Source organism: Haemaphysalis longicornis, unplaced genomic scaffold (assembly GCF_048455015.1).
Source record: "Haemaphysalis longicornis isolate Haplotype H1 unplaced genomic scaffold, Haemaphysalis longicornis Haplotype H1 scaffold_6, whole genome shotgun sequence".
NCBI lineage: Eukaryota > Metazoa > Arthropoda > Arachnida > Ixodida > Ixodidae > Haemaphysalis > Haemaphysalis longicornis.
This window is the reverse complement of record NW_027526407.1, coordinates 207,838,577-207,960,472: the sequence shown is the minus strand read 5'-3', so window position 1 is coordinate 207,960,472 and position 121,896 is coordinate 207,838,577. Positions and strand designations below refer to the sequence as shown.

The following is a 121,896-nucleotide window of genomic DNA, read 5'->3' as shown; positions in this document are numbered from 1 at the left end:
GCGGCGGCCCGACCTGGCTGCTGCGGGAAAAATGACGTCAGCAGCGTCCGCGACGTCACCAACCTCCTTTCTCACCTCGCCACGCGTTGCCATGACGATAAGTGCAACGTTTTTCAGACGCCACGTACCACCAGGGGAGGATTAGGCGCTGTTCTCATGAATTACGTGGGACCACGGTGGACGCTAGAGAGGCCGCCCCGTGACTCTAATCTCAACGCGACCGCAGCGCCGCCGCTGCGCGGGCGACAGGATGGGGCCGCTCCGCCGCCGTGGCGAGTGCGCGCTCTTTCCCAACTGAGTTAATCTAAAAACGTTGCCGGTGGCTTCACAAACGTCACGTCAGGGCCTCTCCTCACTTTTTCTTTCCTCCATGTATGAAACTCTACGGGGGCCACATCACTGGGGGGTGGCTGCAGCCATTCGTGCATGTGTGACCGAGACCAGGCGACTGCCCTGTTAGCCTTTATTATTACAGGTATGTTTTCTCAAAGTCAACTGCAACTTTCAATTTTTTTGCCAATTCTTCCTCCTAATCTCGCGCTGTTACTGGATGCCAACGGACGGGTATCTACTTTTGAGTTGTGAGCGGGCGAATTTGCCCCCTTCTTGCTCGATTCCTGGCCAATACCCCGCTTGGGTATGAGCCATAAGACGCGGGACACCAACAACTACTTTGAAGCCCAGTCCAGGGCCATTTTGCAAACAGAGCGCACTTCCTGCCCACTCCCCAGGGAACAAGCCCCACAAAACAAAATAACTTCCAAGGCATTTGAAATGTCTTATTTTGAGCTGCACAGAGGTTGCCCAAACAAACAGGCCACTCAAAAGCCACAATACGAGTTCACAACACATGGATGGTAAAAAGAACGATCTTGTTCGTACAGGCAATATTCCACACAATAGCGCATTACCGAAACGTCCATGCTGGGAGACACAACCAGCCTGGCGTGCAGAAAGGACAATTTTACAGAAAGGCACAGCACAAGCCACCCACACTGGTGTAGCATGGAAGACTGCAAGCGCCACCCCACAAGAGCTGCTTGCCATTTCCCGAAGTAATACGTGAACGGCGCCAATATTCCGCTGCCCGGCCTAACTTGCTGGCACAAAGCTGCACTAACGGGGGTTGACGCTAAAGCTGCACACTTTTCTGTAGCTACGTGCTAAGCTTATACAATGAGAAATCGTGCTTTGCTAGAGGCCGATCCCCGCCATAGATAAGAGTGGCACGTTGTATCTACCACTAGAGATAATTGCTTGACTGGTATTACTAAGTGAAAATTTACTCACTAATTTCAGTCTCACTAATATCACAAACTGCTCATCGGTATTACAAAGCGAAGGAACACTAAGCACTTATGTCTTACCCACGACTGAGCCTTTGAAGTGTGTACTTCATGTTCTACACTTATTGGAGTCACTTACTGGCATTTCTGATTAGAAAAGCACATTTATCACCTCTTCTGGTGAAAATATGGTGAAAACAGCAACACCATTCCGGGAAATACTAAATGGCATTCAACAAAGTGCAAGCATTCCGTTTGAACAATACAAGGTGAAAAATGAAATAACTGACAATGACCATGACAATGCAAATTCATGACACCAGGCTTGGCATACCAGGCTTGGCATCCCATACTAGATCTCATACTGGATCTCGTGAAGCAGCAGCAAAAGGCAGAGCAGCGACTTCTTCTCAAGGTGTACAAATACACCGAGACACGGTGAAAGTTGGACCGCACAGCGTGGCCACTTTTGAAAAAACCCCTCCTTTGTTTCATCCATGCAGTTTATGAAGGTGCGAAGGTCTGCAGTGTTTGCGACATTTTTGTGCGGAGTGCGCAATTACCACTGGGTGAAAAATACGGCCCCCCCATGTCTGGAGTGACTCAAAATGAGATCTTGGGTTGAGCTTGCGTGCAACCATACAACAGAAACGGTACGCAAGACAACACGTAAAAACATAATCGACAAGCACACTGACGCTCGCTCTGTGGGCCCATCTGTTTTTTGGTTGGAGCCGCACCACCTGTGCCGATACCTTCTGTGCAGGAAAATAGCGACTCTGGCTTTCACTGCAAGAAGGGGCAATAGTGCGCACAACTTATTTAGATCAAAACTCAACAACTATGGTGGAACATAATCAAGAACAGTGCTCTCATATAACAAAGAAGACAGCACTCTCCGTACACTTCCAGTACAAAAGAAATTGGCTCCAATCCACGCTGGGAAGGGGGTTGGAAAGCAAAGTTGCGAACGACCCCCACAACAATTTCACGTGCGACGTCGCTTGAATTTACACACATGGTTCTACTAAGAGTGCAACCAGAGACTCTGCCAGCCGCTACCTGGGATTCGCGAAGCGCCGTCCTGAGCAGCCTCAGCCACGGCCGGGCTGGAGCGGCCAAAGAAAGACAACGGAGAGGAGCGTCTTTCGAAGGGCGAGAGAGCGGAACCTAGCCATCCTGATGTGCTAGCTCGGGACTACACCACCGTGTGACACATGCACAGACACTGAAACAAGTCGGCATGTGAGCTTAGTGATCCCCATTTATACCCGTTTAAACTACTTACTATAGTAAGTTTGAGAATTGCGAGAAAGCTGAGGTAACATTTATAATCGCTATTTATCAGCACCTGTTGCTCCTTTTGCCTTTTGTAATACCTCTTAAAACAGAACCGAATTGGTAATCACCAATTTAGAAAACGGAGTCCCATTTGTGACAAGCGGTGCGCACAAGGTGGCGTTTCTGTAGCGGCCAGACGTCTGCACGGGGCGAGCTGGAAGACCGCTCTCGACGGGACAATCTGATATTCTGCGGAATTCCTGACCTCGCACCTTTAACCGAAGAAGCAATTTCCTGCGCCCACAGACGCGGCTCCTTCACAGTAAACAAACACCGACCTATAATTGTAAAATTCTCATCCTCTAAGCGTAAAGAGAAGGTTTTTAATGAGCGAAAAAAATTAAAGGTCCTGGCATCTCCTTTAGCGAAGATTTCTGCCGTGCCACGCGCTTGCCACATAAAAAGTTGAATAAATTTGGAAAGGCTAGCGGACAGAACTATGCGCTACAGTTCAACCATTTGCTGACAGACAAAAAAAAAAAAAAAACGTACATCTACTGCCTGGTAACCGATCGAGTTTGCAAAATCCCGACAAGTGAGCCTCGTGCAATGAATGCTGTCGTAAGTGGGCCCTCTGATTGCCTCAGCAATTCACAAGCATAGCAGAGTCATAGTCCACCGACCAGAAAAAAAAAAAAAATCACTTCTGTATACAAATATTCGCAGCATCGTCAACAAGCGCGATGCTTTATCATCCGTCGTCGACATGTGCAGTGCCGACATTGTTGTCTTGACAGAAACTTGGCTTTATAGCAAAATTATTGACCGTGAAATACTAGAGTGCGAGGGTGCTTACTATTTCTATCGACATGACCGTGATGTGCGATCTGGTAGCGGTGTGCTAATCGCTGCTCGTGATTCTCTGATATCCTCTGCCATCCAGCTCGCGTCACTACTAGAGCTAGTGTGCGCACACATAGGCTTTCAGCAAAAAAAACTTTATAGTTTGCTTTGTCTACAGAGCACCCTCCTCACCTAACACATTTTGTTCAGACCTGCACGACGTTATAAACAATCTGACAGTAAAGTTTCCATCCATGCCACTAATACTTCTCGGGGACTTCAATTTTCCGGGCATCAACTGGCAGAGTGATCCCCCAACAACACAAGCAAGCTCCTCGGAATATCAGCCTTTGTCTTGATTTCAACCTGCACCAGCTTGTTCTTAAGCCAACTCGACGTTCGGTGCAGTCACCGAATATCTTAGATTTAATCCTCACTACATCCCCAGAATTTGTTTCTCCTATGACTTATCTACCGGGTATTACTGACCATTTTATTATACAGTGTGATTTGAACTTAAAACCTTGCCATCCCTTACTTCGTCCGAAGTTATTCATGATTACAGATGTGCAGACTTTGATGCAATTAATAATAACGAATTAGAATTGTTCATCGCTGATTACATTCCAAGTTTCCACTTCCGAACAGTCGAAGAAAATTGGTCATTATTCAAAGAAAAAGCTACCTCCCTGATTACCCAGTACATACCACAGAAACGTATTTACTCCGATTCTCGTGCACCCTGGTTCAACTCGCATCTTAAGCGTTTACTGAACAAAAAGAAACGGCTTTTTCGATCTGCAAAACACTCTGGAAGTGTCGAGCGTTGGAATGCCTACAAAATAGCTTTGCGCAGCTACAAGATTGCTGTAGCTGAATCTAAGAAAACATTTTATGAACAGACGCTGCCTTCTCTTTTAAAAGATAGTACTCAGAAACTTTGGAGTGTGGTCAACGACAAAAAAATCGAGGGCCATCGAACTCTGTGATTCTAACAATGAGCCTGTCGGTCGCACCGTTTGTTGTGAAGAGTTCTTTGATTTTTTGATGTGTGGGGTTTAGTGCACCGACGCAATGCAGGGGATGAGGCACGCCGTAGTGGAGGGCTCCGGATTAATTTTGACCACCTGGGCCGTGCGCCAAAATCTCGCACACACGGGCGTTTTTGCTTTTCGCCCTCATCAGAAAAGCGGCGGCGGCGGCCGGGAATCGAACCCACTACGGGTCTGTTGTGAAGAGTTAAATGATGCGTTCATTTCTGTATTTTCCGATTCTGCGCCTTGCGTCAGCGCTGTTCTTCGTGATGTACCTTACATTCAATGTCACCGATTTTCATTGATCTTGATGGCGTTGTGAAGTTGATACAGACTTCAAAAGTGTCTGCATGCTCTAGTGTTGATGGTATCAACTCGAAATTTCTTCAGGGCACCATTGCTTATTCATCTGTCATCTTGCGTATAATTGCGTATCTGGCCTATAATTAAGCGGAGACACAACTACCAGATTTGTGTACGGGAATAACCATCCCTGCCTTTCAATCACTCGGCAGAGCGCCGGTTTGAAGTGACTGAGCAAAGATTTCACGCAAGATGACAGATGAGTAAGCAATGGTGCCCTGAAGAAATTTCGAGTTGATACCATCAACACTAGAGCATGCAGACACTTTTGAAGTTTGTATAAACTTCACAACGCTATCAAGATCAATGAAAATCGGTGACATTGAATGTAAGGTACATCAGGAAGAACAGCGCTGACACAAGGCGCAGAATCGGAAAATACAGAAAGGAACGCATCATTTAACTCTTCACAACAGACCCGTAGCGGGTTCGATTCCCGGCCGCGGCGGCCGCTTTTCAGATGAGGGCGAAAAGCAAAAACGCCCATGTGTGCGAGATTTCGGCGCACGGCCCAGGTGGTCAAAATTAATCCGGAGCATCCCACGCAAATTAATGGAGCACATAATTTATTCACACCTGGTTTCATTTCTTGAGTCAAACTTATTTTTTTAGATTTCGCCAAAGCATTCGATACTGTTTTACACACAATTCTTCTGGCTAAATTAAGCAAGCTAAACATCGATCCCAGTGAACTTTTTTGGATTAAGAGTTTTTTGTCCAGTCGTTCACAGTTTGTTTTTGCTAACGAATGTTACTCGTCTACTGCTCGTGTAACCTCTGGAGTACCTCAGGGATCTGTCTTAGGACCTCTATTATTTTTAATTTACATTAACAACCTTCCGGGCCAAATTAACCTCTATTACTTTTAATTTACATTAACAATCTTCCGGGCCAAATTAACTCTTCTTCTGTATCGAGTCATTTCCAATCCTGGTGACTGCGATGCTCTTCAATCAGATATTGGCGTAGTAACATCATGGTGCTCTAAATCACAAATGAAGCTTAACATTAATAAGTGCTAGACTATGCGAGTTTCTTGTGCCATTAAGAATATTGCTCCTCCCAAGTACAGCATTAACAATATATCTATAGAAAGTGTCTCCTCGTACAAGTATCTTGGCATTTACATTTCACATAACCTCACCTGGAACACACACACAAATTACATTTACAATAATGTCAGCCGCATGCTCGGATTCTTGCGGCATAATTTTTCATCGGCAACTCCAGCTGCGAAGTCGCTTTTGTATAAATCCTTAGTGAGGCCTAAGCTGGAATATGCATGCTCTATTTTTGACCCTTCTGCTGTATATCTCAAAAATACTCTTGAATCAACCCAAAATCGAGCTACGCGTTTTATTTTTTGTAATTATTCTCGTCATGCAAGTGTTTCGACGATGAAACTAACCCTTGGACTGCCTAACCTAGAATTACGTCGTAAATATTTTCGCTTGTGTCCTTTTTCAAAGGATTTATTACTCCTCAGGAATGAGCTAATGTCCCCGCCATCATACATTTCATCACACACAGATCATCATTGTTTCAAGGTTGAAGTTCCTGCCTCTCGCACCAATGTTCATTTTGATTCGTTTTTACCATGAACAACAAATGACTGGAACCATCTCCCTGCCTCCGTCGCTGCTATCACCGACGCCACCAACTTTAAAAATGTTGTCAATGAATTTATTTGTAACAATCACCACCCCTCTCTGTAATGCCTCTGAGCCTTGAGAGTATGATAATAAATAAATAAATAAAAATATAGTCTATGCTGGACTGTCTGTTACCGCTTCCCCACGCTATTTGTTCATCACACTTGCTTTCCGTGTTTACTATTACAAGCCGGTTTTCCTGAAAGAGATCCATCACTAGAGAACCGTTGTGGTCTGTGTATCCATCCAAACCTTCTATGTGGGCATTCATCTCTACGATTATTTCACCCGAATCTTTGAACTCGTTTATATCTCTTCTCAAACAGTTTACCATTTCATTTTCCTCCCTAGCACTACTTCCGGTCCACAGATACACCACTCCTAACCATGTATTTTTCCCCTCTATGGTGCCTCTAACCCATAGATGCTCTTTACAACTTTCATGCACTCTCTGCCAGTCAGTCCCTTGTTTAATGAGCATGCCCACACCTCCCCCTTTCTTCATTCCTGTGGTCCTGTTACAACCTTCCCAGACTTAGTTGTCTATGACAGGTGGGGCTTCCAGGTCTCGGAGGTGAGTCTCGGCTAAAGCGTACCCGTTTATTTCTTCCCATTCAAGTTGGTTTTGAATTTCTACCCACTTATCAGGCTTTCTTCCTCCCTGCATATTTATGTGGCTGATTAAACATTTATTGCATTTGTTTTTCCCTTTCCGCTTATGGGGTCTATCTTTTACAAAATAGTTCGCTCCATTGTTTCCACTTAAATCGCTTCTGTCAACGTTCTGTAGGTTCTCCGTCCAGCTCCAGGCCTGGCTGCCTCCCAGTGTTGAGTAGGCACACGTCACTCGCTTCCCCTTTGTCTCCTAGTTTGCCTTCCTTGGCTGCGCTGGGCTCCCACCCAAGCGCCACCCCACCCTGCTTCCTAGCCTGGGCCTGAAGTGAATCCCGTCCCACTTGCCCATGTCCACTGCTGCCCACTACCCTGTTCACGTCTATCACTCCAAGCCCGAGTTCCCTGTCGTGCCTCACGATCTCGCTGTTAGCAGCAAGTACTGCCCGTTCGGTGTGCACGCCCGCTTCGTCACCTCCGGCATTGCAGACTGCACTTGGGGCTGTCGCGCGCAGGTCCTTTACCCCCTTCGCTATCTCCTGGCCAAGTTTTCCCTCCTCTCCCTTGAGAACATTGTTAAGCCCCGCGGCAGTCACCACAGGGTTCCTAGCTTTACTGGACAAGGCCAGCTGCCCCTTCGCTGCAGTCATCACCGTCTGCATCGTTTGGCCGGGGAAACACCCCACCTTCACACGCTTATCCCCCTTTACCCTTTCCACTACGGCAGCGCTGCTCCTCTCCATGTTAGAGTCTCCCGCAGTGATTACCGCGCTATCATCTGCCACGTGCTGCTGTTTACTGGTACCCGGCTTATCGCCTGGTTTTGCTGGCCTATCTTGCAGCACGTGGGAGTAGCTGCTGCCTTTCGCTGCTTCCACCCCGTGTGTCACCTCGGTGCATGCCTCTGAGGTGTTCGTCATTTGTTTGCGACACGACGCTCCTTTCCAGCTACCCCTCAGCTGCTCCCAACTTTCCCTCAACGGCCCTCCGTTCGTCACTCAGCGCTGCCTCCAGTTCTGCAGCCTGCTCAGCTAACCCAGAGTCGTCCTAGCCGCAATGCCACCAAGCATGAACGACACGTACCTGCCCCTTCGTCTGCCCCATCCCGCGGAAGCTTCTCTGCGTATCCTTGCCGCGGACAGCTACCACACTGTACCAGCTTCCAACGCGTCATCTCGGCTGAAAAACCCGACACAACGAGAAAGAACCGTGCAGGTAAATACTCGGCTTCGGCTGTCCTCTGCTGTAGCAACACGTTGTTGTCGGAGCGCCAGAAAAGCACGTCTGCACTGGTTGACTGCGCCATTAGCAAAGCAGGCTCACCACAAATTGACTTCAAATTTTGGGAGTTTAGGAGCTGGGACTACACCTGGGCGATGAGGAGGCACACCATAGTGGAGGGCTCCGGATTAATTTTGACCACCTGCAGGGGACCTTTAGCTTGCACCCCAACCTGGGCGTTTCTGCTTCACGCCTCAGTCCGAAAAGTGGCTGCTACGGCCGGGAACCGAACCGCGTCCTCGGGCTCAAGCCTTAGCCACCGTGGCGGGGTCTAACATACGCTGGCTACAGTCAAGGGATGATAAATGTTGGCAGGCCCCAAGTGCAGGTTGGAATCATCAGCAGCCTATGCACGACACAGGCCTTTCCCATTGACCTCCAACTGCTCCTCTCCTGAGTGGCCTCTTTGCCCCCAAATTTCCTTATTTTGTCTCCAAATCGAGTCAAGGGTCTTCCCCTTTTTCTATACCCTTACCCCAGTGGTCATTTCGTCTGACTACACGCCCTGTCCAGGTCCATTTCTTCTTTTCCAATTCAGACACCTTCTAAAAAAATTTATTCCCTGATCTAGGAAGCTCGTTTCCGGTCTCTAAGTGTTACTCCTATTGCTCTTCGTTCAATGGCCTGTTGTTCCGTAAGGTGCCAAGTTCCTGCCCCATATGTCATCACTGGCAGCGTGCACTGGGTATATACTAATCTTTTCAGCTTACTTTTCACTATTTGGAGGTGCTTGCTGAGTGCACCCCAGACCTAATCATGGCCAAATGGTTCGATGATCGGGCAGCCTTGCGCACCGCACGAAAACTACATCAGAGTCATGTCAACAGGGCACAACACCCACGTGCGAGGTGAAAAGGTTTGCTTGCAGAAGAGAGATGTCCCGCCGCAACATGACAGGTGTTACCTCGACATGGGAGTTGGATGTACATGCACACTGTCCCTCCTGAGTGCTGAATATGGAAAGCCAAGCACAGGCCAGCTGTCAAGACTGTCATCTTTCCATTGTTCTGGACGCACAGCACGAAGCGGACCTGCATTCACGACATCGCTTCTGCTCCACTGCAACCATCAAGTAGACAAAAGCAGGTCAGGGACTTGAACGCTAAAAGTTTCAAATCATTCCTAGTGCCATTCGCCGTAATTTATCAATTACTGAGCTCTTCAATTAGCCCCACAAATCGCACTGTCGCCGCATCGTCTGCTTTGAATCAAATCGTTCGTTCAAAAAGTCCCCTGCGCCTTGTGTAGGGTTATTGCTACTCGCATGCGGGCTATTGCCGCGAGAAGACTAGTCGAAAAGCCGCAGAGTCAGGCGTGGCGCAGCGTGTCCGTGATGATGGGCAGGCGCAGCACCTTGCGCAGGAAGTCCTTCTCGGCGGGGTGGTTGGGCGTCCAGGCGAGCAGGTGCAGGCCCTGGTCGCGCCACGCGCGCACGTACTCGGCGCTCAGCGCGTTCTTGCTCACCAGCACGGCCGAGGCGCCCGTCAGGTGCGGCAGCAGGCCGCCGTGCAGCGCCCACGCCAGCAGCCAGTCGCCGGCCAGCGCCGCCCAGTGCTTGAGCAGCGAGCGGTGCCGGGGCCGCGTCCGCTCTACGTCCTCGAACGCCACGAAGCCCGGCCGCCAGGTGAGCGCCGTGACGACGCCCGGGTTGCGGCGCCGCAGCGCGTACACGAAGTGCGGGTAGAACGAGGCGACCAACGCGCGCCGGTACAGCTCGGGCCGCTTGCGGAACAGCTCGTCCACGAGCGTCACGGCGCGCTCGTCGAACTCCTTCACGTCCAGGATGAGCCGCATGCCGAGGCGCACGCACTCGTCCACGCCTTCGTCCAGCGTCGGCACGCGCTCGCCGCGGAAGCGCTCCGCGAACGGGTGCTTGCTGGCCGCGTCCAGCCGCCGCAGCGCGGCGAACGTGGTGGCGGCCAGCGGGCCGGAGCCCTCCGTGGTGCGCTCCAGCGTGTCGTCGTGGAAGAGCACGGCCACGTTGTCCAGCGTGAACGACAGGTCGACCTCGATGCCCGTGGCGTTGTTGCGCTTCGCCTCGCGGATGGCGGCCAGCGTGTTCTCCGGGGCGTCGTGGCCGCCGCCGCGGTGCGCGTACACTGGCGGCACGTCCGCTGGCTCCCCGCCCAAGATGACCTCCGAGGCCAGCGCGTCGTCGAGGCGCGGGATGGCGGCCCGCTGCACGGCGTAGCAGGCGAGCGCGAGCACGATCGCGGACACGTACAGCGACGCCATGAGCTGCTGCTCGAAAGCGCACGCGAGGAACGCTGCGCTCAGGGCGCCCGCCACGGAAGAGACGACGTTGAGGGGCGGCCACCCGGTGCGCGCTTCGCGCATTGCTGCTCGGGGCTCAGCCGTCCGCCATCACAGCTGCGCGAGACGACGCTGACGACGCGGGTTCACGGCGGCCCTTGAGCATGGAGGAAACCTTTGAGTTGCTTGAGTCACTCACCAACGTCCGTCCGAGCGCGAAGAGGCTAGCAGCACAGAACAGGGAGGATTACGCTAGCCTAGCAGTGAACCGGCGTACTCGTAGCCACAGAAAAGGGAGGCGTAGCCGTGAGTGGCAGCGTTCAGCGGTTCAGCCAGTTCAGCGTCGGTTGCGTCAACACCACATGGTTGCGGTCAGGCATGAAGAACATTCTACAAAAAATGCTTAAATAAACAAAAACAAACAAACTTTTGTATACAATAAAAATAATAAAATTTGAAAAAAAAAAACATTTTGCGAAAAACAAAATTTTGTCGTTGTAGATGGCAGCAATGGCGCAATGGCAGTTCAAATCGTGGCACGAAATTTGACATGTCCGCTTTGTAACCGTCTGGGCGTCGGTAGGGAGCTGGAGCCTACCTGCTTGCTTGCCTGTGCAACTGGATCCAAACGCGCGTGCGTACACGTCTTAAATCCGTGAGAGGAGCCAGGCATGTCTCCTCGGCAGACGCGGGCCGCAGCCCGCGCCCAGGACGCCGCTGCAGCCGCGGAGAGGCAACTGGCGGCCACCGAACTTCGCCGAATGGGACTGCGCGTGCCCACCGTCAAGACGACGCCCGCCACTCCGAGACAGGTGGGCGACCCTTGTCTCCCCGCTTTGCACTTCGGACGCGTTGCAATGCCGCGCTATGAAACGCCATGTCAAGATAGCCCTCGATATCTGCGTTTGAACACAACCAAGTTTTCAGTTCAAACACCTGCGTTTGAATCGGGCGATGGCGGCAACGAAAGGTAGCTCGACCTGCGAGGCAGCGGCTTCGAGCGTACGTGTTCTCGCGGCCTCATTCATCGATGCCCGTTTGCGTGGGGGTGAAACGACCAGGCCTTTAGCGGAACCAATCTGAAAGTTTTGTTTGGCGTGTGCTGAGCCTCGCTGTGATCGGCAGGGTGCGCGGCCTGAGTTGGCCGTTTACGCCGGTGCTGTTTATCGAAAAAGCTTAAGTGCAGGACGCTGCAAATTAATTGATTCTGGATGATGCGGATTTGTCCGAGCACGAAGAAACCGAAAAGGTGACGATGTTTAGTGGCTTCCCCTTTGTAATGGGGCGGTGTTGGACAGTGACCTCGTAGTGACGCCGCTGTAAAGTGGTCAAGACCGCAGGGGTGGAACAGCTGCGCCATTGAGCGCCACAGTCGCCGTCCTGCGCCACAAAGCCCGACATGTGCCGCAAGATGACCGCCGTGATGGCCTGTGCCCGAAAAATTTGGCTGAAACAACGTGTTCTGCGATTTCAGTGTGGTTATGGTTTGGTTTTGCTTTCATCAAGACTATGAGCGGGTATGGAAGTCGGCTTTTGCTGAGCTATAAGGCCGCAGGCACCGCGCGTCTTCTCCGCCTTCAGTTTGGATTTATTTTTGTCGCATGTGCCCGGTTTTGTTTGCCAGTGCCGACCGCTGCGCCTCAATCCGTGGGGAATGACCACAAGTGAGTCCTTGTGTCACATCGCAAGCGGATGTTCGCACGAAAAATTGTGGTCTATTGGAGGCGAACCTCAATTTACTCGACCATTTCAGGCAAGTGTATTGAACAAACAGGGTCTTGGACGCTTTGCCCTCGGCTGGTTATTCAGCAATACACATGCCTTCGAAGACGCTCTCGTTACGTAGTCTACTGCGTACGTCCGTCTACTCTCGCAACCCTGTGACGGGCCAAGACGAGGCTGTGTTCTGCATCGCGGTAGAAAAGCTGCAACCAAACGCCTTGCTTTACTGAATGCTGCCCTGAGTTCGCTTGACACAAAGTGAAGCCGGTTATCTCATCGCCTTTGACTCTGCATGTGCAATTTATTGTAAATTTCCAGATATCGTACAAGAACTGCATTCCTGGTTTGGAGTAGGTAAGTTCCAGTGCACGGTAGCACGCCTGTACAGTGGATAGATAAACTAAACTTGTATGGTGGGGGGCTGGCAGAGCAGCGTGGCCAGTGAATGGCGTTTGTGGCTGCTCCCAAACCCATGTACCCTGTTCCACCCCAGAGACTGTTAACAGCGCACAAATGACTGGCTGTCGGGACATGCAGTGCAGCCTACTGATAGCCGCCGCCAGCGAGAGCAGGAGCCATTGCTTTTTTTTCCTTGACCAGGCAGCTTGGGTCTTGTTCTTGTTTGAGGGCTGTGAAAATGAAGAGAGCTAGTGCATAAATAACCTTGCGGACAACTACTCTCCGAAAACTGCCGCATTGGCATTGGCCACATGCGAGTCCTCGCCACTTGGCATGCTTGTGCATGCGAGCCGAAACTTGGCGCTAGGGATGCTGAACGCTGGTGCCAAACAGCCATTCCGAAGAGACAAACGTGGTTGTGGTGAAGGAACCTTGCCCCCGAAATGTGGAAGCATCCACAGTCTCCTTCGCGTGCGCAGTGCTGCAGCACTGACCCCTGTCTTGCAGGTGGCGACGGTTGTTGCCGACAGTTTTGACCTTTGCAGTTTAAGAAACAAAGACTTTCAACCGGTTCATGTTCTGAAGTTTCCTTCTCTCACTGGATGTTTCACCAAGCCGCACTGACACTGCTCTGCGGTATTCTCGTAACTGTCCCTTTTGAGTCCCTTCCATCGTGACGTCTTCCGGTTAAGCAGTGGACGTTGGCAGTAGGTTTGTTGCGCTTGCGTTATGTCACTTCCGGTTGTTTGCTTTTAGCCAATCAGGGCTCGCTAAAAAGGACACTTTTGAAAGAGACTCAAAAGGGACAAAACTCGAGAATACTGCCCCTGCTCTTGTGTGCTTAAGTCTGCCATAACATTGGCTGATGCTCATGTTTGACCTCTGTGCTTTGCTAGTGGCTGGGGCAGGTGCTGCACAGCACTCTTTCTGCCCTGAATGGCTGGTGGCTGTCGTGCAGGCCAGGCACCGATTGTTTACGGAACCGTAGTGGCAGGGGTTGGGCGTCCTGGACACACCAGGCGATGTGTGGATCAGAATTTCTCTCTTTTCTTATGGGATTGCATGTGTGTGCAAGTGTCGTCCCAGCGGGGGTTTGTGGAGGTAGCCTAGGCTGTCGCGCATTTCCGAGTGCGGGTACAGACTTGTGCTGAAGGCTGCGGTGTTTTGTTTCCACAGCTCAGAACAGGGGCCGTGTTTGGGTTTGTACACGTACGTAGATCCAAGCCTGGGAAGGTGCAGGGGATTTGCAGAGGAAGGCTAGCGGCAGATGTGAACCGTGGAAGTGCGCAGTGGGCTGCTGGTCTAGGAAACGTGGGATTGCAGCTTACAGACGTTACGGTTGGCCGCTTGCAGTGGCTGCCCAAGAGTGGGCGTGTGCACATTAAAGGGGCCGCCAAGACAAGCGTGGCCCATTATAAAGGCTGCCGTGTCTTCGTAGCAGCGGCAGCAAACTTGGAGCGCGTAATGGGAGGGGCGCTGAGGAGAACGGTGGCCGGACCTTGCCTGTCCAGTGGCAGGCCACCCTCGGCAACTGTGGTGCCGTTTGCATGCTGGTGTGCAGCCCACAGTGCACCACTCCTGGCCATGTGAGGGCAAAACTTTAGCCTCGTCCTGGTAACGGGGCTGATGCGTGTCCCCCCTCCCCCGTGCAGGTGGGGCCCCCGAGCGGGGGCTGGCTGCTGTTTGGGGTGGAGCCGGAGGAGCAGCCGCAGCAGGCCTCGCACCTGGTGGAGGGCGTGACCGTGCCCTGGTGAGTGCAGGGGGACTGGCTGGGCCAAGGCCCGCTGTGGTTGCTGAGCAGTGGTGGGCCGGGCTCATTGGGCGCGCACTGTGGCAAGAAATGGTCGGGTTGCGTCCGTTTCCAAGTGTGCAAGGGCCAGGGCCCATTCGCTGAGAGCCACTCCTGGTCCCCGGCCCTGCGTCAGCTGCCACCATGTAGGCCTGGTCGTGGCCAGGGCGGGACGACTTGTGCAATGCACTTGTTGTGCACTGCATTGTGAAAACACCAGGAAGCACCCTGTAAAAGGACGTTGGGTGCATCCTGCTGAAGGGTGTGCAGCGCTTTGCAGGAGTTGTCCTTGACATCCTTGTGCTTGAAGGGGATGAGTTGGCAGGGGCCGTTGTTCCATCCCTGCAGGTTCCTGGACGAGAGCGTGCGAGTGCTGGTGTCGCACGCTTCCACCGAGGGGATCCTGCGCAAGTCGGGCTCCCTGGCCAGGCAGCGCCTCCTCAAGGTGAGGGGGCTGGCGGGGAGGGGCAGCACGCATTTGCACAGTCGTCACATGCATCAAAGAGGCCGCCGTCTTCTGTGCGGCAAGGGGTGGACGCCAAGTCATGCTCCACCAGACCAGCTGGCGAAGCTTGCACTATGTCGCGCAAGGCTTGAGCCATAGCGAAGCTGCAAGATGTCTTTACGCGTGAGCACTGAAGGACGCATTGGTACATGTTTGAAACATGGTCTGTTTACGTCATTGCTTTGCACTGTTCTAGTAGTAGTCATCGCAGGGGTGAGACAGCTGCGCATATTGCGCAGTTTTGATACAAATTTGTTTTCTTGCGCCAGGCTGCTCCAAAAGCTTGAAAATTGCAATAATTGCGCCAAACTGCTCCAAAACAGTCCAACAGCCAAGGATTTTAACGATCCCGTCAGTTTCAGTGGGGAAAAATGCTTACTGGCTGCATAATTTTCCAGCACCTCAAAGGTGATGCTGCTTGTAAAGAAAGAATTGATAGATCACTCAATAAAAAACGGCGTAAAATTGTCCCAATATAGTTTTTTCGAAGCTAGCAATGTCGGGTTGCCCGTGTTATATTTTCCGAGTTTTTCAAGTTTTCCAATCGAAAACCATTGCAAAAAAATCCTGTAGAAAAAATACTTATGTGCACTGAGGTGACAAATTAGTTGTGCAAGTTGATGGAAAAACGGCAGTTTTTGGAGCGAGCGCCGTTTCTTCGGACATCGCCTCCGATGCTACGGAAAGACTGGGAAACATGGCCGCCGGGCGAAGCAGTTGCTCGTGGTTCAGGCAGAGCGCTCTTCGCCAATTTCTACCGTGCTTTTGGTTACGGGGGTGGCTGGGTTTTTACATTTAGTCTTTCGATCTGCTCCGGGAAGTTGCGCGACTCGAAAGACGGGAGTCCATCAAAACGTGGTACCCGCGAATTCGCCGTGTTTCGGCCTTGAGTGTGAGGCGCGGTGCGTGCTGGAAGTGAAATTTCGGACTCATTGCGGTGCTGTAATAAAACGCTGAGGTATTGCTGCCTTTGACAGCGAGCTTATGAACGGCGTGATGGCACGACTGTCACCTCGATTTGCTCAACTTTTGCTGTGACTCTGCGCGTGTGTTGAGCCGAGTCTGGGATTGCAAAAATGATAATTTTGGCGTTCACATGATAACAAAAATGCCTTACGATTGCTTACTTTTTCAATTCAATATTTCCAAGGGCACTCGACACTATCTATGCATCAGCCTAAGAATTCAAAAATGGTTCGTGAAGGTAGTGTAGTGGAAAAAAACTTTATTGAAATGCTGTTTTAGTGTTATGCACGTTCAAAACCGATTAAAAAAGTGAACTTTTCTTCCTGGAGTTGCCAAAAATTTCATTTTTGAGGCTCCTAAGGTGACATAATAAATGTCATTCTTCTGCTCCAAATCAAGGTTAAGGTTCTTCTGCTCCAAAATCGAGATTTGGCTGCTCCAAAAACTGCTCCCAAATCTGATTCAGCTGTCTCACCCCTGTCATCACCGTATGCATCGATGTCGTCGATCCTGTTCCTTATGCCAAGCATTACATACTCGGTAGTGCTTTGCAATGGCTTTGAAGTTTTTTTATTTATTTATTTTGTTAAAGCATGCCAGGGACGCTCGGCGGTCGCCGTGAGGCACGCGCTCGTGAGTGCTCCTCATTTTGTCGGTGCTTTTTTCTGCATCGCCGAACTTGCGGCTCGTACCGCAGCTCCGCTGTTAAACCGGGCACTGTACGGATCAGAGCCACCTCGTGACCGCCGTGGGTGCCGTGGAGCAGGAAGTTTCGTGCTGATACGCTAGGCGGAGAAATCTGGCGCGTAACAGGTAGGGACGAGATTGCCCTGGTTCCTGGCACGGTTTTCGACCGGGGAGCCCGCTAGCACCGCAAAATGGAACGACCGCGTCGGGCACGACATGTCACACGTGCACGTTCGCACTCCAGAAGAGGGAGGGGGGGGGGGCTGGCAGGGGAAGAGGTTTCGGAAGATGTCCCTCGCTCATCTGACCACTGTCAGTCAACGCTGACATCACCGGTGGAAGCGTGCATTTTTTGTTTGTGTGAAGTAAGCTTAGGTATGGCAAGTGAAAGCAGAACTTATCTCTAATTTCCTGTCTTAATTGCTGCTTTGGAAGCTGGGATGCAATGCTCTGTTCAGTATTGAGCTTAAAGCAAAAGCCCATGTTCTGTGTGGTTTCCAGTGCTGTGTGGCTGGTTGCTCATTTCAATGCAGGCTGTTGTAACAGCCAGACCTGTCATTGCACTGAAGCATAGTGTGGTGTAGTTATTGCTATGTCAGCTGTAATGCTTTAGTCACGGGACCATAAACTTTTGTTTTGTTCATAGTAGGGTCGGTTCAGTATTGAGTGTCGAGTAAAATGCATTTGAATTTTGCTTTTTGTGTTTACCAGAAATAGTAAATTGCAAAAAAATAATGTTTTCCCTAGAAATACCTGCGCTGTCCTGAGGCTTTCCTTTCGCTGCTCCAAAGGGCTCAGGCGCACTTGCACCCCCGTGTGTTGAGCTTCTTAATATTGCCGTCGACAGCAAGAAACTGGTGACCAGAATTGCTTGATCGGAGCAATTGTCCATTAAAGTACAGGGTTAGGACAGAGTAAAGCGTGACATGCCGTGGTGGCCCAGTGGTTATGGCGCTGTGCAGCTGAGCGGGTTCGGTTCCCAGCCGCGGCGGCTGCTTTTCCGGGGTGTCCCAGATCCCCAGCGGGTCAGCACTGATGCCGAGCCCCGCACTGGGGCAGCGGAGGGGGAAGGGAGAGGCCAGCCTGGGCAGTGCTTTGGGTTGTGTGCAAGCAGGCTGGCAGCAGGTCACTTGTGCTCACTCGCACAGCCGGGCTGTCGTGCAGCCTGAGGGTGAGGGGCTCTGCCTTGTCCGTCAGCCGTGAGGGATGGTCCTGGAGGGTGCAGTAGGAGAACACTGCCCGCACAGTGTTTTGTGCTCATTGGTGGGGAAAGACATTGTGCAGGAAGAAACGGGATGACACGTCGCGTGTTTTCCCCCCCACCTTTTTTCACTCTTCAGCACGGCACACTTGACTGGGTCGGAAAGTGGTGGCACCAGCAGGGCCCAGAGATAGGCTGGGGAGCTGAGATGAGAGATACGGCAGCGCTCATTGTGCTCAAGTTGCGATCAGGGGGAAAGTGTGGTGCTGTGAGTGGCAGGGCACGGCTGCTGCATGCTGCCGAGGTGGGCGCAGTGGGCGGTGCTGCTGTGTGCAGTGTGGGCATGCACACCGTCCAGCCTGAGCACTTGGAAGGGGCCACCAAGGCCACTCTGTTCAGTTTGCAAGGACTCGCTCCGGCCATGCGAGGAGATGGTTGGATGGGGAGAACGGTTGGACAACTGTTGCTACAGGAGTGCGGGCACTGGGAACCCAGTTACCACTGCATGCGAGTGATGGGGTCAGACAGAGCTGCAGTCGGTGGCCACCAATCGCTGGCACCCCCGGCAGGTGTCCCTGGAGTCGAGCGGCTCCCTGCACGGCGCCTCGGCGGTGCTGTGGTCGGCCCCCGTGCACGACGTGTCGGGCCTGTTCAAGGAGTGGCTCCAGCTGCTGCCCGAGCGCCTGCTGCCGGCCCCCCTGCTCCAGCTGCTGCTCAGGTACGGCCGTGCCTCGGGTACGGCCTCACCGGCGAGTGGGGCCGTTGCGCACTGCGGCCGAGAGGGCTGCCATCGGCACTGGGCGTGGCCCGCAGAGGGGCGCGGGGCTGCGAAACAGCGGCATGGGTGGGGCTCATTTCCCAGCATCAGCGGAAAAGGGGAGTGGCCAAATGCGTGTTTGTCAGGGATGTACAAGCGCCGTCCCCGCGGACCTCCTCGAGCCCCCGCAGCCAAGCCGTGGCCATAAGTCTCGAGACTGAGGGACAGAAGCCGTTCAAGCTCTGGCCCATGGGCTGTGCACCAAACAGGGAGCTCTGTGGCCATCAGGGTCGGAGAAGAGTTCCCTGCTTGTTGCCATTTCCAAAAGGCCCAGAAACGACCACCCACACTGATGTGATATTCAAACCTCTGACCAACACCGTGCACCTACTAAGCCTTGAGGCTATTAAATAAACGAACAAACAACAACAACAACACCACGCACAACTTTCCTCTCTTCTCAGTAACGCAGTCGAACCTCAGTGCAACAAAGTCAGTAAAATTCGTAATGCGCTTCATTACATTGAAACTCGCGCTTAATATGGCGTATTAACCGACTGAATGGGTTCCTGCAAGCAAAAACGTGGCGTGCATACGCGGCTGCCACAGTGCCGACCCCACCGCAGATACCACCCGCACGATGTGGCAGCCATGAAGTGAAGCAGGCAGCTCAAAGCACTTGTGATTGCCAGAATGTATTTATTTATTCAGATCCCCGTGTTGCATCTGGAGGGTATTACTTTGGGGGGAGCATTCGCATACATCAAACAAACAAAACATGAATGGATGTGAACAAAATCGTAACTTACAAATGTAGAAAACACAAGCAATAAGAACTTTTCAAACACAAAAAGATAATGAATATTGCCACGGGGCAAACTAGTAGACGAGGAACGATGTAGTTATGAGGGATTGCTGCACAATCAAAAACAGGACGTTCAGCGACGGGTGTTGGTAGAGGAAGACGACGAGGTCTTTTTGTGGGGCATTCTGAAGTAGTAGTAGTATGAAACTTTAATGAGCCTTATAAAGTAGGAGTGGTTCCCTAGTCCGGGAATCCAAGTGACGACCGGGCGACCGACGCCCTAGATGCCAGTAGTTGCTGGACGTCCAGGTGGTCGCTGGTGATCAGGTTCTCCCACAGCTCATGGAGGGGGAGGGGGGAAGGAAAGGGTGATGTTAGCGGCGGCCCAGCCTTTTCTCGTGTAAATAGTGTGAATGCTTTAGATACATTTTTCTCTGCCGCATCGTCGCCTCGTAGCATCTTGTGGTGAAGGTGCAGGGCCTTCTGCGAAGATGGAGCTGCGTAGCGTGCGGCACGTCACCGAGTGCGTCATGTCACCGAGTGCGCCAGGAGCACTCGGTGACAACCCTCACCATGAGCGCGCCTAGCCAGGCCACGACAGGCCAGACCAACATCCTCACCCACCCGCGCGAACCCGGTAAATTCAGCGGCACGGATGACGTCGACGTGGAAGACTGGATCCCTATGTACGAGCGCGTCAGTAGCCACAACTGCTGGGACCCCACACTCATGCTCACCAACCTGGCATGGCTCGTGTGGCTGAGGCTTTGCTTCGCAAAACAAAAACTGGCTTGAAGCGAGCTCACGCAAAACGTCTGCACAAAAAAACACGCCCTGAAGTTATACCTTACGCGCCACGAGCTACGATGTACGGAGCGACGCTGTGCTCTACATCGTAGCCGTGCTACGAGCACGGGCTACGATGTACGAACTGCCCCCAAACGAAAAAATGTCCACACCAACACGAAACCATGCGCACAATGGCACTGGGCGCACCATTAATGGCTCTTTCGGTTGCTTGTATGAAAACTTGCGACAAGTAGAGCAACTCTGAACCATCACGGAGATGTCGTTGCTGAGCCCAGGCCGAAAAACCAGACGCCGTGCCCTCTCTTTGCATTTCTGCAATCCCAGGTGCCCAGCATGAATTCGCCCTAGGACTTCACGTCGCATGCTTTTTAGTATGCTTTATCGCATACTATCGCATGCTTTAGCAGTATTCCGTTCACGAGGGAAAGCTCCGAGGAAAATGGCTTCAGCTCCCCTGCACGCTTTCACCATTTGACAGGTTGGATATTACCGTGCTCAGGTAGCAGTCACGAGCAGTTTCGTGCAACAGCTTCTGGTGCATAGCATCCGTGACCAAGTAGCCCAGGATTTGCACAGCGTGCACCTCCACGTCATCCGCGGCACCGGCGCTGTCGTCCAGAGTAGCCGGTGACGTCCTAGACAGCATGTCAGCAGGATGAGATATTTTCGTGGTACGTAGTGCAATAGGAAATCGTATTTCAAAAGCCTGAAGAAGAACCTCTGAAGGCGGGGTGGCATCGCACAAATCCTTTTCGCAGCAATGGACAGGAGGGGTTTATGGTCAGTTTCAATGATGACTTTGTGACCGTAATGGGAACTGAAAGCACAAATTAGACACGGACAAAGAAAGGGGACAACAGCACGAGCGCTAACTACCAACAAAATGTATTGTCTTTTCCATCTGCGCAGTACCGTCAGTGTCAAATTATTATTATTTTTTTTTGTTTTTTTTGTTCAAATTTTCCTGCGCTAACTTACCTGCGCTAACCGTTAGAACTGCGCAAATACGGTATTCTGCTCCCCGCAACCCGCCGACTCAGCCCGACGAACGAGGCCACCGAGTCGACTGGACTCGCCGTGCCGGCTCTCCGACCCAACCCGTCCGCTTATACGAGGGAGGGTTGAGCCCAAGAAACTTGTTTATTTCGACTCAACGCGCCCTCGTCGGGTCAATGTAAACGGGGCTTTTGTTGCCCCCCTTTTAGATGCGACTGCATCTCATTCACTCGCCTTGTCCCTCCATACGGCGTTGTTGTCTGTCCACACCCATTCTCCTTGCTGCGCGAGCTGCGCTCTCCGCTGCTCACCCCCTCTCCTCTCCGATAGCGAACACTCTCTCGCGAGGGGCATTGGATTCGATTCGATTGACTAGGATTGGATTGGATTAAAGTGGATTGTGTTGCGTCATAGCCGCGCCACGTTGCGTCATAGCCGCGGCAGGGGGTTCACAGCACGTTTCACTCGATGGGAGAATCAACCTAACGGAAACAACGACGGAACCCCCTATGCGTCGCATCTACACAGGGGTTCCCGCGAGGGGAGGTGGGAGAAATTTTTGATGTTGCTTGGGGCAGTGCCATTTACGTGCGGGCAGCTGTGGACAGTGATGTGGAGGTGGTGGACTTGCCGGGTGACGCTGCTCCTCCTCTGCAGCTGCCACCGGAGGCACGGCGTGGAGGCGGTGCTGCTGGGCGTGCGGCTGCTGCCGGACGCGCGGCTGTCGTGCCTGCGGCACCTGCTGGCGGGGCTGGCCCGGCTGCGCGAGGCTCCCCTGAGCCGCATGGACGCCCGCAACCTGGCCACCGTCCTGGCGCCCACCCTGTGTGCCCTGCCCCCCTCCGCCACCCGGTAGGTGCCTCAGGGGCATGCTCTCTCTGCACGCTGGCCGCATTCGCGGCACTCGCTGCGCCCAATGGACGAAATGACAGAGACATCGCTTGCAGGTCTCCCCTGTGCCCACAGTGCGAAAGGAAGAAATGTGGGACACACACAGTCATTTTCCTTTTGTGCCAGCAGCGCTAGTCAAATTTAATTTTGAATAAAGAAAGCACCGAGTAACAGAAGGTGCTGGCTGAAGGGATGAGGTGGAGCCTAGGGACGCAGATTCAATTCCCAGCCACAGAGGCTGCTTTTCTGATACAGCCAAACCCCGCAGTAACAAAATCCTGCGAGCACAAAATTCCCGTGGCAATGAAATACTTTCGTATCCCCAGCGAACATCCATACATGCACATGTATTCCATATCTTGCAGCAACGAAATGTTTATGGAAAGCAATCTTGCGTTAACGAAATTCGCTGCAAGCCCAGTTTGTCTACCCAGTTGAGGCTGACAGGGCAGAAAAAGTGCTCAAATGCGTTTCTTTTTCTTTTTTTTTTTTTCGCAGTTAACTTTTGTGACAGCACGCTTGCATGGCCACCGCCGTATTTGTTTATGCAAAAGACTGCAGCAACGATAAAGATCCCCAGGTGGTCAAAATTAATCCAGAGCCCTCCACTACGGCGCGCTTCATCGCCTGCGTTGCGTCGGCGCGTGAAACCCTACAATCAATCAAGACTGCAGCAGGCGGCCATGGAGGCAGCCTCGCAGCGACACCTGGGAGGGGCGACGCATGGCAATTCACAGCACGTCTTCGCTTTGGTTTCGGCTACGGCTCTTATGGCCGGCTACTACTGAACAGCACACTAGCATTTATTGTGTGTGCACTTATCAGCACGCTTGCTCTCAATTGAAAGCAGAAGTTTTTATTGCTACGAGATAAGGCAGCCATCAGAGGCCGCCCAAGCACGGGGCGGCCTCTGTAGCACCCACCGTGGTCGCGTCAACAGCGCCAAATCCTCCCCTAGTGGTACGTGGCGTCTGAAAAACGTTGCATTCATTGTCGTGGCAACGAGTGGCGAGGGGAGAAAGGAGGTTGGTGACGTCATTTTCACGCGGCAGGCGGGCCGCAGCAACTGATGCTCGCCGAACTTTCGCTGCCAGCTCAGGGGCTGTTCGGGAAGGGCACCAGGCGCGAAAGCGGGACGAGTGGCAGCCGATGCCTCGGAATGGCCGCCGCCCGTAGTTTGGTATGTGTGCGCAGTAGCGTGTTTAATAATTGACCAAAGAAGGCATGCAGGCAATAGTGTATTTTCTGGTGTCGAATTGTTGTCTTTGTCACGGTATTAGTTAGTTGCAGCGTTGCACAAACATTCTTTTTGCTTTTCTGTTATTCAAATTTCATATGAGGACGGCTTTTATTCGAAGTCATGAGAACACATGTTCTACACTCATATATTGCACATGCATTTTATGCACACACTATTGGACTCTAAGCAAAAATATGACATACGCAAATTTAGGCATACAATATTGCACAGTACAAAAAAACGTGCTGCATACACATTTCTGTACACAATAATTGATTACGAAACAAGAACTCCGAAAGTTGTAGTCGCTACACAGATTTGCTTTCGCGCACGCCTCGGCGGGAGAAGGAAAGAACTTGGAAGTTCCGCTCAGTGTGCAGTACTCATTTCTTGGGCTCGCCTCGAGACGGGAATGTTGCTTATACGTTGAAAAAAAAACGTTTCAGTTGAGAGGCAATAGTCGGGAACCTATAATTTCAAAAATAAGCATGCGCAGGTATGCTTCAAGAAGGCCTGCCTTTTGGGCCAGTTAACGCAAACTCAGAAAGCGTTGATTCGACCATTAACCTGCATACACTTCCGAGAAATCATGTTCACACCAACAAAATGCAGCGATATTAAACTGTTTCGCAACACAATAACACCGCACTATTGACCACTCATTGCTGGATCCTATATACGTTCAAAAATAATGCGCAACCACGTACCCGGGGGGAGGGCAGAAGTGCAAAAAAAAAAACGTTCCTCTATTGTAAGCCGCATGTACCGAGCTCATGACTTGCAGATATAGGCTAGGTTGTCCCAAGCTACACTCTCGCATGTGTCTGAGCAGCGCCTCTTATCTCACCCTGTCCGATACGGCATGACGATTCTAACTTCAAAACTATTGAACCTCAAACCCACTCGCGATAAGATGACAAGGCACGGGCGCGCAGCTTAGATTGAACGGCAAAGTCGGCAATGCTACTTTTTTTTTTTAATGATTGAAACGCATGCAATGGCGGCTGGAGACAACGCATGCATTTCGGGTTGACCTTCCACTGCTGCCTGTGCAAATCGACTGGCATTGAACACCGCGGTATTATGTCAAATTTTTCGGAGTAATGCTTGGCAGCAGTTTCGCCACAAATATCCGTTTTGAAGCAAGATGGCGCAGGAAAAATTGGTCAGGGCGCAGCACCTCCAAGCCACCAATCGCTGTGGTGGTGGGTACGCAGTGAATGACAAGAAGCGCGTAGTTCAGCTTGCCTTCTTTGTGAGCAGTTGCGGCATGGTGACTTTGGAGGGGCTGAGGAGAGTCACCAGAGGAAACGTCCAACCAAGTTGCAAACAGTCTTCGACTTGGGGCCCTAACCAAGCCTGAAACTTGCTGCACGAAACAACAGCAACAAACAAATACTTTGATAGCAATCCTGAATCGACGTTCAAGTAGTTGCTAAGGCAATCATAAAACGACAATGCTGCCACAAATTCCCCTTACGAGCGAGAGTGTGTGCGCCCAAGGTGCGTTCACTTCTGTTAAAACTTCGCGCACCTGCAGAGCTGGGATATATTTGCACATTACTTTCCACTCCAAGACGACTGCAGGGTTCGCACAGGTCCTTGAAATCCTTGAAAACCCTTGAATTTAGAAGTGTCAATTTCAAGGCCTGGAAAGTCCTGGAATTTTTAAATGGTCCTTGAAAACCCTTGATTTTTCCGGAGAGAATCAATGGCCCTGTCTTTTCACAAGAATTTAAAGTGTTTGTCGTAGATTTTAGGTGTTAACAAATGTAAAGAAACAACAATCAAGTTTCAGTGTGTTGCGTGAAATTACAAGTTTCGTGGATTTTCATTATTACAAGGCAACATTGGGAGAAGGCACTTGTCAATCCAATCCATATCACGACACAATCCAGTGAAAGCCAGCTTCTGTTCTCTATCTTGCATCTTCCATCTGGTATATGGACGCTTGCTCATTGCATGTTTGCTGTACCTCATACGCTCCATCTACGTTTGCTTTTACGTGCAAATGGTGGACGTGTACATTGCTCATCCTGCCTTGCAGCAACACTTGCGGATTTAATTTCAGCCGATACTCTTGCTGCCAAAGCAGGAGATGCAGGCAACATTAACTAAGTTTTGAAATCAAACAGCCTCAGCAAACACAAAGGAAAAAGAAAAACCTCTAAATACCAGCCATAAAATAAAAAATAAAGCTGGGGGAGCATTTATGAACCCGTTAGCAACTATCTAAATGTGCACTAATGTGCTTAGGCATTGTGCAATAAAAAACTTTTGAATTTTGTTGGAAAAGTTATAATTAATCCCAGATAAAACGTTAAATGGGGACCTTAAAAATGTGTTTTCTGGTCCTTGAAAGTCCTTGAAAACCCTTGAATTTTTGCTTTTGAAGCCTGTACGAACCCTGGACTGACATGTCTTATGAACTTCGTGTTACATGCGTGAAGTATTTTGAAAACAGAAGAGTGCCATGGGTCGGCTTGTTTGGAATTCCCTATCACTTGTACAAAGCTAATTTGCTTACCTGTCATCTTTGGAGAAGACGAGAAACTTGGCTGAGCTGTTTCGGCCCGTGTTGCTGCACCACCGATCTGAGCAGGACTGGTGACGCTGCTTCCTCCGCGGCGCCGTGTTTAGAATGCATTCGAAGGTATTTTATGACGCAACGAAACTTTCAGCCCGTGGAGGTGTTTAGGCAACCCGCGCAGCCCTTCGCACACCGGCTCGCTCACGCAAGCACCGAACCGGTCGGCCGTGCGCGCCGAGAAAAAGAAAAAAATATTGGCGCTGGTGAGCTGTTGCGCATGCGGGAGGAGGTGCACAACTTGCGGTGTGGAAAGAAATAAATGCGGAAAGGAAAGGGCCACGCCGCAGCACCTTGCCGCTAGGGTCGCCACCATTTTCGAAGCCGAAACTAGCCGAAGTCAGCCCAGAGGAAGAAGGGAGGACAGTGCCTGCAGCTCGCTCTACCATCTGGGAAAGCAAGGGAATGGCACACGTGCACGCAGCAAGACGGTGGCGGCTGTGGCCTCTGTGGCCGTCCACAAAGAGGTGCTCGCTGCTCAGTCTTGTGGCCTGGCAGAGTGTGTGAGCAGGAGAAGGTGCACGCCCGGACGTGCTTGCTGCTGAGGAGGCGACCCCACGGCATGTGCAGCGGGGGGGTTGCTGCGAGGCAGGGCTCGCACAGTGCCCCCATGGCTGACACAGCTGTTCTGTCTGCGGGGTTTTCCTGTCACTTAAGCACCACTCTTGCAGCAATGAAATTCCGCAAACGCGAATTTTTCGGCTTTCCGTGGCAGACTCGTTGTTGCAGGGTTTGTCTGTAGTGGCAAGAAGCAAGAATGCCCACGTGTGCACGTTTCGGTGCTCGTTTGAGAGCTGCAGGTGGTAATTGGGAGGCCTGCCTGTGAAACCCCCAGAATGGGGGAACGTTCACAGTCGTCGTGGTCAAAACAGCCGATGGAGAGACCCGAGGGAAGAGGGGTGCGAGTGGCCCCTAAAGGGCTCCCAAGCAGCGCTGCAAGATGTCAAAGCAACTGTGAGCTGAGGTTCGTGCTGATTGAAAAATACAGCGCGACTTGGACAACGGCACCGAGAAGAACTGACACTTATTAAAGCATCGTGTCCTATTTATACATTTATCATGGAAGCATGCGCACTGGGATACACTAAGTGGAACGCATCAAACCGATGGACACGGACGTTTTCAAGAACTCAGACTTGGTGGCACGCAAAATCGCAGACATATCGCTGACGCACTTGCCTCCCCTTTCTGCCTAATGCTATAGAACGCTTCCAAGAGCTCCGTCGCCACTGTATTTCTCTCCTGCTGAGAATTCGAATCTGCTCAAAGAAAGGTCTGCATTTTTGCAAAGGACTGACTGGTCTGCAATCTTCGCAATGCACAGATAACAGGGTGCGCACAAGTCCTTTGAAACCTTGAAAACCCTTGAATTTAGAAGTGTCAATTTCAAGGCCTGGAAAGTCCTGGAAGTTTTAAATGGTCCTTGAAAACCCTTTATTTTTCTGGAGAGAACCAGTGACCCTGTCTTTTCACAAGAATTTAAAGTGTTTGTCGTGGATTTTAGGTGCTAACAAATGTAAAGAAACATTGTAACAACCGAGTTTCCGTGTATTGCGTGAAATTACAAGTTTCGTGGATTTTCATTATTACAAGGCAACATTGGGAGCAGGCACTTGTCAATCCAGTCCATGTCACGATACAATCCAGTGAAAGCCAGCTTCTGTTCTCCATCTTGCATCTTCCATCTAGTCTGTGGACGCTCGATCCTTGCATGTTTGCTGTGCCTCATACGTTCCATCTGCATTTGGTTTTATGTGCAGCTGGTGGACGTGTACATTGTTCATCCTGCCTTGCAGCAACACTTGCGGATTTAATTTTAGCTGATGCTCTTGCTGACAAAACAGGAGATGCAGGCAACATTAACTAAGTTTTGAAATCCAACAGCCTCAGCAAACACAAAGGAAAAAGAAAAACCTCTACATACCAGCCATGAAATAAAAAAATAAAGCTGGGGAAGCATTTACGAACCTGTTAGCAACTACCTAAATGTGCACTAATGTGCTTAGGTATTGTGCAATAAAACACTTGCATTGTGTTGGAAGAATTATAAATAATCCCATATAAAATGTTTGATGGGGACCTTGAAAATGTGTTTTCTGGTCCTTGAAAGTCCTTGAAAACCCTTGAATTGTTGCTTTTGAAGCCTGTACGAGCCCTGGGGTGAATATGTGCCTGTATTATTGCTAAGAGAAGAACTGTGCTCGCGTGGCCGGTCATTCACACATCTGCCCGTCTGGCTGATATAGGCCTCCCCGCATGAAAGCGGTATCTCGCAAACCACCCCGACGTCACAGGGCACCAAGCGCTTCGCATGCTTCTTTTCGCACGGTATTTGTTTGGGCTTGCCGGAAAATTGCGCACACGGGCGGCCAAGTTTTTGTGGAGCAGAAAACACCGCAGTCACAGTGCACCAGCTTGCCTAGCAGCTGTGCCTTGAGCTGGGGGTGCAGGTGGTGCGCCAACTTTGCCCCAAAGCGCAGCTTCACGTCCGGGCCCTGCGGCGCATGCGTCGGCACGAGACGTCAGTGCAAGTGTGCTGCTTATTGTAAAAAGCTGTTCAGTCGCCATTTTGCCTTTTCGCCTGGGGGCTTTTGCCATTCCAAGGTGAGATGCCGCCGTGTCGAACAGGATGATATAACAGGGAGAGGGGAGACTCTGCTACGCCAACAGGTGTCTGCGAGTGGCCAGCTCCGTGAGTGTGTCTTGCCCAATGCTGCCTCTGGTGCCCTTGTGCACCCTGTTCATCCGTGCATTTTTGCCTCAGCCAAGCTCTTGGCCTGAGCTGCCGCCCTTGCGCCAAAAGTAGAGCAGAAGGTGCTTCGTGGTGCCACCTTTCAGGCTTCAGAGCCGAATTGAAATTATTCCCTCCCTGTGGCCACCCCAGTATATCAAACGCTGGCTTTCGCATGAGCTAGGGGACACGAAAAGCTGTCCCTTTAATTTATTTCAAAGCCTGTCAAAAGACGGGGTCGTGTATTTCGGAAGTTGTGTTTGAGCGAGTGGCGTGTCGAAGAGATGTGTGTGCGTGCACACAGCTGGACTCTAGTGCACATAGTGTGCATAACTGGTGAAGGGAGCAACTCATGAGAGCGTGCGTCCGGCAGCCACTGAAAAAACCCCTCGACCTTGCGCCCCTGCCGGCCGTTTTCCAGGCACTGGCACAGCAGCAGCGCCCACACCCGCATTCGTCCTGCCCATCTCGTCCAGATGGTGCGCATAACGCTGACCCGCCCAAACAAGCGCCTATCCCCATTTCCCCCTCCCCCGCCACACTGCTCAGCATCACTGAAGGGAACTCGTTGCCGTTCCACGTGGCCAACTCAGCCGAGATGCTGTTGTCGCTGCAAATGCCCTCTGAGCTTTCCTCGTGCTGAGGTTCATGCTGAAGCAAGGAAACGACACTTCCCCGAACTATACACCTACACGATTACCTTACACCCATCTTTGTTTTTATCCGATCAACCCCCGATCAGAAGTGAACGCCTTTTAGCCTACCTCGCTGACATTGGATTTTTAGCACTCATCTCATACCATGTGTGACATCAGGGCCACCCGATGACAGTGAGGGTGGTTCGGAGCGTTTTCATAACAGGTTTCAGGGACGTCACTGCCATCGCTGGAGCTAGGGTCATGTTATGATGCCCCCAGCACTGTCACACTTAAACATCATCATTGTTACCTCTCACTTTATCATCCTCCCGTTTTAGAGTAAGGGCCCTTTACACCCATCTATACACTATTTTTTATCAAGTACATCACCATCATCGCCATGGTATTTTAGCAATAAACGTGAACAAACATTGTCTTGGCACTCTTTGGCCTCAGACGCCCTTGCGCCAATAAAACGCACATAGTAGTAGACATCACAGAAGTTGTGAAGAGAGCTCATTGGAGAAGCTTCTACAGATGTTTCCCTGAAATAAACAGTTCCTAAGTGACTGAGCACTAAAATAATCTCAACTCCGTGACCTGATCTTATTTAAAAAACCTAAGCTTTTGTACATTGCGAATCAGGCTGCTTCCCATGCTGCTTTCCTTGTGCATCAGCCAGCCATCATGCTTTCAGTTCCGTTTTGGAACAGCATTGGTGCACAATTATTGATTGATTGTGGGGTTTAATGCGCTGGCATAGCGCAGGCGATGAGGCGCGCTGTAGTGGAGGAGGGCTCCGGATTAATGCTCACCACCTGGGGATCTTTGACGTGCGCTGAAGTGTTGTACACACGGGTGTTTTTGCCTTTTGCCTCCACCACAAAAGTGACTGCCACGGCTGGGAATCAAACCCGTGTCCTCGTGCTCAGCAGCCTCAGCCACTCGGCCACCGTGGCGGATATTGGTGCACAATTAGGGAAGTCAGTAATCTATGGCAGTGAACGCAAGAGCTTCTGCAAGCAATATGAAAGCGGCAAAAGGAAATAATTAAGGGGGATACCGTATTTACCCGATTCTAACGCGCACCCGATTTTTCCTGGCGAAAAAAACGAAAAAACTTGCACCTCCGATTGTAACGCGCACGGGACTTTGTGACCCAGACAAACGAATGCGAGAGAAACGGGCGATTTATTTCTCGAAGTAATCTCGCTCATCTCACTCCTCGTCGCTCTCCGCTGACCACAACATCTTGGCCTCGGTGCCTTCAAGCGCGTTAGCGATGCCACACTTCTGAACGAACTTTCAACCATGGTCTATGGGATCATGGCCCACGCCTCGCACGCCCATCCCGCGAGCTTCTCCAGAGGTGCACGCTTCAGCCGACTGCTCGTTTTGAACGCGTGGGAGCCGCTGCTGCCATTGCTCTTATCAAGCGCGCAAGTGAAACGATTTTCATGATTTGTGTGAACTCCAATAGAAAAGCCTAGGTGCTTAGGCTTGCTGCGTCCGAAAAATTGTTGCTAAAAGCTTTGGCACCATCTTGAGATGGCGATGGGTGGGACAGAATTTCCGCTGTTTCGGCAGCTTCGGTTTTGTATCCGATTCTAACGCGCATGCGATTTTTCGGCCAAATTTTTTTTTTTTTTTTTTTTCGGAAAAAAAGTGCGCGTTAGAATCGGGTAAATACGGTAACCTGACCACATCCTATGGGACTTACCCATGTGCTTAAAAAGTATCGTGTATTGATACAAAAGGTTTTACGAATTCATAGAGATGTTCTTAACGGCCTAGTTTGCTTCGTTTAGAAATACAGTAATCCCTCGTTAACTTGAAATATCGGTTAAAACTGGAAATATCTCGAAATATCGGTTAGCTCGAAACTTTTTTTTTTCGCCGTGCATATCGAAATGAGTTTTCGGAGGTCCACGAATATCTCGAAATGTTGACAGAGAGGACACACGGCAAAGGCCGCTACAGGCAGCTGATAAGGTCTCTGTTTTGACGCATTATGCGCCGAGTGCAGTCGTGAACGGCAAATGTACGCCGTGCGAGGCCGATGTTCCCGTCGCCGAGCGAGCTGTGGACGCGGACGGAGAGGAGTGCCTGCCTCGCCCATGGCTGGGGGCGCGGGGCAGCTGGAAGGCCTTTCCGGGACCGCAGTTCGTTTTCCCACCAAAGTTTCTCGCCTTTGTGTCCCTGCGCGGTGGAGCTGTTGTTGCCACCATTCGGTTAGATTCCGTGGTGTGTTATTGATCACAACAGAAGCAGTGTGTATATACACGAGGAGGTTCCAAAGTCAAAGGCTGCAGGGAGACCTTGTATAATACAAGCATCGACAAGTAAATGGTTTAACAAACAGGGGTTACAGTATTACGTTGAAACAAACCAAACGGGCATAGAGTTTAAACCTCGATGTAACGAATCACGGAATTTTTCGTAACTTCAAGTGTATGCACACCACGTATTTTCACCCTCTGTGTGCCGAAGTCTCGTTTTCTGGAATTTCAATGTAACGAAGTTTCATGGAGAACTAGGCACGGAATTTAAGTTGTAGATGTAGAGTTGTGGACGGGGTCTCAATAAAACACGAACGGCGACACGGGCCGCCCAATGCCGCGGATGCAGTGTGCCACGGAGTCCGTGAGCGAGCTCCTTGCCTACAAACTGCGTGGCGCGCATACACGGCTGACGCCCTGCTTCAGTTTCTGTCGGAGCTTAATCGTCTATGCGGGCATCAGCATGAACCACATGGAGCGTTTTCTCCGTCCCCGCAAAAACGCAAAACGCGTCCCGCAAGCCACAGGCGCGCTGACACAGCCGCGGAGACCACCCGTGCGATGCGGGTAGCTCCAGCGACCGCTTCTAACCGCTCGCTGAAACGCAACTCAAGGGGCAAATGAGAGGGGCACGTGAGGAAAAAGCGGATAATGTGGGCAAAATTTTTATTGTAAAACGTGATACGCACCGCTTACGAAAGCGCCCATCAAATATCCTCCGGGGCGCGTTTTTTGTGGGAAGAAAACGCTCCATACGGTTCACACTGATGCCCGCGTAGACGATTAAGCTCCGATAGAAACAGAAACAGTGCGCCGGCCGTGTGTGCGTGCCACGTTTTCTTTTTCAGGATCCGCTTAACGGGATGAACACTTCGTTATAAACGCGAATTTCAATGTAACGAAATTTCAGTGTAACAAAGTATATTGCGAATTTTACCGACTTTGTTACATCGAGGTTTAACTGTATTACGAAACAGATTGCACACTTCCAGTACAAAAGAAATTTGCTCCAATCCACGCTGCGAAGGGAGTTGGAAAGCAAAGCTGCGACCGACCCCCATAACAATTTCACGTGCGACATCGCTTGAATTTACACACATGGCTCTACAAAGAGTGCAACCAGAGACTCTGCCAGCCGCTACCTGGGATTCGTGAGAGAGAGAGAGAGAGAGAGAGAGATGAAACGTTTATCATTAGGAAAAAAGGAGGTGGCGCGATTGTCTTAGGGGTGGTGCCCTCCTTCCAGGGCCGCAGACTCTTCTGCTCCTCTCCGGGGTCGAAGAATTAAGTTCTTCTGAATCCCGAAATCGGAGCTGGCCAGAGCTGCCTCCCATAGCGCGACCATATTTGTGGGGTTGTTTCCTGGAGGCCAGATGATAGGGCAGGCCCATGTTGCGTGAAATAAGTTGGAAGGGTTTCCGCATTTATTGCATGCGTCTGTGTGTGTTTGAGGGAACATTTTGGATAGCCGGGATTTGTTAGGATAAGTGTTCGTCTGGATTTGCCTCGGCGTTTGAGCTTCTGCGCCAGAGAGGTTCTTGCCCGGGTTGGGGAAAAGGGCTCGTTAACCTATTTGGACAGTGAGGCATTCGCCAAAGCCACTTGGGAGGGGCTGCAGAAGGCTAGGACTGTTAGCCGTGCGCTTTGTAAGATCGTGCGCAGCCTGGTCGGCCCTCTCGGTTCCCTCCAGCTCCTCGTGTCCTGGAGTCCAGACAATACGGTGGAATTGATTCGACATTTTTGGCTCTAATTTTTTAAGTCGCTTGTGAATTCTTCCATTTATAATGTTTTGCATAGCCTTTTTGGAATCTGTGACTATTGGGAGGTTTGGTTCTTGTGCTGCCCATACCTTATTGCCAGGAGGAGAGCACCAGTTTCGGCTTCGTCGGCAGTGGTATCTTTTAGCGTGAGGCAATCCTTGATGGCTCCTTCGTGATCAATTATAACTATGGAGGCATTTTTCCCGCTGTAGAAAGCAGCGTCGGTGTAGATGACATTTTTTTTGTTTTCAAGTTGTTTCCATAGGAAGGCTACTCGTGCTATTCTTCCCTTTGTGCAGGCAGGGGTTCATGTTTCGAGGTGGGGGGAGCACTTTCAGTCGTGTTCGTATTCGCGAAGCGCCGTCCCGAACGCAGCAGCCTCGGCCATGGCCGGGCTCGAGCGGCCGAAGAAAGACAACGGAGAGGAGCGTCTTTCGAAGGGCGAGAGAGCGGAACCTAGCCATCCTGATGTGCTAGCTCGATGCTACACCACCGTGTGACACAAGCGCAGACACCGAAACAAGTCGGCATGTGAGCTTAGTGATTCCCATTTATACCCGTTTAAACTACTTACTTTAGTAAGTTTGAGAATTGCGAGAAAGCTGAGGTAACTTTTATAATCGCCATTTATCAGCACCTGTTGCTCCTTTCGCCTTTTGTAATACCTCTTAAAACACAACCGAATTGGTCCCCGCACGGGGCACCTTGAACAATCTTGGTGACGGTATTGGTGACACCGCAGACCCCGAGCCTCCATACATAAGTTGTGACCAATCGTGATGATGTGTTTTAAGGTGAAGGGCAGAAACCACAAACGGTGGCCATCGGAGCCAAGGTCAAGCTTCGGCGGATGGGCTCCCTGCCTGTCTACCAGGCAGGGAGCTCCGGGACATCTTCAGCTATCAGGGTAAGGCTGACGAAAAAAGTACCCCCATCCCCTGCTTCTTTTACATGCCATATGGTAAATCATAAACCCCCCCCCTACAAACATGATCGGCCCCTGAAAAGAGGCCGCACCGAAGGTTCATTTCCGCCACTCCCAGCCCTCAGTTTTCCGAAGCCAGATAACTTCCCCCGTTTTTTGGTGTTGGAATCCAGTGAACAAGAAAAGCCTCTTGCATCACAGTCTGTGTTCCTGATATCAAACTTTCTGGAGGGCATTATTGGTGACTATTATAAGGCTAAAAAACAAAGAACTGGAGAAATCCTGGTTGAAGTACACAACCAACAGCAAGCCACGATTCTCCTTGCACAAACTCACATAGGCAATCTTGAAATCAGGGTGACACCCCACCGGAGCCTGAACAGTTCTCAAGGCGTCATTTCTGAAGTAGTCCTCATGAATGAGACAGATGCTGACCTGCTGGAGGGCCTGAGAAATCAGGGCGTGACAGCTGTGAGGCGCATAACTATGAGGATGGATGACAATGTAGTCTCGACCAAGCACATTATCTTCACTTTCGACTGGTCAACACTCCCAGAATACGAAAATGCAGGTTTTGTACATTGTAATGTCCAGGCCTACATTCCAAACCCGCGCCGCTGCTTTAAGTGCCAGCGGTTCGGGCACGGAACCAACTCCTGCCGTGGCCATCTGACTGCGCAAAGTGCTCCCAGCATGATCACCCATCTGAACCCTCACCTGCGCCAACTGCCAGGGACCCCATACCGCCTACTCTCGAAGATGTGAGAAGTTCAAGCAGGAGAAGGAGATAATAAATGTGAAGCTAACTGAAAACATCACCTTCCCAGAGGCGCGAAAGAGGTTCGCCTCTTTCCCCCCTGGGGAGGTACGCCGACGTAGCTCGCCGGGGGGCGGAGCGGCGTCTGGTTTCGGCGGGGACCCAGTACCACGAGTCGGACCTGGCCCCGCCCCAGCCCACCCTCGGGTTGCTTTCGGTGGCCCATCCTGTCACCGCGCTGCTCGCTGAGCCAGCAGCGGTGGCAATTACGTCTGTTGGGGATGCCGCTGCATCCACTGCTTCCTCACCACCGGCCCAAAGCACACGCAAGGGCACGGAGGAGATGGAGACGGAGGCACCCACGGCAGTTCGCACCCCCGCCGCACCGCCTATACAACCCGGGGCGCTCCTGACGCCCTCAGCGTCGCGGCTCGAACAAAGGGCACCGGAATGGGTGCCAAGTCCGGGGGGTCTGGCCCACTGGGCACTCCCTTGCCATCAGATGACGACATGGATGCCGAGCCCTTCCGGCTTTCTTCGCAGCGAAAGGAATGGGCTGCGACGTCCAGGCCAGTAGAGAAGGTCAAAAAAACCTTCCAAGAGTCCAAGCCCCGAAAGTCGACACATAAATAGTCACACTGCAGTAGCGCTGAACACTTAAAGGGGCCCTGAAAGGCATTTTGAGCACACTAAATGAACTAGCGCAATCGTTAGATTGGGTCGTCAACGTCATCTGTGCCAAGTATTACTCTTTTACGCGCAGCGGAGAGTTCACACTTTTGTTGCAAAGTTTGTCGCTTTTTTCTCACCCTTCCCTTCGTGTTTTTGGATGCCGCCATCTTCACATGTCTACATCATCGATTCCCAGATGTTCGTCATGAGCTAGACATCCTGCTATTGGGCGGCTTTTTCACGCACTTCCGGCAAGATGAGTCGTCTGCTCAGCGTCGGCTCGCTGGCTGATCTACCAGCGTAGTGCCGGAGTGCTTGGACATTTTACGACAAACGAAACAAGTGTAAACAAACGTTTAACCATTTGTATTGAATGCAACACGGCCATAACACGACATGGATATTCTCTTACCTGAGTCCGTTCCATAAAGAAAGCGTTGAAGCCCCATGGCACTTCTTTTGTGCAACCACAGAGAACGCCCTGAGCCGAATGCCCGGGGTTGACGCACACATTTTATTCAACTTCAAAACAATCCAGAGATGCATTTCAAACGAACACAACGTCACAACATGCGTTGCAAGTCTCAACCGCGATTTAAAGACGATGGGTTGCCTCCTCCTGCCCGTCGTAAATTCGGCACTCACCTCGCGCGCGGTTTGCGGGGACGAACAGCAAGTCACTTAACTGTGGCGCACAAGCCGAGATGGCTTTTAGCCACGCACACTGCACATACCCCATGCGATGTTGAGCCGTACGTCGCTCGAGAAAGATAATCCAGACCATGGGAAGCACTATCCACCCGCAGAAGCACAACGTCGCATTTCATCGCGAAACGAAGGCGTCCAAACACACACACCATCGCCTCCTGTAATGTCAAACGCATCTCGCACTTCCCAATGGGAGTGAGTGGTACGCCTGCAGTACCCACATGTCGCAAGGTGGGGCCCCAAGCTGAACTGGAATCACAGAACCGTAACTGACTTCTAGAGTGGTTTGTGCCTTGTTGCCGAGGCAACCGATGTTTGAGATTGTCAAAGAAATGGCGCTCGCTCCAGCGCTAGAAAGCTCAGAGCCGCGGCGGAGCATGTTTTGCCAATGTTGCCGCTCTCCACCACGCGTCGCCCCAAGCTGAACTGGTCACATGATTGAAGCGTTTTGTGCACGGGTTCTGTATCGACTTAAAATGTCTTTTTCACATGCCGCCGGCAGGAATTAACACCGCCGCAAAATAAGACTCGGCACCAGTGGGGCCACATCTGATACGGAGCTTTTTGGATAAACAGTGTGCGGTGCATCAAAGAGAACGAGCGCACGATCCTCCCTGTGCGGCTGCGAGTTCGCCGCCGATAAAAAGTCACATGCCGCTCATAGCACCTGCAGCAACGTGCACCGCAAATGGGCAAGGCCAGGCCGCCGCACACATGCGGCCAGATTTGTCGCTCGCTTTTCCAGCCTTGAACGGAGTGCGGTATTCATGGTGTCAACAAAGCTTGGTCGTAGCAGACCACATTCTGAGCAGCGCTATAGCGGAAGTACGTCACCGCTGAGGGGCGCAGCATCATGGGAGGGAAGGCTCGCGCTCCGTCAACAGCGGAGAGTAAGTTGAAAGGAGGAGGAAATGCGGCGCGACGATAATGCGCGGTTTTCGATTTACGATTTCTCAGCTAATACTCATCGCTTTAACAAAATTCTTGCGGGAGGAGATTGATAATACATTGCTTTATTTGGTTACATGTACATCCATGCATCGGCGCAAGGTATTTCAGGACACCTTTAATAATGGGAAAAGAAAATATTGTTCAATGGAACTGCAGAGGCCTTCTGGAATAATCTTGACAGCGTGTACGAGATTCTGCATGCTAATCAGCCAAGTGTGATGTGTGTACAGAAAACACATTTAAATGCCAACCATACAAATTTCTTAAATAGCTATATGGTATTCAGAAAGGGTAGGGCTGGCTGCACACACTCTTCGGGTGGTGCCCCGCAGGGGGCACCTTGTGTACTCAAGGTGTTTTGGTGAGTAGCGCCACCACGGTCCCGAGCTCCGCAGGGGTGCCTACTGCCATAGGCACTTGGTGACTTGCAACACCACGGACCCGAGCACATGTGGGTTGGACCCACCCACGCCCCGGCTGTGCGTGGCTGAGCCGTGTCCGGGGAAAAGGGAATCCTGGTGGCTGAGCCAAAGCCGGGGTTGTTTTGGACCTTCATGGCCCCCCGGTAGAGGCAACACACCACTTTGGCCCCTGCTTCTCGCAGACGGTGCCCCCGGTCTGACCCGCCCGGGGGGAACCAGCCAGTCGCCTTTTCCTGCCTCCCTCTCAGCTCTTTCACCTTCCTGTCTTCTTTTCTACCCCTATCCTGTCATCTCTTCTTTTCCTCATTTCCACACATTTCCAGGCGGCGAGGGTTAACCCTGGGTAAGGAATCAACCTTGAGGACTTAAACAGGGTTATAGCAGCTATGTATGGCTAACGCGCATCTAGCGCGTTCCCAGGTTGGGCTCGGTGGTGGGCGGCCAGCATAGCTGCTGAATTGATTTCACTTGTTATGGCAACAAGATTTTCTGCATCCCATGATCGTCCTCCAAAACGGGGACGCAACGAAGCAGTCCAGCAGTTTTTCACTCCTAAAAAGTCAGAAAATTTCCTAAAGTTTCACGTCATGCACTGTGAAAAAGAAGGCTTGTCAATGAGACGTCTGTCACCATTCTTGGTAGCCAAAGTTCTAACGAATGAGCTAGGCGGCGGTTATAAAGTAAGCAAGCTGGGAAGCGGTGACCTTCTCCTAGAAGTACAAGATGCAGCTCAGTGTGCCAAGTTGACGAAAATAACCACTGTTGGCGACAATCCTGTGAGCATCAGTCCCCACCGATCCATGAACACTACCAGAGGTGTTATCTCTGATGAAGACTTTCTGAACTTGTCTGAGCAAGAACTCCTGGAAGGGTTCGAGGGCCAGAATGTTGTGAATGTTCAACGAATCAAGATACGTAGAGATGGGAAGGAAATTCCGACCAAGCATGTAATCCTCACATTCTTGACCAGTGTACTGCCCGAGTCTGTCGAGGCAGGCTACGTTAAAATCCCTGTGCGTTTGTATATTCCAAACCCCCGTCGCTGCTATAAATGCCAAAGATTTGGCCATGGTTCACTGAGCTGCCGAGGCAAGGCAGCATGTCCAAAGTGTAGCCTCCCCGACCACTCGTCTGACACCTGTGAAGCTCCACTCCACTGTGTAAACTGCATGGGAGAGCACGCCGCGTACTCGCGCTTGTGCCCGCAATGGAAGAAAGAAAAAGAAATAATTGCTCTGAAGTATAAGGAAAACATTACCTTTAGGGAAGCACGACAGAGACTGTTCCTGACACACACTAGCTTTGCCGATGTAGCGCGACGGGGGGCGGCGCTACACTCGGTTCGAGTTCCCCTTGGAACCCTCCCAGTGAGGCCCCAAGGGACACCCCAAGCCCCCTCAGTGCCGGTGGCTAAGGCCACTGCACATGCCACAAAAGAAGCGTCAAGGGCTGCCCCAGCACCCCTTGATGCCAACGCTAGGCCCCTTGCTGGCACTGCACTGCCGGTCCCTGCTGAGAGGCAGGCTGCCGCAACCAGCCAGCCTAGCCCTGCTGACAAGGCTTCGCAAGAAGCCATGGACACAACGCCAAGCCCTCCGTTGCGTGGTACGCCGATAGGGCGCGGCACGTCACTCGACCGTTCAAAGCAAAAGACACCTAGGGTCACGGCTCCTGAGAAGGTGTCTTGAGACTGGGAGGGTGACAGCATGGCACTTCCTTAATCCTTGTTCAGCATAAGCTGATGGTAACTGATAATGTAGTCCAATGGAACTGCAGAGGCCTCCTGAAAAACTTGGACGATATCTATGAATTGCTGTCACAACACCAAATAAGTATTATGTGTCTCCAGGAGACACACTTGAGGACGAACCAAACTAACTTCTTAAAGAACTACTCTGTATTTAGGAAGGACAGGGATGGCTGCATGCATCCCTCTGGAGGAGTTGCGATTATCGTGCAAAAATCAGTGGCATGCCAGTTCTTACCGCTACAGACCAGTTTAGAGGCTGTAGCCATACGAGCCATTATCTTTAATAGACTGGTAACAGTATGCTCACTGTACATACCTCCAGACCACGGGCTCTCCAGTATGGAGTTTGAAACATTAGTTGATCAGCTGCCAGAGCCGTATCTGCTAGTTGGGGACTGTAATGCTCACCACCCACTCTGGGGTTCTGCACGCACGGATGCTAGAGGACGCCTCGTTGAAAAGTTTCTGCTATCATCTGGAGCATGCATACTTAACAAGAAAGACCCAACATATTATAACACAACACATGCCACGTACTCCTGCATAGATCTCGCCATAGCCTCTCCAGTTCTGTTTCCAGCACTCCAGTGGAAGGTCATTAATAACCTGTACGGAAGTGACCACTTTCCAGTGAGCCTCAAGCTTGTAGACAACAAACAAGACAACACTCCATGCCCACAAAAGTTCAAGGAGGAGGCCGCAGACTGGAAAAAATTCAAAGAGCTCTCTGAGTGTCACTATACACTTATAGACAACCTTGGTATTGATGAAGCTGCTGAGACTCTGACCACCCATATAATTGAAGCTGCGCTGAGGTCCATCCCCCAGACTTCTTCTAGTAGGGTTGCTAAGCCGAAACCTTGGTGGAATGATGATTGTAGGCAGGCCCGTAAGGAACAGAATAAAGCATGGGGTGTCTTGCGTAGGTGCCCAACGACTGAAAATTTAGTACTTTTCAAGCGGGCAAAGGCCAATGGCAGACGGATTCGGCGTATTGCGAAAAAAGAAAGCTGGAATCGTTTTGTGTCATCAATCACATCATATACTGACACGCGGAAAGTATGGAGGAGAATTAAAGCACTCCGAGGAAGTAACACTCTTACGTACCCTTTGGTCAGCACAAGTGGAGACACTTTACAAGACCAAGCGAATGCTCTAGGCAAGCATTTTGAGTATGTATCAAGCTCAGCTCACTATTCAAATAACTTCCTGAGACACAAGAATGCAGAGGAACGGAAGATTATACGTGACAAACGGCAGTCTGAGGTAGGGTATAATTGCCCCTTCACTATGCAGGAGCTTAAAGTGGCGCTCACTACTTGTGGTAAATCATCACCAGGTCGAGACCGAATAACATACACCATGATTAAGCACCTGCACGATGACACGCTAGAAGCGCTCTTACTGTTGTTTAACAAGATCTGGCGTGCAGGGCAATTTCCAAAAGTGTGGAAAGAAGCTATTGTGGTGCCGATTCTAAAGGAGGGGAAAGATCCATCACTTGCAACTAGTTTCAGACCGGTCGCTTTAACCAGTTGCTTATGCAAGGTCTTCGAAAAAATGATTAACCGTCGCCTTATCTATTTTCTTGAGTACCATGGTATTATAGACAATCGCCAGGCGGGATTTCGCTCTGGTAGATCGACAGCAGACCACCTAGTGGCTATTGAATCCTACATCAGGGATGCATTTGTTCATAAGCAGCATTGTTTATCAGTTTTCTTTGACCTCCAGAAAGCTTACGACACAGCCTGGCGTTACGGTATTCTTTGCAATCTTCGCCGCCTTGGAGTTTGTGGAAACATGCTGAACAGTTTGAAAGATTACCTTTCGGAGCGCACCTTTCAGGTTAGGGTTGGAAATGTCCTCTCGAGGATGTTCGTCCAAGAAAATGGAGTGCCGCAGGGTGGTGTGCTCAGCTGCACCCTTTTTATTGTTAAAATGAATTCCTTAGGAACTGCACTGCCTCGCTCCATATCCTACTCGCTATATGTTGATGATGTGCACATTGCGTTTAAATCATGTAATATGTCCATTTGTGAGAGGCAAATCCAACTAGCTGCAAACAAACTTACAAAATGGGCAGATGAGAATGGCTTCTGTTTTAACCCAGAAAAAAGCACGTGTGTGGTCTTCTCTAGGCAGCGTGGTATCCGCCCAGATCCTGTTATTAAACTCAATGAAACACCCATAGCAGAAAAAAAGGAGCACAAGTTCCTTGGGGTTGTGCTTGATGACAAACTTTCATTCATTGCACACCTCAAACGCCTTAAAGTTAAATGTTTGGATACAGTCAGGATCCTGAAAGTCCTCTCACACCAGTCTTGGGGTACTGACACAAAGTGCCTATTGGCCTTATTCAATAGCCTTGTGAGGTCCCGCATCGACTATGGGTGTCTTGTTTATCAATCTGCCGCGAGAACAGCACTAAAGATGTTAGACCCTGTCTACCATCTTGGCCTTCGTCTGGCTACAGGCGCTTTCCGAACAAGCCCTGTGTTAAGCCTGTATGTGGAAGCCAATCAGTGGTCTCTTGAAACGCAGCGGAAGTACACTGGGTTGAATTATGCTCTAAAAGTGACATCCTTGACCGGACACCCGAACAGCACTCTAGGTAACCAGGCAATCAAGCTTTTTGAAAAGCGACCTGCCATGGCTGAGCCATTCCTTCTGTCGGTGAGGGCACTGGCCGCAGGCCTGGGAATATCCTTCACTGACGCTCAGAAAACCAGCTTTGCTGACTTTGTCCCTCCATGGGATCTCTGCCCTATCTCTTATGATCTCTCTTTTATGAAGATTGACAAAAGAACCGCTCCAAAGGAATTAATTATGCAGCATTTTTTGTTTTTGCAGAACAAGTACAGAGCATCTGAGTTCTACACAGATGCATCCAAGTCAGCTGGTGCAGTATCATGTGCTGCACATGGTCCCAACTTTTCCACGTCAAAGACTATGCCTGAAGCCACATCTATATTCACTGCTGAAACACGCGGCCTTGTATTGGCTGTAGAATATATTATTGAGAACAATGTCCCAAAGTCAGTGATATTCACGGATTCTCAAAGTGCTGTGCAGGCTTTAGCGTCAGGAAAGTTACAAAAAAATCCAGTCTTTAATCAATTGCTAAAATTACTGTGCTCAGCCCACAAACAAAAACTTGAAATCACTGTCTGTTGGGTCCCAGGTCACTGCGGCATAGCCGGAAATGAGCAAGCAGACAGGAATGCTGTAACTGCAGCTCTTCGGAATGATCTAGATATTCAAAGCGTCCCGTACGAGGATCTTAAAGCGTACGTACGTAAGAGGCTGCGAGACCAATGGCAGGAAGATTGGAATGGGGAAACAGCAAACAAATTGCACATGGTAAAACCCAAGTTAGGTAGATCGATCTGTGAGAAACGAGACAGGATCACAGAGGTTACTCTCTGTAGACTGCGCATAGGCCATACCCATGCTACACATGCGTACCTATTGAAAGGAACAGAACAGCCACGCTGCTTGAGGTGTGGAGGGTCGCTGTCAGTCATTCACGTACTGGTAGAATGCAAACTACTTGAACCGCAAAGAAAGCTTCATTTTCCAGAATTGTACACACGCATGATCCCTCAACACCCATTGCTGTTTTTATCAGACGAGCCACTTTTCTCTACTAACCGTGTTTTTAAGTACCTCTCAGACGTAGATTTTTTAAGGTATGTGTCGTATCACCCGTGAGCCGAGCCACCATCGCACGCTAGGACCCGGTAGGGCCACTCATTGCTACCGCAAAGACGGGGGCAAGGGGTGCACGTAGAAAATGCCTGGCATAGTGTCAAATGTTTTTACTTGGCCCTCTACACCAATTCTTGGCCCTCTACACCAACAGAAATCTGAGATACCTTTTATTATATATTCTGTACTTTATATTCTCACTTGAATAATCCTCACCATAGTACTGGCGCTCTTTGGCCTTGATGCCCTTGCGCCAAGAAAACCTAACATCATCATCATCATCTCTTCGGGTGGTGTGGCCATAATCGCCCGGAAAACCTTAGCATGCCACCCTATCACCTTGAACACTCCTTGAGGCTGTAGCAATTCGAACAATAATATTCAATAGGTTGATAACCTTCATATACACTCTCTCCATATACATTCCTCCTGATCTTGCACTTTCGAGCTCTGATTTCGAGGCGCTGGTCGACCAGCTGGGCTCGTAAATTTTTTTTTTAATTTTTAAGTAAACTCTGGGGAACTTGTCAGTCTTGCTGCTTTCCCCCCACTGATTTCAAATATGGCATTATTTTTTAGTTGGCCAATTAGTTCCCGAGATAATTAGAGGTAGTTGACCATTTTTGGAGGAACAATAGACAAAACCGGGTTGGTCATAAAATCATAATCTTTACTGCAGCAGGGTGGAAAGTTGGGCGAGTTGGTGGGTCGACATGATGTAAAAACAGCGTGGTAGGACAAAATACACGAGGAAAGGAACCGGACAGGACGAGTCCTGTCCGGTTCCTTTCCTCGTGTATTTTGTCCTACCGCGCTGTTTTTACATCATGTCGTAATCTTTACGTTTTCCAGCACTATGAACCCTGGTGAGTGCAGTAAGGCAATCAGTTCTTGGATGCACTGCTTGGAACTAATGGACCGCCAGACGATATTTGAAACGGCACTGCTCACTTGGAACGAGCATTTCTTGTTCCGCTGGTGTCAAGTGACAGATGTCCCAGCCCGTCTGCTCGGGAAGGGGGCCCCTGCTTGGGGACGGGAAGGCCGCAGCCGTGCCAGCCAGCGGGAGGGGGCCTCGCTCCTGCTCCGGGCCGCCCATGTCTCGGCAAAGGAAGCATCGCAGCTTGCTGAGCAAAAGCGGAGAGAGAGAGAGCTACGAAGCGCACGGTGTTTCCGTTGAACACAAGAGGGCGTTCAGCCTGTGTCGTGTCCCTGTGGGGTGGCAGCTGCATGGTGCTCGGGGGCATAGAGTTTCTCAATATCACCTAGAGTGGAAAGTGTCGCTGCGATTGCACGCCGCCATGGGAATTGTGGGTACTGTGGGAATCGGATTGGCAGCAAGTGACTAGTGCAAAGGGCTATGGATTAGGTTTCTCGGCCCTGAAGCGTTTGTTAGTTCTGTTTTCGGGATGCCCTAATTGGCATTCAATGGCTATCACAGACATGTCTAAACAGCAGTGTGATTAGCTCTTAATGCATGTGCTCACGTTAGCGGGGAGTTTCTTCAGATGAAGGGGTGACCACATGCAGCGATGGCGACAAGTGACGCAAAAAACGCAACCCAAAAGGTGCAACAACAGAGTGTACTTGGCCAAAGCGACAAGCGAAAAAAATTAATGCACTGCCTCTGTCGTCGTCGCTCGTCGCTTCAGTTCACTGTATCGCCACTGCCGCTCGCTTGTGGGCTGCTTCTGGCCGGAAAAAAGCGAGCGAGGGCCCCGGAAGCCGCTTGCTGCTGTCGCCAATAAATAAGCTTCGCTAGCACACACTATGCGTTTTCTGCACCCATTCAGTTACAATTTTCGTGTCGCTCGTCGCCGTCGCTGCGTTCACTTACCCCTTGAAGCATGCGCTGCCTTGGACAGGCACAATGGGGCAACATACATAGCAACTCGAAGGGTTCGGTTCCCGGCCGTGGCGGCCGCTTTTCTGATGGAGGCGAAAAGCAAAAACGCCCGTGTGTACGAGATTTCGGCGCACGTTAAAGATCCCCAGGTGGTCAAAATTAATCCGGAGCCCTCCACTACGGCGCGCCTTATCACCTCCGTTGCGTCGGCGCGTTAAACCCTGCAATCAAATCAAAAAACATAGCAACTCGACAAGCCAGTATTTATGTGCCATTTGAAGCATTCATGCAATTTTATAATGCCTTGTGCGCGTACTTGAAGACTTACTTGCGGTAACAGGCTTCGCTTCTACGTTAATTTATACCTGCTTAGACAAAACAAATAAATACTACGGGATTATATCATTCTCGCATCTGTAATGCTGCATCGCCTGCCAAGGCGCATAGCATATGATAATGAGACTAATGAGAGGGAGCAAGAACACAGCTTTAGACAATATAAATAATTTTTTTCAGCTAAATATTGCAAAAAAATGAAGAAAACCTCACCCAGTTGGAAGAATGTAATAACTTAAAAATATATCCGAGACGGCCCGCTGTATCTGGCAGCATGAGCCAACGGCAGGACTTCTACTTTTTTCTTTTTTTTGTAACCCTCTAATTTGTTTTGCAGCATAAGACCTCGAACACAGTGCCTTACACAAAACAAAATTTGTCGACAGCGGCACTTTCGGCAGCAATTTTCTAAACAAAAACTCAATTTGCATAGCCACGAAGTCATTGCCGGCCATGCCATGCCGAACTTCCGGCCGAACTACACACTATGGCTAGAGTGAACTAGAATAAGGGAGTGTCCCGAGTGGCGGCGCCGAGCCGCTCCGGTTGGCGTCGACACCGCGAGGTGGCGCGACTGCGCCCTTTCGCAGCTGGTCTGGCGCAGTGAGACTACGCGTCTGGCCTTGCACGATGATGTTCTCGCGTTCTCTTTCGGCTTTCAAAGGCATTCAGAAGCTAAGCAAGATTCTAAACGGCCAAATGTAATTTTTGCTTAACTTACTGCTGCTCCAGGTCGAGCACAAGACCTGTGGCCTCGATGAGGTGGTCCGTTCTGGTTGCAGGCACTTTAGTTCCGCTATCCACGATTTTGATTCACCTCGATCTTTATATCTGGCGCGGACGCTTCTGAATGTCAATTAACTGTCACCTGTGTTCTCCGCAACCCGCCGAATACTGCCTGACGATTGACAATTAACTACTTTTTGCGAACTGGCAGGTGTTCAGCATGGACTGTTAGTCTCTGCACAGGGCAGAGCATCGCGGTTCTAAAAACACGTCATTGCTCGTATAGCAGCATTTAAGAGCGACAATTTTTTTAGCTGAGGTGTTGCAGTAAACTCTGATGTATTATTCGGCGCATGTGCACAAATAAGCACGTTGACCCCCCTCACCCCCAATCTCCTAAAAGGAAGATCAGACCCGCCGCATAGCACAAAAACGAAACTAACTGCTGCTTGCTTGCCAATATGGTATGGAGTCTTTACTATTTTTCAGAGATCAAGGGTGCTATCAGGCGAAAGGCAAATTATTTTGTAGTTATTTCTTGTTATAATTACTATAAAAAAAGAACAGTAACTAATGTTAACACTTACATGCAATGCTACATGTTAAGCAAAGTTGTGTACAGCTATATAATGACCCAGCCTTTTTCAAACCCGATTGCAATTTTTATAATATACATACAGTGAACGAGATAGAACAGATTACCTTTCAGTGTGCTGTCATGTTTATTTCGCAATTTGGTCCAGTGCTACGGGCATTTACCTAGTTTAGCATACTTTGCAGATTGCCGTCTTGTTTGCATTGCTTCTGTTGATGCTTTTGATGCAGAAGTGAATGCGGGTCGTGAGGTAAAACGCACCTCTGCCGCAACAGCCTTACAATGATCACTGCACTCAAGTTCCCACCGCTGCTTAACCTTCACCACACTCAAAATGTCAATGAGGCTATCAAAATGAAGCTCAAGAAGACTGAAACATTCAGTGAACGCGTTCTCCATTTTTAGAACAAACCGGTGCAGAACGGCCTGTACACAAAGTGGAGCTCGCACACTGCAGCCGACGATTCTGTGAGGGGTTTGTCCTAATAGTTACAAATACGTACGTTTGCCCATGCAGTCAGGATGCATCTGTTATTCCCCACACAATTCGACGCACAATGTAAATTCTGTACTCAACCAGGCACTCTATGGCACATAATATGGGAGTGCGTCAAGAACCCAGACCTCCCACCTCCTTTTCCTTCCCCTACTCCTGAGCAGTGGGACATACTGCGTTCCAGCTCCCTTTCTCAAGATCAACTTCTGCTGGTCGAGAGGGCCAGTCGAGCCAGGACGGCACATGGTTACCTGAAATGAGGAACCACCCCACCTAAAAGCTCGATAAAATAAGTTTTGTCTCTCTCTTCTGCCGGCGCAAATTGCGCTTCCACTTTTTTCAAACCTCTTCGTCTCTTGGGGCGGCGAACAAAGACGCCTTTGCAGCGTCCTGATAGCCGGCGTGACAGCCTGGTCAAAACAGTGCGCATCAGTTCTTCTTTTCGCCATCTTCCTCACATGCTGGTCCTTGACGAAATGCACTCTCTCACTGTTTTAAAAAACACGTCAGAACCTCCGCACCGATTCCACCGAACGCGCGTGCACCCACCGCCTTCCAAATTCTACGTTTCGTCCGGTCAGAGGGCTGCGGCGACAGCGCGGGCGCGGCTCACCGGCTGCGAGATCGTGCACGAGCGCCCCTAGCCACCCTAGCGGTGGTCGACGGCGCGCGGCACGCCGAAAGCAACGCCGTCTCCTCCCGCTCGGGCCACTCCCCTATTCTAGTTCACTCTACTATGGCGGCACTCATGGAGGCGTAGAGCGCTTCCACCGAATCACGTTGACGCTAGCGCCAGATTCCACTCTAGTTAAGATAGTGAGAAACTCTATGCTCGGGGGTGGCTGCCCGCAGGGAGGATGTGGCCAGCGTGGTGTCCCTGGTGGAGGCCCTGATCTGCAGCGCCCACCTGGTGGGCTCTGCTGCCCTGCCGCCGCCCGGGCCCGGACGGGAGGGAGGCCGCAAGAAGACCAACTCGGGTGAGCTCCTCCCCCTGGCACTGCTGTGCTTGCGCTTTCTCGGCTTGCGGGTGCATCGCTTACAACACATGTCGTTGGAGCCACGACAGGCCACACTGCAAGTGGCACCACACTTGTGGTGCGGTCTTTCGCGGGAGTCCAAGCACCCTGCCTTTCAGTCGGCCAGGTTGGGCCAGTTGGTTGTGCATGTTTGCAACCTGCACCTTAGGGGACCAGGGACACGCTTCTTTTCTGAGGAATACAAGCGAGCGATGCGGACGTGGACAGCAGCGTCTGGAGGCCCTGGGGATATGTCGGGCCACGCCAGGAGGGGACTTGCTGGAAGCCCTGGCTGTGGTGGCAGCAGCTCGGAGAGGCGAGTCACATGCTGGTGGGTGGCCGGCCTGGGCCGTATCCCCGAATAGAGGCTCGAAACCGATTCTGCGGCAACAGCTGCTTGGGATGCAGCGGCGGGTGCTCTGGGACAGCACCTCGAACAGCACAGGGAACGGTTTGTGCGCTGGCCGTGGCCGCCAGCATTGCCCGTGCCCCTTGCATCTCACGCTCTGTCTGCTTTTCTGCTGCACCAGTCGTCACAACTTGGCCGGGCTTGCGAAAAGGCGCAGCAGTTGCCACGTTATTCGAACTTGTTGCTATTGCGAGAAAGTGGTGCCCCACTTCCTTGTGCGGGACGAACAAGCAGAAAGATCTGAGCCTCTCTGGCTTGAAGCCAATAGAAGCCAGCCAGAAGGCCAGCCAGCAGGAGAGGAGTGCTGCGGCAGCACTTCCCATGGCGGCGCCGGATTTCTCTCTGGCCTCTCCAGTGGTGACTGGCACGTGGGTGGAAGGCTTAGCTGGCAGGCAGGGAAGTTGAGCAGAGTTCTTCAACATGTGCACCAGTTGCGAGACTGCCCTTCCCAATGTGGGCTTTGTAGGGGTGCTAGGCACCCAGGGAACAAAAGCTACACTTCGCTTAACAAAAGAATTATTAAAGCAAAGCGTGCTATTCAATTTAGGAAGCTACAGATGAGGCAATGTTCACTTCTGTTTGCACGGTTATTTTGTATGACTTATGGGCAGCAGCCACCAGGGCACAGCTCTCAGTTGACGGATATGCTTGCCCCTGTGTGGCCCAGTTGTAAGTGTGGAGCCCTTTGGGGCTTGTCGTTGTAGCGTGCTCCCTTTTCCGGCACTGAACCTGGCTCCCTTTCATTGTAGAGCCAATGTCTGTCCCCTTGTGCGAAGTGTTGGGGGTGATCTTGCACTGTGCAGACGCTGCTGTTGCTAGGCTGCAAATGATGTAAAGTAAGGAAAACATTACCCCAGGTGAATGCAAGCTCAACGCGGTGTCTCTTTATAGGCCTTTCCAGAGGCTCTTGACTGCTTTCAGTATCGCCGCCAGGCTGGCACTGAAACTGCCCCTGGTGGGAGAGCAGGGGCAGTGTTGTGCTATCGCGGAAACCACGCCCCACGGGCGAGTAGTTGCACCTGACGTTGAGTGGAGCCCCCCCCCCTTCTGTCCTCCCCAGCCTGCGTGCTGCTGAACCAGCTGCGGCGCCTGGTGGCTCAGCGCAAGGCCCCCTCCGAGGACACCGCCGGGGAAGGGTCGCCCCCCGCGGTCGCCCACAAGCGCACCAAGCCCCGGGAGCTGCTTCCCCGGGGACTGTCTCCCTGGAAGAGGTGCGCCCCCGTCCCCCCACTCTCCTCCTTCTCTCCGTCGGCACGGGGCTGGTGAGCGACCACCCGGGTGGTGCACCCTGACTGGTCCCAGTGAAGATGCTGCCAAGGTGCTCAGGGTGTTGTTGCACTTGTCAGCTTGGAAGCACGTGCAAAACATTCAGCAACCTTGGAGCTGTAACTGGACAACACTGCACTGGCGTAATGTGTGGCTCTTGTTTTTGCTGTTAATTTGTAGGCAGTGGCAGCATCTTGTAGAGGCTAGGGCACGGCTTAGCTGCACAATTTCGCAGAGGGGCTGTCACTGGGCATTGTGACTGGCAGGAGGACAGCCGCCACAGGGGCGCACTGGCCAAGGCACTGCACTGCTATGCCCGAGGACACAGGTTTGATGTCCGGCCGCTTTTCTGGTGGAGGGAAAGAGTGGGGCGTGTGCGAGATCTCAGCGTGCATTAAAGTCCCCAGGTGGTCAAAATTAATCCACAGCCCTTCACTACGGCACGCCTCATCACCTGCGTAGTGTGGGCGCGTCAGCCGCCGTCATCAAATCAACTGACAGAATGTCCTCCAGAAAGTGTGGCACGTGAAAAGAGTGGACGCAAAAGGCGAGGGGGCCATCGGGGTACATGGCGCCCTCAGAATGACCCCTGCTAGCGCTGGCTTGACAGGTCTCCGTACTGCGAGCGTGCTTTCTAGTGTGAACCTGCACGCTGATGTGTAGCGCCTTTACAGTTCTGGGGGCAATGGGTGCACCTGGGACCGGGACTGGTCGTACAGTGACCCTTTGGACTGGGAAACTGATTCTAGGGCCATTGCAAAATTTACCACTCTTTTCTTGCTTAGCACAGAATGTTCACCAGGAACCTGTCAGTGCGGGTATGCGTGATTGGCTCAACAGCCATGACATGGTGCCTTTCCACTGATGTGGTCATAGCGTCCATGGAGTATGCGCACAAACTTTCAGATCTGCACTGTTGATTTCCCAGCCACCTTTTTTAAGGAGGGACGTGACTGATAAAATACCCTATGTAATTTGTGCACCAACTCTAAGTAAACTTAGTGCACCAGTGCAGTTGACTATGAAAAATTCAAAACAGATTCGTTTGGAGCATGTATCTTGTACAGCTTTTAAAGTTACGAATGCGTACTTACTAATTTTGTGAATAAGTATACTAAAGCGTCAGTTTTTTCAAATTTTTCCAGGGCATAGTCCTAAAGGTGTATTGTGCACAATAAAACTGTCCGTTATTTTTGGGCTCTTTCACTAGAACTAAATATTAGCACTTTTGTGACCGCACCTATTCCCATTGATTGTATGTTATTGATGAATACAAATTCAAATTTGGCGCTCTCCAAGCGCTTCTGGACAGCTAACGCAATCCAAAGGGCAAAAGAGGGAGTATTTCATCAGCTTCACTTTCGAGCTTCGTTTCTTTCCAAAGGATTCCTAAAGGTCCTTCGCAGTCGGCTGCATGTGGCTTTTTTGGCTGCGGTGTCTGTGCCACTGGCCGATGTTTCCTGGAAACGGCAAATATCGACAGACTCTGATGAGTCCGAGCCGCATTCTCTGGACGACGGGTGGCGAAGGGGCGTCAGACTGCCCTGGGACGTCGGCAGCAGGGGTCCACTAGCAAGTTTCGCTTTCTCGTCGGGTCGTTCTGTGGCTGCCGCGCGTTGATGTAAACATGTCCGGCCCGTCCTAAAGGCCACAGCTGAGTTATCTTGGCGCCGGCTGCACAGTGGAGCCAGCCTTTGTTTCAGCGCGTCGAGAAACTACCTCATGCGGGGGCAGGATACACACTAGTGCTTGTACTCTTGTATGTACTTTTGTACTTACTGAGCTCATATTTGCAGTATTATTCTATGAGGGCCTTGTATTCAAAGTGTATATTTCAATTCTTTTCGTTTAGCCTGTGCAAAGTAGCATTGATGTTTTCATCTTTTTTTTTTTTTCTATTAGTTACTTTGTTTGGGTTTGATACTTTGTTGATAATATTCGTAATCAATGTGCTGTTTGAAATTAATACTGTTGGAAAGCCCTATCCTTCCTCTATCCTTTCATACTTTGGCATCAGTCATTTTCTGTGGCAGGAAGAAAACATCTCTCGAACAAAAACAACTGCGGTAATGAAAGTGTTACAAGGGTGTACAGATTTGCAGCACTGACACTCGTTGCGTAGGGCCTGAATGTTTTGTAATTTTAATTGATATTTGCCGAGGCAGCAAAAAAAAAAAAAAGACAGCCTTGCTGCTTACTGCACACCTTTGTGAACGCAGTGGCACAAATGTTTGATGAAATGTAAGCTTTATCAGCGGTAGAAAGATGAATGAGGGTGCATTCAAAAGTATGCTACCAGGTAGCGTGGAACCGAGGCCTGCTTTGACTGTGCCACAGTCGACTGCACTCGTGCGCCAGGCACCCTGCCGGGGTGCGGGCGGCCACTCGCTGCGCTCTGCTGGCCAGCCGCTCTTGCGAGTGCCCGGGTGACAGTGCTGTGTGCGTGCCGCTGTGCGACAGGGCCAAGCGCGGAGAGGACGTGCAGCCCAGCCAGCAGCAGCAGCCCAGCCCCCCTCCGGCGGACGAGCCACGCGAGGTGCGGGACGCTGTGCCGTTACCGGTGAGTGGCGCAAGGCCGTCGTGGTTGGGGTTTCTGTGCGGGCTTGCACAGGGGCCAACTGGACTACCAGCGCACGTGGTGGAGCACCTGTTTCTTCCTTCGTGGCCCGGGGCTAACTTCAGGGAGTCGGGAAACCGTCAAGGGGCGATGCAAAAGGCGCACTGTGGTGCGCGCGCGTAAAGACTGCTCAAGTCTGTTGGGCCTAAAAACGAGGAAACGAAAGTGCAGAAACGGTCGGCAGTACAGCGTAGCATTAATGGAATGGTTAACACATTTACTCGATTGCAACGTGAGGGGTGCCCTTATCGCATCGAGCCAAAAAATGAGAAAGAAAGGTACTCGCACGAGGCCATGCATTGCTCAAACACTGTGACTAGATGCATTTCTGTGACGCCTTGAACTTGGTGCGCGGGGTGGCCATCTTTCGAGTGATCTCTTGAGCTGTACGAGTTCAACCCTGACCGCCATGAGGCTGTTGTGCTGTTCCATGACAAAATCACCAACGTGCTTCTCCACTCAGACGTGGCAGCCGTAGCGAGGCCCACGAAAACCTTCTCGGCCGGGTTCGCGCGTGAAAAGGCGCTTCTGCTGAAGCCACCATCCGCGGATGGTCAATACATCGAGTCTTCGGGCAGCAGCTGAATTGCCCATTTCTTCAGCCTCTAGAAAAGGGTGGGCTACTGAGCGGGACACATTACTGTCTCAAGGGGAGCTCAAGAGGAGTCCAAACACTTGCGGACACCAGGGCTTCCACACGGGACGACGCAAAAGCAAAGGCTGTGCGCGCCATCGGTGCTTGGGGAAAAAAAAAGAAAACGAGGAGTGGATCCAAACGGCTCTGGCACAGGCTGCAAGCGTGGAATGGCCAAAACTGTAGTCGTCAACGAGAATCGGGTGCAATAAGTTAAACCTCGATATAACGAAGTTGTAAAAATCGGCACTATGCTTCGTTATAATGAAATTTCGTTGCATCGAAATTGGGTACCTACCAAAGCAATCACTCCTTTATTTCCTCTGGAAGTAGTCCGTGACCTTCTTTCACCCACACCCGCTTGTCGCTGGCATCCATGTTGGCGCACAGAAGAGCCGTGATACGCAGCTTACTCTGCTTACCGCCGTGGCACCGATCCCCTTTCAGTGCTAGCGTCCTATTCGGCAGCATCTGATAAAAAAATCCTGTTTCGTCCGCATTGTAGACTTCGATGGCTGGTATCGCGTCAATATTTTCGTCATTTGCTTCTCCAGCCAAGTAGTGGCTTCAGGCGCGTCGGCTGATGTTGACTGGCCACATTTTGCAGAGCTGAGAATCGCGTCCTTAGCTTTTAAAATTGTTGACAGCGTACTTTGTGATATCGCGAATCGAGCTGCAACGTCTCTCTTCTTTTCCCCTTTCGAAACGGCTTCCAGGATCACCGCTTTTTGCTCAAGAGAAATAGCTTTCCGCTTACAGCCCCTCATGGCGGCGTCGCACGCGGGAAACAAAAGCGACGAGAGAACACACCAGGCGATGCGAAGGCATGAGGAAGAGGGAGGCCACTTTGGGTGCTTTTGGTCACAGCAAAGGAGCATGGGGGGGAGGAGGTATGCAGCGTCGCGGCGGCTCGGCCAAATCCTGCACCGGGTGAACGACCGACTCGCGGAGACGGTGTAGGCGTCGCTTCGCTACAATTCATTGGATTTGAAACTTCAGCCATCGAGAGTCCTGATTGGAGCAATTCAAACTTCTCGGGGCTCAAACGAACTTCTGGGTGTATAGAAACCCGCCCGAGACACTTATGACTTATCGTCGGCATTCTTCGGCGGCACTTTTCGGAGGCACTGAGTGGAGATGTGCTGTTGCCTTTGTGTGAGCCATATAACGTTTGCTTAACCTTGTACATACTGCATATAAATGTTGCTTCAACTTTTCGTCGACTCGAGAACTTCCTCGCTCTCCGCGTCGATAGCGGACGGATCAAGGCAACGTCAGTACACCGGTGGCTGCGCTGGGATGGCCAGTCGCAAGAGTGGTGGCTGTGGTGAGCGGGCCCAGTCCTAACAGCGGAGACAAGCTGGGATGCGAGTCGCAACCTTGGTGGCTGTGGTGGGATGCCCATTCGCAACAGCGGGAGGATTTCGCTGCTTCTCCTTTGCTTGCCGCGCACCCCGGGAGGCCCGGCCGCGTGCGTTACCCAAGTCGCTCGCACTTCCAACTCTTTCCCCTCAGACGTCGTCACGGGGAAATTGTCCTTGTGGGTAAATTTTCTTCAAGTTCAGAGACTTCGTTGTAATGAAATTACAGCAACATTTGCTTCGTTATATCGAGATAAAATATACATGGTTTCCAATGGGAAGTAAGTTGTGTGTGCCTTGTAACTTCGTTATATCGGGAATTTCGTTATATTGAAGTTTGTTATATCGAGGTTTAACTGTATTGCACTTTTTAGACAACTTGAATTTCGTTAAGCGATTGTAATGGGAAGGTAGGCTTCAGGTAGCATAAACTGGGGACAAAAACTCGTTACAGTCAAGTAAATGGGGCAGTAAGTATTGCCTGGCTCGTAACCTTCAGAGCTCATTTGAGCCCCGAAGAAGTTTTTTCTCTCTGGCAAGGGAAGAACAGTTTATTGATGTGAGACAACAATCATCTTCGTGCCAAAAGGGAGGGGTAAACGAGTTGCTCTGTCACCGAGTGCGGAAGAAATGTTGGCCTCTGCAGCACGGGATGCACAGTTGGGGAAGGGTTGGAGGAGGAGGGGGCCATTTTGGGTCGCTCTGCTGGCTTTGGAAGGCACAGCCTGCTTTGGGTGCACGCCCAGCAGGTGGCCCTGCACTACCACGCACCCCGTAACTTAAACACCGTTGCTGTTCAGTATGCTTTTAGGAAAATGAATCTACCAAAGCAGCTGCTGAAAGAATTTATGCTGGATAAGTTTAACCCTGTGAGGGTGAAATTCTTTCGCCAAATGCGACCACCCACGGTCGGTTGTTTTTAATTGTCGATTTAAATTCTTCGGATGAATGTATTTTGAGAAAAAACTGATAATTTTGTATGAGCGCAATCATAAAGTGACCCGTTGTCCACTCCTTGGTGACGCCAGAAAAGCTGGCCACCCCACCCGGGCCTCTCTTGTGGGCCTCTCGTCCTGCACTGCTGGAGTGCCTCCCTCCTTCGGTGGCCAGAATTGATCCGGAGCCCTCCACTGCGGCGTGGCTCGTCACCTGCACTGCATTCAATCAATCAATCAGACCCATCCCTTGGTGTCTGTTACCCTGATTGTCGGTTCGTCTCGCTACATGGCCAGCCATTTCTTTTTCTTTACCTGGACTGTGGTAGCGTCTGCTGCAGTAGCTCGTTTCCTGTCCCAGAGTGTTACTCCCATCGTTCCATGGCACGTTGAGCCGACCTGGGTTTGCTGGTTGCGTACTGAAGCGCCTCATGGGGCTTCTGAAGCATCGTCACTTTGTGGGTGCTAGAAGTGGGGAGCACCCAGAGGACGACAGCGAAGCATGCCCATCAGCATGCCTATGCGTGACCGGGTGCACAAGCCGTAGCCGTAGCAAGCTGTAGTAAAGCATGCAAAAAGAAAAAGGAGCTATCGCTGCAAGAAAAAAGATTTCCGTGAAAAAACAAGGGACGCACATGCATGTCATTAGCCTTGAAAGGGTCGTGGCAACAACGTCGGCGTATTTCTAGACCTTACAGAGTCGTTTGATCTCGCTAAACACAATGCACTCCACCAAAGGTGATGTTGCTGCAGAATTGGGACCCTGCGGACGACACCATGTTCCGCAGTGCCCACCTTGCCCACGGAGCATGCAGGCCCTTGTTGTACATCGCTGCGGTGCTTGGCCCATCTTTTCTTCCCAGGTTGAAGATGCCTGCTGCAGCGCGCCTGAAAAAAGAGTGGCTGTAGCCAGCACTGTGAGCGAAGGTGAGTGCTACAACACAGAGGATTTGTCACGTGACCCGCCGCGGTGGCTCAGTGGCTAAGGCGTTGCGCTGCTGAGCACGAGGTCGCGGGTTCAATTCCCGGCCGCGGCGGCCGCTTTTCTGATGGAGGCGAAAAGCAAAAACGCCCGTGTGTACGAGATTTCGGCGCACGATAAAGATCCCCAGGTGGTCAAAATTAATCCGGAGCTCTCCACTACGGCGCGCCTCATCGCCTGCGTTGCGTCGACGCGTTAAACCCTGCAATCAATCAATCGATTTGTCACGTGTGTAGCAGTGGTTTTTGGTCACAGGACACGCATTCCCTTGCCACCACTTTTAATTTGCACTACTTTTGGCGCCGGAATAAAATTATTTCTGCAAGCTTAATTGCACACTCTTGTCTATCGAAAATGCCGACCTGGCTGTGCACTAGGGAACGTATGCTCGAGAAAACTTGGTTGCAGGTCTCTTTATTGTCCCTTTAAAGGGACAGACAACCGATTTTGTCGAGTATATATTCTCTATCCCAAATGAAAGGGCATTGCTTAAAGCACCTTGACGAGAAACGGTTTTGCTGATAACGCCCTAGACCTTCTTAAATCGAAATTTTTAGATCTACGAGCCGTATGCATCCCTCCCAAAAATAATGCTGGCAACCATGACATAGAGTAGCTCGGCAACATACTTTTGTCGGTATGTGAAATGAAAAACGATATTTAAAAACTTGTCCCCAGCTAAAAAAGTTTGAATCGCAGGCTTTTCTATTCCTTTATGTTTTTTTAATGCAACGGTCTATTTTCCACGAAAGCGCCATCTGTTGGGATAGACGATAGGTAGAATCTGGCTTCACGTTGCGGAGGTGGGAAGTTCAATTCTCCCCAAACGCGACGTTGTGTTTCTCTTTTTTTCTTCTTTTTTTTTTCTTTTTTTTTTTTAAAGCTGCTATTGGCGTAGTTGGAAACCGAAATCAAATATTTTGGCAGAACAAACGCCTCTGCCTTAGGCAGAATCGTCAAAGCTCCTTCACTGGGTCTGTTTACTGAACGCTGCCGTTGATTCTGGGCATGGAGGCTCAGTTAGCCACACTGAGAGCCGCCCAGCGACGGCGGGCGGCGTGTCTAAAATTTTCAAAATAATCTTTAGAAATACATATACAATTTAACCTTGTTTAAATACTTGTGTTAAAAGGTTTTCAATACTTAATTAAACGTTTCAGCAGTTACAGTAGCTGCTAGCTTTGCAGGTCACGTGACAGGGACACATGTTGTAGTGTCAAGTTTCGACACTACGAACCGCCACCCTTCCGATTTCAGGAAGTTTGCTGCCAAATTAAAATTATTTCCGCCAATTTTTTTATTTTTTTAACAATTGCTTGTGGTTACGGGGCTATATAAAACGCTCGCTTTCATATGAGCTAGAGAACATAAACACGACAAAAGTCGGTTGTCTGTCCCTTTGACTAAAACTAACCTTGTTATTTATGCACTGAAACTAACCACAATTGGTACGAAAGCACAGAACGGGAATCGGTTCACGGCTATCTTGGGCGCCCAGCTAGTCACCCCAATTAAAGAAGCTTGAATTTCTTCAAATTTTTGTGGCACCGTATTCACAAATGTGCACTGTGTGCAGCACTCGAGCTCTGTGCGGGGGTGGGGGGACAGCTGCGCCATTCTGCGCCGAACCTGCAAAACTCGTTCATCAGTGCCTGAATATACGACTGCCACGATGCCCCATGGGAGAAACATCGCAACACGGTCATGGTTGCGTTGTCATCAAGGCTGTGATCGGCTATGGCTTTGGCTTAGCCGTAAGGCCGCAGCCACTGCATGCCCTCTCCGCGGTCCCGTCGTGCTGCACATGCGCAGTTTTGTTTGCCGGTGCCGGCCGCTGCGCCACAATCGGTGGAGAAGGACCACAAGCAGAATGTTTTTCTGTCTCATCGCAAATAGGTCGAATGATGTTCGCATGACAGGTTGGAGGTGAACATCAAGTTAGTCGGCCATTTTCGACGATCCTAGCTTTGCTGCCTGCCACTTTCCGTGGCTGCATGTATTGAACAAACACAGTCCTGGACACTGGTTAATTCTGTTCGTTTTTGTTGTGTGGTTATTACTCATTTTCGGTTGTGGTCTAGCTGTGCTTAGTGGAGGATGGTCCAACGTTAGTCGGGCTTTCTAACGCTCTATTTGCGTAGTCTACGGCGTCAGTTCATCGACTGCCACAAACCTGAGAAAAAGTGCAGCCTTGTTTTTCGGAATTCCGCCGTATGGTCGCTTAAACGCTGCCATTTGCCAGACACGAAGCAAGGCCTGTTATCTGGTCCTCCCTTGCGCTCGCTGGGTCCAAATGGAGATAACTCGGCATGTTGTGAACCTCCAGGTGGAGGACAAGAACTGCGTTCCTGGTTTGTAGTAGGCCATAGTGCACGGTAGATTGCCTGAGGTAGTAGATGGAGAAATCTTGACTTGCAGGGTGCTGGCACAGTGACCTGTAGGGAGGAGGTCAGGAATGCACCACAGTGCTCTGAAATGGCATTACACGTGTTCAAAATGGCATTTCTGGCGGCTCCAAACCTGCCCCAAGAGGCCTTTCTGGCTGCTCCCAGCCTGCTACAAAAGGCACTTTTGCCTGCTCCCAAACCCAAGGGCCCTGTTTCACCCCTGTAGACTTTCTTTAATTTTGCAGCTTCACTAAGCATCCACAAAAAATGGCGCAACATCCGTGCCCTGTGGGTCATTCCACGCTCGACTATCTCCGATTACGCTATAAAAAATCGTGGTCGATCGTACACCATTCATTCTCGTAATTGATTTTATAGGGAAAAATTTTTCTGTCTCCTGCTGCAATTCAAATATTGCGGTAGTAACAAACACCTGCGTTGGGGGCAAACAATTTCAAAAGTACAATAATATACGGAGTGCCTTGAAAAATCCCAGTGGATGGAAAAAGAGCCGTGCATCCTTGCTACAATGCATTGGCATCTGCTAGTGTGCCTGAAGGTGGGCTCTGTGGCCAGGCAAGGCGGCATCTTTGAGCGACATGGGCACATTTCTTTACAGCTGTTGCAACCAATCCAGAGACACTGGCGGTGGGTGGCGGTGAGTGCGCTGAACAGTCAGTTTCAGTGCGATAGACACATGGGTTGTGCAATGTTCCAATTGTTGTAAGAGACAACATTTTTTCCTCCGGAAATTGGCTACGAGAGTGAATAGTGTAGTGGAGGGATCGACCATGATTTTTACTCAAACCCATGCAAATACTCAAACCCACTGTCTGGGACATTTCATGTGGAATGGCCATTTTCCTATCCAGTGAGAGAAAAAAAATTGTGTTTGGTAAAACACAAATTGTATATTCTTTTGTATGTATATTCTTTTTAAATTTATTAACAGCTACAGAGCCTGGGAAGAATTAACGAAGAGCTTTATTGCGTACAGTTCAGCTTTTTGAATATGGTGGGACAAATGTTTGAAGCTTAATTAGTTCTTTATTTGGGGAATGAGTGAATTAGTAGGGTGCATTGATAGCGCTACAACTACACAAGGTAGCCATGAACTGATATGTTTTGGCATTGTGGTAGTCAACTGTACTTGTGCACTAAGTTTGGTTTTAATTGGTGCATAAATTAGAGAAGCTGTTTTAGTATTTGCCACTTCCCCTTAAGGGCCATGAAGGCAAAATAGAAGATTGTGTTGTTCCAGTAACAGTGATACCGACTTCATCGCCAACCTCAAAAACTAACAACCCAAATAGCAAAGAAAACGTAGTATCAACCAGTGGCCACCCCTCTGCCTTCACAGATTGCACCGCCAAGAAACACGGTTGGGCGATTGTAGTTCTGCCATTTGGTAGCATCGCTTGAATGCCCATATCGTGTCATTGTAGCATTTGTTTTGATCACATCTTTGGTGGCTGGTACGGAGTTGAGTGGGTTCTTGGATGTGAGCCAGGCTGTCGACGGCCCCTTCTCAGTGGACGCGGCCCCTTCCTGTGTGGCCCACCTGGAGGAGGGAGCTGACGAAGCCCAGCCCCAGCAGCCAGAGCCGATGAGGCGGGGGGGCGGAGGCAGCTGTGCCGCGCCGTTTGCCGGCAGCAGCCTGCGCCGGGGGCGGCCCAATTCGCTCCGCTCGGGGCTGCCCTCTGCCCCCCGCAGTGCCAGGCCCGGTACCAAGAGGCACTCCAGCACAGGTGGGCGTTCCGCAATGGCCAGTATTGGGGCCTCCGCTTTTTCTCATTTCAGTTGATGGCATCCCGTACCGTAGTGAACTGTCATCGATGCAATATAGAGGGGAACCATGGTAATATGACTTTTAAGGGACTGCACGGAAGCGACGTATGACGGGGTGTTTTATGATTGGGGCGCAGTAAATGCCGGCCTTGTGGATGGCCTCACGCGACAGGCGGGCTAAAAACTTGTTTAAGCTGCTATGTTTAGTGCATTCTTGTGTAATTTATGGATCTTTAGCTAAAATCCTGAGTTTCCAAAAAGAGGACGCCCCCCCTCCCCTGCGCCTCGCACGCTGGACAAGCTTCAAAGGTTGTCGCGACCAAGCAAGTGGAGCAGGGTGTGGCCAAGCGAAACAGACGATAGAAAAAAGCGGGGAAAGAAAGGACCGGAGCGACAATGTGACTTTGAAAGACACTGATAAGCAGAGAAAGCGGGGGAGAGAGCATCGTGGCAAAAATCAGGCGGGCGAGAAAGGCGGGTGTTCGGCCATTGCCATGGCGTTGCGTCGTATGTGTTTCCACGTTTGTCGGCTCGGTGGGAGCTGCAAGTTCGCTGTCCACTGGCCACCTGGACTTCTCGCGGCTGGCATGTTAGCAGTCTGCCGCGCCACGAGGCGCAGTCGAAGGTCAACTCCTTCCTGCTTGCCTGCGCCTGTTCAGCAGGTCGTCTGGCCCGGCTGTGCACATCAAAGGGTTCTCGAATAAAGAAAGGTTGGGACGAGGCTGAGGGGAGCTGGTATTTCCCAGAAATTGCTGGTAGAAGCGTGTAGGACCACATCATCCCCAAAATTTCTGATGCCGCAGTTCTGCCTAAAGGCACATTCCCACTTGCGGCTCTGCACGTTGTGCAACGTCGCAAAGCGACGAGGTCACAAAGCTGGCGATCGCTTTTCGTCGCAAGGTGACGGCAGAGCCGATTGCTGCCGGGCTTCTATCCCTCGTCACGCGACGGCATCACAAACAAGTCAGCCAATCGTGGCCACAGAGAGCCGCTGATGCAGCCAGAAACACGTTTGTTTACATCCGGCATTGCAAATGGCAGCGAGATGCCGCTGGGCCGTTAAGCAACTTCCTGTGCACTTCTCTTCTTTGGTCGCATGTGCGAATTGACAAACAGCGCGGGACTCATCAGTGTGGAGAAACATGTTTGAATCATAAAAGCAAATAATCATTGTAGATAGCTAGGTGGATAGGCAGACAGTAGGCTGACTTTTATCCTTTTCTATCAGCGTGGAATAAACAAAGGCACCAGAACTTGTGCATCTGTAAAAGGAAGTGAACTGTGAGGGGGTTGGGGTGTCGGAGCACATGTCTGTATTTCGTCTTGCAGTGGAACCCTGATACCGTAGTTACTCGCGTAATCCTCGCACTCATGTAATCCTCGCACCCCTAATGTGAGCCACCAAAACTTGGATTTTTTAGTTCCTCGCATAATCCTCGCACCCCCAACTTTGCAGCGGCGAAAGTTGCCTGCTCGCGAAACCCGCATGGTGCACGCGCTCTCCGACGCGCGCCCTCCCCTGCCGCCTCTCCGTTTGGCGGAGAGCGCTGTGTATCCAAGGCCATCCAGGCGCCCTAACAACCTGCATGGCTACTCCCTAACAGGCGCCCTAACACGCTACTCACACGGTCCTTGAGCCGGTTTCGCGCATGTTTCGCGTGCGCGCAACTAGACGGTGTTCGCGCAGCCCGCTGTCGTGTCATCGTGTCGCCGTCGTGGTCCTGTCGTTGAGCGGCAGCAGTCAGTGAGTCACTCGCGTCATTGGTGGATAGCTCGCTGCCATTTTGAGAACTTTTTGATCTCTCTGTTTTGAGCTTGGTGCTGCTTCGCCATGGGGAGGAACGCCAGCTACACTACCGCTTTCAAATTGAAAGCGAAAGAGTACGCGATCGAACATGGCAGCCGTGCCGCAGGCAGGTACTCCGGTGTCACCGACTTCAGCGTGCGTTACTGGAGTAGGGCACGCACATACGACGACGAGATAGGGCGCGCGCCAGAAAGCAAAGGCGGCAATTTCGTGATCGCTGATCGACAGGAGACTGTTTACGTTGTAAATAATAAAATAAAAAGAAATAGCTGCTGTTGGCAACACTGAGCTTACATATACAAAAAACGACCGCTACATTTAGCGGGACTGGCATAGGGCAAATTGGCAACACTGTGCACCAGATTTTTTTTTTTTTTCCCGCATACTTCTCGCACCCCTAACTTTGCATTGACTTTTCCAAAAAAAAAGTGCGAGGATTATGCGAGTAAATACGGTAATACGACTTTCTTGCGAAAGCGTTACATGGCCGGGGTGCGAGCAAAAGCCGGCCTAGTAGACAGTCTCACGTGACAGGTGGACTAAGAACTTATTTAAACGCTTACAACGTACGTCGCGGGAGCCTGCCCTCACTTATTCCCGGGGCTCAGAGTCCCTGAGACCCAGTTGGGTACCAAGCGTGACTAGTTTTTCCAGATCCATGTCACGTCTCGCACTCTCCAATCCTCCTGCCGGTGACGTTAGCTCTTCGGGTTAAGTTAATGAAGAGTCCTGTCGCGGACGCCAGATGTGATGTAATACAGGCTCCTAACCATCCCCAGCATTACGGACGGGAGAATAACGAGACAGGCCACCGCAACATGGGGAAGAACTGGAAACGTCACACTTTATAGGGTTGGGTTATGGCAGAACACGCGGAGTGGAGAGGCGACGGAAAAAACTAAGTAGGGCTGCTAACTTAACAAAAACATGAATCCGTTCTAACGGAAGTCAAGTTGGAAACTTCAACAGTCTCACGGGTTGGATGAGCTGCTCGGGAGGGTGCAGGTTGGCTGGAGCTTTGTCGGCGCGCCGGCGGAAGTTCCTTGAACGTGGGCAGGTCGTGGGCCGCTGGTCCGTGCTGTCATTCCCTGGCCGTCGCCTTCTAGGACGTCGCAGGGGAACCACGGTCTCGCACCCGGTAGTAGAAGAGCGGCGTCTAGTCCGCAGGCTGTCCTCTTGCTCACGACCACCGCCGGTCAATCAGGAACACCCCGTCCCCTTCGCCGGAATCCTCTAGCACACCTCTTCTTCCTCTTCGTGGCCCATAGCCCCACCATAGAGATTGGCTGTCTTTTCTGACGAAATGGTCTTCAAAGACGCAGAGTTACCGCTACTTCCTCACACTTGCGCACATGAGATGAGGCCGACGTTGTTGGGCAAGTGGGAAAGGGGGGAGGGGGGTGGAAGGCGCGAGCCAAGTGAAACGAAAAATAGTCCCAGACGGCGGTGGAGAAAAGGTGACCGAGAAAGGGGTGGAGTGAAAGACGCTGATCAGGAGAGAGCAGGGAGAAAGAGTGTCGCGAAAGGAAGGAAGTTGGTTGAAGCGGGTGTTCGGTCATCGCCGCCTCGTATGTGTTTTCACGTTTGGTGGTGATGGCTTCAAATTCACGGTGCGGCAGCCACCTGAACTCTGTCTTCTCGCGGTTGGCGTGTTTGCATACTGCTGCCGCGCGGAGCCGTCGAGTACCTGCCTGCTCGGTTGTGTCTGTTCAGCAAGTGGTCTGGCCCACCTGCAGACCCTTCAGGGACATCAGGCAGCATCAGTTTCATTTTGTGTAAGACACTGTGTCAGCGGGCTTATGTTGCAAAACAAATTTGGGGGTTACAAAGGTAAAAAAAAGTAGAAGTCCTGCCTTTGGCTCACGCCACCAGGTACAGCGGGCCGTCCTGGATATATTTTTTAGTTATTACATACTCCGAACTGGGTGAGGTTTTCTTTGATTTTTTGTAATATTTAGCTGAAAAGAATTATTTAGATTGTCTTAAACTGTGTTCTTGCTTCCTCTCAATGCAGTATTGTTATCGTATGCTACGCGCTCTGGCAGGCGAAGCAAATGCAACATAGAGATGCAAGAATGATGTAATCGCGCCGTATTTATTTGTTTTGTCCAAGCAGATATAAATAAACCTAGAGGCGAAGCCTATTACCGCAAGTAAGCCTTCAAGCACGCACGCAAAGCATTATGAAATTGCATGAATGCTTTAAAGGGCAAATAAATACTGGCTTGTCGAGTAGCTATGTATGTTGCGTCATTGCGCCTGCCCAAGGCAGTGCATGCTTCAAAGAGTGAGTAAACGCAGCAACGGCGACGCGAAAATCGTAACTGAATGTGTGCAGAAAACGGATAGTGTGGGCTAGCGTAGCTTATTTAGTGGCTGTAGTGTGGGTGGCAGCGGCAAGCGGTATGAAGCGGTATAACAGGCCACTGGGACGCTCGCCCGCTTTTTGCCGGCCAGAAGCAGCCCACAAGCGAGCGGCAGCGACGATTCAGTGAGCGACGACGACCGAGGACATTGGCGGCAGTGTATTAATTTTTTTCGCTTGTGGCTGTCACCCAATACACTGTTGTTGTGCCTTTTGAGTTACGTTTTCCGCGTCACTTGTCGCCGCCGCTGCATGTGGTCACCCCTTCATCTTCTCGCCGCTAACGCGAGCATATGCGTTATGCGCTAATCACGCTGTTATTTAGACATGTCTGTGATAGCCATTGAATGCTAGAAAGTGGCATCCCGAAAACGGAAAAGTATAGCAAAAACAGAACTAACGAGCACTTCAGAGCTGAGAGGCCTAATCCATAGCCACTGGCTGCCAATCCGATTCCCACAGTACCCACAAATTCCCATGGCGGCGTGCGATTGCAGCGACACTTTCCACTCTAGGTGATATTGAGAAACTCTGTGGTCGTATGAAGCGGACTGCGGGCACCCAAGTGCCATGCCCCCGGGACGCTCTTTCATGTGGTAGGGGTGGGGGTGGGGGGCACCCACATTTATGGGGTCTATTCGATTCAGCCTGCACCTCTTGAACCAGTTCACAGCGGTGCAAAGCGGGTTCCGCCATCGGCGGAACCAGACCTGCACATTTTTCGTCTGCTTCTGCACCTCCTCGGCAGGGAGTGCAGGCAAAGCCATGAACCCGTCCTGCACCCGTCGGCACCACCGGTGAATCGAACGGCGCGGTTCAGGTGCCGCGAGCTGCACCGCTGAAACGAATGGCGAAGTGCGGCACCGCCTGAACTGGTTCACACGGTGCAGGTGAAACGAATAGACCCATGAAATCCCTCCCTTTCTTCTCACAAGCTTTGGGAGAGAGCTCTGGCCAGTTCCGACCTCAGTGACCAGCGGCTGCTGGTGTGGAGGGCTGTTGAGGCTGGGAAGGCTCAAGGGGTCTGGGACTGGGAGTGGGGACCTGTTGTTTTTCGCAATAAACATGATGGCTCTCTCTCTCTCTCTCTCTCTCTCTCTCTCTCTCTCTCTCTCTCTCTCTCTCTCTCTCTCTCTCTCTCTCTCTCTCACACACACGTCATCGGGGTATTTAATGCATTGTTTCTATGGGGAGTTTGCTGGGACCGAGGTGGTCCGTTGTAAGAAGCGGGTCATCATAGATTTGGGGGACGTGTCAGCGGGATTCCACTGTGTGTTGAAAAGAACTTCCGCCACCCACAGTGCTTCAGGTTAGTAGCCTGTGTGCTAGAGTGATTGGTACCGGTTTTTGTCGTGCTCGTGTAACGTGAGTGCCAGTGGTGGAAGCACCAGGGAAGGTCGGGTAACAGCTCGCTGGAGGCAGTCGCATCGGCACAAGTGTGAACAGTGACGTGCCCGAGTGGCCAGTGCCTCAACGTAACCCGGACGGAGGGCAAACTGCAGGGAACGTGCGAACTACGTGTCCGTGCACTGTGTTGTAGTGCAGCGCCTCGTGTCCCCTCTCCCCCTGCAGCCACACTAATGCTGGCATGATGCTCATCCGTAACTGTGCAGGGTAGCGCTTGGTTCCAACAATGTCTCGTCTTTGCTCGGGCGTCTTGAGAGGGCTGATGGGACGACTTGGTTCTTGGGGGTCCCCCGAAAGAGGCAGAATGAGGGCTTTGCACACGGGCTGTTTTGGGAGCGAAGCTGAGCCGCAGGTGGTCTGCATGGCTGCACGGAGGTGGGCCACTTTTTGTGCGTCAGAGTTGGCCACACTCGGAGGAAGTGCTGCACAGTTGGTTGCGGCTCGGCCAAGCCAGTCACGAGCACTTCGCTCAGCTCGTCTGCCTTCCCCTGATGGGAACCGGCATCCTTTCCTTGTTGCCTGCTGGTGGGTCCCAGTGGTCCAACGGTGTCTCACTGACATGGACCGTGTCGGCAGCACTGTGCGACTCTTTTCTTTCTGCTTCCCTGTGCAGGCAGCAAGCCGAGGCCTGCGAAGGGCAAGGAAAACCTGCGGAGCAGCTTCCGTGACGCTGTGTCGGAGCTGGACTGCCCCTTCAACGCACACGCGATGGCGCACATTGCCGCACTGCGGGAACGGAGGAACGCTGCCTCATCCGCAACCATCGGCCAGCCACTTCCGGAAGCCCCCAGCACCCCGCTGCCCAGTCTGCCCGAACGCGGGGTGGATGTCACGGCAGGGGAACCCTTCGCCATCACCGGCGGGAGTTGTGCATCGACACAGGAGCCTGCAGCTGCGGAAGACGAGCCCATGGACATCGGCGTGGATGCACATGAACCGCCGGCTCCCCCGTCGGACTTGCAGACAACTCCCGCCACTCCAGCCCTGTTTGCCCTCCCCGCACCTCCCAGCAACCACCGCAGGAAACAGGAGCAGGCTCCCACGCCTCCAGTGTGGACAGACGGCCTGTTTGCACTGCCGTTGAGCCCTCCCGGAATCGGTGGAGGTGCCGGAACCAAGCGCGAGAGCATCATCCAGATCCGTGAGCGGAATGCCGGCATTGTGCGCAACAACGTAGAGGTTTTCAACCGCGCCGCTGCCGCCAACACTGCCAAGGCTCCGCCGCAGCGAGTCCGCAGAGTGGCGTCCGCGCAGTCCAAGGCGTACGCTTCCAACCGGGTTCCGCTGCAAGAGGCCAACTTTCAGTGCCCCGCGAGTCCGCCCAAGCCACGGGACTGGGAGATGGAGCTCTAGCCCTGAATGGGGGAGGATGGAGTGGTCCCACTTTTTCAACCCTGATGTAAAAACCTGTGGTGTGTACCATGCATGCCACGACCAGCTTGGCAGAGTACTTACTGCCGCCAGACCTGTCGCGGTTGGGTGGTTGGTTGCAAGTAGGATCTCTGAGTTGAATGCAGGTCGACTAACTGGCATGTACTGGAGCGATGACAATGCACCCAGAATGATTTTAACACTTCTTAGTTTTTTATTACGGATAAATTTCCCGAGTGGATTGCAGTTTTGTGGAACTTCACAGTAGCACTGTTTTGGCAGCTGCCACTTGGTTGCATGGGTGTCTGACGAGGCTTGCTCCTTCCCTGAGGTGCGAACGACTCTGGCAAGTGCAAGTTGAGGGCTGCGATATCTCGAGGCTCAATTCTCACGTCTGCTTTTATCTGCACAGGGCTTCAAGGTATGGGCATTTCGAGCTAAAAAATGATCTCGTTGAACCAGCAAAGTGCATTTCACTGCAAGCAGTCTTAGTTATGCAAACAGTATTTGGTAGGGGTGTGCGACTGTATTTATTCGATTATAAGGTGAGGGTGAAGTTTGGAGAGGACAGAAAATTGCCATATATATATATATATATATATATATATATATATATATATAGTCTGGAAAGATAAAAACTCGCCCAGAGCGCGAAAAAATAGGGTTAGTAGAGACAGAGACACACGAGAAAGACGTAGAAAAAATAAAAATAAGTTTACTGATGTTTCAGGAAGAGGACTTCCTTTCTTCAGAGTACTCTGAAGAGTACATTTCGGCTGGGGGACCGGCCGAAACGTTAAACCTTTTCTTTTTTCAGCGTCTTTCTTTTTTTGCTACGACTTGTCGGTGTGCAAGGAATATTTTCCTGTAATATATATATATGTATGTATATATATATATACTGTGCTTCCAATACAAAGTGGGGCATGACTTTGAGACTACAGCTTTTGGAAAGAAAAAAAAAACCCTCGCCTTATATTCCAATAAATACGGCAGTTCCGAATCAAAGCAAATGTCTGCAATAAAAGTATGGCAATTTACAACTTCTTAATTGCCGTGTGTGTCCGTCCTCACTCCGTCCGTGTCCCCCTTTTTAGCGCAATCATTTTATTTAACAACGGAGTACCAACCTGCCCAGGACGCTACCCTTATTAATTAAGCATTCTGCCTTAAGTAGCCTGTAATTGCTCATTTTCGAGGGATTTTTTTAGCATTGTTGTACGGCATAAAACACATGCAGAAGCTATCTTAGCGGCGTTGATGATACTGTTACGTGGCGGCAGGAGAAATGCCATGAACCCTGAGAAAGGCTGTTCGTAGTGTTCACATGGCTGCCGTGACGCTGGTTTCACCCGAGCGTGCATGAGCATGTGCCCGTCTTCTGACAAAGCAGAGATATCCTGCTGTGCTTCCACGAGACCCGCACCGTTTGCTACTCCCCGCCGCAAGGAGGAGGTCTGTGGAGACAGTGCAAGCTTGCTTCATCCTCCCCGTCACCTGTTCTACAGAGACTCGTTCGTGTTGTCGGAGAGTCTTGCCCGTGGCTGCCCGAGCCCAGGAACACGACTGGGGCCATTGCCTCTCGTTCGGTTTGATCGCACCACTGGAATGCTAGCGGGCAGTTGGCAGCTGCGGTTTTAGTGCTTGCCCTTGTTGTGCCACCACATCACAGCGAAATCGGAGTGCTTCTCGTGTTTTCTCGATTAAAGGAGATCACAGGAGTTGACCGAGTCACCTGAGGCTGGTTTTTTCAAGTTGAACAAAGTTGTGCGATGACACTGCGTCGTGGCGTCTTCTGTACGGCTATCACGCATTGCCCCGGGGGGGGGGGAACTGCACAAAACAATCTCAAGGTCGTGTAGAATACGGCGCGGAATCCTGAAGTTTCACCCTTTTCTTGGGCTGTGCTCATTCTTCTGGTTTGCAGTGATCCCACTCCTGCACCATTCTGACACCAATCAAGGCCTTCAAATTCGCTGTCGCGGCGTTAGGTGGCATTTTGCACCACGCAGTGAGGAAGTGGGGGATAGAGGCCCGGCCATTTCTCGTGGCATGCCCCAGGGGCTCCAAGGCCGCCACCACTGAAGGCCATAAGACGACGCTGTACTAGCACTGCTTTGTGTGTGTGCCGACTGTAATGCAGTTTGATTGCATCTGTTCATTTTTGCTCTCGAGTTCCACTTCAGTGTGCGTGTTTGGCCGACACCGCAGCGCACTGAAAACACCGTCAATGTGTGGGCTGAAACTGGCAAGGTATCCTTCAGGCTCAGATTTAAATCGGGCAGAGCACAAATAATTATGATGGGGAAAAGTTCAGCTCTAATGTCTTCACTAAGTACGTTCGCTAACATTTGCATTGCTGTGCTCCAGGTGTCTGCCTTCGAGGAGTGCATCACACGGCTGCTCCGCCTATTGAACGCCACTGAATGTTTGGTTTTGTCGCACTTTCGAGATTGTCCTTGTAGCCGTGCCTTATCTCTGCAAGGGCGCGGAAAGAGCGTGCGCATGGTGCCACCAGCTTGGCACTGTGATCGAGCATGCAGGTCGCTAAGCGCTCGAGGGGCGCCGTGGAATGTGGGCCGGCTGTCGGGCATGGGAATGAGAGGGGAGGTGACCATTTTCACAAATCATTCAGCATGCTGGGCAGCCTTTGAGTCCTGCTTGCGAAATCGGACTTCAACTTTCATCCCTGCTTTTGCAGCGTTTCTGTAATAGGGATTTTTTTTCTATTTCGATTGTTTTTATTACGTTTAAGGTTCATCGCTCATTTTGATCCCTTTAAAGCGTGGATAAACGATTGGTTGTTCATGACTGTTCACCGGTTTTTGCCTTCTCTTATTTTAAAAAAAATTTTTGTGTCAGTCCTTGCACGTGCATCTTTGATTGTTTGTGCAGACTGGTTGGTTTGTGTACAAATGAGACACTAATGTTGCAATGCGTTTCCTTGTATCTGCGCATAATACGTATTTTCTATGCGAAAGTGTAGCTTATATCTAATTGTAACTTGCATTGACATGTGGAAGCGCAGCACAAGAGGGGGGACAGAGACTTGGAAGAGACACAGCGCCTTCCACTGTGTTGTGTACCAACTCGCCCAAACCACTGCTCTGCTGGGACTCGTATGCATTGATACGTCAAGTGTGTTCACTACAACAGCACTTGACTTCTTTACATGGCACTTTCCACCTCAACCAGATCAATGGTGCTGTGATTTACCCTCCACACACACACACATCAAGAATTGCTGTTGCTGATGCTGAAATAAAGGTCTGAGTGATTCGTATTTGTTCAAATGCTATAGAGCGGGTACTTGGTTCATTTTCACTTGTTTATATTCCGTCTTAGTATGCTCGGCACATTTTTGTGACACACGGCAGAGCAGCCACCGGCTGCAGGCTGTGACGCTGACTTGTTTGGTTTTGGCCCCTCCATCGTGTTGGCGCAATGGCATGTGCTAACCCAGCATAAGTTCTGTCCTTATACAGCTGCATGGAATACTACCATAGCAGTCGTAGCACCACTGTTACAAAAAGCCTCAAATTGTATTTCGGTTGAAACAGGTTGGAGCTGTTCCACATTATACCTCTGTCTTTCCACTTTGTTAACCTCTACTTAAATTTCTTTCTGGTCCCATACATGGGTGTGTAATTAACTCTGTATGTTAACCGAGGGATTTCTGAAGCCATGCAGGCGTGTCCAGTTCGTTTTCAAGCAGAATGTGTGGACTCGTTTCAGTTTGTTTTGTAGAGATAACACATTCCTTCTTATCTTGTGTATGCACCCAGGCAAAGCTCTCTGGTGTGTTTTTTACCCCTATCCTCCGCATCTAAACCGCACTTGGGACGGCGAGGTTCAGTGACCCAATTTGTTCAAGTGTTTGAGACCATTTCGATAACTCCACCTTGGGCTGCTACCTAAGAGGCACAGTGCAGCCGCGCATTTTTTGGAGTTAAGTGTACGACACAAGTTATTCTGGGAACATGTAATGGTCAGGGCGGGTCTATGCCTGATAATGCTACCGTGACGCATGTTACAGGGGTGAGACAGCTGCGCATATTGCGCAGATTTGATACAAATTTGTTTTCCTGCGCCAGGCTGCTCCAGAAGCTTGAAAATTGGTAAAATTGCGCCAAACTGCTCCAAAACAGTCTGAGAGCCAACGATTTTAATGCTCCCATCAGTTTCAGGGGGGGGGGGGGGATGCTTACTGACTGCATAATTTTCCATTAGCCCCAAGGTGATAATGTTTGTAAAAATTAATTGATTGATCATTCAATAAAAAACCGCATAAAATGGTCCCCGAAATAGTTTTTTCGGAAGTCATAATGTCGGGTTGCACATGTTATATTCTGTCCGTTTTTAAAGCTCCCATCGAAAATCATTGCAATTTCCTCTATAAAAATACTAATGTTTACTGAGGCGACATAACTTGTTCAAGTTAATGACAAAACGGCAATTTTCTGAGCGTCGTATCTTTGGAGTATATTCCAGGCACTATACGCCTCGAGCGCGGCCTGTAGGGGCGCCACTGAAATCCCCCTTGCGGCCCGTTTCGAAAGCAGGCGCGGGAGTCCGCGTCCCGCTCCCCAGTGCCGCCGCTGCTTTTGCGGCACTTCACGACTGAGATTTACCGTTTGTGGGCGTTTTAAATCCGTGTTTGTGTGGAGCAGTCACTCTGTTCGCCAATGGGGTGTGTTTACGAGAGTGTAAATGTTTCCGACGCGATCGTAGTGTGGTATTTTCGGTCTGTATAAGCGCCAGGTGTGTGTCACAGGCCAGCGTCGCGGAACCGGCGTATGATGGAGCCGATTGTAGTTACACTGACCTGAATTTACTAGCCGTGTTAACGTAACTACCGGTTCCTCAGATGTTCATGCTACGGCTATACACTACGATTTAAATCGGTTTTGTGCGCTTACATAATCAGCGGAGCACCCATACCTGACAGCACACCATGTTACGTTTGCCAATATTATACCTCAGATATTGATCACCACCATTTACAAGCCAGTCTGTGTTAATTTCGGGAATATTCAACAAAAGTAGGATGGACAATGCATAGGGGATCAACACACGACAGAGTCGTCTTGTCGTGAGCTGAGCGCCCGCAAACATTTATCTGCTACATATACCCTCTGCGAGCAGCGCGGAGACGGGCTTACAATATAATCCGCGTCCGCGACTAAATGCTTCTTCGAAATATCGTCATATGGCACAGGGAGCCTGCAGAATAAACCAGCAACTGAAATCAGAGGGCCTTATCACATACCACACTCTTCCAACCACACATTTCATCGCTTGTTGAACAGCCTACCCTGTATACTTCCAAAAATGCGTCCGCCGTACGATGAGCTCTTCGTTGAAGTAGAAAAACAAAAGGAAATTGAACGCGAGATTTATGTGTGGGATTACTAAAACGTTCATTGCCTGATTCCGTTCCGCATTTGTACACGGCGTCCCCCTCCCCCCCCCCCCCCCTACCGATTTCTCGCAAAATAGTAGTGCATTTCGCGTATAGTTGGTCTAGTGAAACCTACCTGGATGAAGTTTAGACGAACGTCTTTAGCATGCCAGAAGCTGCACTGTTTTTTTTTTTTTTTTCATTTCCGTTAGAGCTATTATGTTTCTAAATTCCGCATTGGCACAGCATTTATTTTTCTGTGGTTTCATTTCCTTGGTTCTTGCTATATGGCGTGTGTGGGCACATATTTAACGACGCACAGGCTTGGAATATACTTTACATTTTCGCATGGTTTATATTCTTATAAAAGGCATAAGTTATTGTCTGGGATTGGGTTAATCACATCCCCGAAACATATTTTTTGCGGCGTATATATGCGAAACGAAGCCGCATTCGTTGTCCACGCTGCGAAATGAAGCCAACCTCTCATTGTGCCAGTATCAGGTCTAAACGAGGCGTCAGTAGAATTCATTTGTGCCTGATGTTTTGGAGGTGGCATGGGTGGTATGTTGCTGCCGTCGCCGACGCCCGGAAGAGCGACGACGAAGCGCGCAGAACAGCGTCCCCGGGTACAGGGACTCCGGAACTATTTTGGGAGTGGGGGGGCAAGTACTGCCGTATTTTTCATCATCATCATCAGCTTGTCTACGCCCACTGCAGGGCAACGCTTCTCCCATAACTGCGACCAATTTATACCCGCAAGCTTCTTGATCTCATCTGTCGGCTTTGTATGTTTTGTTTTCTTTTTATTTCTCATATTTGGCCATTTTATATATTTTTATTTCATTATTTTATTAATTGGTATAATTTATTGACGTCTATTATTTTTTGTTTAAATTTATTCGTATTTATTTCACATGTTTGTATCCTCGTTTATTCTGCATTGGTATACACTTAAAATAGTTTCAGAAGTAAGGAATGCTTGCGCAGACTGCGCAAATGATGAAACGGGTTCGAAAGCTGGAAAAACATGTCTTTTAATATTTCAGCATTCGCTCCTGCAGTGAAGTAAATTTGAACGGGCGAAACTACAATAAACAAGAAAGTAGACAGTATAGTTACAAAGCTATTAGCGCTGATAGACGAGCTTCATGGCTGGCACGGGAGGGACAGGGCAGGGGAGGCTCTCAAAGGCGGCCGAAGGTTGAGGTTCGTTCTGCCGTTCTACACACAAACTCTCTCATAACGGCATCCAATTGCAGTTCCGCAGCTCTCTTCTTGTGCACGTGGAGCAGAAGAAGGTGTGTCAGCCTCCTCTGCGTCATTCGATTGCGTAAAAATGTTTTTACTCGCCTCAGAGCACTGAAAGATCGCTCTCCTGAAGCAGCTGACGCAGGCACAGAAAACACGAGTTGCAGGTACCGCACAACCTGGTCCATCATCTCTCGCAGATCTGCAGACTTACCCTGCAGTATCTGTAGAATGCGTTCACTTGCGGCCGGACCCTCGTCACGCAGGAGCGTTGGGAGAAGCACGAGTTGCGCTGAAAGCCTACTGATGTCAAAATCTGCAGCGTGTACTCCTAAAAGATCCTTTAGGTCGTCTGCCGCGAAGTATCGACCTTCAGCAGCGTCGGCGAAAATGCGCTCGAGGCCAATCACCCAAGCAGCAGAAATTGCCAAGCCCAAGCATGGCAAATCATCAGTGGCCAATGTGTCCGAGCTTGGCAATACCTCGGCCGCCAATATTGGCTGGTGTTTGGGAAAGGTGACAAGCCAACAATTGGCCAAGCCCTGGAAGGCCAATATTGGACAACGCTTGGCAAAGTATCTTGCCATGATAATGCCAATGGGTGAACCCCACGCTATTTTCATGCACATTTTTGGCTTTGTGGCCAGTCCTTATGGCCAATGCTTATTTTATGAGTTGCCTCGCGGCCCGATTTCTGCTTTATACATGCCATTATACAGGAAATTATTTAACGAGTGCGCATTAAATAAATAATGCGCACTCGTTAAATAATTTCCTGTACAATGGCATGTATAAAACAGAAATGGGACCGCGAGGCACAATAAGCGAACTGCATCAACTTTGCGAAGCAATTATACATACGTGACTTGCCAAAAACAATTCAGCAACACAACACACCGGGTCTCTCTGTGTAGCTTTTTTATTATGCACATGAAATATACGAGAAACCTGGCTTAACAGTGGCAAGAATACGAACACAAACACAACAGTCGAGAAAAAATTTTAAAAAGCGCTGCTCATGAAGCGCGAACCGATTATCATTCGTTTAACTGCTTGAGATGCCTACAAAACAGACGCATTCAGGTAAATGAAAACAGGACGCTCATTCCCGGTAATTCGCCGACGTGCCAAGATCACAATATGTTGTTGAACAGCACTATTGTAGAATAGCCCAGTTTGGAAAGCTTGTCACTGCTGCATCCGCCACTTGTCCACGGGAAACACCTGTGCGTCGTAGCGCCTGTAATAAATAAATAAAAAAATAGTTCACTATAATGGTCAATTCACGCTGATTACTAAATACAGCACCTATACAAGCCTTACCACATGCCCGTGTCAAAATATTCAGCCTAAAGTTCTACCTTGTTAACACTCGCTATGAAACATAAAACGTACTGCACTTCATTTTTCAATACTGCGTTTTACGGGAGCAGTTACTTGGCTCGTTCTTGAGACAACAGTCCAGAATTTCACCGAAAATGGGCTTCACTCGTATTGCAGTCGCGCAAGGTAATATAAAAAGTCCAGTAGACAAAACAAAAAGCCAGCGGTTCCGTGAAATTTTGTTGTGCCTTCGCTCACTTCTGCCCCGTCAGACGCGCAAGACGCGAACGGAACCGACGGAGAAGCCCAGCGGTAGTGTAATTACTTTGTCGCTCGACAATACCTTTACGTTGCTCAAGAAAATAATGAAACGAAATCTTCATTAATAGCTAGAGTTTAATTAAGCCAGCTTAATACATCCGCAACTCTTATACTGCACACGAGTCTTGCTTCAACGCTTGCTGAACGTCGTGAACCTGCAGTGGGAGCACGGCTGCTTGTTCGGAAAACACAAAGCCGGAAAAAGGATAGCTAGAACTGGCGTGACACAATTGGAAGCACATGTATGTGACCACTTTTTTCTTCGCAAGAACCAACAACACTAAGCAGCACTCGCGAGCGCCAGTTATAAACGACAGCTGAAGTTTTGGCGGGAACGAGTGCGAGCACTCCCGCACCGCGAAAAAATGAAATGGTGACTTACGTTTTCAGCGGCGGCCGTAGCAGGCAAACGATGTTATTACACCAGTCAGGTATACTTCACACAGCCACCGACACCAAAACGCACCTCACAGACACGTACAGGAGTACTACCGCAGTTTCAATGCCACAAAAGAGACGGAGCCGTCGGTGCAGCGCCCGTCCACGGGCCCCGCAGCGGGTTCAAAGAACGCGCAAAGGCACAACGCTGAAGTAGTTCGACGTTCACCGTTGCGTTAGGACACACAAATGACCAATTCCTACTGAACGTTTAACACTCTCTCTCACGCTGTTTTGAATAAGCTGCACTTTAGTTTAAGTACGCTTTGTATCGTGGCACGGTGCTGTGGCTCTTTAGGTAACTACTTTTTGCTGCGTTTTGGCGGTTTTGGCCTGTTCACCGCGCTCTAACCGCCGCGGGCAACGACCGCAGTGCTGCCCTCGAGTGGTGCTGCTTGCGCGCCGGGTGCGCATGTACACACGCAAAATAACGCACACGAGTGCTCTGCAGTGAGACTTCATGCAACAATATGCAAGGCTGTCGGCATTTACACCTGCCAATACTTTTTATATAAATGTGCTACTTGACACAAGCTTGAAAATGATTTGGAACTACTTTTTTTGTTGTGCGCTGCGCGTGAAAACAAATTCAAAAACACGCAAACTTCAGTAATATTTTGAGTGAACTTGAGTGGTCATTCAACTAACAAGAACATGCCAAGACGTGCGCAAAGGCACTCATAAATACCTGCGTCACATATAGGCTACTACTCTTCATAAAATTTTATGATCAAAAATTACGTCTGAATGAGCGCGCTGTCCAGTGTGATTTTTTGCGCACCGGCCAATGCGTGTCCTCAAGGCCGGTCGTATAGCGCTCGTTGTCCACGAATGGCTTTTGCGTACAGGCCGGCGTCTGGCCAAGCTATCGGCTGTCCAGTGTGATTTTTTGCGCACCGGCCAATGCGTGTCCTCAAGGCCGGTCGTATAGCGCTCGTTGTCCACGAATGGCTTTTGCGTACAGGCCGGCGTGTGGCCAAGCTATCGGAAGCCAAAGGGAAGCCAAGGGGCGTCCAATGATTGGCTATCGGCCAATGCTGCTTGGGCAGCTGCTCCATGCCAGGCTGTTCGAATCGCCGTCGGATCTCGTTGGTAATACGATCGATAGCGGCAAAAAACTCTTTTCTCTGTGACGACTTGGTGTCAAGCGCTGCAGGCTCCCGAGGCTTGTCTGTGAACTGAAGCCTTCTGGGCGGCTGCGAAACTCTAGGCACACTAGGTTCCTTTAGACCTAACTCTCGTGCCCTTGAGTTTGTGCGCTGCCATAGGACGTCAAATGATGCGTCAGACCGTAACTTTGCCAAGCGGTCACAAAGGACTTCTGCTGCTTCTTTGGCTCCTGCAGCGCGGTAAACTGGGCATTGAAGAATCCTCGCTAATTGCTCGCATGGGCCAAACAGTGCTAAAGGCTAATCCGTAGTAAAGTTTCGAACTTCTTTAATACCTTCTCATATCCCTTCATGGCTGTCTTGCTTGTGCCACTTAGAGAGCTTTGAACTTCTAGCAGTTCCTTCAAAGTCGCCTGCACCCTTTCATAGTTCTCAACGAACCTTTCCATTGATTTTACTCTTACTGTCCACCTCGTTGGGCACAGTGGTAACAGTAGGGTGCTTGGTCCGGAACAATCCTGCTCACCACCATCATTACCCGGAGGAAGTACGACGCTTGAATGAACAGTCTTCCTGTTTTTCGATTCCAGGATTGCATTGGAAACATCCTTTACAATGTTCAGGGCGTCGCCGACGACACCGCAGTTCCTTGCTACCTCCTGGAGTGCTAAGTCTAGGCAGTGGTTGCTGCAGTGCACAAATATTGACCGTGGTTCCGCTTCGGTAATCCTTTTCTGCACGCCAGTAAATCTGCCTACCATGTTCGTGGCCCCATCAAAACAGTGCCCCCTTAGCCCTAGTAGCACAATTGTTGCCGCAACGTTTCTGCCGTGTTGCCAATGTTGTGCAACGTTAGGCAACGTTACACAACGTGGTGACAATGTTGCCAAATGTGGGCCAACGTTGGACACATTCAGCAACATTCACGCAACGTTTACAAACAACGTATAGGCAACGTTGCCCGTATGCACGTATTTTCACATTGCAGCAATGTTGCCAAATGTGGGCCAATGTTGGACACATTCAGCAACATTCACGCAACGTTTACAAACAACGTATAGGCAACGTTGCCCGTATGCACATTTTTTCACATTGCAGCAATGTTGCCAAATGTGGGCCAACGTTGGGCACATTCAGCAACATTCACGCAACATTTACAAACAACGGATGGGCCACGTTGCCCATATGCACGTTTTTTAACGTTGCAGAAATGTTGACAAATGTGGGCCAATGTTGGACACATTCACGCAACGTTTACAAACAACGCATAGGCAACGTTTCCCACAGGCACGTTTTCTTGCGTTGCAGCAATGCTGCCAAATGTTGGCCAACGTTGGATACATTCATGCAACGTACGTTTCAACGTTGCCATTTACCATGGAGGAAGAAAAATGTAAGGAGGGAGCATGACGTCAGGCGGCACAGCTTTGGCAAGCCAACCTCCTCTGACGCCGCATTCTCCTCTCCTCCCGCGGTAGCGTTTAGTGGCTCCGGCTGGCTGCCGGTGGAGGAGGAGGCGAGTGGCGCTGCCGAAGGCGCCGTACGCGATTTTTCGCCAGCGTTGCGCTCCCACCCTCGTATCCCTCGTATCATGGAATTACTGTCGCTGTTCAAAGCGACACGATACGTAGATCCCATGCTCACGGAGCACCTTCACGAGCTGCGAGCCGAATTTGACGCTTACCACTGGAACCACGACCGGCTTTGCTCGAACGCGCCGCTGTAAACATTCACAAGCACGGAGCGGCCTACGGGTGCGTGGTGTTTGCCAGGTGTGCTTTGACGATTGCTTTTCCAATTTTGCGGGGAGTTATCGCGCCACCTTTCCTTTACATCATAGCGCTGTAACGAGTGTCCCATCAGCTGAGAGGTTGTGCGAGAAGCTTTGGTTTCGCTGGCCTGCGCATTTGCATACATTCGCCTTATCGGTGCTCCGGCATGGCGGCACGTTGTACATGCCACAATTGTCGTGACGATGTCTGTTTTGCGTTGCTGTCTCCTTCAGTGCATTAGAAAAGAAAAGGTGCAGAACCACTGACGTTGGGTGCGGGCGCGGGAAGAACAAATCATTTTCCGCCTCGCGTCGCAGGCAGAACGCGGGCTGGTTGTCCGAGTACTGCTTAATCCGTGCGATAGGTATGTGGGTAACGAACGCTAAATTACGCCTGGGAGGTGAAAATATAAAATTACCAGAATCAAGGAAGTGAGGTGTGTTTGTGAAATAAAATGTGAGGCACGGATGTCGTACTCTGACATCTCCGCTTTTGCACTGCGGCGGAACACGACACTTCGACTGCGGCGCACTTCGACGGATCCCAGAGCTCAATAGTCTCTGTTCTGTTCTGTCTCTCCCGTCAGAACACTTTGCCTGCACGATCAGCCCGCTGCGCGTTTAGGGTTGCAGGCAGCGCTGCGCGCAACGCCCGGACGGGGACTCGTCGCCGAAACCCGAATACCCGGACGGCCCGGCAACCAAACGGAACGACGCATAGCGCGGGCAGGCGGGCGGCCGCGTGAGGCGCAAAGAACTACCGCTTGACTATCACGTGAGGCAGGGCATCTCCCATATGTCTTTCCTTTTTATTTTTTATGACTAGGCTTCACGATAGTCACGTGACGCTCCCTCCTAAACTTTTCTTTCCTCCATGCCCTTTACACGCTTTTTTTGCATTGCAGCAATGTTGCCAAATGTTGGCAAATGTCATATTTATGATGTTAAACGATTGTAGGGGGAGTTACATAAGCTGCCTAAAAATTCAAATGATTCCGTACAGCAGACTTGAATGTTTGCGATGTAGTGCATGTAACGTCGGGATACGTTAATTTCGGGAGTGTGGTTAAATGTGATCCAGAGTTTCTACAATGCCCACGAAAAACCCAGAAACAACATTGCTATGTGCATGTTTTCTAGGTTGCCGCAATATTGAGGAATGTTGAATGTATAGCAGCTTTCCATTTATTTATTATGTGAACACCATGCAGTTACACCACACTAACCCATGTTTTGGAGGAATTACGTCGCCTATAAAAGTTCAAATGGTTATGCACAACGGACGCCTTAGTTCACTAGCTGTACCATTGCCTCCTGCACTTTACTGTACTTTAGCTGCGTAGAATACGGCACTTACACACACACGCACGCACGACGCACGCACATAAATGAAATCCCCATCGTCAGCCTGTCCACTGCAGGGCGAGGGCCTCTCCCAGAACGGAAAGTTTTCGCCGAATGCTACACCAAATGGGCAAATCTTGTTCTCGTGAATGGATGCCGTTTTCTTAGGCATCGCCTATCTGGTTTAACCTCTCTGATATCCGCTGGTGATATACCACATGACCAGGGGCGGATCCAGGCTTTTTCTGAGAATGGGGGGGTCAGCTCCCGTCAGTGATGATTATGATTATGATGATGATGATGATGATGAGAAGGAGGAGGAGGAGCCTTATTTATTCACCGAAATTTAGTGAAAGCAAAACCATAAGAAATACAAGTCATCAATTCACCTTTTTTTGCGACCTGAGTGGTCATCTTCTTGGAGGTTTAAATTCAAAAATTAAGAGAGGGGTCAGGACATCCGGACCCCCCCTCTGGATCCGCCAATACACAGGACCAGGTAGCACCCCCAGACCGGGGAATATAACGGAACAAAGGGCGGTACCTGTACTTGATTTGAAGTTATTCAGAGGCAGACAGCAGGGCACCCTACACCGATGTGTGATCATTTAGAGACACGGCTCTCGAAAAACTGCAGAAATGCATGTGGAGGAGTGGTTGAGCGTGTAGATCCCCCCATGAAATGTAAAAGGAACCGCGAGCGTTTGAACGTTTCTCAAAACGAAAGAAACGCGTGGTGCCGGTTCGATGGATGGCGCAACCAACCTCGGTGGCAGATCCGTTTATTTTATTCTCTCATTTGTTGGATGATCACACAATATTACTACATGTAGAGTGGATACAGCCTAGAATAAAATAATACCGTCTTGCGCGCATCGTGCGTTTCATTAAAGCCAGGTGCTGCGCCGTTCTAAGACGGTCATTTTTTCAAGATGGCCGCCCGCTGTCCCATAAATGAAATTCGTTGTTACTTCATTTTTTTAGTAAGCGGGTAAATCCCATCGCCGTTCTTGGTGTTAATCAAAATAAACCACAAATATGGGACCTTCGATTGAATATTGAGCGCGAACAAAAGATTGTTTTGTTCAGGAAAACTTGCAAAAACGCTCATTTATTGCTGTATAATTCTGTATAATTAAAATACACAAACAGGCTTCGTTTATGTTGGAGAACAGAATTTTAACAGGTTAGGCAGGCAGATTCCTGATCATAGCCAATACTTTTTCTAGCCTCACTAAGTTATTGGTGTCGTGCATGAGCTCGCGTCATCCGCAATTGTCGTGTATGGCCGCGACATTGCTTTGTGTCGGGCGCTTGGGCCCGCTACAATTTCGTCCACGTGGAAGATATCGAACCTCTGTTAGTCATGCAGGCGTAATTATTATAACTATAATTACGTCCTACAGATATAAATGTCCGTATTCTACCTGTTTCCTCTTAGTTTTACGAAATAGCAAGCTCAGTTTAAGCCAATCTTTGCAGCGCGTCATTTGTTTTCAACAATAAACAATAACGAGAAGTTTGCATTCCCCCTCGCCTCCTACTTGTTGCTTACCCCTACTCCATTTATATGTCCCATTTGTACTTCAGCCTTCGTAATATCGCTCAAAAACAGTCACTTTCAAAAGCAATAATGAATTCTCTACTCGTCGTGCGGTAGTCGCACTTTTAATTCTTATATGAGTTGCTGAACAAATGTGTACTTTTTTACGGTGAGGTGCCCACAATAATTTGAAGATATGACTCAACAACGAGGCACCTTATTTCCATACCCGTTTTTTTTTTGTCATTCACTTTTTCTAAATGTATATACGCGTACGACGTATACGCGCAAAAATTTCTTGGCGGCGTGCATCTGACACATGAATTTCTTGATGACAGATTGGACTTACAATAACTGTAAGTGGTCGCTTTTGTTAGCTATGGACGTGTTTCCGTGAAGTCCAGTCCCCGTGAAATTTATGAGCGTCCACCTAAAGCGTCGCTGTGCCACACCTAGATGAAAGCCAGTCAAGTTATGTAGGTGCGACAGTCACGCTCTGCAAAATCACTACCTCCAGTGTAAAACAACTTAGATCCGTCTAAATGTCACCCAAATAATACCATTTCACTGATGTACGAGACCGAATTTGCCATTCTGCGAATGCGCTCTTGGAACATCCGCGCGGTATACAGGGCTAACGGTTCGCACCAGCCCCTGCAGGCCGTGTCGCTCATGCAATTGGTATACCGATTGTCTCAGTGTGATTTAGTTATTTTAGGAACCCACCACGGTGGCTGTTGTTCTGCTGAGCCCAAGGATTGAGCCCAATGAGGCGGGTTCGATTCCAGGCCGCGGCAGCCGCTTTTTTTGCGGGTGTGGAGGCGAGAAGCGAAAATGCCTGTGTTCGAGATTTCGGCGCACGCTAATTAGATCCCCAGGTGGTCAAAATTAATCCGGAGCCCTCTACTACGGCACGCCTCATCGCCTGTGTAGCGTCGGCGCGTGAAACCTGATAATCAGTCAAATCAGATACTTTAGGGCGATTTTAACACATCATTAAACTTAAAGAGCAAAACACAGAAAGCCGCGCGCAGCTTTCACCCTCGACTGCGTTGTCACGCATGGCCAGCTATCAGGCTGTTTTTGTGAGTATTGTACAAATGCCAGTCGGGTGCGTTTTTGTCCACGTGCATGCCGCATATATCCAGGAAACTGACCGAATACAGCGCCTGCTAATTAACCCAACGCGCGCATGAAACGGACGGCGCAGCATTCTGACGTCAGTACATACGAATGAGAACTTGGGTTTCATTGCCATGTGTTATTTCGCACTAATTATTTGCTGAATAAACTGGAATTACTACAAGAAAATAACTTTTTATGCCGTCATCAAATAGTATCGAGTTTACTCTGCTCCGACTTAGCTTCCTCTACACATCACTTCACCATGTACATCCCAAATTTTACGCGGCCTCTTTACAACGCATGTTCTTTTGGGGAACCTGCACCATATGGAAAGACAAACTGACCGGGTATACTCCGTGTTTTTCATTCGACGCGTGTTGACCGTATCTTTAAGAAGTCCGCGCAGATGCACCTTAATACAGCTTTCTTTCATACCTGCCAGAAAACAGCACCCACAAATGTCTTCCCAACTTTCTTTTCCTATTGTTGAAACATTGCACGCCTTTCTTAGGTAGTAGATTACGGCTGTATTATAAAAAGGTAATCGTGAATCGACAAGGGAAACTTCCAGTTCCATTTTGCTAAGTTTTCACAAGCATCTCGCACTGTTAACTTTCTGCCTTAAAGGAGTACTGAGACCAAATTTTTACTTCATGTTTTTATTGGTTAGGTGTAATAGGTGTAATATTTGGTATACGTTGCCGTGAAGGGGTATTCTAGCTATTGCGCAATTGAAATGGCGACCTTCGGAAGCGTATTTAGGGCCCCTTTAAATCATGCATGGCCGGGTTGTTTTTATGTTGCCGCCTGTATATCCTTAGACAAAAATAATCTAGATAGAAGGCTCAAACATTTCCTTGTTGCTGGATTCTCATAACTGCTTGAAAAAAATTAATGTACTGGAGAAATTTTATATGCAAGCTACTTCTGTGCAACTATGACGTGGGAGTGCGAGCCCTACATGTCGCCAGCTAATTACAATCGTATGTGTTTTCCCTTCATGTTGCCGCAGTAATTACAGTTGATTAATGAAATGGATTCAAACCCAAAGTTCATGCTCTTTAAATTGCCCCCCTTCATGTGGAATTTAGTCATTTTTATAGCCCCTCTGATCAGCGAACGTTCCAACTAGTCCACACCTTGCACCCTTGTTTGAAATAAAAAACATAAAGTGGGCTGTTTTATATTTCAACTTCCCCATAGACATTTCACCTACCTCGAGCGCAAAAGTAAGAGCACCATCATATTGTAACATATAAGAAACAATAAAACAAAACAAAGACCTAACCCTGGTGAACCTTCCAAGTAACCTGAAAACTAACTTCCCCATTTTCGCTTTTGTTCCCTTTTATTAGCATTGCACATATATCTTCAGATTTTCCCTGGTGTAATTTTTATTCATAAGAGGCTCCAATGCATCGTACACTTGTCGCGTTCTGCTTGGCGCCAAACGAAATACAGGGCGCCAGGCGTTCTCAGAAACGGGGCGGGGTGCAGGGAGGCACGCCGTCTCGCGCGTTCCTTTCTTCCTACATGCCTTATTTTTTTTTGTTTTCGTCGTCGCCCCGTCCCTTCTATAGTTCATCTCACAAGCTAGCTGCAGCACTGTGGAGGCTACATTGTTATCAATAGTGCGCCCACTGAGGGCGCCTAATCCGCCGTGAAGGGGGTCCTGAAAGGACACTCCCTTCTCCCCTCTCGGCAAGTGGCACCGCGCGGCCCCGGCGCCTTTTGTCGCTTTCTTCGCGGTGAGTTGGGCGCCCTGAGGGGGACAACAATGTAGCCTCCACAGTGCTGCAGCTAGCTTGTGAGATGAACTATAGAGAGAGTCGCAAAGGAAGTTTTAGCAGCCGAACGCGAAGTGGGGGATGACCGTAAAAAAAAAAAAAAAAAAAAAAAACGCCGAAAAGAAAAGGCTTTCGTCCTTGGCCAGCGTACTACCCTCCTCTCACACGCGCACACGTGCGCGCACCTCGTAGCGGTCCCCTCCTGCTCCTCTGCGCTTGGCAGCCGTGGCTGCCCTGCGTTGGGTTGGGGGAGAGCGAACGAAAAGCGCGCGCTTTTGCAAAAACGAGCAGCCCTCTTGACAATCAAGCGGAATGGAGAAGGCACCAATACGAAATTTTGTTGTGTGGCCGCATGTTACGGCGAATATTTGTGGGCTGGAAATTAAGTTCATAGCAACCGACCGGTGAAGGTAAGCGCTCGTTTTTTTGAGCTCGCCTCATTCTTTCGAACGCAGTTTACTTCGTAAAAGAGCGGGAACAAGACTGCCCTCCCGTTTCTAGCTTCTAAGCATATCCTTCTTGCTTTTGTGAATGCGTACGTTTGTAAACGGTGGAACATGTATTCAGCGCTTAAATTGTATGGAAAGAATTTAATGCGAAATGAGGTGGGCGCTCAGTAGATTTTTTGTTGTGATGCTGAAATCGAGTGTAGGTTCTGCAAGAACCTTGATACGTACGATTGGCTTTTAATTTACTTCTTGCCACAGCTGCTAACGCACGCGAAAAATAAAACTAATAAGTTTAACTTCGTTGTCATGTTTAATTTCACGCGAGTTTCAGCGGAATGCTGTTCCAGAACACTATTTAGCGTTGCAGTTAAGCCATGTTATCAGCTGCTTATGCTAACCATCTTACGATGTAAAGCAACGCCTTAACGTCTTTGTAGTATTCACAAACTTTCCATAAGCTTGTGTTCGTCGGATGCTGATAACTTTAAAGAAAATGGCATACGAAAAAAAAACAGCTCATTGCCAGTTTTAATCACATTTTTCGAGAGCAAACGGTAAATTTAAATTAGGCAACCAAGGAAATACATGGTTGTAATTTGTGTAATGTTTCCATTCTTGACAATAGCATAATTTTTGTTCGTTGTGGGCACTGAGGCAATTATCGTCTTCTTTCAATTAATATTGCCGACGTGCCACGTCGTCATCAGTTGGTCGGCTTCTCTTGTTAATTGAAAATTCTCTTGCACGCTGTCTGAAGACTTTTCACTTAATTACTCAATGGCCTGTAAAGAAAGCTGTGAGGTATTTTCTACAATTAAGTACTTTTGTCCTTTTCTGTTTTCCAGGAATGCTTGAGAAACCCACTCATGCGATGTGCGTGTCATAAATTTAGTTGACACAGGCATTAGAAAAAGTTAAACAAGCAAGACAAACTGGAAAGTGGAGTGGCCTGTTTTGCTATATTCCTTCCTAAAGGTAAGATTTTCCCCATTAGCTAAAATTTGCTTCACTTCAGTTTTCTGCACCACTTCCGTTTTGTTTTCAGAAATGCCTTCAGATTTACCAGCACCACAAAACTGACACACGAATAAGCTCATCTGGCAGCAAACGTCATCCGAAGTGCAGGTGAGTTTTTGGGCACCCTATGTGTTACAGCAGTGCCCTTTTGTTTGTTTTCCAGGAATGGTTGTAAAATCTCATCTGAACTGCCAGTACAAGAAAATCGATGCGGCCATATTGTATACCAAAATTCATGGTGTTCTGAGAGGTGAGATATTGTCTATGCTGTAACAACTTTGTAAATTCTAAACTACAGCTTTCGTTCATTTCGCAGAAGTGTCGCAGTAACAACCCAATACTGGGTTCATGGCCGTCAAGTATGTCATCAAATTGACTTGTCAAGACAAACAAGCAAGCCCAGGAGGAGGAAAACGAAGACGTCGTCTGAAACAGCGTACTTGCGAAATTCAAGGCTTTAACAGAATACGTATTCGGCTCGATTGTTCATAGTAAAATAAAACGCACATGTCCTTTCATCTTAAAGAGTGTCAATGTTGTTATTTACGCTAGCTGCATGTTCCTTGCTTTAAAATTTCGCTATTTATTAGTTCGTTATTTTGCCGGACTGCCTTAATTGTGTGTGTTGATCAGTGTAGGGATCAAATGTATAAATATACAGGTCTAAAATACCGGTTTATACCTTTCAGGAGTTTATGCAGACGAGGTTTGAACTGCTCGCTTATCATGCCGTCAACAATCGCCTCTCTAGGAAAAAGTTAACTTATTATTTTCATCTAGTTATTGTTGCATGTATATCTGTAACTGTAAGTTACCTGTACATTGCTGCAATATTATTGCTTCGTAAGAGAAACATTGCTTGAACGTCATATCAACAGTGCTCGGATGTGGCCCTCGTGGTGAAGAAACGTATCTATAAAGTCGCGGTAACGTTGTAGGAAGCATCGCTTGGACATTAAAGCGACGTTTTCTAAATGTTACCCGCACATTTGAAATATGTAGTTGGAAAGTTACTGCAAAATTGCAGCAATGTTATTGCAACTTCATAAAAACATTGCTTGAACGTTGAAGCAACGTTCCTTGTATGCTAACTGCATGTTAAAAGCGTAGTTCTAAAGTGGCTGCAAGATTGTAGCGATGTTATCACAACGTATGAATGGTACAGTGATATGCTTAAATGTGGTATGCACGTTGCAAAAATGTAGGTGAAAAGTTGCTGCAACGTCATCAAAAAACGTCTCATAAACGTTGTTCAAATGTGTCCCGCACGTGGTTGGAAGGTTGCTCCAATAGTGGAGCAACGTTGGCGAACGTCAGAAAAACGTTATCCAAACATTAGACCGACACCCTTCAAACGTTGCGCCCATGTGAGAGCAATGCTAATATCATGTTGACGCAATGTTTCTGGGTAACATTGCACGAACGTTAAAAAAAGCGGACATTAGCCACGTTTTGGCAACGTTAAGGGGAAACGTTGCAAAAATGTTCAGGCAACATTCTGTGCTACCAGGGAGGTTATGGAAGTCCAAGCCCAGACGCAAAATCATGTCCCTCACGGCTTTATACAAGGTCTCAGCCCTGCTTTTTCGGGTGCATTGTACATGCCAAGATATTCCTCGCGAACTTCGTCTACCCAACGCACACAAAATGTGAATTGCTCATTCCCTGTTACGTCAGTAGTACCGTCAGCTATGATTCCATAAAATGGACTTCATTTGATGTCTTTGATGATGTCCCGCTGCACAGTGTGCGCCATGATTTCAATGAGCTCGTTCTGTATGTCGCTGCTGAGCCATTTATCTCGCTGCTCCAGCCATTTCTTCAAAGCAGGCACGTCTTGTGATCGTTCATCTAGCAGGTCAAGAAGATTTCCGTCATCCTTGGTTTGCCCTTGCAAAGCTTGTCCCGTACGGCATAGGTAGCGCACTGAACTCACTATTGCGCGCAGAGCGTGCCTGGCTTCCTCCTGCTGTCTGCTGCTGTGTTGAGATAACAACTGCACTACACGGATTCCCTTTTCTCTCGACAGTTGGCGGCTCGCGGCGCTGACATTTTTCAATACCCTTTTTCCAATTATTGAACCCGTTGCGAATAAAACATTGTTCCACTGCTGCAACGTCTTTTTCTCCTGTTTCCTTGAAGGCTAGTTGACATAAATGGCAAAACACGACGTCGCGTTCGTAGTCGTACGAGAGCCACGTGAATTTCTCAAACCATGCATATTTACAGGACCTTCCACTGTGGTTGCTTGGGAATTTGTAGCTCTTTGGCGGCAGTGATCGAACATGCGGGGGCGAGTCGTTGTGGCTTGCCATTTCCACCGGAGCGCAGGCGCCGCAATTCGAGGTTGCCTGACTGAAGTTTGTTGCCGAGCGGGCCTCACCACCTGGTGCCACCATTTCTGGGGTCTCTGTAACAAGTGAGATAAAAATAATTATTAGTCGATCCACACTGTATGAGTCGTTTTTATAATGCGTTGAAAAAAATAGCGAGAAGTGCTAAAAATGCGCGACACGCACAAAAGAGTAGGAAAAGCACATGAATAGCATGATAGAAAAAAAAAAAAAACATCGCAAAGACGTACCGTCAATATTCGCTGCTCCTTTCGCATGGTCATCTGGTTGACTTTCATGACAGTTGTTTCCTGCTGCCAGCCCAAGCACAAATACGAAGGGTCATTATAAACATATTAATAATCAAACTGGCGACAAAAAAAAGTGACGCAATATACCTTGTGAACAGGCGCGTAGCCAGGATTTTTTTTCCGGGGGGGGGGGGGGGGGCTAAGGTTCAACCGTCCGCTCGGGGGTTTATAAAGCGCGTTTCGGGTATCTTATGCTAGTGACGTTGATTATTGTGGTTGTATTTTGCCGTGCGCAGTTGTAATCTCCCGCAGATGGCGATCGTTCAGAAAAGAATTGTAAAGTTCTAATTCAAACATTCATGGCACCGCTCATGTGGCAATGGCGGGGCAATGGCAAAAATAATGCAGTTTTTAAAAGATAAGTAAAAGAATAAATACAATGCTATGCGATGTGTAACAAAAAGATACGACATTAAAGTTAAAAATTGAGGGCGAGACATGACCATCAACACAAACAAGTGTGAGAAAAACCTCTTACATCGTAAAACAGGTTGTGAAAAAAATGTATACGGGTGATATGTCATGGAAAAATACAAAATGCATGTACGAAAACGAAAGCGCGAACAAAGCCATTGAAATAGTTTGTTAGGAAAGGCGATGTCTCTCCGAAGAGGAAATGACAATATTTATACAAAAGAATGTGGAAGTGGTGGAATAGAAACAAGTAAAATGAGGCAAAATAAATGAACTTCAAAATTACTATGAACTCGCGTAAACATCATGAAGTCAACATGCATATATTTCAGAAAAATTGTACATTGCCAGCCAACACAAGACATCAGTTACAATGTAAAGTAAGACCAGTTGAAGAAATTGACTTACAGGTCGAGGCATCGCTTGTACGTGGAGAGAGAGAGAGAGAGAGAATACATTTATTGAGCGTCTAAATTGGGAGTGGTTCCTTATTCACTGGAGCCCATATGATGTCATGGCCGCCTGCGCCCGGTCGACCAGCGCTAGCTGGGTCGCTAGTGAGGAGCTGGACATCAAAATCTCCCATTGCTCTCTAAAAGAGGGGGTGGGGGGGGTGGAGGAGGGGTGGATTTTCTGAGCTGAAGTCGCACTCCCCAATTATGTGGCGGAGTGATCCTGGTTTTTTACAAAATTTGCATTCGGCCGAGTACTGTTCCGGGAACATGAGGTGTAGCCTTGTTGGGTGGGGGAAGGATCCAGATTGAATGAGGCGAAAGACTGTCTGCTGCTCCTTAGAGAGGCTAGGATGAGGTGGAGGGAGTGTCTGTCTTTCTAGCCGGTAGTGCTGCGTGACTTCTCTGAAAGTGATAAGCGGGCAGTACTCCACGCCTTCCTCCGTAGCCTGGGGTGTGAGTGCGCAGGCTTGTTGGTGGGCAAACTCGTTACCCTCCATGGAGGCGTGAGCAGGCGTCCACACCAATTTGATTTTTCTATTTGCTATTTAATGATGAGCTCTCCGAAAACTCGGAGAGGCGTTTCTGTTTTTTAGACATTGCCGTTGTTGCGTCCGGAGAGCCTCGGCACTGCCATTTTATAGCACCGTTCCCTAGACTCTTAGGCTAGGGATAAACGCAGCAAAACAAAATTACCCAATCGCAAGAATGAAAATACCTCTTTCTGCAAAACCGTCCTCGGGAGGGGTTCCGCCATACGGGGATGTGGGAACCGCATGGTACAGTCAACATGGGCACGGCACCCTTGCCGGTTCGTAAGAAACGGGAGAGAGGGGTTCAGGGGTGACACAACAACGAACATGGACATCTTTTATTGCGTGCTTATTCCGCAAAACCTCCATGAATTTTGCCCGCGCTCGACTCACTTCCAGCTAAAGCACCCATTTGCAGGATACATTGACCCATCACTGTTCTGCCGCTTGGGAGAGCTAATTGGCCACTTATTGTAGCAGTCTGCCGGTGCCTGTGCTGCAGTGTGCTTGTGCTTCACGCAGTGCTGCATAGACAGGGGAAGATTACCTGTCCCCTTCGGAGAATATATCACAGCGCTCTTCAGCAATCAATGACAAGCGTCCCTCTCTTCCCCGCCTCAAATTACTCCAGTGCTTCCTTGCTTCCCCCTCCAAAGCGTGACGCGCCAATTTTCCCCGCTGAGATGAAGCCTTGCGTTTCCCTTCCGGGCATGTCCGGTGGCACGTAGCATCGCCGAGGTGTGGTATTAGAGAGGGCATTCGTCGCGGTTGGGGGATTAGTTCCGCGGGCCTGCCTTCGCCATGCCCGCGCCTCCTCGCCCTTCCGCGCGCGCAGGCGCAGACGGGTCTCGGTCAGTACGGGCACAACATATTACAAGAAGCGGGGAAAAGCGAAATGACGCCCAGGCAAGCCCATCTCCCGACGACCTCCCCGCGTCTGCTTTACGTGTACGCCGAAGCGGAAAGCAAGACGATATCCCGAATTCCCTTCTTGCAGCCCACAAAACCATAAGAAAAAGCGCGAGGGGTTATTTGCGAAATTCCTTTGGGCAATGCTATACCATTTACAGCGGTGAAACGCAAAACTTCCCGGAATGACTCCGCCGACACACAATGACGTCCTGATGTCAAGCAGCGCAGCCCATTAGCTTAACACTGCGAAACATAAGACCACCGCATATACCTCGGAAGGCGCAGGTGACTGACACCGAGAGAAATTATTTCGAGGCATTCTCCTCAGGCCAAGTCGGGGAAAGCTGAATAGTAGTTTTCTTGGTGCTTCCCCCTCCAAGGCCACGCACGACCTTCGGTGCGCCATGGGGAGAAAAAAAATTTAAAAGAAACATTTTCTGTATAACTGCCGTTCATGGCCAAATTTAGTCAGTTCTGAATCGATAAAGGGAGCCTATGAAGCTTTGAAGAGGTATTTGGTTGGAGTATATTTATTTGTTTTCATGTATGTTGTGACCCGACCACACATTGAATTCCTTGAATTCCGTTAATTCCTTGTACAGAAAACTGCAGTTTTCTGTACAAGGAATTCACCTTACAAACGAAAACGCGTGGCTTTGGCGTCCCTTGCGCTGAGCGTGGTTGGGGCTGAGCTGACCCGAGGGGGCCGTCGCCTGGGGCTGCACCCGTCCGCAATAATTTTGATTGCTGCGCTTCGTTATTTGTAAGCCCATGCATCTGATAGGTGTTTAGACGCGAATTTCCCGAATGGTCGCACGCTCGAAGCACCAACGTCAGTTCGAAGGATATGCGACTTTGTCACGCGTGATCTGCCGGGCTGTTGGGTCCGATCGGTTTTCCTTGCCAGGAAACGGGAAGGGGTCTACTGGACGGCACTAGTATAAACTTCCTTTTATGCATCCAATTCTGCCTTGCATGAGTATCTTCTCGCCTACATTTCGCACTTGCTTTGCCCGGAAAAAAACTTGGCCGGCGGCTATGCAGACCTATTCTCATTCTGCATTTTGAAAGGGGGTGCATTTTACGATGCCGCACATTTCTCCCACCCTCCAGACAGATCTTTTTTCCTTATTTTTCAGATGCGGCTCATGCGGGAGGGCGACCACGCTTTTTTTTTTTTTTCAAGTTTTACAGGGTGACACCGGGGGTCTTTGACTTACTGCTGTCGTTTTGTGAAGAACGACCTCACGCGGCAGTGCACAGTGCGAGAGCCTCTGGAGCCTGGGGAGAGACTCGCAAAGCTCGCAAAGAGAGACTTTTGGAAAGCATTGGACCACACAACCGCCAGTTTGAACACTTAACTATAGGTTTTGTGAAAAATTTGATTTCAGAGTAAGCGGTCGAAAAGTGGGGGGGGCCCTGCCCCTTGTGCAAAAATGTTGGGGGGGCGACCGCCCCCCCTGCCCCCCCGGTTCCGGAGTAGCTCTTGCAGGCGATCGCGTACTCTACGAAGACGCAGCTGCTTTTTAAGTGACCTAAACGTACTCTTTGCCTATAGTCATCACCATAACAAGTTCTTTTAGGGCGCGGAGAGGCGAAAAGAAGCGAAATAGAACCAAAACACTGCACGAGCCCCTATCAGTCACGCAGCGCAAATCCCGTCAACGCCGCGGAGAAGCGGCGGCAGGCGGCGCAGCGATCGCAAAGCTCTAGGCGTATAACATTACTACAGTGTACTATACTCGGTTACAACTCAAGAACGGCACCACCTCATGTAGTGTAAAACTCCGCCAAAGCACACGGACCCGTGACGTCAGTGCGCGCGCGTTTTGAAAGGGGTTTGTTATGAATGCGTGACATCGTCTGCCTTGTCTCACGCAGTTTGTTTGTCGTCACTGGAGTCGTTTATAAGCATATTAAGTCCAAAAAATCACGGGAACGGCTCACGCCAAGTTCAAAATATTCCCAGTAACGCCCTACTTGCGCCGCGCGGAGAAACATCCGGCTACGGTGATAAGGCACAGCGGCAACTTCCGGTGCCGTTCTTAAGTTGTCACCGAGATAGTACACTGTAACATTACGTACGTATACGGGGCGCCGCCATCTTGGTATGGTGAAGATCGGAAAACATGGCCAGCGGACGAAGCAGTTGCTCGTAGTTCAGGCTAGTTCACTCTAGTTCAGGCAGACCGCTCTTCGCAGATTTCTACCGTGCTTTTAGTTAAAGGGGCACTGACACAAAAATTTAGCATCTTGTTTTTTTCGTTGCGATAAGTAGCTAGTGACCTACTTATAACCTGTAGAAACCTCATTTGCTTCAGCGTGCGACGGTTGTTTAATTAGAGGGATTTTAAATGCGGCCAGGCGCAGTTTCGGTTTCAGCGAGTGCCGCGAAACGATGGATTTTGTGGATTTTGTGTGAACAAAGCTGACCACGTGACCGTCGGAGGGATATCACAGAGCAGAGCCGCCGTAGCACTGTCGAATCCGCATCGACGGCAGTTTTTGCGAATGCCCCCACGTACTGATCTCGTGAGGCGCTTAATTAAAAAGCGACCGTGGATGTGACGCAGGCGCTGCGAGTGCAAATGCTACCGCGGCTAAAGAACGACGCGCGACGCTCGAGGCGGTGGGTGGCAAGACGCGCGCTGGGAGCAGCCGGCCGGTCTGCCTACAGGTCCGCCTACAGATGTGTTCGGCTCAGCACTGCGGCGGATATTCGAGTGCCGCTCTCGTAAGCGGTGCAGATGACAATTTTTAATGCAACCCGCCATCGCATCATTAACTCCTTTCTCATTTAAGCCACTATGGTCGGGACTTGGGGACAATTTCGTGCAGCGGTAACAAGCTATCACTCGAGCTACCTGCGCCGGCCTGGGCCACTTCGCGGCCGTGGCCGCCGCCTGCACAGCGACCGTGCGGCTAGCTCAGTGGGCTTTTCGTGCCTCCGGCGCGTTTTCGCATCCAATGGCAATAAACAGTAATAGAAACAGAGTGCCTGGAATCGCTGTAGAACTTTGGTCGCGGCCAGCTGCCCGATTAGCTGACGAAATCACGGCGCCTCCGCCGCCAACGATCGGGTCGTTCGTTCTCGAGAGCAGAAGCTCCGCCCTCCGGCCCTCCGATTGGAGCGGCGAGCCGGGCGAGCCCGCGTAAAACGCCGGTAGTGCGGAAGCGGCAAACACAAACTCGTGACGTGTTTGGATGTTGTTTATTTACAATTGCGCGTGGTCCTCTGCTGGCTGCTCGGTTGCGTTTCGCACACTTCAAAATTGATTTTAAATATGTTCTTTTATTTTCTCCTATCTTCTCTCTCTTCCACCTTTCTTCCTATTGCAACTTTTTTTCCCTCCTCCCGTACCCCACAGAGTAGCATGTCGGCGTCAACATGCCGGCAGACCTCTCTGCTTTCCTCTAATAAAGAGCTTTCTCTCTCTCTCTCTCTAGGCTGTATTCGCCGCTGATATTTTGCAGATGATGTATGTGTTCCCACCAATCTATCTCCGACGTTATCTCGCCTTCAAAATTTTGTGTCAGTGCCCCTTTAAGGTGGTGGCTAGGTTTACATTTAGTTGTTTGATCTGTTACGGAAAGTTGCGCCACTCGAAAGATGGAGTTCATAAAAAACCACGCGGTGCCCGCGAATTCGCCGCGTTTCGTGTGAGGCGCGGTGCGCGCTTGAAGTGAAATTTCGGACTCGTTGCGTTGTTATAAAACGCCGAGTTATTGCTGCCTTTGACAGCGAGCTTGCGAGCGGCGGTAATGGGACGGTCGACACTTCAAAAGGGGCGGCGCAGGCTACATCGCCGCAAAATGTTCAAGCAGTGTCCGATAGCGGGATGGGCTAGAGTTTTAGCATATCGTTACCGTGTTTGCGGGAGTCGACTGCGCAGCGCGAGAGTTACCGCGAACGGTAACTTACCGGCACAGGCTTCACCGTCACCAGCGGCTTCCGGTAACACAGTAAACGGTAACGCAAACACAGTAACGATATGCTAAATCTGCCTGCGCTAGTAATAATGGTTCATCTATATATATCTGAAGCGAAATTTAATGCCAAAAGGGAGATGGCTAAACATATCAACGTTACTCAAATTACGATCGATCGTAGTGAACGTGCACCTTAGTGTTTGAAATGGGAAAGCTGGTGGGTTGCGACGACTGTCACCTCGCTTTGCGCAACTTTTGCCGTGGCTCTACACTTGTGCTTAAAGCCGAGTCTGGGATTACAAAAATAATTTCGGCATTCCCATGATAATAAAAATGCCTTAGGATTGCTTAGTTTTTCAATTCGATATTTTCAACGGAACTCCATGCCATCGATACATAGAGCCTAATTTAAAAATGGTTTGTAAAAAGGTAGTGCATTTGGTACCTCGGATACCCTGGTAGAAAAACTTTATTAAGAGGCTGTTTCAGTGTTATATACGTTCAAAACCGATTAAAAAGTGCTCTTTCCCCCCCCCCCCTCCCGAGTTACCAAAAATTTGATTTTTTGGGCACCTAAGCTAGGTGACATAATAAATGTCGTTAACTGCTCCAAACCAAGGTTCTTCTGCTCCAAAATCGAGATTTCGCTGCTCCAAAAACTGCTCCCAAACTTGATTCAGCTGTCTCACCCCTGCATGTAAATTCCAGCGGCATATTTCCCAATTTCCGCTTTCGCGCAGCTAACTTCTGAATTGGGTCAATTCCCCTACATGGTAGGGGGCTCTCTCTCTCTCACACACACATGCATGCACGCACGCACACAAAGGCACATGGAGAAGCAAGCACGTCAGGGAAATTTGATGCCGAACTAACATTGCGATTACACGGAATGTATTAACTTGCAGTGTATTTCCTGCACGTTCTTTGCAGTTTTCTTTTAACTCACGAATGACCGTTGCTGTCCGGAACAAATGAGAGTGCTACTCCAGGATTCTTGATCAATCTGGTAGCAAAATCCCAGACCTTGCCTCTATCGGGAAATACGTCATAAAAAATATACGCAGAATGCTCGTCCTACGCCGGGGACCTGCGAATACAGTGTGGCGAAGGCCCACGTGTACAGGAAAAGCAACGTCCCTTGCTCAGAGTAAGATCACCGTGATTTTACGGTTGCGGGCAGCGGAAAACATAACTACCAAGGCTATAATCATTACACAACGGCGATGCAAACCTTAAGCAATATAAAAAAACGAAAAGCAAGCAGTCATTAAGACTCCCCTTGCAAATAGTTTTGTTGCGACGATGAAATGTAGGTCACTGACCAAGTAAAAAAGTGGTTTGACGTACCCCTACGGGTACCTTGTTCACAATGAGCATGTGCGTGGAAAACAACGCTACATATTGGGCATGAGGCGTCGCATAGATATATGGTGCAGATTGCCGTCCCTTCTGTTGAAAGTGTCGGGCGTCGTCTGAGTGATGAGAGATTCGAGCAGCAATCGAGAAGACAGATTGCGCTCGGTTGTCAGAACTTTCGCCTCGTCCCAGTCGACCACGTGTCCCGTTTTCTCACAGTGCTCCGCTAGTGCGATCACTTCGTTCTGGTGCTGCGTTAATCTTCTTTGAAGATTGCCCGTTTCGCAATGTACACTGATTTGCATTCAGCGCACGGAATCTTGTAAACAGCACCTGGAAACTTGGAGCGTGAGAGGGGGTCTTTTATGTTGACAAGGTCAGAACGCAGTTTTCTAGTGGGCACGTGCACGATGTGCACACCGCGTTTCTTGAAAATGCATGCGAGAGCTTCACTGATGTGTGGGACGTAGGGACTTGCAGCACGTTTTGACGCGGTCCTTGTGGACGCTTCGGCCTGCTCATCTCGATGCGGATTCGTGTTCGTCGCCCTCTTTGCCTCTTTTCGGATAAAACGCTTTGGGTAGCCATTCCGTTGCAGGTCTCTTTCGATCGTCTTCATTTCTTCTCTCAAGCTTTCCGGATCAAAGTTCTGCTCTGTTGACAAGTGACGTCACCACTGAACGTTTATGGGACATGGGGTGCACCGACTGAAAGCTCAGGTACCTTCCGGAGTGCGTAGGTTTCCTGTATATGCTGAACGACACTCCACTCGGGGAGCGTTTTACGAGCGTGTCCAGAAAAGGAATACGGCCATTAGATTCCTCTTCCACGGTAAAGTTGATCGAAGCCTCTGTATCATTCAGATGCTGTAGGAAGCGCCGAACATGCTGCTTGTCCATGACGCAGAAGCAATCGTCGGCGTACTGTACGAAAAGCTTCGGCTGTGGTTGGAATGATTCCGAGGCTCTTTCCTCAATCACTTCCATCATCAAATTTGTGGTTGTGACCGAGATCGATGCCCCCATGGCCGTCCCAAACGTCTGCTTGTAGATGTTGCCGTTATACGTAAAATACGTATTGCTTAGGCAAAAATGGAGGAGCTTGCAAAGCTCGGTGGCATCAAACGGAGTGCGGTCCTGAAGCCTTTCGTCCAATTCCAAACGTTTTCTGCAGGTTTCGACTGCCAGTTCGACAGGAATGCTTGGACACACACCGAAAAAATCCAAGACGTCGTCATCTTCCAGAACTATGCCCTGCAACTTGCCAATAAAGTCTTCTGCGTTTCGTAAGTGCGTACCTGTATTCCCCACCAGCGGTGCAAGGACCTTGTGCAGGTAGCGGGACAACCGGAGGAGCAGTGAACGTATAAAATCCACAGGTGGACGTAACGGGGTTTCATCCTTGTGAACCTTCGGATGTCTGTAAATTGCAGGCGCCGACCCGTTCCTGCAGAGAAGCTGATAGTATAGGCTTTGACGGAGGTAAGCCACTGAATATCTCTGAGAGCAATTCTTGTAATTTTTGAATTCTCGAGGTGGGATCCTTTGCAACTGTGGAGTACGCATTTTCAAGAAACGCAATGTGCACATCGCGCACGTGCCCACTAGCAAACTGCATTTTGACCTTGTCGACGTAAAAGACCCTCTCCAAGGGTGAGACAGCTGTGCATATTGCGCAGTTTTGATGCACAAATTTGTTTTCCTGCGCCAGACTGCTCCTACAGCTCGAAAATTGCAAAAATTGCGCCAAACTGCTTTTAGCCAAGGATTTTAGCGTTCCGTCAGTTTCAGTGCGGGAAAATGCTTACTGATGACATAATTTTCCAGGTCATGCTGTTTGTAAAGCTAATAGGTGAGGAGAGTATTGGTTTGGGCGAGTTGGTACATAGCGGCGTATTGAAGTGCCGGTAAAAAGCGCAAAGGCTCATGGGGACGTCGTCTGCTCCCAGCACTTCCGGTTCGAGATCTCACCTGGCCCCGCACGGGGCACCTTGAGTATTCATGGTGACGGTGAGCAGCGACACCGCGGACCCCGAGCTCCCATACATAAGCCGTGTCCAACCGTGGCGAGGTGTTTAAAGGTGAAGGGTAGAAGCCGTAAACGGTGGCCGTCGGAGCCTTGGTCAAGCTCCGGCCGATGGGCTCCCTGCCTGTCTACCAGGCAAGGAGCTCCGGGACCTCTTTGACTACCAGGGGAAAGTCAAAGGAGAATGTACCCCCGTCTCCCTGCTTTTATACTATGCCGTATGGTATTTTCAAACCCCCCCCAACCGTGATCGGCCCCCTAAAAGGGGCCGCACCGAAGTATCGTTTCCCCCATTGCCATCTTTGACCTTTCCTGAACCAGATCATTACTCTGGATTTCTTGTCATGGAGTCCCTCAATCCAATCCACCCTCTTGCATCTCAGTCAGTCTTTTGATCGCCAAGTATCTTGAAGCCATAATAGGAAGATCGTATAAGTGCAAAAAACAAAGGTCTGGTGAACTCCTAATCGAAATAAATGACAAGCATCAGTCTGCAAAGCTTCTAGCTCAGACTAGACTGGCATGTTCTCGACATCAGGGTCACATCCCATCGGAGCCTCAACAGCTCGCAGGGTGTGATATCCGAGACAGATCTCCTGAACAAAACGGATGCGGATGTACTTGCCGGCTTGAAGGATCAGGGCGTCACTGCCGTGAGACGCATCACTATCCGCAGAGACAAGGAGATTCCCACCAACCACATTATCTTGACTTTTGACCGCGCAGTTCTTCCGCAACACATAAATGCAGGTTTTATTCATTGCTCCATCCGTCCGTACATCCCGAACCCGCGGCGCTGTTTGAAGTGCCAGCGGTTCGGGCATGGTACAAACTCTTGCCGTGGCCGAACGACGTGTGCGAAAGCGCGGCGCATATCATCCGAGCGACAATTGTCCATCCGATACTTCTGTCTTGTGTGAACTGCGGCGGGCCGCATGCAGCGTACTCCCGTAAGTGTGAAAAATTCCAACTGGAAAAAAAGATAATCAACATCACGGTAACTGAGAACATCACCTTCGCGTAGGCGCGAAAGAGGTTCGCCTCTTTCCCCCTGGGGAGGTACGCTGACGCAGCTCGCCGGGGGGGCAGAGCGGCGTCTGGTGTCCACAGGGACCCAGTTCAGCGAGTCTGACCTGGTCCCGCCCCCGCCCCCCGCTGGGTTGCCTCACGCAGCCCAACCCGGCACCACGCCGCTTGCTGAGGCAGCAGCGGTTGTGGTGCAAACCACTTCTGTTGGCACCGGTGCCGCTCCCGCCGCTGCCTCCCCGTCCTCCAGTGCGTTGGAGGGTGCCGAGGGGATGGACACCACGGGCCCCGCATCGGCTCCCACCGCCACCGCACCGCTACCGCACCGCCCGTGCCACCTCTGGCGCCCCCGACGGTGGCGGCTCAAACGAAGGGCGCCCGAAAGGGGGCCAAGTCCGGGGGGCCCGGTTCGACGGGCACCCCCCGGACATCTGAGGGCGAGATGGACGTCACGCCGTTCTTGCCTAGGTGCAACGCACCGCAAGGAGCGGCCTCCGACGGCCAAGACAGCAGAAAGGCCTAAAAAGCCCAATCCAAGAGTAACAGCCCCGAAAGACGACAGACGAACACACACACTCCAGTCATTCTTAAATTTAAATAATTGGAACAGAAAACATCATCCAATGGAACTGCAGAGGCCTCCTTAAAAATCTTGACGATGTGTATTAGATACCGCAGGCCAGTCAGCCAAGTATCATGTGTCTCCAGGAAACCCACCTCAATTCTAAACAAACAAATTTCTTAAATAGGTACATGATGATGGTATTCAGAAAGGACACGGTTGGCTGCACCCACTCTTCAGGAGGTGTGGTCATTATCGCCTGGAAATCATTAGCATGCCACACTAAAGGAGCCATGAAGAGAAAACAAAAGTTTGTTTTATTCGAAAGATTAGGTGTTTCATAGTACCCCAAGCGCTTTCCCGGAAGCAAATGATGCTTTATTCACTGAGAAATAAGGCAATTTAAGCCAAAATTTTAAATCTCCCGCTAAAATTGAACATTCCGTGACGTGTACAATGGCGTCATAGAGCCGGTCCATGAAACAAATACTTAGTATGTCGACTCCATATAGCACCCACACGCGGGAGTCGATCGAGACGGCGACCATTTTAAAAATACTAGTAAAACCTAGTGCACCCGCAGCCCTAGTCATGGAATAGCCTGATCCGGAGAACAAAACTCTCGCCGAGAAGCTCGGGCTTGCATTTAACAACCTCACACCACTAAAACGCTCAATGCTTCTAAGTGCACGAGCGGCAAGAGTTGTGGGATACGCGGTGGACGGGAAAGCGACCATTCCGCGATAGCCACAACAGACCAACGCCCAGCCGTCGGCACCGCTGCCTCGTCAGCCCCATCGCGACGGACGAATATAGACTGGTACGTATGTGCCGTATTTTGATTACGGTTAATAATAGTTCAATTTCAGTAGCAGTATCGCTTATGCCAGTTGGCCGGTGTCGTGTATGGAAAGCCGTTAGCGCGAGCTCTCTGCTTCGACCAGAAAGATACGAGCGTCAATGCGCGGTGTTTACGGCATTTTTTTCCCCAAGGTCAGAGCGATTTGACGAAGTCGGCGACGAGCGCCAGCATGTCCCAGGAGTGAGCTAACGTAAGGGTTCCTGCCGTAATCACTTCCTCGGAAATGAAGCGAGCACGTACTTCCTTTAGCTCTCTTTCTCCTCCGTTTGCAAAGTTCACAAAACGTAGCCACTTGCTTCGCCTAGGTTCGTCGTTGGGCAGCACATGAAAGGAGATCTCCTCACCGGCGGGGATGTCGCACTCCCTCGACGATTTGCCCGTACTACATGGGCATTTCAAAACGCAGCAACGAAATTTCATTGTAAAGTACTCGAACAAACTGAAGTTTTCAGTGGTTGTAAACTGGAAACGAGCTCGTAACGACAGCAGCAAGCCAACACCATTCGAAACTTACGCGACGACTGGCACTATCTCGTCGCTTCTTGCTGTTCCTTACTCCCCTCGTTTCTATTTTTACCTTTGCTGGTTGGCGATATGACGGTCAACCTCCTGTGAAGGGATTACGATTACGAAGCAAGGTCGCGGCTGTGCGTGCTGGAACGGTTCGTTGGCCCCGAAGAGCCTCGAACCCGAAAATTCGTCTGCGCGACGGCGAGATGTCGAGCTCGGCCGGCGCTAGTTTCGTACGCATTGGCGCACACGCTTGCGTGTTCGTTCGGACCTTCAACCGTTTACTCCACCGTTCTTTGTCATAAAAAGAATGTGCAGTATGTTTCACGGGCATTTAGCTCGCTATGCAAACTGTAAGCCCTGCCTAACATGTGTTTGCTTTTGCCGGCCTCCGCCAATCGCAGAGCATTCCCAAGTGACATTACAGGTTCTGTTGCGGAAAATGAGCTGGTGGGTCGCATGGTCATTTCCTTTTTTCCTAATTATGTAGCTTATTTGAGCGAAGTTTGCGTTATAAGTGGTGTCGTTATGGTTCTAACGAGGCAATCTTTCGAATTAACCAAACTTGTGTTTTCTCTTCATGGCTCCTTTAAACACTGTCCTCGAGGCTGTAGCGATCCGTACAATAATATTTAATAGGTTGATAACGGTATGCTCCATTTACATCTCTCCTGATTTTGCACTTCTGAGCTCTGATTTCGAGGCACTGGTTGACCAGCTGCCCGAATCATATATATTGCCGCGAACCATATACGGGTTTGTTTATTTATTGTTTGTTTTTAATGCCCGGCCGCGCCCGGATCTGTTATCTGTGTCCCATGCGAAGCGTGTGTTCCATTCTTTATTTTTATGCCGCACGGGCTATCTCATTCAGATAAGCAGAGTGTTTCGCCCTAACGCCGCTAGCCCAGAATAATCTTCTGTGATCTACAATGTTATGGATGTGAATCGACGGTTCCTGAAACTCCCGCGCCGAAAGATAAAAGCTTGCGCAGCAGACGCCGCGGCCACGGCCGCGGCATTCGATTCTGCGACGCTCGCCGACGCAAGTCACTTTGTTGACCGCTGCTTCGCCGCCTCTGTATTCTTTTGAGTTGTTAGGGCAGCCCAAGTTCGCTCCAATAAACTTGCTTCTCCTTCAAGACAACTGCGTCGTCCTTGGCTTCGTGACATCTGGTGGTGGTGCTGGGTACGCACCCTTTATGACGACCTCTGCAAGCCGCCAGCCCAGTCCAACTAGAGCCAGCCTCCGACTGCAAGGATTGCCACCCGAGCTCGGTCTTCTGCTAGAAGGGCCCAAGAGAAGGAACGCTGCAACCAACACTATGGTGCAAGAACGAGCGTCGCCAATCGTCCGGCAGCAGCCCCGGGAACCACCATCGTTCCGCGGATCCCCCGGAGAAGATCCTGAGGACTGGTTGGAGAAAGTGGAGCGCGTCCGCATCTTTAACAGGTGGGATGACGAAGAAACCTTCCGCCATGTTTTCTTCTATCTAGAAGATACGGCCTGAACGTGGTTTGAGAACCATATGAGCTCCCTAACCAACTGGACTCTCTTTAAGAGCGAATTCCTCAAAAATCTTTTGAGCGAGTTTACTACACGTTATCTTATGGGAATAGAGCAGTAAGTTTTGGCTGAAGCATTTTGCGACCCCCTAATCTAAGCACTGGGTGTGTTGGGTGGCTACGTTCAAGCATTTAAGATTAAAAAAAAGTTGAAAAAATTCCCCGCATTTCCCCGAGGGGAAGAATGTGAAAGTGCGAATGCACGAGTTGAATTTGCGCGGTTCGGTAATGTTCGCGAAAGAGAGATCACACACACACACACAACTACAAAGAAAGAAAGATGCATTTATTCACAGACACCTATTTGTGTTGTCGTTGTACTTGATTGCTAGAGCGGATCTCAGCTTTGAAATTTCGTGTCAGAACTCCTTTAAGCGGGTGCATTAGCCCTTCTCACGCCCGATTCCTGGCCAATCCCCCACGTGGGTACACGCCCGATTCCTGGCCAATCCCCCACGTGGGTATGTGCCATGTCAGCGGCCAGGCAGCGCGCGCCCATCTCCCCCCGTTGCCAAGGAAGACGAGGAGATTCCTGGCCAATCCCCCACGTTGGTATGCTATGCGGACATCGCCGGTGCACGCAGGTTCAGGGTCGCTTAAGAAGTGCATTCGCACTTAAAACATTCGCTACCGTCGTGCGAAAACAACGAGCCGCCCTCTTGTTGGAAACGCGCACGCAACACCCCAACGAAGGGGTTGTGATCTTCGTTGAGGAGATGAAGCAACTATTTCGCCGCGCGGACCCCGATATGAAGGAAGAAAAGAAGCTACGCTTAATGCGCGGTGTAAAGGAGGAGCTGTTTGTTGGACTTGTCCGAAACCCGCCCAAAACTGTCGCCGAATTCGTGACTGAAGCCACTACAATTGAGAAGGCCCTCGAAATGCGTGCTAAGCAGTACGAGCGGAACTTTGTTGGCGCGGCTAATGCGAACTACACCGACAACATGCGGATTCCGGCTGAAAGCCTACGCGAGACCATCCGCGCAGTAGTGAGAGAGGAGCTGCGGAAATTTCTCCCCACGCCACCACAGCCCCAAGTCGCTACCCTTACCGACGTGATTAGAGAAGAAGTGCAATAAGCGTTGGGAACTTCTACGCCATCCGAAGTACCCCGAGAGCCACAAGCTATGACATACTCCGCGGCTGTTCGTCGGCCCCGCCCTGCTCCAACACGCCGTCAAGAGGCCCCGCCGTACCGCCGCCCACTGTCACCTGCCCGACCCCCGGTAGCCCGAAACCAGACGACGAGGAAGACGGACGTATGGCGAACTCTCGATAATCGTCCTCTGTGCTACCACTGCGGAGAGGCCGACCATATCTACCGTCGCTGCCCGTACAAGAGACTCGGACTGCGTGGTTTCTCCGTCGACGCACCTCGCCCTCTCCCTGGCCAACGACCACGTGAGATCTACGAGTATCTATCTGAAACCAGCCGTGGCCCAGCGCGTTTCAACCGTTCGCCGTCGCCCTACCCACACCAATCGCCGAACCACCGTAGCAACGCTGACTTCGCTCGTGGAAGGTCCCCCAGCCCACGCGGGGGAAACTAAAAGCAGCAACTTCTGGAGGTGAAGGTGCTCTACGGCAAAAAACCGGAAACCCTCCAACGACGCAAGGACGCGCCGAAGATAGTGATTCACGACATGCCCTCATCCCGACGACCCGACCTAACCATGACCAGACTCCCGAACACGACGACAGCTATACGGCGCGACGCGTACCCGACCTGACCGAGACGTCCGCTGAGACGACGACGACAACGACGACGCACAGTGCCCAACCGTCAACACGCACAAGCTGAGCTGCGACGTCCCGACGCACGCGGAACTCGAGGAAGGCGGCATCCGACGTCAAGGTGTCCATCGACGGCTTTGCTGTAGTCGCCCTCGTAGACACGGGAGCCGACTACTCCGTAATGAGCGGACCATTTGCGTCTAAGCTGAAGAAAGTTATGACCACATGGGACGGTCCGCACATACGCACAGCAGGAGGCCACCTCGTGACGCCAAGTGGGACGTGCACATCGCGCGTCACCATAGACGGCACGACGTACCCTCCAGTGTTCGTCGTTTTGCCCAACTGCTCCCGCGACGTAATTCTCGGAATGGACTGTTTGACAGACAACGGCGCAATAATTGAACTGCAGACCAAGTCGATAATGTTTTCCTCCGATCACTCTATGACGCCGGAACCGAACCCCGAACACCGTGCAGCTGTAAGGATCGCCGATGATCATATCACCCTGCCACCCCGCGCAAGCTTGATGATCACCGTCTACTGTGAAGGTGCTGCTCCTGATGTCGACGCTATCGTGGAGAGTGACCAAAGGTTGCTTCTCGACCGCGGTGTGTCTGTCGCAAGAGGCATTGTGCGGTTTAAGAAACGCAAATCCCACGTTTTGGTCACCAATTTCAAGGGCGCTGCAATTGCATTCCTCGAAGAAACGCAACAAGCAAGTGACGTGATCGCAGTCGCCGACTTTGAACGCGCACCCGAAGATACCTTCAAGTTTCCGCATTCCTTCGACGTGAATCCGGGGCTACCGCAAGAACAACGGAACAAACTATTGGCTTCGCTGCGTCGCTACAGCGAGTGTTTTTCGTCGAACTCGAAACTACGTCAGACACCTCTAGCGAAGCACCGAATAATAACCGAAGATGGAGCCCGACCTACCCGACAGTCACCGTACCGCGTCTCTTCCCACGAGCGGGAAGCCATCCGGACTCAAGTCGACGACATGCTCAGCGACGACATATTACAGCCATCGAAAAGTCCGTGGGCTCCGCCGGTCGTACTCGTGAAGAAAAAGGACGGCACTTTAAGGTTCTGCGTTGACTGCCGGAGACTGAACAAAATCACCAAAAAGGACGTGTACCCCCTGCCACGAATCGACGACTCCCTCGACCACCTCTGCCACGCGAAGTACTTCTCATCGATGGATTTGAAGACCGGCTACTGGCCAATTGAAGTGGACGAGAGAGACCGAGAGAAGACTGCATTTATAACCCCGGACGGTCTGTACGAGTTCAAGGTGATGCCGTTTGGGCTGTGCACGGCGCCAGCAACGTTTCAAAGAGTCATGGACATTGTGCTAGCTGGCCTGAAGTGGCACACCTGCCTCGTCTACCTCGACGACGTTGTGGTATTCGCCCGGACTTTCGATGAACACCTTGCAAGGTTGGAGTCTGTACTCGAGGTTATTCGCTCGTCGGGGTTAACGTTCAAGCCCGAAAAGTGCCGCTTCGCTTACGAGGAACTCAAGTTTTTGGGACACGTCTACAACGCCGCGGGAGTCCTGCCTTACCCAGCGAAAACATCAGCCATAGCGAACTTCCCAAGACCGAAAGACAAAAAGAGCGTGCGAAGATTTCTCGGACTGTGCGCATACTACCGGCGCTTCGTCGCAAGTTTCGCATGCATCGCAGAGCCACTCACGCGCCTGATAAAAGATAGCACCCCTTTCGCCTGGGCAACGCCGCCTGTATAAACAGTGCCTAACGCGTGAGCGAAAAATGGCCAAACAGCCACTATCCTGTTGCTCTCTCCTACCCTTCCCCGCTCCGTAGCCTTCCAGCGTGCTTTCGTGTCCGCCAGCCAGCGCCGCTTTTCGGAAACTATGCAAAATAGTGGAAAGTTTGTTTAGCGTTCCCGAGGCGGCGCTCCTACGCCTTCTTGTTTTTCACCATGCCTGTCTGTCTTGGTCTGTCACTGATAAAACTTTCTTTGTCACGAAGCAAAATCCCTTGCGCTGCCGCAGGCTGATGCCGGCTTTGCGCGCTTATCTACTCGGATCACAGGCCCTAAAATTTTCTGAGTGGGGCATCCCCCATCTATCCCCTCCGCATTTAGGTATTGTTTTGACCCCGCTGTTCGCACTCCACATCGGTACGCACTTCTAAAATTGAGGACTGTACTGTAGAAGCGCCCGGACAGCGTGGCGGGATTCCAGCTGCTTATCCTTTTGTTTCCTATAATTTTCTGAAGTTTACAAGCACGTGATATTATTGGAAAGTAATCGTAGAAGTGAGCGCCTGAACAAAAAACGTGCACGCAATTTTTTCTTCTCTAAATACTCCAGAAAGAAAAATATCAGTAAAATAATGGCTGCCCCATCCGAAAATATCGTTTTCTGTTAGCTATGTGTCTACCCGACAATCAGTATGTTCTTACACTATTTCAGTCTGCCTCCGTCTTTATCTTTGGAAAAATGCAGCAAGTATGAAGCGAGCGACACGTTGAACGAGATCCCCAGTGCGCCACAGAACTAGCGCCCCGTCACGGCTAAGATGTAAGCGAAACGGCCATTAACAGGCAAGCTGACAGACACACGTCGTAGAAGTGGGTGCAGCGTTCGCGACTCGCGAGCAGTGACGTAAGGCGAAATGTCCGCCGGCACGCGCCACATAGCGGATCAGTGCCTGAACTAAGCGTCCCTACCCTTCCCATTGAAAAGCGCGCGACGCGTCAGGCAATGTTAATACAGGCGGCGTTGGCCTGGGAAAACGCTCAAGAAAAAGCATTCGGCGAGCTGAAACAACGCCTGCAAAACCCGCCCGTGCTCGCTCATTTCGACGAAAACGCCGAAACGGAAATGCACACGGACGCCAGCGATACAGGTTTGGGGGCCGTCCTAGTCCAAAAGCAAAGCGGGTGCGAAAAGGTAATCGCCCATGCAAGCCGTGGTCTGTCGAAGGAGGAGAAAAACTACTCTGCCTCCGAAGGGGCGCTGTCAAAACAGCACACGACGAAAGGGCACGCGACAGAAGAGCACCGACATAACAGCATGGCGTCAAAAGGGCACGCGACAAAACAGCACGCGACAAAACAGCACGCGACAAAACAGCACGGCGTCAAAAGCGCACGCGACGGAAGAGCACACGAACAAAACAGCACAGCGTCAAAACAGCACAGCGACAGAAGGGCATGAATTTTATGGAATGCCTAACTAGGCAATTGTTTAGATTTTAAAGCGTATACAAACATTATAGACGGCGCAAGATGCTCTGTAGGAGTTTCTCTTCACGTTCCGCTGCTCTTTCTTGTATAGAACCAAAAAAATCAAAAAGAAAAGACGAAAGGTTGGACTATATGAAACGCAAAATGGCTTTTGTTTCCTTTTCAACATCAAGGTTTATAGAAACGATCCCTTACACTAATCGTTTTGAAGTAGCCCTTCAATGTTTTGGGGTTAATATCAGAGTATAATAATAATAAAAATATAATAATAACAAGATATCGCCGTGAGCCCCCTTACAAAAATTATTGGAAGTCTCTGCGTATCACAGTTCTTTCGATTCTATTCATATATTTTCCAGCCTTGCAGTTCCGATTGAATGTAGAGGTGTCACAATATGTGGAAGCTCTCTTCCACCTTATGCGACTCGGCGTTGCCTACACATTTTTTTTTTAAATGGTGCAGCGTGCACTGCAAGAAAAAAAGCAGAGATAGCGGCCCCCCCTCATCATCGGAGACCAGTCTGTTGCATCTCACATTTATTTCCGTACTTGCCGCTGAAACGTCTCCAAGACTGGCAGGGCCGGATCGTTTCGTCCGCAGGCTTCCACATACCGACCGCGGGCAGGGGCCCCTTAGGGGCTGGGGATGTTGGCGTCTCCTGTCGTCGTCTTCGTCGTCGTAATCGTCGGCTCACGTAGTCATGGTGCTAAAAAACAGGAAAAGTCGTTTACGCCTCGCGCGAGAACGTAACGCGTAATAAAAAAACCGGGACACTCATTTACCCCTCGCGCTGGAGCGCTTCGTAACGATTATTAAAAAAAACACCGTACACTAGTTTACGCCTCGCGCAAGAGAGCTTTGTGCTTCAAAGACAAGAGACTTTTACAGCAAAGCTGTATACCTCTGCCCCCAGTGGTTTCATCTCCGTTGGAAAAACGCCAAGGCGCCAAGAATACACTTTTCCACTGCATGCATCGCCCCACCTCAGGTTTCACGTTAGTGGAGATGGCCCGGGATTTTTTTCTTTCCAATTATTGTTATTGTGTTGTTCACTGCCGCCGCTACAACCGTGCCACACTCGGGCCTTTGGGTTGGCACAGTCATAGTGTTAGGATTCCGGTTTCATGGCGTTTCTGGTTTATGGTTTCATGCCCTCCCGAACCACAGTTATTTCTCAGGCTTCGAGGCTTTTTGGTAAGACTGACGGACAAAGCTCGGCCTAGCCAGTTCTGCTGTGAAAATGACTGTGAAAATTCACCATCCCGCGCACGCGGAGAGCACAAGGAAGATGTTTCCAGCGTGTTATTTTAGACTGCCCAATATACTCCAGGCTAAAACGTGAACTGTACCACAAACAATAGCAGTAGCTAACCATATTATGGTGGGTTCAGAAACTGTAGGTATATGGCCTGACGCTGGACGTCAAAATAAGGTTGTCCGTGCCTTCAATGCATTCTTTAACTCAACAGGTGTCCTGAATACGAACACAGAAGGACCAACTAAACCTCGGGAACCTTGTGGAGGTTGTCGTGTACTTGTGATTACTTTAATCGGGTTTATGGCCCTTAGTTCAGCGAAATGGAGTAGCCGGGGTTTACAGGCTTCCAACCCTTCCTCTGAATAAACCAGTTAACCCAGCTACCTACCTATTTTCTAAAAGACCTAGGTGGGTTCCTAGGCAAAAAATCTTTAAACATAGCTTGACTTGCACCAAGGATTCAATACATGGCATGGCTTACACTGCGTAAACCTATAGTGTCGAAATATTTACACTATAAACAATACGATGTTCCCTCGAATGTGTACCTTGTAAAAAATTGGAAAATACAAATTCGCTAGATACGAGGATTAGAAGTTACAGCAACCACCACACAGAGTTTGAACATATTAGCGAACAGTGTTTGCGAAAGAAGAAAAAATCCCGTACCATCTCCACTCACGTGAAACCTGGGGAGGGGCAAAGCATGCAGTGTATAACAGTAAGCTTGGTGCCTTGGTGTTTTTGCCCACGGAGATGAATCCTTTGGGGGGTAGAGCCTAGAGGTATACAGCTTTGCTGAAAAAGTCTCCTTTCTTTGAAGCAGGAATCGTTCTAGAGCGAGGCGTTGGAAAACGAGTGTCCCGGTGGGTTCTTTTAGTACGCGTTTTTTCCCGTGGTGATGTCACTTTCTAGCGCAAGTCGTTGGAAAACGAGTGTTCCGATGTTTTAGCACCGTGACTACAATGACGACAATGACAGGAGATGCATAAAGCCCGAGCCCCTAAAAAAACATCGAGCAAATACACATAACCTAGTACGATGAAGTGGAGACCAATGATTGGCTTAACGTACAGGACAGCGATTGCGAATAAAACAGAATCAGATCATTGGCTCCAACCTACCATAAATGGCATTCAGTGTAGCAGGTTGCAAACTAAACAGTATACACGCAGACACTGCGGGAAGCAATGTAGTTATTCAATTCAACGCAAATTATTCTTGCACAGCTGATATTCTGCGTGCTTCCACCGTGTGCATAAAAGCATATTGGTGGCTTTAAGTAAGCCTACAATCAGTTCACGCGCTGAAATAAACCGCCACCAAATAACGCCTATCTTAGCGAACGGCGTTTCGGATTATGTCAAGACGTTTCGCTGAATTAAATCGTACACATCTAGAGAAGCGTCTTTTACGTGGATGGCCAAAAGCGAGGTTGTTGTATTATATTCACTCTTATTGCATTTAAAGTTGGTATTTCGACAGCAATCTTGTGTTCCTAATTTGTTGTACACTGTAGGTATCCATGCCGCTCATCTATTTCTTTCAAAACAAATTTATAACTATGAAGGGCTTAGCTCTTTGGGCTTCTGCGGGATAGTTGCATGCATTTTTCTTAACAATGCAAAAATGTATGCCTTGTTTCAGTTGCTCCCTTTCAAATGCTACATGCAAACACGGCTCCAGGACACAAAAAATAACCAAAGTCATTTAATGAGGAAGACGGCTGAAACACCAAGCTTCCTCTGGCTTAAATGAAGAAAGTGGGTGCTTACGATTCGTTTCTTTAAATTCGATTTATTCAGATGTTAGAGTGGCTTGGAGTATAATTCGATGGAGAAAGCACGCCATTGTGAACTATTTATTAGAAATGTTCTTGCCCCGCAATTCTGCGTTATTTTAGGCCAGCGGATGGTTATGCGGCCTTTCCAAAAATGTACATTTATTTGTGGAATATGAGCCGACATATTTAAAGCTTTAAGTCAATTTTGTTCTTTACTTTTTTTCTAGGGACTTAATTTATAGAGCAAATCAGTGGCAGTATCATCGTGTTTTTTTTTTCACTGGTTTTTTGTAACGACTTATTGCCGTATTTTTCTTTTTTAGCAAAGCTTTGAGCAACCTGCGACAACAGCTGTGTAATATAGCACCACGGCCTGCGTAATTGAAGTGAGTGCGTGTTGAAATATCATTTAAGAGAAAGTTCAACCAATGAAAAAGGATCGACGAGCGATCCTTATTAAATATTCGCAGAAGACATTGTTTAAAAAAACACGCGCAATTATAATTTCGCGATTTCAATCATGTTTTCATTGTTATTTTCCGGGATTTTCTATTTCAGTCTTTGTTAATTTTAGGATATCTATAACATGCACACTTTTTATTTGGTTAAGTAATTTTTGTAAGTTTGTTCTTTATATTCTTGGGCGTTCAAAACTTCATTGGACCAACTGCCTCCAGTCATCCTGTTATAAAGATGAAATGTGTCAGCTTGTTTTGCTTTAGTCTGTGCGTATGCTTTCGTAGTACCTGCGAAAGTCTCTGTAAGTTTCTGCCAGGAATGCCGCAGTTGAGAGGGGGGGGGGGGGGGAGGTGGTGTAGGTGGCGGCCGAAGAGCCCCAGGGAAATAATTGAGACGCTATTGTACAAGACACTTTAGACTCGCCAACTTCACGTGCGTGCCTTTGCTCGCGGGGGAAAGGTCGACGAACCCAAATTCCAAGGAAGGAGTTCCGGGCGCCCCGTGGGCCAGTGACGGTCGTCATTGCATTGGCGTGGGTCGTCATCTTTTGGAGGGGAAAAACCTGATGAGGTGGGAAAATGGGAGTGTAGAGGAAGATGTTGACCAGAGAGGCCAGCCGGCTTGAGCCGATAGCTGGCGGGTTGCCAGAGAGTAGTTACCGCTTTGCAATATACGCAAACAAAGTTGTAATAAACGAGTGATGTCACAAGCAATAATGATATTCGTAAGTTCCGTAGATGGTGGCGCCGCTCAGCGGCTGCAAGCGATGGCGCCGCAGAGGTGATCAACGGCGAAGCCGCCGACGCGCCATCATAGCGTGACCGTGGAGATTCGTGTTGTTTCATGAATTGTGTGCGATGGCTCGTAAATTTAAAAGCAATCGAATGTGTTCCGTACCGCAGTGCAAGAACCGAGCGGTTAGTAACAAAATAAGCCTGCATTCGTTTCCGCGCGACGACCGACTGAAGAAAGAATGGACCGTAAAACTGCGGATCGGCAAACCTGTGACGCCGGCAATGGTTGTGTGCAGCGAGCACTTCGTGAACAACGACTTCTTCTGGAGCGGGACGGGTAAGCAGTGATACACATGTGATTGTTGTATGGGTTGTAATGTGGCAAACGTGCATGTGCGAATAACTGGCAGTGTTCTCAGTGCGGGCGCCGGGCCTTTTGCGCAGTATGTTACCGTGGGACTTCGATTATCAGTCCCAGACCAGCGAGGAGGCTGCGAGGTTTTATCGCTAGTCGAGAGATATAGAGAAAGCGAGCAAAACTATCTTTTCTTTGGTGTTTTTCTATTTTTACACGCCAAGAGGTCTCACAAACCTCCCAGCGTCTAGCAGCGACGGCGCTCGTCGTGCCGTTCCTTTGTACACGCACAAGGCCAAGCTGTGCTAACAATATTCTACAGGCGCCAACGTAGCGCGGACACCTGATTTTATTGCGGTGTTGCTTGGCAATTTAACAAAATAAAGAACGTCTACAGGAATAATTAATGTTGCGTGATACTGTACAGGTAAATAAGAGATCCGAATAAAACTACCGAAGATTTTTCTGGGATAAAAGCCCTTAGGGCTTTTAAGAAAGCCACGCGGCTGCATTTGTCACTGTTATTTCCCTTTGAATTGAGAGAAGCTAGGGTGGGTGTAGTAAACAGAAGTGCCTTGGCATGCGAAATTTCATAAGCTTGAGTTGCTGCTTCAATAATGCCCTACTTTTTCAGGCTACCAGCAAAATTGGACCCCTGTCCGGAGAAGGTTAAAGAAAAATGCTGTGCCATCCCGGTGCCTGCCCTTGAGAAGCCATGACAAGCCAGACTTGATGAGAGCTCAAGCATCGACAGCCCGCTCTGCGCGTGCATCTTCCAGGAACAAGCAGAGTATGCCACTTTTGAGCTGAGAGTGAACGTAGCGTTCCAACAGAAAATTATTTTATTCAAGGAAATGTAGAATTTCGACTACGGTTTCATATAATGTAAAGCTTTAATAGACAACGAATAGATTGAATTGCCTATTACTCCCCACTTTTCCTTGTTTTGTTTCGTCTGCCGTAATACAAGCTTTGGGATAGGGGTTCAGGGGGTGCTTCACCAGCTACTGTTGCCAAAAAGAAGGGGGGGCTCTGCACACAGGTCTCAGCCCGATTAGGCAAGTCACAGCTCCATTTAATTGTCCATTCACCTGGTTCTTTTCTCATCACTTGTTACTGACACATTTCCACCATCAGAAGTTTGACATTCTTGTCTGGGAAGAAATGATTTCCTTCCTCTGAGGTGTTGATTCTAGCATGTGTGAAGGTGTTTGAAAGGGCATTTTGAGTGCTGCGCACAGGTACAATGGCTTTTCCTTGAACAGACAAAAAACTTCCAGGTGTCCTTTGCTGCTTTAGAGACATGAAGGTGAACGCTTTCACATTTTGTGCCTCCTACAAATCGGCCAATAATCGGTGGCCCTTGCACACCATTTGCTACACTGGCATTCTGCTCGCCTGGCTTGAGGCACTCTACTTGTCGTCGTCGTCAGAACACAGTTGAGAACAGTGCCTCAAGGCATTGCATTCATTGAGATGTGTATGTGCTTTAAAGGAGCCATGAAGAGAAAACACAAGTTTGGTTCATTCAAAAGATTGCCTCGTCAGAATCATACTGACACCACTTTTAACGTAAACTTCGCTCAAATAAGCTACATAATTAGGAAAAAAGGGAATGGCCATGCGACCCGCTAGCTCATTTCCCGCAACAGAACCTATGATGTCATTCGAGCCAGTTCTGCGATTGGCGGAGGCCAGCGAAAGTAAACACAAATTAGGCAGAGCTTACAAGCTTGCCGAACGAGCTATTTGCGCTTAAATTTAGGGCACATTCTTTTTAAAGCCGTAAGAATGGTGGTAAGTGTAAGTTACGAAAGCACATGTAAACATAGAAGTACCGCTTCGTACTGCTGTTGTTGGTACTGCGCGCACTATGCTGGTTTAGCTGCACAGAACTGCGGGGCTTTGGGGTTCTCAGACGACACTGGCCGATTGATTGACGCGACGGTGTCTTACGTGAACATATTTGTCGAGCGAGCACTATGTTTCACGAAACCATTTTCTCCCAGAACAAAAAAAAGGCAGAAAACGACACGCCACGGTATGGTGGCGCCATCTAGGTACAGTAACGTAAACAAACGCGCGAATACCTCAGTGCCAGCACCAACGTACAGGGTGGAGACACCCTTTGAACGGTCCCGTGCCGCTGCAGTTGGGTCAACGTGCACAACACGTCGTTCTCGTTTCCCACGAGACCCAGCAACGCGAAACAGATAATATGATTCAAACTTCGCCCGTTAACCCCGTTGCGGCGATAATTTTAGCGCGGTTTTCATACAATGACTTGTTTCGGCAGCGAGCGAGTGGACCAAAATGGCGGCGCCAGCGCATACGTGTCTCCACCCTGTACAGCGGATGCGTGAATCAAGGGACCCTAGGCTGCAGAGCGGTCGGTTCCTCCTTGGTTCCTGTGATGTCATTTGGGACCACGAAAACGCACGATTGAGCGGGAAAATCAAAATTTTTACCTAAGTTGATTAATTTCTCAGTGAATAAAGCATCGTTTGCATTCGCACAAGCGCTGGGGGCACTATAAAACACGAAATCTTTCGAATAACACAAACTTGCATTTTGTTTTCATGGCTCCTTTAACAGGCATACACCATAACAACTGTCGTTTCATGCTCTTGCTTTTATGTCCTCAGGTTTCGGGTCGAGTTTCGGCCCAGTTCTTTTCAATGACACCTCTGCAAGAGGCATATAAGACTTATGCCTTAACAATAGCCCTAATTGCGCTATGTGTATGGTCGGAGTGGATCAAAAGCTGTTACTTCAAATAAATCGAACTGTAAAGAGGTGAAAGATTGCCACGCCTAAATTCCGAGTAGCAGAAAAATAAAAAGTGTCCTTACGGATAAAAATCATTTTCATTGTTATCATCACAAGGTGGTCTTACCCCCTCCCCTACGGTCAAAGGACTTCTAAAGCCTCTGTGCCATAGATACCAGCAAGCAAATTATAGTGTTTGCTTTATAAAACTGCACTTTCCTACGTCACAGACAAATCAGGTACTGTTGGCAAATGCAGTGCTGTCACTAGGCAAACTGTGGGGGTACTGCAAAAAAATATTTCATTTCAATTTCCACCCAAAAAATTCGAGTGAAGTCAGTACCTGATCATTGTTTTGTGCGTGTGTGCTATATATGTAAACATGCCTTGCACAGGGACGCTGTTGGAAAGTAAATGGAGTAGCAAGCAGCAATCTCCTGAGGAGCTGGATGAACGACTTGCACAAGCAGAAACAACACAGCCACAGGCAGGGACACTGCAGTTGGTGAGTAAAACACGGAACTGCTAGGAAAGTGGCGAAACGTGAAGGTTTTATGAAATTTCTACCGCAGAAACAGTTGTTACCGTATTTTAACACTCCATTTTATTTCCCTGCATGTTCCTTGCATCACAATGATTTCCCTGCATGTTGCTGTGGCAGTTTTTAAGTTTGTAGCCCATAAATCCTCAAACCTGAAAACATGATAGTCTACCGCTCACTTGGTGCCAAGGAAATCTTATAAACCCTACGTGAGAATCGGCCGGTTGAGGTGTCGGCGAAACGCCAGACAGTTACCAGCCTCTTTCCCCCCTCCCCCCCCCCCCCCCAACAATCACTTCCTCCTCCTCCCTCCCTACGTGAGAAGCAGCATGCTAAGGTAGCGACACCGAAGCGTCTACACTGAGGCTTACCCGCTGCGGTGGCTCAGTGGATAAGGTGTTCCGCTGCTGAGCACGAGGTCGCGGGTTCGATTCCTGGCCGCTTTTTTGATGGAGGCAAAAAACAAAAATGCTCGTGTGTACAAGATTTTGGCGCACGTTAAAGATCCCCAGGTGGTCAAAATTAATCCGCAGCTCTGCACTACGACGCTTCTCATCCCGTGCATTGCATCGGCGCGTTAAACCCTACAATCAATTAATCAGTCTACACTGAGGCTTGATGAATAGGGCAGCAAAGCCACTTAGCACAGCAGCCGCTTAATTTTTTTTTACAGCGAGCAAAGCAGGCACTTTGCTTTGCAGTGCACAGCACTTAAATGTCCATTACTGTGATTTGGCAACGGCGTCGGCCACGTAACCGAGCAAACGAAGGGAAAACCGGACAGAAGGAAAATAGAGCAAGTGTGAGGGGGAGGGTGTATGCCAAGGCGGCGCAAGATGCAGTGCAGTGCAAAATAACCAAGAGAATGAAGATGCCACCAAATGTGGGCCCACAGGAAAGCAGAGGATGAAAGTATGACGAAAGTGTGAGGAGGAAGGACAGTATGCAGAGGCCGCAGCACAGAAACCCAGCACGTGCTGCATGGCTCATCCGAACCACGTGACATTTGCACAGAAGGTTCAAACACGATTTACAACATGATTGGTAATGGTGACGCGCTGTGAGGTAACAACAGAGTAGCGCACGCCACCATGTGTTCGTGATCACTCCATCACTTCTTGAAATGTAGCAACTGTGCACCGTGAGTGTCAAGACTGCAGTTCACACTGCGCACAAATTTTGCAATCGAGAGTGTAGTAATCGTTACCCCCGTTTTTTTTCTGGCGTTCATTTTTCTTTGTCCAGTTTGCTGCTGCTACTTACAGCGTCTACTGCCTGTTGCATAGATTTTGGTTGTTCATGTTAGTAGGCAGTACGGCGCCTTTTCAGAGATGTTTTTATTCTGAATTAGGCCCATTAACTTTGAACCAAAGCTGTCTCAAGTTCACCGGCATTCCTACCATTTTGGTGTTCTTTTTTCCCCTGGCCTGCTTTCAACCCTCTCTTCTAAATCCAGGTGGAAGAAGCCCAGCCGGATGCAGGACCGAGCGGTGCGATGGTGGAGCCAGAACTGAACCCCGAGATGGCTACCGACGTCAATACAGAAGATGAGGCAGTGGAAGCACTCCTTCTGCTGTCCCAGTGCCACCCTAGCTACGATCACAAATGTGTGCAAGTGGATGTAGAGAGCTTTAAAAAGCATAAGATGAAGTTGGTAGACTTATTGACAACCGATGCTGCAGTTCGTGCCTTTACAGGCATTGAGTCGGTGAGTGCGTTAGTTGCACTATCTGACGAGGTAGCATTAGTTGACAAGATGGCCACAGAGCTGTCGGTGTTAGAGAGAGTTGTGCTGGTGCTTGTTCGGATAAAAACGTGTCTGTCATTTATATGCCTGGCATTGTTGTTCGGTGTCAGCAAAACAACCGTGCACAGGCATTTTTATGGCACTTTACAAGCCCTTGCTGCTGTTCTTGAGGCTGCCATTCCATGGCCCAGTAAGGAGGAGGTTTCCAGAAATCTTCCTCGGTGCATCGAGGGCTACCAGGAAGTACGTGTCGTCCTAGACTGCACTGAGGTTGAGCTGGAGAAGTCTCACTGCGCATCATGTCGCATCTTGACATACTCTCACTATAAAGGCCGACACACTGCCAAGGTTCTGGTGGGAGTGTCACCTGGTGGGCTGATAACGTTTGTGAGTAATGGCTTCGGAGGCAAAACTTCTGACAAAGCGTCTGTAAAACAATCCCATGTTTTAGATGAGCTTTCCAGCTTTGAAGATGATGTCATGATTGACAAGGGTTTCAACATTGACGACATGTGTGGAAAGCGTGGAGTGGGTGTTGTGCAGCCTCCTTTTCTCCGCAATGCAACCCAGTTTTCTTCAGCAGAAGCTAATAAAACAGTGAGAATCGCCAGGGCACGGGTCCACGTAGAGAGGGCTATTCAGCGAATGAAGCTTTTCAAAGTTCTGAAAGGGCCCGTGCCCTGGGAAATGGTCGGCGCTCTTGACCACATACTGATCACAATTGCTGGCATTGTGAATCTGTCGAGCCCCATTCTTGCTGACAAGAGGTTTTTGAATGCAAATGAGTCAGTGACCATGCAGTAAAAGAATGACTAGTATCTTAGTATCTATTCACATCATGGCAGTAAAAGTTCGGTAGTTCAAACTTCAATAATTTGAGTTTATGGATAATTCAAAGTGTAGGATTTGGTCCCGTCAAGCGTCCATTGAAGTCTGTATGAAGACACCCGTAAATTGATTGATTGATTGATTGATTGATTGTAGGGTTTAACGCACCGACGCAACGCAAGCGATGAGGTGCGCCGTAGTGGAGGGCTCTGGTTTAATTTTGTCCACCTGCGGATCTTTAATGTGCAGCAAATTGTGAACACACAAGCATTTTTGAAACACAGCCAAGGCTGACCTAATTCTCAAATGCATTCATTGTTCGAGTCATCTCTATTGCACATTTTTATCTGAACAAGTACCACCACAACTCTCTTCAACACCGATAGCTCTGTGAATATTTTGTCAACTAATGCTCCCTCATCATATAGTGCTACTAACACACTCATCGTTGCCATGTTTTTTAAAGAGCCTCGTGCTCCAATTGAGCTGCTCGCGTTATGTATTCCTAAAAACAGTGCCCACAAAATTATGTGCTTTATTTTTTCCCAAAGATATTGATGTGTGAAGTTATAAATGTAGAGAATGCACCAGTACTACCTTTGCTTTCCCTTGCACTGGTGTTCTTTTATGCTTTAGATTTCAAAATAAAGCCTCAAAAGTATGCAGCACATTACTCAGAAGAAATTCACTAAAACTATCTTTGCTCAAAGGAAATATTGTAGAAAGCACACACCACACATTTTTTTTGTGACAGAATTAGTATATTTATCACAGCTTAAAATACCTCTACTTGACATCAATTAAATGATTGTCCTTGAGGCAGCATCACAAAATAGAACAGCAGTTGATTCAAACAGCAGCATACACAAGAGTTCCTTTGGGGAAAAAATGATATGGGGAAAAAAAGGGTGAATGCAAAATCAAAAAGCAAAACAAAAATAATTAGTATATTTATCACAGCTTAAGATACCCTTACTTGACATCAATACAATGATTGTCCTTGAGGCAGTATCAGAATAGAACAGCAGTTGATTCAACAGCAGCATACACAAGAGTTTCTTTGGGGAGAATATAAGGGGAAAAGCAGGGTGAGTGCAAAACAAAAATAGGTAGTGGGACACCGAAGTGAATTTGTTAAGCTCCTGTTTTTGCTTGCACTACGTAGACCGGCTCAAATGAACACACTTTTCATCATTTATCTGGGCAACAAAACCGTATATTTTATAAAGCCTGAAAGAAGAAAAACTACCATGCGCGGTCTGCGGCGGCTGCACAAACTAACCGCAGTGACGTCAGGTAAAGGTACTACATGATTGGACGCTGTCCAAGACTACCATTCATACAAGCTTAGGTTGTGTGAAACAGCATGCTTGGCATCCGACGTTATCGTTGAATGGACATTCTCAATATCTCAATAATTGCCATACCGTGCTTCTATCATGTCGGCTGTAAAATGCCAGGATGGCTTGGAATCGTAGCAATCACTAGCCGAAGCCTACGCAGCAGATGAAAGCCCTCCGCGCCACTGCACACGCTCAAAAGCCATGCGCTTTTCCCCCATCTTTGGAGCTTGGCTCATGCCTGTATCGTAAAAAGCGTGTTCGCACCAGGCCAAGGGTCGGCTGATTCGGGACTGTGCCCACTGCCCACAAGCAGTCGGTGCTTATGGCACCAGCACCCCAACGTAAACTCGCTAGCGCGCCAGTCTACGCGTTCTGCAAACTCGCTCGTGGAGTAATGAACGTTACGGCTGACTCTTCCCCCGCCTTCAATTGGCCTTAGATTTTCCTACTAGCACACCAGTCAGCGAAGCGTCGCATGTGCCCTTGTGCAGAGTGACCTGGACTTGGAGTTTGATGCAGTGTACAAACTAACAAAGTAAAGAAAGGCACATTCTTCTATTCACAAACGTGTTGTGGCTTAGTTTCAACTGAGCGAGCGAATTCTGATGACCCGCCGGCGGCCGGCGGACTAAACGCTGGGCCGACTGACTCTGTTGGTAGGCCGGCGAGCTGTGCAGTAGCGCAGTCAAGCCAAGTCATTTTTTTCTTGACGTCGCACCAAAACACCACAGAAAATGGGCGAGGATGCAGAGCAGGATAGCTTTTTCTAATTGATTTTTCTACTAAATAAATTTGCGTAAACGCACCCAGCATAGTCGAAACATGGCCTAGGGACTCCGGAATACACTTTGCGCTGGTAATCCCGCAATGTTTACAAATCACTTCAGTCTCCCTGTAAGGAGAACCGAAAAATGGCTGACATTCACACTGACAGTAAAAGTAAAAAAATGCACAAGACTGTTACACTACTTTCAACATAAAAATTATTTGCAGTTGCGATTTAGCAATAGGAAGAGTCAGTAGCCTCATCTCTCCCAGTCACTGCATACGCTGGACACACACATCACACACACACACAACATCACACACACTAAGCCAAGGCTGCAAGGCTTGGCAAAACGTGCTTAAAGTACACAAACTGAAGCCTTCGGAGAAGCTCATCTATGTGCGTGTCACACCTCTTCACTGTTAAAATGAGCGGCTCCACAGCTGAGTACACCATGAAGTGTGTGGTGTCCAGGTCAAGGAGAAACATGCCCAATTGCACTTGCGAAAAGTACGCATGGTTGCGGTTAACAACAAAGTTTTCTCCATCCTGCTTCACATAGGAAAGCTTTTTTTCTTCAGCAAGTTCGACCGCTTTTCGAGTTTTCCCTTGATCCGGGCTCTTTACCTCAAGGAGAATGTCGGGCTGGCTGCCTCTGAACACGACACCATCAGGGCTGTATCCGAGCCATGGTACAAGTGGATTGACCACAAGGCCGAGCTTGGTCACAGCATTGTTAGTGAGCCTTGTGTATTCGTGAATGGCCAGCCCTTCACAGCTCTTGCCATACCTTGTGGCATCATTTCCACTAAATCTGCTCTCTAGCATGTTTGCCACTTTGTCCTCCCATGTGCGACCTTTCTTTGGAACATATGTGAAGTACGCGCGACATGTACTTCCTGTGATGTGCACCTTCCTCTCTCTCTGCCATTTGGTGTTATCCTGGCCCCTTGTCTCCGCGCATATTCTCAGAGATTGCTCCTCTGTTACCTGCACATAAGTACGGTAAAACTCCTTTTCTGCAAAGGTCAGGTCTTGTTCCGAAAATTTATACACTTTGAACCGTGTGCAATCACC

The 121,896-nt window shown here is 49.7% G+C and overlaps 4 protein-coding genes and 1 long non-coding RNA gene across 5 annotated transcripts in view; 3 read left to right on the top strand and 2 right to left on the bottom strand.

Moving 5' to 3' along the window:
- Nucleotides 1–758: 758 nt before the first annotated feature.
- On the bottom strand, nt 759–10,935 carry LOC144141315 (glycerophosphodiester phosphodiesterase 1). Its single transcript, XM_077672889.1, has 2 exons — nt 10,805–10,935; nt 759–10,722 (listed from the first exon to the last, which is right to left on the bottom strand). Exon 2 carries the CDS (start codon nt 10,687–10,689, stop codon nt 9,661–9,663), a length of 1,029 nt encoding a protein of 342 aa, XP_077529015.1. The 5' UTR covers nt 10,690–10,722; nt 10,805–10,935; the 3' UTR covers nt 759–9,660.
- A 34-nt stretch (nt 10,936–10,969) lies between these two features.
- Nucleotides 10,970–71,745, top strand: LOC144141314 (uncharacterized). The gene is made up of 11 exons (XM_077672888.1): nt 10,970–11,417; nt 14,379–14,476; nt 14,864–14,960; nt 18,444–18,592; nt 21,900–22,094; nt 48,116–48,240; nt 49,749–49,899; nt 52,415–52,514; nt 56,365–56,428; nt 60,403–60,618; nt 66,851–71,745. The coding sequence occupies exons 1-11, from the start codon at nt 11,277–11,279 to the stop codon at nt 67,588–67,590; spliced, it is 2,076 nt and encodes a 691-aa protein (XP_077529014.1). The 5' UTR covers nt 10,970–11,276; the 3' UTR covers nt 67,591–71,745.
- A 13,557-nt stretch (nt 71,746–85,302) lies between these two features.
- Nucleotides 85,303–87,462, top strand: LOC144142185 (uncharacterized). The gene is made up of 3 exons (XR_013316876.1): nt 85,303–85,431; nt 86,316–86,445; nt 86,516–87,462. It is a non-coding gene; the product is annotated as an uncharacterized LOC144142185 (long non-coding RNA).
- Nucleotides 87,463–112,512: 25,050 nt separating this feature from the next.
- Nucleotides 112,513–119,401, top strand: LOC144142183 (uncharacterized). Its single transcript, XM_077673559.1, has 4 exons — nt 112,513–112,807; nt 113,460–113,615; nt 115,990–116,099; nt 117,592–119,401. The coding sequence occupies exons 1-4, from the start codon at nt 112,594–112,596 to the stop codon at nt 118,684–118,686; spliced, it is 1,575 nt and encodes a 524-aa protein (XP_077529685.1). The 5' UTR covers nt 112,513–112,593; the 3' UTR covers nt 118,687–119,401.
- Nucleotides 119,402–120,228: 827 nt separating this feature from the next.
- LOC144142182 (uncharacterized) overlaps nt 120,229–121,896 on the bottom strand; it is a 4,121-nt gene continuing 2,453 nt past the window's right edge. Inside the window, exon 3 of the mRNA XM_077673558.1 lies at nt 120,229–121,896. This exon is cut by the window's right edge and continues 349 nt beyond it. Within this exon, the coding sequence (XP_077529684.1) occupies nt 121,144–121,896 (753 nt within the window). The 3' untranslated portion in view covers nt 120,229–121,143.

What these genes read in the sequence shown, in the direction of transcription:
- LOC144141315 (XM_077672889.1), bottom strand. Translation starts at nt 10,689, where the DNA reads ATGCGCGAAGCGCGCACCGGGTGGCCGCCCCTCAACGTCGTCTCTTCC.
- LOC144141314 (XM_077672888.1), top strand. Translation starts at nt 11,277, where the DNA reads ATGTCTCCTCGGCAGACGCGGGCCGCAGCCCGCGCCCAGGACGCCGCT. An exon ending in CGCCCGCCACTCCGAGACAG is followed by an intron (nt 11,418 to 14,378) that starts GTGGGCGACCCT and finishes TCCCCCGTGCAG; the next exon opens with GTGGGGCCCCCGAGCGGGGG. An exon ending in CCAGGCAGCGCCTCCTCAAG is followed by an intron (nt 14,961 to 18,443) that starts GTGAGGGGGCTG and finishes CACCCCCGGCAG; the next exon opens with GTGTCCCTGGAGTCGAGCGG.
- LOC144142183 (XM_077673559.1), top strand. Translation starts at nt 112,594, where the DNA reads ATGGCTCGTAAATTTAAAAGCAATCGAATGTGTTCCGTACCGCAGTGC. An exon ending in CTTCTTCTGGAGCGGGACGG is followed by an intron (nt 112,808 to 113,459) that starts GTAAGCAGTGAT and finishes CTACTTTTTCAG; the next exon opens with GCTACCAGCAAAATTGGACC. An exon ending in AGGCAGGGACACTGCAGTTG is followed by an intron (nt 116,100 to 117,591) that starts GTGAGTAAAACA and finishes TTCTAAATCCAG; the next exon opens with GTGGAAGAAGCCCAGCCGGA.